The sequence below is a fragment of the Lethenteron reissneri genome, chromosome 50 (assembly GCF_015708825.2).
Source record: "Lethenteron reissneri isolate LAM-NWPU_2019-01 chromosome 50, ASM1570882v1, whole genome shotgun sequence".
NCBI classification, from domain to species: domain Eukaryota; kingdom Metazoa; phylum Chordata; class Hyperoartia; order Petromyzontiformes; family Petromyzontidae; genus Lethenteron; species Lethenteron reissneri.
Window position 1 is genome coordinate 3,317,333 of NC_083828.1, and position 144,179 is coordinate 3,461,511.

The window sequence follows — 144,179 nt, forward strand, 5'->3', positions numbered from 1 at the left end:
AATTGCTGTTAAACGTTGCAATGCTCACTGCTGCACCCTGTAGGAACTCCACGCCTTTCTTCGTATGCTCATGCCGTGACCTGAAACCCACCCTCCTGAACTTGCAATATAAGTACCTTAAGTGGTTTCATGTTCCCTTAGCTCGGGGGGGTAAAGTGATTAAGTAAGGGCATAAACCTGAATGCCCTTGTAGAAACAAGCCCACGCACTTCCATAAACACGTGGCTGGCTTTGGAACCCAACAAGGGACATTGCTGTTATTCTGCTGATGGATATTGCCTTGGCATGTTGTTGCAGATATTAGCTGTGAAGTTTTGTTGAGACTCGTTGGTTAAGTGTTGTTCAAGTTGAGTGTTGGGGTTGAGTGGTGGAGTGTTGGGGTTGAGTGGTGGAGTGTTGGGGTTGAGTGGTGGAGTGTTGAGTGGTGGAGTGTTGGGGTTGAGTGGTGGAGTGTTGGGGTTGAGTGGTGGAGCGTTTGGGTTGAGTGGTGGAGTGTTGGGGTTGAGTGGTGGAGTGTTGGGGTTGGGTGGTGGAGTGTTGGGGTTGGGTGGTGGAGTGTTGAGTGGTGGAGTGTTGGGGTTGAGTGGTGAAGTGTTGGGGTTGAGTGGTGGAGTATTGTGGTGGAGTGTTGGGGTTGAGTGGTGAAGTGTTGTGGTTGAGTGGTGGAGTGTTGTGGTTGAGTGGTGGAGTGTTGAGTGGTGGAGTGTTGGGGTTGAGTGGTGAAGTGTTGGGGTTGAGTGGTGGAGTATTGTGGTGGAGTGGTGGAGTGTTGGGGTTGGGTGGTGGAGTGTTGGGGTTGAGTGGTGGAGTGTTGGGGTTGGGTGGTGGAGTGTTGGGGTTGAGTGGTGGAGTGTTGAGTGGTGGAGTGTTGGGGTTGAGTGGTGAAGTGTTGGGGTTGAGTGGTGGAGTATTGTGGTGGAGTGTTGGGGTTGAGTGGTGGAGTGTTGGGGTTGGGTGGTGGAGTGTTGGGGTTGAGTGGTGGAGTGTTGGGGTTGGGTGGTGGAGTGTTGGGGTTGAGTGGTGGAGTATTGTGGTGGAGTGTTGGGGTTGAGTGGTGGAGTGTTGGGGTTGAGTGGTGGAGTGTTGTGGTTGAGTGGTGGAGTGTTGAGTGGTGGAGTGTTGGGGTTGAGTGGTGGAGCGTTTGGGTTGAGTGGTGGAGTGTTGGGGTTGAGTGGTGGAGTGTTGGGGTTGAGTGGTGGAGTGTTGGGGTTGAGTGGTGGAGTGTTGGGGTTGGGTGGTGGAGTGTTGCGGTTGAGTGGTGGAGTGTTGTGGTTGAGTGGTGGAGTGTTGGGGTTGAGTGGTGGAGTATTGTGGTGGAGTGCTGGAGTGTTGGGGTTGAGTGGTGGAGTGTTGTGGTTGAGTGGTGGAGTGTTGGGGTTGGGTGGTGGAGTATTGGGGTTGAGTGGTGGAGTGTTGGGGTTGAGTGGTGGAGTGTTGTGGTTGAGTGGTGGAGTGTTGGGGTTGGGTGGTGGAGTGTTGGGGTCGGGTGGTGGAGTGTTGGGGTTGAGTGGTGGAGTGTTGTGGTTGAGTGGTGGAGTGTTGAGTGGTGGAGTGTTGGGGTTGAGTGGTGAAGTGTTGGGGTTGAGTGGTGGAGTATTGTGGTGGAGTGGTGGAGTGTTGGGGTTGGGTGGTGGAGTGTTGGGGTTGAGTGGTGGAGTGTTGGGGTTGGGTGGTGGAGTGTTGGGGTTGAGTGGTGGAGTGTTGAGTGGTGGAGTGTTGGGGTTGAGTGGTGAAGTGTTGGGGTTGAGTGGTGGAGTATTGTGGTGGAGTGTTGGGGTTGAGTGGTGGAGTGTTGGGGTTGGGTGGTGGAGTGTTGGGGTTGAGTGGTGGAGTGTTGGGGTTGGGTGGTGGAGTGTTGGGGTTGAGTGGTGGAGTATTGTGGTGGAGTGTTGGGGTTGAGTGGTGGAGTGTTGGGGTTGAGTGGTGGAGTGTTGTGGTTGAGTGGTGGAGTGTTGAGTGGTGGAGTGTTGGGGTTGAGTGGTGGAGCGTTTGGGTTGAGTGGTGGAGTGTTGGGGTTGAGTGGTGGAGTGTTGGGGTTGAGTGGTGGAGTGTTGGGGTTGAGTGGTGGAGTGTTGGGGTTGGGTGGTGGAGTGTTGCGGTTGAGTGGTGGAGTGTTGTGGTTGAGTGGTGGAGTGTTGGGGTTGAGTGGTGGAGTATTGTGGTGGAGTGCTGGAGTGTTGGGGTTGAGTGGTGGAGTGTTGTGGTTGAGTGGTGGAGTGTTGGGGTTGGGTGGTGGAGTATTGGGGTTGAGTGGTGGAGTGTTGGGGTTGAGTGGTGGAGTGTTGTGGTTGAGTGGTGGAGTGTTGGGGTTGGGTGGTGGAGTGTTGGGGTCGGGTGGTGGAGTGTTGGGGTTGGGTGGTGGAGTGTTGGGGTTGGGTGGTGGAGTGTTGGGGTTGAGTGGTGGAGTGTTGGGGTTGAGTGGTGGAGTCTTGGGGTCGGGTGGTGGAGTGTTGGGGTTGGGTGGTGGAGTGTTGGGGTTGAGTGGTGGAGTGTTGGGGTTGAGTGGTGGAGTGTTGGGGTTGAGTGGTGGAGTGTTGGGGTTGAGTGATGGAGTGTTGAGGTCGGGTGGTGGAGTGTTGGGGTTCAGTGGTGGAGTGTTGGGGTCGGGTGGTGGAGTGTTGGGGTTGAGTGATGGAGTGTTGAGGACGGGTGGTGGAATGTTGGGGTTGAGTAGTGGAGTGTTGGGGTTGAGTGGTGGAGTGTTTGGGTTCAGTGGTGGAGTGTTGGGTGGTGGAGTATCGGGGTTGTTTAGTGGAGTGTTGGGTGGTGGAGTGTTAGGGTTGAGTGGTGGAGTGTTGGGGTTGAGTAGTGGAGTGTTGGGGTTCGGTCGTTCAAGGTTGATAAATGCCGATCGTTGAGTGTGCGTTTCATTCCTGGTGGTGGAGTTCATTGAGGTCAGGAGACGAAATGCTGAAAAAGCCACGTGGAGGGTCAGGAATTGAGGCGCTCACAGAGTGAACTGTTTGGGGTCCACCAGACAGCACTGTTGCACCTCATCAACCGTGGCTGGGCCATCTGCGAAAGAAAAATCATCCACCGTTTAATGAATCTCATACACAGCGCATGGGTCTCCCGGCCTTGCAACAGTCAGTGGATCTCAACAGGCTGTCACGCGGTCAAAGAAATCCAGAGTATGTCCTCGTTATCGAGCGTGTGCGTGTGCGTGGCGATGCTCATCTCCGTTATCGGGCCTGGGTGGAAATTCCACATTCCCGTGGAATATGTTTCAGTTTCCCTTTTGGCCCACGACAAAGTGTCCCTCAATTGATAATTGTTTTTTTTACCCTTTTATCTGGAAACAAAACTGACACCTTTTTTTACATGGAGTCATGTTTGCATTGACCACAATACCTGCGGTCGGAATGCAAACAAAAAACACAACTCTGATAATGTATGCACTGTCCTTGAAAATGATTGGTCCACACCCGAGACAGCTTTTCTTAGAGCCTAGTCTCACATGGTGTTGGACCAGATGACGCCAAAAGGAGGTTCCAATGGTGTCTCTCAATTATTGCTCGACTGAAATAATTCCTCGAATATGTATTTCACTTTGCACCGTACATAACCACAGTTCTACACATGTGCACACGTTAGATCTGGGAGGAAGTGCTCAAAGGGCGCTGCTGTGTAAGATGAAAGGGTTAATACTGGTTTCAAAGACTCAAATGCAGAGCTGACAATTCAAAAATTCAATTTTCTTATTTTACAATTTTTACGTGAACTATGCTTTCTAATCTTTTCAAAGTGATCGGAATTTGCGGCTTAATTCAATCCGTCTTCATTGCTCGACTGAAATAATGATTGAATCATTCCTCGAATATGTATTTCACTTTGCACCGTACATAACCACAGTTCTACACATGTGCACATGTTAGATCTGGGAGGAAGTGCTCAAAGGGCGCTGCTGTGTAAGATGAAAGGGTTAATACTGGTTTCAAAAACTCAAATGCAGAGCTGACTATTCAAAAATTCAATTTTCTTATTTCAAGTTTCCTACGTGATCTATGCTTTCTAATCTTTTCAAAGTGATCGGAATTTGCGGCTTAATTCAATCCGTCTTCATTCTGGCTACATTACTTTTTGTTATTCATGGCTCACACATATACACTGCATATATAAATGCAGAATCTTGATAGCTCTGGCGATAGAGAAGCAGGGGCTCCCAACCATGATTTCATATCACTGCTAGGCTCATCGTTATGATCATCGTTGCTTCTGTAATTGTTGAAGCATCAGCATCACCATCCAACTACAGCCCACTCAGTCTCACCATCATCATCACTGCCAGCACAACCACCACCCGATCCACTCAGTTCAGCCCCATCACGATCATCATCACGATCGTCATCATCCTTCATGAGTAAGATAAGTAACATCGCTTTGTGTGAATTAAAGCCGTTGTGTTAGGGAGAATATTGGTCTGACCATAGGAACATGGAATTTCCACCACTGGCTCAACAGTGCCCATTGCTCCAGTAGGATAATCATGCTTGTTTTTTTTCAACATACACACATGAGTTCAGATAATTGGTTGAGATTCTAGATTTGAAGCTTTTGTGACTGCAAGGATTCATATTCTTAGGTTTTTTTCGGTAAAGTCACGTGGGTAAAAAATTTAAATTAATACAAGTCAAATAAAAATAAAATAAAAATCACGACGTTTTTGGTTGGGAGTCAATGCAACCCACCATCCCTTTGAGGTGCATTAAACAGTGTACCCCTTTGCACTAAGCCAGCAGTGGAGAGACTGGTCCCCTGCCACGGGAAGGGAAAATGTCCACTCCTGGGTCAGAGGTACCAGCGGAGATTAGCAACCACCGCATGGTCATTTGAGAATGAGGGCACTTTTACTTTTGGACATTCATTTCACAAATCCGCAGTCGTTTGCAAAAAATGTTTTTTTGCAACGGAAAAAAAAAACCTGCGCTTCCCCTACGATCGCAGCGTTGGTTTTAAATGACACCCAAACCTCAGCCAGCTTTTAATTTCTGTGACCAAGAAAGTCCGAGTGGCGTCAAAAACACGAGACGTTATTTGCTTTTCCCCAATGCAATGCCCCTCTCGGATGCATGCACAGAGGCGGTACAGATGACGGGCTTAGACCGAGAGAATGGTGGATTAGTCCCGCCCGTATCGCTTACCCGTGCGAGAGATCACGGGGCTTAGCGGGCGCTATCGGTTCCCAGTCACGTACAGGCGGGGGCGGGGGGGGAGGTCATTAGCTGTGTCGGCAAGACTATGTTGCGCTCGCGACACAGCGCGCGATGTAAACCTGCCACAGCGGTGAAAACTTGCACGGCGATTGAAAAGCAACCTTTTTGCCACACAGTGTGCCACGCATGCAAATATCATCCGTGGCTCAGTTGAGGTCTGCAACAATCTGCGAGTATCCAGACAGTTCTTCGTTTTTGCTCGAGATGTTTATGGCAGTGGGTTTTTGTTTCTATGTTTGACGTACGCGTGAATCGGAGGAACGTGCACGCGAGGGGGTGACGTCCCAATGAGCGTCGAGAAAAATCTAAGTAAAGCGGACCGCGTTGGCGGGCCACGTCGCTGGAAAGGAACAATGGCCACTCTATCTAGCAGTGGCTAGATCATGGCTGATGATTGACGACTTATGATGTCAATCATCAGCCACGTAGAGCAAAGTTGGACTCCTACTTGCTGTACTGCACTCCGAAATGACACATTGTTGCCAACCTGGTGGGTATGCCAAACGGCTGCTATGTATACACGACAGAGGTCGCAACCGGGTACCCTTTATACCCGTACCCTACCCTGATACCCGGCTACCCGTACCCGGCCAGGTATGGGTACGAGTACCCGTTTGCGACCCTGGTGCGGCCTGGGTATGAGGTACGGGTAAGGAATCAAAACCCGTTTGCGACCTCTGATACATGATCCACCAACAAGACCAATAAAACAAGTCTTGGTGCCCCCCATATTCTGGCGCCACGGTGGCTAGGAGATGTTATCTCCCTCGCCCGGTACGCAGGAGGTCGTGGATTCAATCCCGACCCCGACGCCTGCTGCTGTATATTTGTATTTTCCTTTTTCTCTCTCTCGCCGTGGCCGCGTGGATTTGTCTCCCTGGGTGCTCCGGTTTTCCCTTCCGCAGTTCGACTCAACATGCGGTCAGGGTATTTGGCTGCTGTAAATTTCGCCACGATAAGCCGCTTTGTTGAGCTATTCATCTGTGGCCAGGTCGCTTCTGAAAGAGAGCTGTGTAGCTCGTGGGCCTTACCTGGTAAAATATTAAAAAAACTAGTAAAAGGTAATATATGCACACGAGCATGGCGCAGTGCGAGACTCTGGCGATTATCTGCAACATCGATGTTTTTTGTCCTTCGTGTTGCTTCTGTGCTCACACGCCACGGATGTCGCTTGTAAAATAGCTGGGCCACTGACTGGAACAAAATTCGAATGAGCTCAAACTAATCTCGGACCAGTGGTGGCAACCGAGGATTCGTGTGGTAGATGCGAGTCTCTCCGTGCGACAGCAAACACATATTCAGTCTCCACGTGGTGGTGCTTAAATTAGTGATTCGAGTCGGGTGACGAGGAAACGTCAACCCACTACCAGGATTTGGATTTGCAACCTCTGCCATGTACCAGCTGGCTGCATTATACACTCGCATATAGGTGGCTCCATAGGCCAGGATCATGGAAGCTTCAGCAGAAATCAATGACTGGTAAGACAGAATTAGATAGGTGTTAAGTTTGTGCCGATACGGAGGGAGTGAATCATATATACTACAAACGGCATAGAAAATGACATTGTAGACATTACGAACAGCACAGAGGAAAGGGAGACCTGCCAACGCACGCACATTTATTGGGCGGGGAGGGTGGCTGAGAGGGGGAGTGGGTGGAAATGTGAGGGAGAGGAGGAGTGAGGTGACTTTGAGAGTCAAGTCAGAGGAAGGGCATGAAGGAATGTGAAGTCGATGAGAGAGAGAGAGAGAGAATTAAAATAAGCAAATAAAGTGTGCACTTGGTCGCACAAATCCCCGTGAGCACAACTCCACGGGAGAATAAGTGCCTGGCTAAGCGGAATGACGCGGCGGCGATGAACGTCGAGGCAAAATGACGTCGCGAACGTGAGTCACTGGCACGGGTTCGCATCTTGCACGACTTGAAGTAACGAGTTGCGCACAGGACATCGGGGTCGATGACACTGGTCAACAGAAAAAAAGCATTTTTTTCTGGCCTGGACTTTTGCAGCTGTTTTAGACTCATTTCAGGGTGCTGATTCCAAATCTGATCTCAGATTTGGTCTATCACATCTCATTTTATGCTATCGGCATACCCCATTTTCATTGATTTTACCCGAAATTAACTCTGTCACTTATGATTGAAAGTTGTTGCGAGTCAGTGACTGCTTTAAGTGTTAAAATATGGTGCTGTATTTTTAGGATAGTGTGTTTATCATATCATTTTATGTAGATATCCACATTTATTTAATATTTTTCTTCTGCAGTTTTTATTGAAAATGAAATATTTGATATCTCAAAAACCTGATGTGATGCCAGATTTTGAATCAGCACCCCAAAATTACCTTGAAAACCCGTTGGAATGCCTTATGACAGAAAAAGTGTGTTGACCAGTGTTATTTTCCCAGACGGCGCTGAATGAATGCACGGGCACCACGGGACCGGCTCCCTCGGGCGAACGTCCCGCGGCATGATTCACCAACTCGGCGTCTGTTGTTGTTGTTGTTATTACTACCATTACCATTATTGTCGTCTGCAGACGAGGAGGAATCGCTTTTCTATGGAAAACGCAAGGCATGGGGGAGGGAGTGGCGGGGTAATATATCGATCAGTGGTTGGGCGGTGGGTGGGCTGTCTTTACTGCATAGATGCTGCGCTCTTTCTGCGTTTCGTAACGAGGTGCGCCGTATGTATGTGTATGCTGAACTTCTTTCGCACCGTACGTAGCCAACCGTGCTTAGTCGGAGGTGAACCACAATAGTTTGCCGATCTCGTCAAGGGGAGTGAACCATCATCACGCGAACTCCGCTCATTCTCGTAGCAGCAGCAGCGGCGGCTTTTGGCTGCTCGGCCATCGAACAAAGACGGTGGTCACCGCGTCGCGCGGCGCTTTCAGATGCGCTTCCGCGGCCGTCTGGAACGCTCTTCCCTTCGATATTAGGAAGCCACTGGAGCTATGCACTTTAAAATCATCTCGATTGACAAACTCATTTCTTTAGAACTGATTTGTGTGTTTAGTTTGTTGTCCTCCCGCAACTCCGATTAGCACGCTTGGTTATGTACGGTGCAAAAAAAACACAAGCAACAAACTAATCGCAAAAAGTAGTTCTCAATAAATGAGTTTTCAATCTATATTATTTAAAAGTTCTTCTGCCTAACGGTTTGCTTTAGGTGTAGATGCGTGTTCTCTACAAAGGTTATGACGTACACAGATGTACGCTCGATAGGGCCTTGTTCTCTGTATAGTGACATGCTCCGTCTAGATATTTTCTGCATTGAGATGTCATACGTGCGGAAAATTCTGTATGTGGGGAGTGGTAGTGTAGCGGTTAGGGCGCTGCGCTACGAACCCGGTGGCCCGAGTTCGATTCCCGCTCAAGGCCAACACTGGTGACGATTATCTGAACCGGTCCTGGGCCTCCCCTAGGTCGACTCAGCATAAAATGAGCACCTGGTGCGGTGTGTAAACATCGCCACTCGGGAGACAAAGGCGGCCGAGCGTGGTGCTGGCCACCCACCCCATCGTGTGCTGTGCCGGACTTCATAGGCGCAACTCGCTAACAGCACTTGCCCTAAAAGTCTCTTGAAGCTATACGGGGGGATATTTGTCGTTGTATTCTGGATATTGGTGTCCCATATTCTTTTTTTATCCTTACGCTTGTTTTATCCAAGAAAGCGTCACTGAGTCTCAAGACTCGTTATCAGGAGGGTCCTGCCAGGTTTAACTTTTTTTTATTTTCGCAGTGGGAGTTGGGAGGGGCAATGTTGTTGCTCTAACACAATCCCAGTTGAGTAATTTGCGAGTAATTTCTCAGCCAATACCAGTTACATTATACGAATTTTTTGGGTTTTGCAAGAGGAGGAGAGCAGATAACCCGGAGGAATTCCATGAAGAACAGGGGGAGAACATACGGAAAGGACGCCCCCGAGTTGTGAATCAAACCCAGGTCCTTCTTGTTGTGAGGCTGCGGTGTTACCAGGGGTGTCCACTCCGTAGAGGTGTACTCTGCATAACGGAGTTGTGCCCTAGGCTACGTTGGCAAGTGGCACTTGCGAATAATAATTTCCGTTCTTGTAATGCGACAATAAATCTAAAGCATTTCACAATTTTATTCATTTCTACGTGGGCAGCGGGGGAGTAAAATAAAAATATTGTGAAATTATTTTCGCATTTCTACGCCTTGTCGCGCCCCTCAAGGGATGTGCGTCGTGTACCATGCATCACGCGACGCTGAGATGTACTGCCGTGCATTGCTGAAGCCGCGCTGCCACAAAGGGCGGTGACGTGGCGAGCCGCACGCCGCCACGCACCACCGCACCCAGCCACACACTAACAGATAACGTCTCGCCCCGCTGCTGGCGAGACGTTATCTCCCGCGCCTGGTGTGCAGGAGGCCGTGGGTTCGATCCCGACCCCTTGACGCCTGCTGTATATTCGGAGCGTGCAAGTTCTCTCTCCCCGGGGTCGAGTGGATTTTTCTCCGGGTCCTCCGGTTCTTCCCACCACATTTAGAATCGACGTGCGTTAGGGATTATTTTTGCTGATGTAAATTTCCACGTGATAAGCCACTTCTTTGCGCCATCATTTGTGGCTTCTGAAAATAAACTGATAGCTCAGTGTTGCCTTTCGCTGGTAAGTTTTAAAAAAAAATCTATGCCAACCCATACCCCACAAAACCCACACACTACCAAAATCACTGACGACCTCGCCATTCATTCTGTGCGGTAACTCTCCATGGGCAGATTACCCGGGTTGCAGATTAACCCCGCTTGTAAAATAAACGATTGCATGCCTGCTCTTTCTCTAGTTAGCTGCTCCTCACTCGTCGGGGTTCAGCGTCTTGGGGAGCCCCGTGTGACCGCAGACACCCAGACACCTCGGGCAAGTAAACCGATTACCTTAAGCTGCGGTAAACACAGACAGCGCGGAGCCACTCCGCGCAGGTAAACAATGAGCACGTGCTCATGGACGAATCTACGCGTGCTATGCTTTGTCTGTGTGGTTTGATTTTTCCATGCCACCCCTCCACCCCATTCCCTCGGATATTTGAGAGTCGACTGCACCACACGTGAGCTAGACGTTCTATGCAGTGTCATAACGCTGACGAACAAAGCAAAGCCACACCACAGAACCATTAATACCGGCCACACTCTACCCAACTACACCACACCCTACCAAACCAAGCCACACTCTACCAAACCATAACCTATGGAATCACAGCATCTCCTGCCCCGGTGGATGGAAGCACACTGCACAAACCATGCCACACCGCACAAACCGCGCCACACTGCACAAACCACACCACACAACACAAATCATGCCGCGCCACGCAAACCACGCCGCACAACACAAACCACGCCACGCAAACCACGCCGCACCGCGCCACGCAAACCGTGCCACACCGTGCAGGCCACACCACACAAACCATGCCACACCGTGTCACACCGCACAAACCACGCCACACCGCACAAACCGCGCCACACAACACAAACCACACAACACAAACCACACAACACAAACCACACCACACCACACCACGCAAACCGCACCACACCGAGCCGTGACGCCCCCCCGCGCGCTTGTGTGTGCGTGCGTGCCCCCCGTCGCCGCACGTACGCAGGGGGAAGTAGTCGTTGCGCGCGATCTCGGCGCGGGCCGCCAGCGCCGCGTGCTTCACGGCGAGCAGCGCGCTGCACGACATGCACTGCGGCGGCTCCCCCGACGCCTTGGAGCGCAGCACCCCCGCCGGGTTGGGGGCGTCCTTCAGCAGGTGCACGCGGAAGTCCACCGGGATGTCCTGCACACCACGACAAGTTCCGGTCACGCCAAAAACAAGTTTTTAGCCACGCCAAGACAAGTGACGTCACGCCACGCCAGGACAAGTTTCTGGCCACGCCAAGACAAGTGACGCCACGCCATGACCAGGACAAGATCAGGCCACGTCGTATCCAGGAAAAATTCAGGCCTCGCCAAAACAAGCCACGTTCGATTAGCACGGTTGGCTACGTACGGTGCAAGATGAGTTCGACGTGACGTACTATCGTACGTCACGCCAGGTCAGCGGATGTTTGACCACGCCCCTCCAGGGAAAGTCACGCCACACCAGGGCAATGCACGCTGCAACAGGCCAGGATAAAGTCAGGCCATCAGGGGCGTGGCTTGTCAGATGGCGGCACAGAAAGTAGGTTTCCTCAGGAATCTCTGAAGATTGTTGAGCGTCAGAAACGTGCATGCATTTCCTGTCTGTTGTGGCGCGTGCACAAAGTCACGATTAAAAGGAGTTTGCCAAATATCTCAGTGCAGGACCCCTCCTGAAAACGCCTTGAGAAATTCTTCGACATGACAAATGTGTTTGTAATAATGCATTCATTTTATATTCAAAGCGTATGATGTGTCAAGATAACCAAGTCCATGTTCAAAGCCTTTCCCGTTCAGCAAGAAAGAAGTGTTAATTGAAACCTTTACACCGAATGAAAGAATTGTGTTTTATTATTTAATAGTTTTCTCTGGCTGTGTGGTTCTATGTCATTCGATTTGCAACTGGACAGTTTGAAATTCAAATCCCAATCTGAGGCCGACTCGGCCCCATCCATCATCCATCTGAAGGTTAATAAAATGACGACTACTTTGTGAAAAGTCAACGGTGGCTGACGGACGCAGAGATCAATCCGAACCACGGGGATGAACACCAACACACGCTCGTGTGAGCAGGAAGATGAATGCGGGCTTTGGATATTTATTTATTTCGTCATGATTATTATTGACTTCCGCCCGTGCTGTGTGCTGTGCATGAATGGGGCCCCTCCTCTTATCCTCGGCAAATAGCTGGGGGAGTGATAGTCGCCCCGGAGTGGCGGCGGCGTGCTCGCGCATCTGTGTGCGCGCGCTCGCACAATAGCGGCGGTGTGCGAACCCTCGCCATCCGTTCGCATTCCCCTCGTCAATCCCAGAGAAACTGGCACAGTGGGCTGACCTAACGGGGTGCAGAGCCCGTGACCTTGACATTTTTCCGCGTTTTTCTTTCATTCACATTTTTGTGACGAGTGACGAGTGGTGTATGTGCGTGCTGCGTGCACACACGTGTTTGTACACGTTTGTGTGCGTGTGTGTGTGTGCGGGAGCTGCAGTGTAGCGGTTAGTGCGAATCTCTACCAAATCGGCAAACCGGGTTCGATTCCTGCCCACGGCCACCAAACACCAGTGACGGATATCGGAACTGATCCTGAACCCATGTGACCGTCCCAAGTGACTGCCCCACGTGACCCCCCCAACGTGACCGCCCCATATAAACGTGCATGTCTTGTGGCTCCCGACCGTATGAAGAATTCTGCTAAGCGGACTCATAGGATGAGGAATTTCGTCACAAGCAGAGCGCTGGCGGACGGTGCGCGGCCGGAGCGAGCGGGCACCACCTTGCTGCTGGGAGGTTTGTACTCCCACGTGCCGTTGGTGAGCAGCTGCCCGCTGGTGGGGTGGTAGACCAGGCGCTCCGTGAGCCAGTAGCCCAGGCCCATGGTGAAGGCGCCCTCCACCTGCCCGACGTCAATCGCCGGGTTCATGCTGCCGCAGAAAACGACGCACCGCAACGTCACTGAACGAATACATCTTCTTGGTTCTTTCGGTAAAGTCACGTAGAAGGGAAATAATAAAATAATAAAAAGAAAACATTATAAAATACTATTCTCACGACGTTTCGGCCACAACGCAAGGACGGCTGCTTGCGTTGTGGCCGAACTGTGCCCCCAACTTGCTATGTTTTAGCCGCCCAGTGCTCCGCTCGCTGTTATGAGCATGTTACTCCTAGGCCCTCCGCTGTTGTTGGAGGATGACGGCCTGTAACTGTCCAGTAGTAGCGTCCTTCATGCACGCACACACAAGGATCCCCCAGTATAGCCTTCACATACTTTTGGGGCAAGTGCTGTTAGCGAGCAGCTGTGAAGACCGGCACGGCACACAAGGGAGTTCGCAAGGGGGTGTTCTAACCACTACAAAAAAAGATCCCCCGTATAGCCTTTCCAGACTGTTGGGGCAAGTGCTGTTGGCGAGCACCTATAAAGGCCGGAACGGCACACGAGGAGGTGGGTGGCCAACACCCCGCCCGGCCGCCTTTGTCTCCCAGGTAGCGATGTTTACACACCGTACCAAGTACTCATTTGAGACTGAGTCGACCTAGGCGAGGCCCAGAACTGGTTCAGATAATCCTCACTGGTGTTGGCCGTGAGCGGGAATCGAATTCGGCACGCCGGGTTTGTAGCGCTAACCGCTGCACCACCACTCGCCACAGACACAGACGCACAGACACACACACACACAGACGCACGCGCGCACGTGTGCTCTCGCACGGACCTCTGGCCGCAGTCGAAGAGGATGTCGACACGCCGGAGCACATGCTCGCCCGTGAGCACGTCCAGTTCGGCCTCCGTGGCCGTCACGCCGTACGAGTTGTAGCGCGGCTCCGTTGACGTCGCGTCCGGCCACACCCTGCCACGGCGGCCGTGAGACGATCGAAAAGGTGTCGCAGGCGAGGGGGCGGAGGAGTTGGAGGAGAGAAGAGAGATATAGACGTCTGTGTGAGCACGTACTTCGAACTTCTTTCGCGCCGTACGTAGCCAACTGTGATAATTGGAGGCGCGGGAGAAGGACACAAAACTAACACACAATAAGTATAACCCGTAAAAACAAAGTTTTTCACTATAAATCCTTTATATGCGTGGCGGCTAGAGTCCTCTCGTCCTCTGGCTTGAGATGGCTGCCACCTATGGGTCAGATGATTGTCTGCCAGTATTAAGCAATTGGTAATTAAATATTTAATTTGTTTTCCCTAACCAGTGTAAAATTTTGGAAAAAAAATTTCACGAACATTAATTGTCTCGCACAACGAGTCTGTGTGCAAAATGTCAGCTCGATTGGATCACGGGAAGTGGGTTAAAAAACGACCAAAAGATTTGCACGGTCGCAAGCAAGCAAGCACGCAAGCAAGCAAGCGAACTTAATACAAAGGATTTAAAAAGCAGTTCGAACAGAAATGAACTTTCAATCTAGATGTAAAACGCATAGCTCAGGTGGCTTCATAATATCGGAAGAGCGTTCCAGACGGCCGCAGAAGCGCATCTGAAAGGGCGCGATGCGGTAACAACCGTCTTAGTTTGACGGACAGTCACCAGGCACGCTGGAGATTAGCGATTCATTTGCTTATTTACGTTAATAGTGATTTTCGTCTTCAGCTCGTATTTGGTTCACACTTATTATTATTATATCACACGAATCTCGGCCCCCCTTGAGGCCCTAATAACCAGTTTTTGTCTAAGTTCACTGCAGCAGCACATCCATAATCTATCATCCTCAAATGAAGTAGTTGAGAAGATTGGAAGTTAGCTGGATGGGTGGGTATGTAGGCCATTTGGTGGTTGGGTGGATATTATAGAAATTGGAAGGGTTAGTAGGTAGGTATGGGCATAGGTAGGTAGATTAGTGGGTAGGTAGATTAATAAGCGAGTATATAGGTGGGTTGGTGGACAAGCTAAGGACATTGGTAGGTGGGTGTGTGGGTAGATAGGCAGTTGGGGGGGGGTAAGCGACCCACCACAGCAATGCGTAATTTAAGTAACATAATAAAGCACACACGCATGCACACGGTTAATAGTGTAATGGTCAGCACACTGGACTTGCAATCCAGAGGTCGCTGGTTCGAACCCCCGGCGTAGGGGGTTCGAGAATTATTTTATTATGTTTTATTTTTGTTATTTTATTATTTCCCTTCTACGTGACTTTACCGAAAGAACCAAGAAGATGAATCCCTGCAGTCACGAAAGCTTTACATCGAAACCTCCCGTATTCTTCCCAGAAACGGGAAAAGCCTATTCGCTTTCTTTTCATCGCTGTGGTAAGTCGTCAGTGGTCAACCCTAGCCTGGCCCCTTCCACAGCAATGTGGAATTACCACCACCGGCTCGCATAGCCTCTAAAGCGGGGCGAGCACCAACACACGCTTGTCTGAGCCCAGATATGTTTCAAGCCTCTTTGCTGTACCGCTTCCTCCCCGCCTACAACCTTTGTTACCCTTCAGATGCGTTTCACATCTCTGCCTGATCTACCAACCCCATACAACATTCATCAGATTACGCCACCACCACCACCATCACACCCGGTCAGTGCCTCCCTTTGAGCAGCGATGCAGAACGGATAAAAGCGAGAAACGATTCCACGTGTCTCTCGGAAGAGCCACGGATGGGAGGAGTCTGTGCCTTGTCCCACTTCATCCTCTCCCGCAGGCGCTGGGCACACCTGGGCCGGTGAGGCTTCCTCTAAAAAGGCGTTGCCCCTGATCCCGTGCCAAAGAGCTGACAGCTACTGTGCAATTCTGACCGAAGTGCTTTGTGTGCTACACAGGGATTTCATTGTATTCATATTGTGTGTGCGTGCGTGCGTGTTGGGAGTGGGGGAGCGGTTAACGCGTCGCGCTACTGAACCCGGCAGCCCGAGTTCGATTCCCGCTCACGGCCAACACCGGTGATGATTATCTGAACCGGTCCCGGGCCTCCCCTAGGTCGTCTCACCCCCAAATGAGTACCTGGTGTGGTGTGTGAACATCGCCACTGGAGAGACAAAGGCGGTCGGGCGGGGTGTTGGCCACCCACCTCCTCGTGTGCCGTTCTGGCCTTTATAGGTGCTCGCCAACAGCACTTGCCCCTACAGTCTGTTACAGGCTACACGGGGGTCTTTGATGTGGGGGGGCGGGGGAGTTTGATTCCTGGCCATGGCGAGCATCGGTGGCGAGCGATGCCCGAACCATAATAAAGGTTTTTGGGTGAGATCGCGTTATTTATAAATGTGTCGCAAACCTCCACCACCCGACAACGCCAATCACTAAAAAATGTGTCACGTTTACAAAAGACAAATAGTTCACTACTTTAGCCCAGCGGTGTGTTGAAGATAATTGTCTTTAGTCAACGTGACACATTTTTTGCTGATTGGCCGTGTCGGGTGGTGGAGGGTTCCGACACATTTATAAATAACGCGATCTAACCCAAGAACCTTTATTATGAATCATATTGGTCGCGAAAGCCTACGTGTTAAACGTCCAAACCATCCTCCTTCGCCCCGTAATTTTGGTGACCCGAGTCACTCTTCGCAAATGAGACTCCATTCTGCCCTCTTGATTGCTCGCCAAGTTAAACAAAACACGATCTCTCCCGTAATCTTCCTTTGTGGGGGAAGGAAAAAAAACAACAAAGGGCAGCGTCTCTTTACAGCTGGTGACATTTGTTCTGCCGCCAGGACCGGTGGTGCCACGTGGATGGAGAGACGCGAGTCGGGGTGAAACGTCCCTCTCGTACTACTCTCATACTCTATGAGACCTCCTTTACCAGTGGCAAAATATAGTAGTAGGTTTTTACCCTTTGAACTGGTACAAATCTGACACCTTTATACAAGGCATCATGTTTGCAATAACCGCAACACAAGCAGTGAAAATGCAAACAAAAAGAAACAACTCTGATAATGAAGTTGATTGGTCCACACCCGAGAGAGCTTTCCTTAGGCGCACGCCTTTTGGCGTCATCTGGTCCAACACCAATGGAGACTAGGCTCTAAGGAAAGCTGTCTCGGGTGTGGACCAATCAACTTCAAGGACAGTGCATATCATTACCATTATCAGAGTTGTTTCTTATTGTTTGCATTTTGACTGCTTGTGTTGCGGTTATTGCAAACATGATGCCTTGTATAAAGGTGTCAGATTTGTACCAGTTTAAAGGGTAAAAACCTACTACTACTCTCATACTCTCGTACTACACTCGTTCTCCTCTCATACTCCTCTCGAACTACTTTGACGGATGAAATAATGGGGGGCACGAGAAGGCAGGGGGGGGGGAGGTGTGGCGGTGGGGGTGGGGTTATAGAAAAGTCAGCGGCACAACGCACGCACGAGGATGGGAGCCAAAGCGCAAGGGATGAATGCCCCCCCACCCCCCCAGGTAAGAGTACACCACGTTATTTGCGATGATCAAAGTGCAACGTCGCACATTCAACCTTCTACGTATCCGCCCTGACCAATTAAAAGCGCACGCCAAAAAATAAACACTGGGATTCTCCCGTGTTGTTTTCTGCCCGGAGCAAAACAAGCGGAAACGAAGCGTCTGGTTTTTTTTTTTACCGCCGGGCGCCAAACGGATGGTCCTGGGAGTTTTTATCGGTTTTTTTTTTGTTCTGCTCCGGAGCTTTCGAGGCAGGATTTGTGTATCATACAGACTCGCAAAACGCTTGGCTCGCGGAGTGACCAAGAGACGGCAGGTTAGCAAGCAAGTTGCTGGCTAAATTTCGATTTAAAGCTTTCGTAACTGCAGGGATTCATCTTCTTGGTTCTTTCGGTAAAGTCACGTAGAAGGGAAATAATAAAACTTTACCGAAAGAACCAAGAAGAAGTTGCCGGCTGCCTTTGGAGATAATCTGGGCACTTGTCCCCTCGAATGCACGGGGGGATTTCTTCAGCCATCCTCGACTCTTCCCACGTGCGAATAAGCTCGGTGAGCGAATGCGGCCAAATATTCCCAAGCAGCGCTCTCTTGAGAAGCAGCCTTTGTGACACCACGCCCCAGAGAATCTCGTGCGAGTCGCTGTTCGAGATACGTAAATACATTTTAAAATAATTTCTCCCGTTGATAACATTGAATTTGCAATGTCTGGCCGTGTATGGTACTTGCGGCGCTCGGCTTATCATCCAAAGGTCGTGATTTCAAAATTTTGGCTACGTGCTGCCTCCGTCCGCAGTGGTTGTTCTACGGGGGGGGGGGGGGGGGGGGGAGGTGTGGGCTGGTGAATGACCCCTGACAATAGGAATTTAGAAATTTCGACCAGGGCTGTCAACGGTGATGAGCATCGTCCCACGCTCAGCTGAGCAGGCCGGAACACTTCCGAGCTTCAGGATTTCCACCGGAGAGGAGGCGTGAGCAGCCGCGCAGGGGACGGCAAGATTTTGAACGGGGCCTGCAAGACTGCCAATTCGGTGGCGAATTAGTCTCTCGCGAATTTCACGCCCCGACAACCCCGTCACCGGTGTCGAGGACTCGGCTGTTTCATCGGGTTGATCGCCTCCCTCTCGTCCGTCCCTTGTTCCACTACCGCGCCACAGGAGAGCGCAACGTTCATTCCCTTCCTCCCTCTTTCCTCGCTCTGCTTCGCTCTGGAAACCATCCCTCCCTACCCCACCGTGACCGCCGCCTCCACGCATATCCCTACCTCCCACCGTCTCTTTTCTCCGAATTCCTAAAACCTTGCTCAATTCAAGAAACGTGTTGGTTCTTATCTGCCGCGCTTTCATTAACACGTGCTCTCTCTCTCTCGATTTGCCAGCTTTGGAATTCCCCCCCCCCCACCCCCCTGTCGTGTCTGTTCTCAGCTTCCCGCAAACCAGGCCCTATTCATGAAACACGTTATCTATCTGCTGCACTATCTATCATAAGCCGGGATGGTGTTGGCTGTGCATGTGGCCCGTAATCCAGCGCTGTGGAGGCAGCAGCGAGGGTTTGATGGATCACACAAAAGGTTGTGAAAGCCTCTTCCCGTGGGTGTCGAGACGCCAAATCTTGGCTTTCCCGGGTAAAATGCAATAATAGCAAATGTGAGCTCCATCTATTCCAAGTCATTTCTTTCAAACTGCTGTTTTTGTTGAGTTTCTTGCCCTTCCCCCCGCACCCAACTCCGATTAGCGCGGTTGGCTACGTACGGTGCAAAAGAAGTTCAACGTACACGCTTACGTTGCGAGGGTTTTCTCCGTGTGCTCCGGTTTCCTCCGACACGATCTGATTGGCGTGGGAGCCTTTTGTGCGTGCAGCGGCCTGTGACCTCCGTGTGAAAGGCGCTTTACGAGTGTCAATTATTATTATTATGAAACACTCATTAATTGGCTGGTAACACATTCATATATATATACAGAGGATGACTTTCCCGCTTTGCTCGTGGCTCCTCGTTCCTCCGAATCATTCATTCTCTCTCTGTCTGCGAGAGCGAGCCAATCCTATGTGGTGGTGGTGGCGGCGATGCGTGACAAGTTGACATTATTGTTATTATCATGATCGTTCTAAGTGTTATTATACTTGGTATCGATATTATTGTTATTATTTGTTACTATTATTAGTAGTGCTATTGTTATCGGTATTATTGATATTATGACTGTTATCAACACATTCCTGCGGAGGGAGCTGGTAGGAACGTTGGGTTGCTCGGTCAATGGCCAGGGTCAACGGCGGCGTGGTGTATTCCGCAAATATGCCCGACTGTGAGGGCGGGCACAAGCCGGCGTGAGTAGGTTAAACGTTGAGTTTTATAAGGGCACCACGGGGTGACCAGCCCCTCCCCACCCAGCCCCTCCTCACCCAGCCCCTCCCCACCCTCCCCACCCAGCCCCACCCTCCCCACCCAGCCCATCCCCACCCAGCCCATCCCCACCCAGCCCCTCCCTGCACGACGGACACAATAATCCCTGTGGGCTGGTGTAACCAGGAGGTTCCTACCAGTATTATTAGAATTGCTATTATTGTTATTATTCGTGATATTGTTATCATTATTATTGTTATATATTGTTATTGCGTGACGACTGTGTGTTGTCGTCGTGGTGTGTTCTGGGACCGTTGTTTGTTGTTGTTGTACTGCCCTGCCCAAGCCTGCGCTTAGTGTTGAAAAATCGGCAGGAATTGTACTTCACGTATTGATGATATTTACTTATTTCAGTGACCTGCCTACCTTCCCTCTATACTTTTCACTCCCGTCGTGTTTTTTGTATTTTGGGTTGTTGTCACCTTCTGACCCGCCCCGACTGGACATGTGTGAAAAAGAGCTTCACAGCTCATCGGATTCCTCCAGAAATAAATAAAGATTCTCAATCCCGATTTTAGGGGGCCTTTCGGACCTGTGCCCAACAACCGCGGCAGGAACCAGAACCTCACCCTCGCGTGAGGCGAACGAATCGACAGAGCGAGCGGTTAACGAGGGCTCGGTGTGCAAGCGTCGCTCACCAGTACTGAGCGGTGAGGTTGACCGTCTTCTTGAAGCAGGCAGACACGAGGTCCTTCCACGGAGTGTCTGGAGGCAAGGACGCCTTGACGTCCTTCATGCGATCCTTCAGCATCTCGCAGCACTTCTGTATGCCCTGCACGCAAAGACAAACATCCAACCTTAAAGCCTTAACGGACTGTTGGGGCAAGTGCTGTTAGCTAGTAGCACCTATGAAGGCCGGCACGGCACGCGAGGGGGGGGTGTGGGTGGCCAGCACCATGCCCGGCCCCCTTTGTCTCCCCAGTGGCGATGTTTACACCCCCCGCACCAGGTACTCATTTGACACTGAGTCGACCTAGGGGAGGCTCGGATCGGATAATCGTCACTGATGTCGGTCGTGAGCGGGAATCGAACTCGGGTCGGCGGCATTGAGGAATCTCTACCGCTGATACCAAGCCACCATTGGAGGTGAGTACTTCCATTGACTCGGGTGAGGGCCCTGCAGGGCCAGGATCAGGGCCATCGACTCGTTCATTGCACAAGAGTGCACCGTCAACGAGTACACCGTAAGGACATAGCACCACCACATAGTACACGCGCGTCTTGACTGAATCGTTGCGTGTGACCGTCAGCGGCACGGCTTCTGCAGTGGAAAAACTGAGCTGCTCTGGGCTGGCATGGCTCGAATATGGTAATGAGAGGTAAGAGGCGAGTAAAAACTGTCATGGTGACCAACCTCCACAATTGCACATGGCACAGATTTCGAAATCACCGGTAATTTCTAAAATTACAAACGGTCACGGGTGAGCAATGCTCTGGCAAAATTGAGATCTTAGGCTCAAGCACACACAGCTGCCAGTGATTAAACCAGGTTCTCAGGCACAGTGAGTTTAATGGTCTCAGTCCGGTAACCAATGCCTGACCAAAAGACGTAAAACATACAAAGTTTAGTTTTTTCACTCGGCGCCGTAAAGAGGAACATGTGGATCGCAGAGCGAACACAAAGCAGAGACATCGTACCGACTGCTAAGAGATGCAAGTGGGCTTGGGCCAGACACCGTCTCTTGATAGCGGTAATCGCCGAGGGTTGAGACAAACAATGGAGTGGGGCAGCCAAAGGAGGTGACATGCCCAGGAGGACGTCCACTCAAGAGATGGAGCGATGGGATCAACCCGTGTGCAGGAGCTAGATGGATTGTTACGCACATATGCTGAACTTCTTTCGCACCGTACGTAGCCAACCGTGCTAATCGGAGGTGCGGGAGATGGCGACTGCCTCGTGCAGCAGTGGATAGAACATGGCTGATGTTGGTGATGGCTGGGGTCCACCACTGAGGAATACATTTTTGCTCACGTATTGGATGGCCGACGCGCGGCAAACGGCTACGCAGAGAGCGCGCGACGGGGAGTGCCACCCGCACGCACCCCCGATGAGCACGGTTGGCTACGTACGGCGCGAAAGAAGTTCAACGTAACGTACGTACAGTAAGACAGGTTTATAGGCGACGCCGCAAGGAAGACCAGGGGGGCTCAGGAAGGGCACCGTTTTCACCTCATCGCGCGAGCGCAACGGATTGGAAATTTGGTAATGAAATGTTAAAGATTGTTTCATTTCCGCGATTAACCCCGGCTTTGTTTAAATCAAGGGAGCCGATCTATCGCACGTTTAAAAAAAAATTTAATTAAAGAGCGCTAAATTGTGCGAACTGAACACGCAGGTTTTGTAATTGCGCGAAGTGCGTTGCCGCTCAGCACCGCCGTCGGCAGTGGGTTAGCGCGAGGATAAAAAAAAAAAAGGATGAGAAATTAAATTAACGATTCGGCAACTACAAAAAAAACACGCGCGCACCACCTTCGTCCTTTTGCGGAGAAAACCGTTACGCTGATCTATAACACGGAGAGCTATCGGCTTCACGTCCCTTCTAAATAACGGTGCCCTCCACTGGGAAGCCGGAATCGAACCTGCCGACACTGAGCAGCCTACCGTGGCTGATAAGGGAACGGCTCGCACAAAGGCAAAGATCCCCCATGTAGCCTTCACAGACTGTTGGGGCAAGAGCTGTTAGCGAGTAGCACCTATGGAGGCTGTAGCACCTATGAAGAGTAGCACGAGGGATGGGTGGCCAGCACCACGCCCGGCCCCCGTTGTCTCCCCAGTGCCAAGGTTTACTCACTGCTCCAGGTACTCATTTGAGGCTGAGTCGACCTAGGGGATACCCAGGACAGGTTCAGAAAATCGTCACTGGTGTTGGCCGTGAGCGGGAATCGAACTCGGGCTGCCAATTTCGTAAGGGCAGCGCGCTAACCGCTGCACCACCACGCACACACGCACCCGCGCGCACGCACGTACGCACGTACATTACTGTCAAAGCCTTCATCAATTCCGGCCGAGCCGGCGTAATTGACTTAGTGGGGGGAGATGGGGGATTGGGGTAAAAAAAAAAAAGTCCCTTTAGCCACCGCACGTGCTCAGACAGCTAAAGCGTCCGCGAGCGAGCGAGCGAATCAATCGGCACGCCGGGGCAATACCGGGCCGAGTGCAGAAATCCACGCGGCGCGGAATAATGGCTGCGTTGGCAGAAGCCCTGGAATGAATCGCCCGCTGCTCCCCTGACACAATGCTCAGGGTGGCTTGCGCGGAGGAGGAGGGCAAGGCCACGCCACCGAAGCCGCGCGGACGGTATTAGTTACAGCGCCCGAGCGCTGACGAACAAGTGCAGACGCTTGATATCCCATACCTGTCCTGCGTGCGCGCACACGAGCGTGTGTGTTTGCACTGGCGCGCTCGTGCGCGTGTGTAGGAATGTGTGTGTGGGTGGCGGTGGCGGCATTGTGGTTTGTCCACAAGCGAGGTGATGCCCTGCCCGCCGACCGGGTTCAATCCCAGGTTGTGCGCATTCTTGAGTGGCAGGTGGCATCTGAGTGATGATCTGTGCCGACCTTCGACAATCTAACGCCAGACAAAGGTGGCTGGGCACGCACGGTGGTAGCCGGACATAACAACAAAAAATTATACTTTTATTTTATATCGCGTCATTCATGCTAATCGAATCCCATAACAGAAAGCCCTGCTATATCTCATGCCACCCTTAATCGGTGCTCACGTACTGCACTTGCCTCAATGGTCTATTTAGGGTTAAAAGTAAGTTAAGAGCGTGCACGTGTTTGTATGTGTTTGTGTAATTATAGGTTCAATTCTTGGTTAAGCACACAACTGACGATCTGCATCTGAACTTGTCTCGTGCCTAGCCTAGGCTGACTCAACATCCCTCCACGTGTAACATCAGCCTTAATAGACACTCACCCACTGCACCTTCGATGAGTACAGCTGGCTACGTACGGCGGCAAAGAAATTCAACACAAGTACAAATGCATCGATCGTCTACCCGAGCCAACAGTTCTGTAACCCGATGGCGCACGCCTGCGATCCAGCGCTTTGGAGGTGGTTCACGCAGACCCCAATGGGCTGCGATGTAGCCAGGGGGCAGCTGGGTTCATGAACCCACTCGTGCAGACGTGACCCCTCGTATGCCCGACCGGTTGTCTCCGGGCATCAAAAAGACGTCCAAAAGAACAAAACAAAAACGTTCCTTCAAAACAGAATTTCCGTCAAACATCCCGAAGTACGGATCGCTCCCGAACAATTGCCGAGCAGAGGCGGCGGCTGTCGGGTGCGCAGGTGGTGTAACTGCGCCGCCCCCCCCCCACTCCCGCCGTGGGTCGGAGGGGTTCAGGCGGCGGCCTTCGAAGAGAAATAGGAGCAGAGCAGGGGACCCCCCTCCCGTTTCATTCCCCGCATCCCAAGGCCCGTGCCAACCACGCTACGCCGCCGGTCTCAGTCTCCGCCCGGCTTAGCCGGAGTATCAAGTGACACTGTTGTTGTGATTTAAGGAGCCCCGCCAGCAATATGATGCTGATTGTTACACAAATAAAAGCCCCGTGTATTATTATTAATAGTGCGCTCGTTGACATTGCAGCCGATTGTGGGTCTCGGTGAAGGCTTCCAGAGAGGAGAGTGAGCTCCGCAAGTTTAAGAAGTGTAAAGAAAAGGTCTCTGGGAAAATGAGATTTAGCAGCTCTGAATCAAGATTAATGGCCGCGGAAAGAGTACAAACTAAAGAGTCGTAATAAGAGAGGCTATCCTGGAAGCTGTACAAGTGTGTGTTTGTCCATCTCGTTGTGCCGTCGCGTGTGCGAGTGAGTGTGTGTGGGAGCGGTAGTGTAGTGGTTAGCGCAATGCGCTACTAACCTGGTGACCCAAGTTCGATTCTCGCTCACGGCCAATACCAGTGATGATTATCTGAACCGGTCCTGGGCCTCCCCTAGGTCGACTCAGCCTGAAATGAGTACCTGGTGCGGTGTGTAAACATCGCTACTAGGGAGACAAAGGCGGTCGGGCGTGGTGCTGGCCACCCACCCCCTCGTGTACCGTTCCGGCCTTTATAGGTGCTGCTCGCTAACAGCACTTTTCTCCGACAGTCTGTTAAGGCTATAGGGGGGATCTTTGTCTTTGTGGGAGCGGTAGTGTAGCGGTTAGCGCTACGCCAGTGATGCTCATCTGAATCGGTCCTGGGCCTCCCCTAAGTCGACTCAGCCTCAAATGAGTGTCTGGTGCGGTGTGTAAACATCGCCACTAAGGAGACAAAGGCGGCCGGGCGTGGTGCTGGCCACCCACTCCCTCGTGCTACTCTTCATAGGTTCTACTGCCTTCATAGGTGGTACTCGCTAACAGCACTTGCCCCAACAGTCTGCTGAGGCTATCAGGAGATCTGTGTCTCTGCGTGAGTAGGGAGAGCTGTAATGCAGTGGTTCGTGCCCTGTACCTTGCATCCGCAGTGCAACAGGAATCAAACCTCCGGCCGTCGGGTTCACAGCGCAGTGCACTAACCACTCTCTTCCCCCTCTCCCCCTCCAGACAAGGATATACACACATAATTCACTATATATAAACATCAGATGTGCATGAGACGTAAAACGCATTACATGATGTTTAAATTGGCCATGATGAGGCTGGGAATATATTTCCACACGGAGCACAAGGCAGGACATGTGCAGCGCCTGCTGCTGCTGCTGCATGTCCGCTGTTTATACGCGTTACACTGCTTGTTTTAGCTACGAGTATAAATCACAAGCGGTTTAATTCATCGCTTCCAAATAGTCTACGCAATGCTGTCGTCAACCAGCTGTTGTTCTCTCCCCCCCCCCCTTCCCCAAAGCGATATGCGCAGATGTATGTTCAAGTTCTTTCTCACCGTACGTAGCCAACTGTGCTAATCGGAGGTGCGTGGGGAAAGACAACAAACTAAACACAAAAAGGAGTTACAAAGAAATGGGTTTTCAATCGAGATTATTTAAAAGTGCATAGCTCCAGTGGCTTCCTAATTTTGGAAGGAAGAGCGTTCCAGACGGCCGCAGAAGCGCATCTGAAGGCGCGCGATGCGGTGACCGTGTTTGTTCGATGGCTTAGCCAAAATCCGCCGCTGCGAGGATGTAAACGTACGCACGTAGGAATCGGTACCACGTTGGGTAGCACACACACACACAGCGGTGTGTAAACCTGATGGCCCAGGTTTGATATCTAGCCATAGATAATAATACTAATATCAGTGGCAAGTGGTGGTATCTCGTATCTAGGGTGACTAAGTATTCAATTAATACCTGGTGTGGAGTGACACTGAGACAAAAACGGCCGGGCATGGTGCTTGGTGTATTACTTGTCAGGCGTAATCGGTACTTGCTGACAGCTGATGATGAATAATATGATAAAGCTGCTGATCATGCTTGTTTTGCTCTTCACAATGATAATGATACTGTTGATGGTAACGTTGCTCCTGTTGGCTCACTGATGTAGATGAAGTTGTTGATGATGATGCTCGTGTTGCTGTTAACAATGATAACGCTGATGACGGTACTGCCATTAGCGGTAAGGGGCACCGCTGCTGGCTCCACTGATGTTGATGATGCTGATGAAGTTGCTGATGATGATGCTCGTGTTGCTGCTCACAATGATAACGCTGATGACGGTACTGCTGTTAGCGGTAAGGGGCACCGCTGCTGGCTCCACTGATGTTGATAAAGTTGCTGATGATATTCTTAGGTTTTTTCGGTAAAGTCACATAGGTAAAAAATTTAAATTAATAAAAGTAAAATAAAAAGTAAAATAAAAATCACGACGTTTCGGAGGCAACACAAGCTTCCATCTTCAGGTGGAACCGTCACAGCACGATAGCTGTATCAAGTGACGCTATCGTGCTGTGACGGTTCCACCTGAAGACGGAAGCTTGTGTTGCCTCCGAAACGTCGTGATTTTTATTTTATTTTTATTTTACTTTTATAAATTTGAATTTTTTACTTATTTGACTTTACCGAAAAAACCTAAGAATATGAATCCTTGCAGTCACGAAAGCTTCAAATCTAGAATTGCTGATGATGCTGCTGCTCATGACGATGGTGCTGCTGATGATGCTGCTGCTGCTGCTGCTACTGCTCATGATGATACTGATGATCAATGTGCTGCTACTAACAGTGACAATGCCGGAGCTGTCAGCTCCGTTGGCGTCAATGAACATGAGAGAGAGAGAGAGAGAGGGGAGAGAGGGGGGGGGGGCGACGGCGGGTACCATGCAGTTGATCTCGCTGCTGACGCTGCCCCCGGTCGCCTGGGCGTTGGGGCTGCACAGGGTGGTCGTAGGCTTCACGGAGACGATGTCGACCGGGACGCCGAGCTCAAATGCGCACACCTGGGCCACCTGAAACGAGAGGCAGGCAGCGGCGGCAACGTACGGTGTTCCGCGAGAGACGGGGGGGGGGGGGAAACCGTTCTCCGTTCTTGGTTCGGAATCACAATCTCGTTGTAGACCGGAGGAATCCGTACGAGCTGTGAAGATCTTTTAACACAGATGTCCAGTATGGGACGGGTCAGCAAGTTACAACAAACGATTAAAAAAACCGACAGGAGTGCACCATAGAGAGAACAGAAGGCAAAGTCACTCGGGTGAGTGGGTTTCCCCTCACTGCGCAAAAACGAGACAAAGATTCCGCGTGTAGCCTTGAATAGACTGTTTGGACTAGTGCTGTTAGCGAGCGACTGTGAAGGCCGGAATGGCACATGAGGGGGTGGGTGGCTAGAACCACGCTCGATGCTTACACACCGCACCAGGTACTGATTTGAGGCTGAGTCGACCTTGGGGAGGCCCAGGACCGGTTCAGATAATCGTCACTGGTGTTGACCACGAGCGGCAATCGAACTCAGGTCGCCGGGTTCGTAGCGTAGCATAGCGCTAACCTTTTCACTACCTCTCCCACACACAAAGATCCCCCGTATAGCCTTAACAGACTGTAGGGGCAAGTGCTGTTAGCGAGCACCTATGAAGGCCGGAACGGTACACGAGCACCACGCCCGACCGCCTTTGTCTCCCCAGTGGCGATGTTTACACACCGCACCAGGTACTCATTTGAGGCTGGGTTGACCTAGGAGAGGCCCAGGACCGGTTCAGATAATCGTCACCGGTGTTGGCCGTGAGCGGGAATCGAACTCGGGTGGCCTGGTTCATAGCGCAGCGCACTGACCGCTACACTACCGCTCCCCACACTCCCACGCACACACACACACGGACACACAAAGACACGCTATCTGGCTCCATACACGCACACGCAAGCATCGCATGATCCACAACACTCAGGACAATCGCGACACTCGCTGCGCTGCGACTCGAGCAACAGGAACTCCGGAACCAACCTTTGTGTTGATCCCTTGTCCCATCTCAATCCCTCCGTGCGTGATGGTGATTGTCCCATCTTGCGCGTAAATCGCCACCGTGCCTGCAAGGAGCAAGAATATCACAAATTTCAACAGCGGCGAGCCGAGCAGAGCTGTTTCGGGGCTGGAGCTTCATAGCCGCTCGGGTTTTTCGCGATGCAATAAAATATCGACGTCAATATGTTTAACGCGTACGTAGGCTTGCACGACCAATATCATTCGCGATAACGTTTTTTGGGGTCGGACCGCGTCGCGTGTAAATGTCACTGTCGTACGCTCACCGCCACCCAACACGGCCAATCAGTAAGGTTTGTCACGTGAACGGGACGTGCCAATTAGTTGCTACTTCACTACCACCGATTGTTGTGGTGCTGAAGTAGCGAATTGAGATCCCCCCCACCGCCCCCCACCCTTAGAGACCCCGAATATTGGTATTATTGACATTCACCAGTGAAAACACATTGAAAGTTATTTATATCTTAAATTTTTGATGTCGGGCCCTCTTTAATCAACTATACATTTCCGGGACCACCCCCACCTTGGGGGCGTATTAATCCACCTCTTTCTTTAACTTGAACTCTAGCGCCTCGCCAGCCACTGCCTCTAATGGGGCCCACCGTTCACCATTTCGGTGTCACGTGACTGCCACTAGGTTCCCCCCCCCCCCCCCCCCCGTAGAATGGCCACTGTGAAGCGTCTGTCCTCAGTTCTACAACCCGCCCGGTGACCTTTCCACGGTCAATTGGTCACCTCTCGACAGCCCCTGGCGCAGCTTTGCCGGGGTGGTGTGAAGGCCAGGTGTGCCCTGTCTAGAGCGCCGACCCCGCGGTCAAGGCGACGCGCCAGCAGCTTAACCCACGAGCCCCCGACCCACGACCCGTGACCAGGACTCAGCGCCGGACAGAAGAGCCCCCGCCGTGACTTGACGGAGGAGCGGGTGTGAGATGGCGAGGGGGTGACAGAAAGGGTAAACACAACCCGTGTTGACTTACAAGTCACTCTCGATCGCCTCTCTGCTCACTCGCTCGTCACTCGCTCACTCGACATTTTTTTCTTTACATCCCTTCAATCAGCGGTTCTCAAAATTTCGGTTCCGGGATCCATCAGGGTCCGGGACGGTCTTCCAAGTGGTCTGCGGTGGGGCTGTGATGCCAACGCAGGTTGATCCGGAGATGACGATAACGTTTATCATACCATTTGTTTTCGGACATTCATATTTTACTCACATTTAATAAAAAAATGAAGTTAGGTGAACTACCGTGATTAAGTTAACCCTAACCCTGAGATCGAAATGCCAACCCAAAAAAAACAACCTTATAGCCGTGTAAAAAAAGTTATAATTATGTACCGGTAATATGAATCACTTTGTATCGAGTGGTATTTAGTGAGAGAAGTGAATGCGTTTTGTCACCAGGGGGTGGGAGGCTGGGTGATCTGTGGAAATGTTTGCATTGGTTGGCCTGCCACAGTGGCGAGATGTTAACTACCTCGCCTGGTATGCAGGAGGTCGTGGGGTTTGATCCCGAACCTGATGCCTGCTGTATATTTGGAGTTTGCGTGTTTTCCCCGTGGTTGCGTGCATTTTTCTCCGGGTCCTCTGGTTTTTCTCTCAATATTTAGAAACACGCGTTTGGAGTATTTGGCTGCTATAAATTTCCACGTGATAAGCCACTTCGTTGAGCTATCATCTGTGAAAGCCAGGTCGCTTCTGAAAATGAGCTACGTAGCTCAGTGGCGGGAGGGGGGTGTCCAGGACCGGTGGAGACATCGATGATTGGCGATGTGCGATGGATTGAAACCGAGAGCCGCACTCACACAAGAAGTGGCACCAATTCCAGGAGAGGTTGTACTTTATTGGCACCACGGCCAAGCCCCGTTTCTTCCAGCGGTTGTCAGCGTTGAACTTGGCGATGTCTGCCTGCCGCTCTCTCACAGCTGCCGTCGTCAGTAGATCTGCGAAGCGAGGGAGCCGCCATCATCACCGTCATCATTGTCAACATCGTCACTCTTGCTATTGTTTGTGGTTGTATAACTCGCGTGATGATGTCATCAAGTTGACCCCCATCATGTATCGTCGCGGTCATTGATGGCGTTTATTTTTACGGCTATCATCATCGCTCTGATTGTTGCCATCATTGTCAAAAAAATAAAAACGGCCAGGTGGCTCAACGGCAAAGTAAGCGGTTTGCGATTGAAAGGTTGTGAGTTCATCATCATGATCATCATCACCATCCAAGAATCATCATCATTATCTACATTTGTAACTTAAACTTTATCATCGTATTCCATGCCCAACATGTCAGCTCACATGTCCCGTGTCCTATGTCTCATGTCACATGTTCCATATCCCATGCCTAATATCTTGCGTCCCATGTCCCATGTCCCATGTCTCGTATCTTGTATCCCGTGTCCTGTGCGTCATGTCCCCGTGTGTCACGTGTGTGGTTCCTGTGTGAGGGAGGCACGCACCAGCGTAGAGCTGGTGGATGCTGCAGTAGGGCAGCAGGTATCCCAGTGGGGTGACATCGCCCTTGCTGTACAGGTTGAGCCTCCGCACCTCCACCGGGTCCTTTCCCAGCTCCTGCCCAATCTGCTCCATGATGGTCTCCATCACGAAGATGTTCGTTATCGAGCCTGCAGCAACAGTAACGAACGTCATCCGTCGGCTATCATCGTGATCCATCGATTATCGTCATTATCATCATCCGCAAATTGTCATCAATGACCATTCAACAAGCTACCATAATTTCCATGATTAAACCATTAAAAAAGCGAGGTGAAGAATAATTGTCATCGTCGTCATCATCATCAGCAGCCATGGTCTATCCACAGCTGGATGAAGGCCTCCCCAAGACGCCGCCGCCTCTAATGATCCTGCGATGTGATAATTCGCCCATCATCTGTACATGGACTGATTTCATCGCTCCGTCTCCTCAACGGACTTATTCTCTGACTCATTTAAAATAATATCCTTGATTGATCACCTCCAACTCAAACCCAGAGGTCAGTGACCCAGAAGAATCTCTAAATACAGACGGTGCAATACTGTAAGATAATTCATCGACCGATTTATGGATTTATATATTTAATAATGTATGTACTCCTTTTCCTTCAGTTGTGTGTAAGATTCATGTAACACGTTAGGTTGTTGAATTTTCCTCGGCCGCAGAATCCGGCAGAAGGAAGGAAGCGACGGTGAGGTGCGGTGGTATCAACAACATTGCATACTTGTCAACCCCATTATCAGTGCCTACCTTATTACAGACCAATTCAGACCTTATTGGTTACTCCGTTCCCTTATAAATCTCCACGTTCATCCCTACAAAGTCCCAAGGTAGAAACACAGACTAATAGACTTTTTAAAAAAATGCCCGTATTGAAATGTCTGTACGCCGTATGGGTCTGAAAACTCAATTTCCCTGCACAAGAATACGGGGTAAACCGTGTGGGTTGACACGGTCTGGTTTGTGATTGGCCTCTTGCATTTGGACTTTAATTGCCGAGGAAAAAGGCCTCAATAATAATTTCCAGGAGGCTCCTGCGTTGGGATGTTGGGCCAATTTTAAGCGGCAGAGTGGGGCATGGCGGTGGGGCTCGTGCCTCGCAGCGACAAACACCTGGGTTTGATCCCTGGCTCGAGCGGCCAACATAACATCGCTGCCGTTCGACACGTGATGTTTCTGTGCCGGGCTTGGGATCCAATGTTGGGGGTGGCTTCTGGGTCAATCAGGCTAAGGGAGAACGCATTAAGCGAGTCTGAGAAACGACCGTAGGAGGAGCACACTTCTCCCCAGATTTAACACATTTTCGACAACGAAGGCACCTGAAATTTGCAGCAATACCGTGGTTTAACTGCAGCTGTTTTTCAATGCAATGGGTTGCCCGAGACGCCGTTCGTGATAAATCAGCGGAGCTTCCTGAAGGAGGTGGCATTTTTGTCAAAGACGTGAGCTTTGAGCGCTAATGAACACACATAACTCTTTGGACCACGTGCACACAGCGAGACCCTTTCACAACTCCCAACTATGCATTTACACATGTGCACACACACTTCCAAGATCATTACTAGGTCATCATGGCCAATGTTGCCACGGCGACAGCACCACACAACTGTTGCGCGGTTGACAGACAACCCCCATGGCTCTCGCAGCGTCCCGCAGTTTGGCTTTGAGTGGCAGGGTGGCGTTGGCAGCAGGGTGGTAACGGTCGTGTCTCACAACAAGGGCCTACGTGCGACTCCTGACCCGAGCGCCTGTCTGTCTGTCTGGGGTTTGTAAGTTCTCTCCCTGTTCTGCATGGGTTGACTCATGCCACCTTGGCCGGATGTTGACTACCTCGTCTGGTATACATGAGGTCATGGGTTCGATCCCGACCCTTGACGCCCGTATATTTCGGAGTTTGCATGCTCTCCCCGTGGTCGTGTGGATTTTTCTCCGGGTCCTCCAGTGTTTTCCTCCACATTTAGAATCGACATCACGCGTTTAGAGTATTTGGCTGCTAAAAATGTTCACGCGAAAAGCCGCTTTGTCGAGCTATCATTTTTTGCCAAGTCGCTTCTGAAAAAGAGCTGCATAGCTTAGTGGGCCTTACCTGGTACAATAAACAAAATCGTTTAGTTTTAGTTTACTCCCGGGTCCTCCGGGTTTCCTCCCACAGCTAAAATAACCTTGGCCGCAAATCGAACTCGGGTCGGCAGGTTCATAGTGCGCGGTGCTCACCCACTGTGCCACCACCCCGCCCCGCTTTTCACCACAAGCTCCGGGTCAGAAATGACTGGAAACTCAATCTGGCCACTGTGGGTCGTGGCAGTTGCGGGGGGAGAGGGGGGCGCCCAGGATTTCCACAGAGCCCAGCCCACCACCCCCATCCCCCGTGTACGTCAACGCGGCGTCGCCAAACAAGGCGTATCGGGTTGCGCCGCTCCGTCGCAGCAGCAGCAGCAGCGGCGGCGGCAGCAGCAGAGGCGACGACGGCGGCAGCAGGGGTGGCTGGGCGCGCATTCCCACGGCTAAAAGGCGCGCTAACAATCGCGCTTCCAGGAAGAGCTGCGCCACCGCTGAAAGGGATTTTTCCCTCCTTTGAAAAATTCCTTTTCCCGAAATCCGCAACGTAAACACTGGTGGCGAGGCTTGAGAGCAGTCTGCACACCGGGGCGGTGGGCGGGCGGGCGGGCGGCGGGCCGAGGGAGAATAAATAAATCGCACGAGCAAATAAATAAATATCATGTTCGAAGCACCATGTGTTGTTAAACCGTGTTTTAGCAAGAGTGATTATTCTAATTGCGGGAGACGAAAGCAAGACGCTGCTTTTGTGAACGTCTGGGTCTGCGCTTGGGGGGGTTTCCAGATTTTTTTTTTGTTTGGGGGGGGGAGGGGGATGAGTAAAACGATCCGAAACGTCTGCCCAGAAGGGCCCAAGAGAGGCCAAACTTGTCAGACTAGAACACCAAATAATAGGGTACAGTTTTGAGAACTCCTATTGATTCGAATCAGATTTCACAACGAGTTAAAAAAAAACGCAATTGTTTATGATATCACCCACGCTGGCAATCCCTCGTCAGCCTGCAGTATATATGTACGTGTATTTGTGTATTAACCATGGGTTTTATGCGCATTGCGCAATGAACCCAACGACCTTAGTTCGATTCATACTCTTAGTTTTTTTCGGTAAAGTCACGTAGGTAAAAAATGTAATTAAAATTAATAAAAATAAAATAATAAATTTAATTTTAATTTCATTTTTTACCTATGTGACTTTACCGAAAAAACTAAGAGTATGAATCCTTGCAGTCACAAAAGCTTCAAACTTAGTTCGATTCCCAGCCACAGCCAATATGAGTTGCAAGCGATATGTAATCTGGGCATGGGGTGCCCCCAACTTCACTGACCAGCACTGACCAGCGTGGTGAAGTATGGTCAATCAACCCCGATAACCGATATGGATGTGCGGAGGCCTTTATCAGTAGTGCGTTGACAAAGCACTGCAAACTATTATAATTAATAATCGTTGCATGTACACATTCAGTTCTTGACCGATGATATTCCGCGACGATCACAATGATGACCCAGCAATGAGAATCATTATAATTGATTGTGATTGGTACTCGTGCAGTGTTGGTGCTGCTGCTGTTGCTGGTAATGACGATGATGACTGATGAAAACCTGTACCTGGGGAGCGACACCACTGATGGCTTGGAGTGTTGGTTTTCAGTGCCACCGGGATGAGATGCCAGTTGGCACACTTGTACACTGCATACGAACGCACGCACGCACATACACACACACACACACACGCACTCTATCAATCTTTATTTTAAGTGGCAATATCGCCCGCAATAATCTTGTGCACCGGTGCCCATTGCAGCAGAACGGGAAACGTTTGAGGGGGCGTAGAGAGCAACAGGAATGAGAAAAGAAACGCGCCGCGACCTCATCAGCTAACACCCACTGAGCAAAATAAATTGCAACCGCGCTAAAGAAAGGTAAGTAGTGAAATTTTTTTGTAAAGATGTTTTTTTCTCTTCGAAAATTTTCGATTTCATGGGAAGAGTCCCGGACAGATGCGTCTCGCAAGGGTGTTCCAGATTTGTTTTGGTTTCTGGCAGAGACAACAACAACAACAACCGCCATTCGCCACTAAGTGGCGGTGACGTCACCACGACGCTTGTGCCAGGCCATGTGCACCTTGAGGCCACGTGAAGTGTTGGCAGAGACAGGGCACACAGACACACACACACTGCGGCTGCTGCTGCACCTGCTGGCAGGTGGGTCAGAGGTCGCAAACGGGTTTTGATTCCTTACCCGTACCCGGCCGCACCAGGGTCGCAAATGGGTACCCTACCCGGCCGCACCAGGGTCGCAAATGGGTACCTGTACCCGTACCCGGCCAGGTACGGGTTCCCGTTCCCTACCCGTACCCTACCCGAAATGAGTGATAAACGGCTACTAACCAGTGACTCACGGCCTACCCGTACCCGTACCTGGCCGCACCAGGGTCGCAAACGGCTACTCGTACCCGTACCCAGCCGGGTACGGGTAGCCGGGTATCGGGTAGGGTACGGGTATCGGGTACCCGGTTGCGACCTCTGCAGGTGGGTCAGAGGTGACAAGTTCACGGTTGACTCTGCATGACTTGCTGAAAGGATGACGGTGGACGGCTGATGGTGGTCGTCGGCTTGATGACTTGCATGTCGCCGATTGAGTTCAGCGGCTGGTGTTCAGATTTCGAATGCTCGTTGACGTATGATAAATGCTTAAGGAATATTAAAAGTTATATTGATCAATTATTTTAAGAGCGTAAGTGGGGATAGTTCTTCCCTATTACATATTTTACTATTTTAAAGACTCGTAAATGGAAATGGCTGAACATCGCTTTGCAGACTGTCCCTGAATAAGAGGCTTAAGGACTTCCCGGCTAAACAAACGGTAATTATTACTAGAATCATTCACACCAGCAGGAATGCAGCTCTTAAGAGTTGATACAACAGAAAAACGCATTTCATCGACGTCTCAGAGGCTTTTAAAAAAACAATAACACACGACACTTCAAACCCCACACTCCGGGAGCTGTCTGGCGCTGAGCTCCGGCAAACATTTGGTGTTGCCTAAACTCCGGGGCCCCTTGGAGCCCCTTGTGGGCCGGGCCCCCCCCCCCCCCCGCGGGCCCCCCCCCGCCCTCCACCCCGCCCCCCACCCCCGCGCTTTTTGGCTTCGATCGCTCGCGGCTCCCCAAGCGCCGCCACGGACCGAAGCGACTCACCGTTGTCGGAGAAGCAGAAGCACTGGCCCACTTCGTTGTCGTTGTTGGCGCAGCCGTTGTCGCAGTAGTAGGTGATGAGCACTCCGTTGAGGAGGCCCTCCTCGGTGAATCCCACCTGGGGGGCACACCGCTGTGAGCCCACCGCAGCCGGCAGCCGTCGCCCCCGTAACAAGACATCGGGCTACTTGCGGCGGGTTCGGCCGTCGCCCGTTCCGTAACGTCACGGTTCAGCGGCGGAGGTTTTTGTTTTTCGACATCCCGAACAAGCGACGGAAATGCAGGGAGCGTCTCGCCGCTTAAATGGGCGACGGGGCAGCGCTCGAGCGAGCAGAATTTGGAATTTCCACGTTCCCCAATAGTGGTGGGGTCGGTCTCTCCAACTGACAAGCAGTTTACGCAAAGCGGTACCGATTTTATCGACTCATCTGGGAGATGATGGGCTGAGTCTCCACCAGACAAAGATTCAGCGCGAAAAATATAAATGAACAACAAAACAACGAAACCGGTGGCAAAAGTGAGCGGCATATTCAGTGAGGAGTTACGAACGCTGGACAACCAGCAACTCCTGATTCCATTCAACGGATCACCAGACTCAATGTACAATTGTAACGTGTTGACATCCACGCTTCAAATGAAAGATCTAGATCGAGTTCAACTCACGAGCGAAGTGAAACCGAAGCGTAAAGTACCGACCTTGTACTTGACGATGTAACGGTGCCGTTTCCCGAGCATCTCCATGTCGTTGTGGAGACTCAACGAGCAGCGCACCGGCCTCGAGAGGGAAACAAAACGCACGGCGGTGACATTTCAAACGCCACAATTCTGGAGGTGGCCCGGTGGCTCAGGAGGTCAGAGCGCCGAGCCGGTAATCTCCTCGGTGAATCCCAGCTGGAGAGCGCTCATTACCCACAAAGTGCTTGCCACAGATGTACCACAACACCTTGCTGATCTCGTCAAAGGAGCATGAACCAATCACGCAAACTCCGGCTTTTGGTCGAACAAAGAAGGTCACCGGAATCGCGCGCTTCCGCGGCCGTCTGGAACGCTCCTCTTTCCGATATTAGGAAGCCACTAGAGCTATGCACTTTTAAATCTAGGTTGAAAACTCAGTTCTTTAGAACTGCTTTTTGTGTTTAGTTTGTCCTTCCTCCGCACTTGTGATTAGCGTGGTTGGCTACGTATGGTGCGAAAGAATCAAGCTCTTTTATGACAAGAGCATCGTCATAAATGAGGGAGACGATGACCGATGACGGGAGGTTTCTGTGTGAAGCTCATGCATGCGAGACGATTGTCCGCTGTACTCAGGGATTGCAATCACCTGAGACGCTGGTTTGTGTAGACGTGGGTTCGCTGGTTCGTGTGACGTGGGTTCGCTGGTTCGTGTGAGCGTGGGTTCGCTGGTTCGTGTGACGTGGGTTCGCTGGTTCGTGTGACGTGTCCTCACAGTGGAGTGGGGGGATAAGTAGGGGGGCAGTCTTCGTGCAAGGGAGATGCAGTGGCAGATACAAATTGGTGGGGGGGGACCCATTACCCAATTTCCACCCCTTGAAAGAGTGGTATTTAATATTTACCAGAGAAAAATGAAACATTGATTGTTTTCTTTAGCAATGTAGGCAGGGCCGTCCTTAGAGGAGATGCGGGGTCCGTGGCAAATCCCACCGTGCGGGCCCCTCCCCCGCCCGACAAACTAAAGTGGAAGTATTACTCCATCTGACACCACCGTGACGTTGAAGCGCGGGGCCCCCCAAAGCGCGGGGCCCGGGGCGGTCGCCCCCCACCGCCCCCCCCCATTCGCCGTGACCCAAGGGACGGCTCTGAATGTCGGGCGACATTTAAAAAGCTTGACATTTTGGTACCGTCCTCCCCCTACCCCCGCACCGTGTACCAGTTCCGGATGCGCTGCTGGGGAGAAGGCACGGCCGTAGCGACCTCACCGGTTCAACAGGAAGGCGGCCACCGCCGTAGCGCAGGCGACCGCGTTAGCGCCAAGCGCCTTCCCTCCGTAGCCGCCTCCCAGTCGCTTGGCGGTCACCGTCACGCTGCGTGCGCACAACGCCCGGGATGAGCTCAATCGAGGAGTCAAGCCACCACCGCTGCTCGCTACCGACGCTTCATACCCTCCGTCAGATCACGCGGCTGCTGCGCGGCCTACAAGACAGTGAGCGGTGCGTGTCTGGTGAGCGATGGGCGAGCGCCTGAGCTCGCTTGCGAGTGAGCGCCGGGTTTCAGGGAGACGTACTCTTTGGCGCGGAGGCCCACGGCCTCAGCGATGCCCTGCTGGGCCAGGTCGAGCCACTGGTGCGACGCCTGCACCTCGAGCCCCACGTCTGTGGGGACGCAGCGGCACACCTGCACCACACGGACACACGGACGGCACGGTTAGACCAGGCACACCTGCACCACACAGACACACGGACGGCACGGTTAGCCCAGGCACACATCCGTGCCACACGGACATGTGGGCGGTGCAGTTAGCCCAGTGCACGTGCAACAAACTCCGAGGGGGAATGCGTGCGGCTTTGGGTGGGCGGATTGCACGGCTTGTGGATTAACCGCATTAGGATAAATGGAAACATGGTACTTTCCACGCGAACTCGCGACTGTTGTGTGTGGACGGTTTCCAATGTTCGTCCAAAAGTTTCATTGACCATTAAGGCATCGGTGCTTAACTCCGGCTTGTTTACAGCCCATAACGGGCAGAGGGGGGGGGGGGTAGCTTCATCCATAGGACAACCACTGATGACTTCTCCACAATGCTGTACCTATTTTATCGGCCACGGCGGGCATGATGAACTTGGTGACCCTCTGTTATTAGCCACTCCTCAGTCGCGACTTAGTGACGGATCACTTTGAGCGGCAACGAAAGCAGCAACGATACTATTCTACGTTTTCGCTTCCATTCTACGCGGACAAAAACAGTGGACACATTTTTTTAAGCGAATGCGCCTGTGGGCAATTCTCAATGTTAGCCTCTGCTGCCGCCTGATGAGGCTGGTGGTAATTACCGGCGAAACGTCACGGCACTAGAATTGTGAATGTCGTTTACTCTCCAACACGCCGGTGTGCTGAACAAGTAATTAATTTGCATGTTTTGTCTGTGTGACAAACCTTACTAATTGGCTGCATAGGGTGGTTGCGGGTTTAACGGCTGTTGCCCCGACACTCACTGCCCCCCTAGCAAGGACGCGAGCCACAAGTCACCACTGCCGAACTGCGTCCCACCGTCTGTTCTGGGATTTTCCCCCTTGGTCGCTGGACTCGTGGAAACAGCTCCGATGCCTTTCTGAGTAGCCGCCCCCCCCCCACCCTGGCCTCCGTCCTGCAAACCTGTTCTACTCAACGTAACATTTCTCTAACTGTTCAATAACGGTTGTGAGTTCCAACAGCTGTAAGCTGTAATAATTCACCTTAAATAAAAATGCGTTTGGAGAAAATGTGTTTTTTTTTGTTGCCTGCGTTATTGCTGTGCAAAATTATTATTATTTTCCTTCGCCTGTCCTTTTGGTGTTTCGCGAGTTTCCTTGACGGTGCGAGGGAAATCGGCCCGAGTCTGTGCACGTTAGACCGCCACTCCCACATCTGGCAGCGATTTACGATTCGGACTGCACACAAGCAGGCCGGCAAAAAAAGAGACTCACCGGGAAATCACCGGTGCCAGGATTTATTTGCCGACTAGCAGCGCGTCCCATGCCGAGCCATCGCTCCAGCAACACGGACATTTTTTATTTTTCACTCCATCCCAAGGGAGAGGACTTAACTTCAAGTGCAGACCTACCTCACGGACAAATCCACCTGGGTGGTGATACAACTCGGCCCGTCGGCCTTTCCACCATCGATAGAATGACAACTCGTTGTTAGCCTTGGCCAGGAATAGAACTGAGGTCGTTGGGCTCATAGTGCATTGTGCTGACTACAGTACTACCGCTCCATTGCCCCCACCCCCCCACCCATCTCGTTATGCTCCTTCACCAAAACGCTTACGGCTGAATGTGAAGAATATATGAAGACATCTGTGGGTGCAGATATGAAAAGTTTGGTGAGAATAAGCCTCGCTGTGTCAATAGGGTAGGAGAGTCAGGTGTATACATCGACGAACAGAGCTCATGCCACCCCGTTCTGCAGCACTGAAGCAGTTCGGGAGTACGATTTCAGGGCAGACCCTGGGAGGTCAGATGTCCGCGAGAGGAAGTCTGTGCGGGTCAGACGTCGACTGCTCAGCATACGCTGGGAGCGAGCAGAAGGAAGGGAACAACGTCAAGGTGTGGTGGCGTCAAACCGAACTAGGCCGTGACAGCCTCTTGATGTTGCGTCTCAAAATCGGCTCCCGTGGATCGGCCCAACTGCGCGTCCGATGCGCCGCAGTCGCTGTCCGGAAGAAGTGGGGTGATGCACTGAGCACGTCAGCTCGTAAGCCAGGGACGACGGGCGGTGGTCAATAGTAAACGTCCCAGTGGCAACCAAAGGGGAGGGAACGTGGCCCATGAGTCTGTCCGTCCGTCCATCGCAGAGATACCGGGCGTCTGTGAGAAAAAGAGAGCTTTCGTGGCCCATTGGATTCCTCCAGTCGTAAATAAAGATTTGGATTCTGAAAAAAAGATTCGGATTCTGAAATAAAGATTCGGATTCCAATTCTGAGATGGAGCGACGAAACTCTTGTCGCACGCTTAGGAGCTAGATAAGTTCTAGATTAGAAGTTTTCGTGACTGCAAGGATCCATACTCTTTGGTTTTATCGGTAAAGTCACGTGGGTGAAAAATATAAATAAATAAGAAATGTGTTGCTCCCGAAACGTCGTAATTTAGATTAGTTGTTTTCATTTTTGAGCTAGATAAGATTTGTCACATTGCAGGGCCGTGCGATGGCAACGACTTGAAAAATGCCTTCAACCAGCAGTGAAGAGATAATGGCTGCTGATGATGATCACGATGGTTACAGGTTGCTCAGTGGTTCAGGGCTCAAGTGACATCCTAACAGGTTTTAGGCCTAGCTGCAGTCGAGGCCTTCATCCAGCAGTATATTGATCATGGCTGAGGATGACGATGACGACGCATCACCATGACGACGCATCACCACGACGACGCATCACCACGACGACGCATCACCACGACGACGCATCACCACGACGACGCATCACCACGACGACACATCACCACGACGACGCATCACCACGACGACGCATCACCACGACGACGCATCACCACGACGACGCATCACCACGACGACGCATCACCACGCTCGCCTGCGTCTCCATGTAGAAGTGGTACTGGTCGCCGGCGCGGATGTCCCCCTCGATCACTCGGGCCGACTTGGCGAGCGCCGCCTCGGCGTCGCCCACCACCAGATCGTCAGCAGGGCTCGGCCACAGCGAGCCGGCGGCGATGGCGTCGTCCACGGTGAGCACCGGAGCGCGCTGCTCCGTGTACGTCGCCGACACGGCCTTCGCCATCGCCTCGGCCGCCCCGCGGGACTCTGAGCGGACGAAACGACGACACGCGCGATTAACGCTCGCCCGCGGAGAGCTGTCGACGAGCGGGCAGCGGCCGTCTTCAGCCGAGAGTTGGCCAGCGAAATGAACAAAAATGTAATCGCGCCATTATGAGTACGTGTGTGTATGGTGAACTTCTTTCGCGCCGTACGCAGCCAACGGCGCTAATCGGAGGTGCGGGGAAGGGCAACAAACAATTTGTTGGCAAGTTGAACAATGAAATGAACAAAAATGTATTCACGTCATTATGAGTACGTGTGTGTATGGTGAACTTCTTTCGCGCCGTACATAACCAACGGCGCTAATCGGAGGTGCGGGGAAGGGCAACACAAATTTTGTTGGAGAGTTGAACAATGAAATTAACAAAAATGTATTCACATCATTATGAGTACGTGTGTGTATGGTGAACTTCTTTCGTGCTGTACGCAGCCAACGGCGCTAATTGGAGGTGCGGGGAAGGGCAGCAAACATTTTGTTGGAGAGTTGAACAATGAAATTAACAAAAATGTATTCACGTCATTATGAGTACGTGTGTGTATGGTGAACTTCTTTCGCACCATACGTAGCCAACCACGCAAATTGGAGGTGCGGGAGTAGCGGCGTTTGAAGCCGTTGTTGTTGGGATCTAGCAGATTGGCTAATTTAATTCACATCTGGCCGCTAAGTCAAGTCAGTTTTGCTTACACACGCGGTGCCTTTCCGTACTGGCGCAAATCTGCCACTCAAAGCGCCATCTCATTAATACTCAAACATAAAAATAGAACATTCTATGCAATGAGAAACAAATATATAGACCATCTGATATAAATATGCTGTCAGCGGCACTGCCACTAAAGTGGGATTGGCGAGGGGTAGAAATGTGGAAGATTATTTATTTTCAACCTCGCCCTATGCAATGTTGGATATGGAGATTTTGAAGAACAGTATTCTGAATTCAAAAATGGCATCATATTTAGGATAACTCAATTTCCGGCGTACTTTTTGGAATAGCGTTATATCAAAGCCAATATATATCGTGGATGAACCTTGCTACCTACTTACTGATTCGTCATATAATTGCTTGAGGATATGAAGTTAAATATTTGAAGAGTCCGTACCGGCCACACACAGCGCGATAGACTGGCCCGTGTAGAGCACTTGGCTGGAGCAAAAGATCTCTTCCTGGAGGAACTGTGAAGGCATTGTGGAATTACGACCTCCTGGCGGGATGTCAGCGGCCGTTATCACCTGGATGGAGCACACATTGCAAAGCGATCAAACAGCGTCGGGCGTGAAGACAACATTTACTACGGACACGCACGTTCTTAATGTATGCTGCCGTAGTGTGACGGTCAGCACAATGGACTTGCGATACGAAGGTCGCCGGTTCGATCTCACCACAGGGAGAACCTGCAAACTCCAAATACACACGCGTCAGGGTCGGGATGGAACCCACGACCTCCCGTACACCAGGCGAGGCGGTTAACGTCTCGCCGCCGTGCCAAGATGCTCACTGTGCTGGAGTGGTGGCTGCAGTGGTTAGCACCAGTGAACCTGATGACCCGAGATCCATACCCGGCCACGGCAAACACCGGTGGCAAGCGATATCTAAAACCGGTCCTGGGTCCCACCTTCACGAACCCACGCTGAACGGAGCGGTGAAGTAGAGTAGAAACAACCCCCCATGACCAACGTGGCATAGGGGGAGGCCTTCATCCCACAGGAGATTGAAAAGGGCTGCAAATTACAATAAATAAGAGACAGCTGCTGTCATTGTAATACTCTTCTCACCATGCTGTACTCGGAGCACAAAAAGTAATCTGCTTTCTTTATGTAATAAAACGTCAAGATGCTGGCTATTGTGAGTTTCTTTTTTATTCTCTAGGATTTAAAAGATATTCTGACCTTGGTTTGGGTGTGCTATGTAATTTTTTTGCGAGGGGCAATAGAAAAGTATGTTTTGCTGTTGCTTTGTAGATGGTTGTGAGATGCAGTTGTGCATGAACGACGCAATATAAAATAGAATCATGATTATTAATAGGAGCATAGATCGAAAAGTTCGAGCAATTTTAAATAATCAACTGTGTCAGTCTTCTGCATTCGCTAACTTTAGTCCGCCGTTTCGATTCAACTCAACATTTAAATGTCGCGCTGGAAAAATCCGCGTAGCCAGCTACCCAGCCAGCTCTGGTGGTAATGGTCCGCAGGCACTAATAATCGAGTTATCGTTGGCACGGGAAAGGAGTCCAGCCAGCCAGCGAGGAAACTGGAGGCAAAGATTGTGTTTTAATAGCAGTATGATTATGACGCATTCTTGATGTCACTGGTGCACGTCCGCTGGGTGGGCGTGCGTCTCGCTTTGTAAAATGATATATTACCTGGATAATCCCTCGAGATTGAACATCTCATTTGCAAGGGTGTCTAGGGTGTCATATGACACGTGCGTGGCACAGGTGTGACGATTTGTAGCTATGCCACAGGAGGGCAGCACTGTGGTTAAAGCCCCGATATGGAAATGAAGGAGATCCTAGGTTCGAATTAGGTTTTGAGTCACCAATGATTACATCTTACTGGACATCTTTGAAAAGGGGCCTTATAGATCATCGGATTCCTCCAGTACAAATACACATTCTGGTCCTACTCTGAAATCGGCTTCTCGCCAATGACTGCGCCAAAAGAAAATCGTATAAATACTGTGATGGCATTTTCCAGCTCTCAGAACGAAACACTGTGGTACTGGGTTGGTGGGTGCCACCGCGCGATGATATAAGAGCATGAAATAAGAGGTCCACTGAAGAGACATCGAAAGTCATTCTGTGGCATCAGCTGCTTTCCAAAAGCTAGGCGATGCACTGCTCCACCGCAAGAGTTTCTGAACGGGGACGTCTTTAGCTCACGACATGGCTACAATTGCACATTTGATATATAAGCAAAAAAAAAATGCAATTACATTCTGGCACATTTATTCTAGGGGGTGAGGGGGGGGGTTAAATATTTTTTCTCGAAGCTATCACGCTTCAATAGACGTAAAAAAAGGGTTAGAGACACGAAGGCGCACATGTGGTAAGAGCAGCGGGAGACATTTCTTGAAATTACCTTCACTCAAAAAACACGGCAGAAAAAAACAACTCGTACGGGCGACCCCGTTGTATCATGCTGCGCACATTTACCAACTGACGGACGCGCAGACATCTTAGCACCCCACCAACCCCCGTTTGCCGAGCCCGGTGATTTTTTGGAAAAAAAACGGGTTGGCCAGGAGTTGCGGAAGGACCAGCCTTAAATAAACAAGGGCCTTCCAAGTATTAGAAGAGGTTCATAATGCTGCGTCTTACACCGCTGTGCCTTCTAGTAACGGCGATCGTCTACGGCTCTCCGTCAATCCACCGCTGGGTTCAGGCCTGTCTGTCAAGGCGGATGTTTGACCGGCACCACACGCCACGTGTCAACCGCGGTTGGGTATGAAGGACCACCCCCGATTTGCGTCGTTGGCTACGCACAGGCGCGAAAGAATTTCAACGTGCTTGCGCTCGTACAAACACGGTGCCCAGGAATGGTTTGAGTGATCGCAGTCGATAACAGGCGCTCTGGTGACCCAGGGTCACCCTTATAAATGTAACTACCCCTCCGAGTCTCTTAAGTTCTCACCTATTTAGGCAAATTGAAAATCGAACGTGAGAGATGGAATGGGGAAATGGTCGCGAGCATGGACTTGGATTCAACAGTGTGAGATACCAGGACAAGGGGAGTTCCAGACAGTAAGGACAGCAGAGGAGAATGAGCGATCAGCCTCTCAGCTGAGGTCAACCGGAGATTTCGACAGAAATGCCTTGGTCGTTAGAACACAGGTCACCAGAAAGGGAGCAGAGGGATAGGGCGAGGGAAGAGGTAGGTAAGGGGTGAGTCCATTGAGGATGCCAACTCATGGCCTAGTGTACGTGAATTTAGATTGGTGTTTCATTCTTCACCTGAGGACGGCTGCTTGCGTTGTGGCCGAAACGTCGTGAGAATAATTTTATTATGTTTTATTTTAATTATTTTATTACTTCCCTTCTACGTGACTTTACCGAAAGAACCAAGAAGATAGTGTATGTGAGTTTAGAAATCCTTTGCTTCTATTCGTTGGCATTGTTGTTGCCGTGGATTTTTTCTCGGGGCCCTCCTGTTTTTCCATCGGCAATTTAGAAACGTGCGTTTAGATTATTGAGATTCATTTGGCTGCTATAAATGTCCACGTGATGAGCCACTTCGTTCAGCTATCATTTGTGGACCAGGTCGCTTATGAAAAAGAAGCTAATCGCTCAGTAGGCTTTACATGGTAAAATAAAGATATTTTTTTCCGTGATTTTCTTACCTTTCCTCCTATATTTTGAACTGCTGTCGTGATTTTGCATTGTTTCTTTCTCTAACTTTCTGACCTGCCCCTACTGGACAGTATCAATACATATTCAGATTTTTGGTTCTATTCCCTTTCATTACATGTAAGACATTATTACATTATTATTATTGCATTTTTGTCGGGTTTTTTTTTGAAACATGAAAAAAGTATATTAAGACTACAAATACTGTTTCCGTGGTGGTCTAAAAAATACAGCTGCAAAAAGTATCTCTAACAAGGAACAGATATGTACAGTGTTTAACTTTTTGAACATTGTTTTATTTTACTTAATTCCACATAATAAAGGGGTCCGTTGGCTCTAGGAGATGCACGTGTGCATTGGAGGCGATCCAAAAGGTAATCTGAGTAATCGGTTACACCATTCACCCGCGGTAGTTTTGACAGATTACATTGTGGATTACCTCTGCTCCCAAGCAATCGTTTATCAAATATATTGTTTTAATTTTACACGTTAAATCAGTTCGGGGAAGCTCATGAGAATAATGCCCCTGTGTTGCTACTTGGCCAACAAAATGAGATCTTGCATTGAAGCCCCGTGCTGTAATCTGCACACACAAAGGGGGGTCTGCGTTCGCACAGGAAGATTATACGCTCCCCTCATCGTCACGTAGAAGGGAAGAACCAAGAATATCACAAAACTACTTCCGATATCCCGAAACGTGACCACTTTCAGCTACGCATTGGAGGGGCGCGTTTTCCAACGCCATGTCACGGGAAGTTGTTCGTCGCATGGCAGTCAAATTGAGCTGAAAAGTATCCGGATAAAGTGAAAGCCAAAACGTTAACATGAAAATAAAATAACACTTTAACCAAATGTCACATGTTTGCGCATGAGGCTGGAGTAATCCTGACGGCCTATAAATCTTTTTTTCACAGATGTCCAGTGAGTGTCCAGGGGAAACCCGCACATGTGAGGAGATAATTCTCCAGTGAAACCAAGATTGAGCATTTTGAGAGCTGGAATATAAGCCGCCCATTAAGTACAACGCCAAATGTTGATATAAAAGTTGTGTAGTCAATGGTGACCAGGCTGAGATCATCCAGCCACTTCAAGCTGCTATTTACATGGGATTCAAGAGATGTGTGTACAGCAGCAGTTTCTAGGAAGAGTGACATTACGGTCTTAGTCAAGATAAACAAACCCCTTGAAGGTGCATCATATATTTTCCTTCAAATCTATTCCTCACTCGAGCAGCAATCCGATGTAATCTCATGGTATTCTACCAATTACAAGATGCACTTTTCCCCCAGTACTAAAGGAATAATTGGCGGTCCACCTTGTAATTCGGTAGCTGTGCGTGTGTGTGGAGCGGTAGTGTTGTGGTTAGCGCGCCGCGCTACGAACCCGGCGACCCGAGTTCGATTCCCGCTCGTGGCCAACACCGGTGACGATTATCTGAACCTGACCTGGGCCTCCTCCCCTAGGTCGACTGGGCCTCAATTGAGTACCTGGTGCAGTGTGTAAACATCGCCACAAGGGAGATAAAAAGGCGGCCGGGCGTGGTGCTGGCCACCTACTCCCCCCCCCGTGTGCAATTCCGGGCCTTCATAGGTGTTACTCACTAACAGCACTTGCCCCAACAGTGTGTTAAGGCTATAGGGGGGGACCTTTGTTTTTGATCAGATTCGTGTGACTCTATTGACTCCGGGAACGTGTTTGGGGTGCGTCTTACTTCCTAGAGCATCTTATAATCCGGAGAATATGGTGTGGGTGTAGATATAAAATCTATTCAGGGCCCCCTTGTGCATCCACTCCTGCATAAAGCGCACACCAGCTATGAGAATTGCTTGATCAATCTTCACTATACTGGTCAGGGCAGGTTGGTGAAGAGGGAGGGTGGGCAGGGAGGGCTCAGAACTGATTCAGATATCAACCGCTGTTAGGTCGTGGTCAGGAATCAAGCTCAGGTCGCCGATGTTTACAGCGCAGTAGGCTAACCACTCCACCTTTGCTCGCCTCGCAGGGATCCAATTCCTAATTCATTTGCCTGTTCCTTCAATTTGTCAGTGTCTATAGTGCAGTGGGGGGGGGGGGGGGGGTGTGGAAAGCGTGTCTTGAGATCTGGAGAATACGGTAAATACGAGACACATGGGCACCACCCGGGGAACACGGGCCCAGCTGCAAATGCAGCTCGAGTGCTGCGGAGAGGAGGCATCGAGTCACGGGGCCGCCGCACACGTCCGCCCATTTACCCTTACGGCCTCGGGGATGGCGAGAGGCGGCTGCGGAGTCGATGGAGACGAGCTTGGCGCTGGGCACGGAGCTCTGCGCGAAACACCGCGTACAGCTCCCCGGCCATCGCGGGGATGTCGTTCACGAACTCCGCCTCTCCGCTCGCCTGCGCAGGAGAGAGACGGGACACGGGAGTCACACGACGCGCTGTCCACCTGGCGTATATCCGCGCCGGTGGCGAGATGTGAACTACCTCGCCTGGTATAGAGGAGGTCTTGGGTTCGATCCCGACCCCGACGCCTGCTGTATATTTGTAGTTTGCATGTTCTCCTGTGGTCGCGTAGATTTTTCTCCGGTTTTTCCTCCACATTTAGAAACACGCGTTTCGAGTATTTGTCTGCTATAAAGTTCCACGTGATAAGCCACTGCGTTGAGCAATAATTTGTGATAGCCATGCCGCGTGTGAAAAACAGCTGTATAGCTCAGTGGGACAAAAAAATTGTTTAAAATAGAAGTAGTGTCTTTTCCACTGGCTATTTGCCGAGCTGAACCGAACCAAACCGTGAAGCTCTGGCCTCACAAGACGACTGAATCTGGCTCGAGGCCAAGATCGGTCTAAGAGCAAATTGAATTCGACATACATTGGAACTCGACAATTGTTCACTGCGTGTGACGGCAAATGGCACGGCTCAGGTTCTGCAGTTGAGCTCCTCCTGAACCACGCAGGGGTGATGACGTACATGTACGTCATCATGATCGGAAGAACATTTAAAATAAAGTAACTTCATCGGTACCGAGGCTCCCACAAGGTCAAGTTCATTAATAAGGTATAGGCCCTGTGAGCCATTCGGCTCTTGAATCGGGTGCAACCGCAACAAACAAAAAACATCTTCAAGTGAATATGTGACTAAGTGCAAACAGAAAATCCAAGAAAAGACAGCAAAATATTGCAGAAAAACACCGTACAAGGTCTTGCGGGAGGGCGTGTGGCACAGTGTGGTGCCGGCTATCACAGAATGCAGTCGTGTGGCTACAGTTCTCTGCGGTGAGTAACAACGTATTTTAAAACAACGGCGCTACACCTCTCTAATAAACATTAACGCTGAGTCGTTTGCGCGTTCCGAGATTCAGCGGTCAACGGGATACCCACCATGCAACTTGCAGACGCCTCGGACACGGGAAAGGGTTAAGGCGTCTCTTGCACGTGCAAGGAAACGTGAGCACCCGGCGGCAAAAGCCCACGCTTGCTAGGGGATATAACTAAGGTCTACAGAGACCGTGTTCGCGAACTCACTTGCTGTGCTGCCATCACGTGGCCACCTTGCAGCCCAGATTATATTTTTGGGAGCTTTACAAACCTCTTGAGTGATCCATCAACCCTCGACTATGAGGAGCACTGGTGTGCGCCACCATGCATGCACGTTGAACTTCTTTCGCACCGTACGTAGGTGCGGGGGGAGGACAACGAACTGAACACGCATGGTAATACCGCGGTACACGTCGTCCGATGCGCTCCTGAAAGTTGCGACGACCAATATCGAAGAGGCGTAAATCAAAGCGATTTTGTCCCAATCACCAAAACACGGTACGTGAAAAAACGCCGCACTCAACCGCGCGGTTGAGTGCGGCGCAAAGTCGTTCCGTGCGCAGGGTAGGTGGTTGAGGCAAAGGCGGAGAGGCGACGGATGACGAGAAAGGAACGGACGATGATGCTGCCAGCGACGTGAGAGTGTGTGTGGGAGGGGGTGTTGAGGACACGCAGATCACTGTTAGCGGGTCTTAATAATAAAGCGACTTAACGTATTCGCGAAACGACGTAAAGAGGGGGTAGACGTAGATCGAGGTATGAGTATTCTTGGGTTTTTTCGGTAAAGTCACGTAGGTAAAAAATTTAAATTAAATTAAAATCACGACGTTTCGGAGGCAACACAAGCCTCCGTCTTCAGGTGGAACCGTCACAGCACGATAGCTGTATCATGAGTGTAAACCGCAGTGTAAACCGCAGCCGGTACACGCGCATTTGTCCAGTCACGCAGAGCACACTACGCGAGTTATTATTTTTCACTGCTGCACATGTGGCGCTACAATACAGTCACACGTCAAATTCACGCAAATATTAATAAAAAAAAGACTCCTTTTGTGGGCCCTCACAGAATCTTTACATGGAACCGCAGTTATATATATTAAATTATTTGCTTTTATTCCATCCTCGCCCACAGGCTAGCCTTTAAACTAAATAAAGACCGCAATTTTCTCTCCAGTTTGTATGCGTGTGTGTCTGTGTTCAGGAAAACTTCAGGAGCTCGGAGTGAATGAATAGGAGCGTGGGCCCGTGGATTCTGCAGCAAATGAACCTCCTCCCCCCCTCCCAGCCCCGCCACACTCACTCACTCGCTCTCCGCAAGCCAAGCCTATAATGGAAACTAGGTCAGCGATGCTGCTGGCTTGGCACGAACATTTACGGGCGCGCCGCTGGCGGACGGTCGTTCCCCCAGCCAAAGGGGAAGATCGGAGGGGGGGTGGCGGGAGTGGCGGCGGTAGTAGCCACGGCGAAGAAAAAAAAACCTCTCCTTGTCTACGATGGGTGCGCACTCTTACCCCCCCCCCCCCACCACATTGAGGAGTGCATTTCCCCTTTCACTTTTATGAAGAGGCAAGGCGGTGCCGCTCGCGGCTCCGAACCGACGGTCTCACGAATTTCCCCCCCCCACGAAACCCATTAGAAGACGACGTTGTCCACCGGGACAGTGTTGCTTCGTGGCCAATGACGAGTGGACATTTATCAAAGCCTCGGAACACACAGACAAAAAAAAGTTTTTTGTTGATTTTCTTTTTTAAAGGTGGCCGCCAATTCTTAAGAGCTTGGGCGCTGGCAATGGCAACGGTACGATCCTGGAGCAACGCAGACGACTGACAACCACAGGAATGAGAATCCCCGTTTAGATTGCAGGAGGAATCCGACGAGCTGTGAAGCTCTTTTATAAATCCTTTATATTAAGTTCACTTGCTTGCTTGCTTGCGCGCTTACGACCGTGCAAATATTTCGGTCGTTTTTTAACCCACTTCCCGTGATCCAATCGAGCTGACATTTTGCACACAGGCTCGTTGTGCGTGACAATTTATTTTCGTGAAAAAAAATTCCCCAAATTTTCCACTTTTTAGGAAATTATTTTTTTCATATTTAATTTAAAATACCAATGTCATCAAAATGAAACTCTTACTCAAGAAAAACAGAAATGAATAATAAAATAAAACCGATGCCACGCATATAAAGGATTTATAGTGAAAAACTTTGTTTTCACGGGTTAATTTTTAAAGTTGTCCAGTAGGGTCGGGTCAGCACGTTACAACTACGGATTGCTGCCACATCTTCATGTTGGTCTCTGGCATGCGTGGATGTATGTACGTGTATATCCGTGTATGATATCTTAGACGTGGTTTAGTGGTAATGTATTGAAGGTGGAGGGGTTACTAGCCCCTCGCACCCGTCCAGAGCCCCCCATTTAGCTGTTGTGGTGGCTACAAATGCCCCGAGGGGAAAGGCCAATCGGAATTGGCTCTCCCCCCACGGCACTGTCCACGACAACGTTGCCCGTCCGGCACCACGAGGAGGTAGGGGGTTGTTTTGCCATGACAGTTGGAGGCAGTCGCTCACAACAACGAGCGGAGCACCGGGTGGCTAAAGCACAGCAAGTTGGCACAGTCGGGGGCACAGGTGGTGCATCAGCCACTCATCTCAGTCAGCACCTGGGTCTGCCCCGTGGCCTCCTGCCACCGGGCGTTCAACACTTCACGTGGCCTCAAGGTGCACATAGCCTGGCACAAGCGTCGTGGTGACGTCACCGCCACTTAGTGGCGAATGGCGGTTGTTGTTGTTGTTATCCGTGTATGGATTTTTTGTACGGTTTGCTGCTGCAACTTTTTGGTTGACCCTGCCCGTCCTAGATACGGACAAATGTGTTCTCAGTCGAGCCAGAATGACCATTTAAATGTTAGGAGATATGGAACGCATAGAATACTATTTATTTATTTACACAGGAAATCCTTTCTGGGTCTCAAGGGTCTTTTTCAAGAGTCCCGAGTTGAGCCGTCGGGCCGATTCCGCTAATAAGCGCTTGTAATGTCGGGAGAAACTGGAGCATCCAAATGAAGCCCAATGGCGCTATACGAGGTCCACACCAATAGATTCAAGAATCCAATTGCTGTAGCCGCCATTTACTTTTCCCGGACACCGCGCGGTGCAGCAGGGCCGGGAAGTTTCACGGAACCGCACGATCCACCGAAACCTCGCCTCCAACGCGCCGGGATCACAGCCACGAGCGAAGGCACAACGCTCGAGCCGTGAGGGTGCGTGGAGTCAACCAACTTGCGACACCGTGTTACAGCAAAGTTCTCCCGAGGCCCCTGACGTCGCAGATGTAAGTCGCGTTCGGCGAACTGCTGCGGGATGAAGACCCCGCAATGCACATTCAGCCGGCTGGCAGACCCATCAGCATGGCTTCCTCACGGTCAAAAGAGCTGTGGCAGGATTTTGAATCCTCGAAACGCCACTTCGCTCCGCATGCACGCACGCACGCGCACCCTCACACGGCAAACTACAGAACCCTGAGTCAGGGCCTCCTGCCTGAGCATGGGATGGTCGCTCATCTCCACCGACGGCCCTGAGCCAGTGGCAGCCATTCCACATTACCGTGGTGGAGTCCAGTCTCTCCATGCACCGATTCCCGCTGACCTTTATTGACCCGAGGATTGGAGGAGGGGGGGGGGAAATTGGCAAGTTGACTGCCCGACCAAGATATGAATAAACTCAATTTCAAACGAAGCGCTCCGACCACAGCGCCACGCACCGAGTGCCACGCACCGAGCACTCGCAATGCAATGAGAGACACGTGCAGAGGGCGGAGAGGTGGCGCAGTGGTTAGCACACAACACTTGCGGATTCGACGAACAGAGTTCAATTACCGGCCGCGGTTAACTTCGGTGTCGACTGGTATCTGAACCACGCCTTTCCGCCCCCCCCACCTTCCCCCCTACACCACTCCACGCTCACTAGCGCGGTGACGTATGGACAAACAACCCCCATGACAGACACAGTGGGGGGGGGGAGGCCTTGCATTGACAAAGGGTGTGTCAATTACATTACGATTATCAATTTGCATACACAGAATAGCTCTGCGTGTCGATCCAGGATGAAGGACTCTTGAAGGCTCATCACGGGAAGGACCGTGACAGCTCATCGCAGTGGAGGCGTGGGGAGGCGTTGGGTGGGGAGGGAGGTGGGGGGGTGAGGCGTGGGGGTGGGGTCGGGGGTCACACGGGGGCGTTGAATGAATGCTTATTTGACGCGGCCCGCTCAATCGCTCACGCGCTGGCCGGGAGCCCGGGGAGCTCGCGGGAGAGTTTCCAGAAATCGCGCAGCCTCAAAGAAAAAACCCCCGGCTAGGTGGGGACAGAACAGAACAAAAAAACACACACACAAAAAAACCAACCGCTCTCAACTCACTCCGGCAAAAAATTCACCCCTGCCAAGCGCTCGCTCTGCGAGAATTCAAATCAGCCTGCGCATACATTCTCAAAGCGGCACCTTGCTGGTCGGGAGGCATCATGATACTATAAATAGTAAAATTTTCTGTTCTCAAATTTTTCTCTCTTTGCACAGTGTATGTAGAAGGGTATATTTTTACATTTCAGATTCATCGGAATCTTTATTTGGACCGCAGGAAGTTACAACAGCAGACAATGCAACAACAACAAAAATAATAGGAGTGGAAAAGCGAGAAAAAGTTAAGTCGCAATTATCAAGCAATTATAATAATAAAACTATACTAAGGACCTGGATATTTATATTATTTTATTATTTCCCTTCTACGTGCCTTTACTGAAAGAACCAATAATATGAATCCCTGCAGTCACGAAAGCTTTAAATCAAAATTTATACTAAGCTATATTTATTTTACCAGGTAAGGCCCACTGAGCTATAGTTCTCTTTTTTCCCGTTGAAATCTAGAGCAGTCAAATACTATGAACGCTTGATGTTGATTCTGAATGTGGAGAGAAAAATCAGAGGACCCAAAGGAAAATCCCCATGACCACGGTGAGAGAGAATCACGCAAACTCCAAATGTACAGGCGTCAGGGTCGAGATCGAACCCACGTCCTCCTAAAACAGTCCGAGACCACACCGAGATAACACACAGTCTTCCCTCAATAATGTTTGTGGGTATTAATGCGATGGCGCTTTGGGTGGTATGTTTGTGCCAGCAAGTCGCCACGTGTTTAAATAATTATATCGACTTGATTCAATCCGCTGAGTTGCTAACTTGATAGTAATTATTAATTACAAGAATTCACAACCCCTTGCCGATCCACCTTTGGATAAAAGCGTCCCCATGCCGTGTCGGTCATGTGGGGTTGTTTGACCATACTTCACCACGCTGGTCAGCGCAGGTTGGTGAAGGTGCAGGAGAGGGGGGTCCAGGCCACGGTTGGGACATTGAAATCGAGTCGCCTCGCTCACAGCGCAGCGTGCTAACCACTGCCCCACCGCTCCCCAGTTGCTTCACTGTAACGGATGGAAGTCGCCACTTGTAAGGTCAACACTGAGTTGCCGAGTGGCGCCCACGGTCACCGCTGAGCCGGCTTGCCACGCTCCAAGCCTCCAAACCGAGATGGCCAACAACGGAATGACCACGTGAACATGGAGACATTTCGGCTTTTTTTGGTTTTGACTTTTCATTATGTGGACCAGAAGCATCGCGACGGCGTGGGGAAGCTTTCATCCGAGCATCCGATAGATGACGGCGTTACACGCGCTTGTGTGTGCGTGCGAGCGCACGTGCAGTTGATCACGTTCGGTGCCGGGGGAGCGGTGGTGCCGTGGTTTGTCACGCACTGCGCGCCGGTCTCAGTGACCCGGTTCTCAGCTACGGATAAAATCAGCGGTGGGAAGTGGTATACGGGCCTGTCCTTGGGCCCCTCAACCCCCTCCAACGTTTTAAACTAGTACCTTATGCCGGATTTCAACATCAATGCCGGGTGGGCGAATGCGAACAAGCCACCTCCCGTTGTGTGCCGCGACATCCTTAAGAGGTTCTAGATTTGAAGCTTTCGTGACTGCAAGGATTCATACTCTAAGGTTTTTTCGGTAAAGTCACGTAGGTAAAAAATAAAATTAATAAAAGTAAAATAAAAAATCACGACGTTTCGGAGGCAACACGGAAGCTTGGTGTTGCCTCCGAAACGTGATTTTTATTTTACTTTTATAAAAAAAAAAATTACCTCCGTGACTTAAGAGGTGCTCGCTAAACCGAGGGAGGAGGAGGGGGGGGGTTGTTAAGAAACATGGGTGGGTGGGGGGCGAAAAATTACCGTCTCCCCCCCGCCCCGCCCGGACCACGACAGCGTGCATCTGGATTAAATAGTCGCGGACTTTTAAGTCAGCGTGCCGTCTGAGATTAATCGCACGCGCAGCCACATGGCGTTGGGAAGGGGCGTACAGTAGGAACGCGCGTTATTTCATTTTATTCCTTCACCCCCCCCCCTTTTCCCTGGAAAATAATTTAAACGTGCATAAATAAAAAGGTCTTTATACCTCGAGCCAATTGTCATCAGGGTTTCCAAGACCAACAACTGTACTGTGGGGGAATTTCAGCTTCACTTCCTCTGGCCATTTAAAAGGAAAAACTCTTTGCCAGAACGGCTAATGCGTTTTGTGCGTGCTTGTGTGTCTTTGTGTATGAGTTACGGGGTGGTGTCGTGGTTATTGTAGGCACCATCCCGGGTTCTGTTCCTCTCGCCACGATAGCGCTCATCGCGCACTTGAATTGTACGGCAAAGGCACACCGAGTCTCACGACCTGCGGAGGATTTTAAAAAATTTTGGGGGGGCTGCTCGGAGCGTTACTCAAAAAAACGTTCCGCATGTGGAAGAAAAAACTGAATTGCCAGAGAGAACACCCCACGCATGTGAGGAGGAAAAAACTCAGAGGATTTTTTTTTCCGTTAGTTTCAAAATCACGAAAGAGTCATAATATGAATTGCCGCTTGTACGGTTGGATGACATTTTTGTAACGTGACTGTCCCATCAGATAGACACGGGGTGGTGGGTGGAAATTACACATTCGTCTAAAAGGGAGCAAAGCTCTCACATCAAATACTTGCAGAGTTATTGGAAGTCTGTTTTGTATTATTAAGAGTCCAATCGTCTATTTTAAATAAATCAGCATGTTCAACTTGACCGCCTAGCACTCCGAACATTAATTTTGTCTGCTTTTTTATCTGTACGTCATCCCCTATGCTCGCCTCTTGTCTGTCTGCCTAGTTTCCTTCCCGTTACTTTGTCTAACCTCCCTGTCTCATGCCAGCTTTGCTTTCCATTCAGGTATCTTTCTATCATTCTGTCCGTGTATCTGTCTGTCTGTGTGTGTCAATGTACGTCTGTCTCTTCATGTTTAATGTAAAGGGTACAAAAATACCAAAAACTACTGCCTATTAAAATAACAGCTTTACCCGTAACGATGTAATTGCACTTTAATAACAACAACGCATAATACGCGGGGAGTGCTGGTGCTGTGGTTAGCACACTGCAATATGAACTCATTCACCTGAGTTTGACCACCTATCACAGCTAACTACGGTGGTGATATATGCAACGGTCCTGGCTCCCCTCCCTTTTAGCAACCCACACCGATCAGAGTGGTGAAGTATGGTCAATAACCCACCATGACTGACACAACATGGCCAAGGCCTTCATCCAGCAGTGGATTGACAAAGAACTACAAAACATTATTATTATTGTAACATACAGTAGAAGCCCTCTTAACGACAGTGATTGGTTCTATGAAACTGGTCGTTAAGCGAAAATTAGGAACTACACGTTAAAGGCTTCATTCGTTCCGAAAGTTACCCTTTTTCACCTAAAAAACCTACTTTATAATATTTAAACAATGGATATTAACACATGAAGATACTAACATTATGAACGCATAATATTAAAGTAAACGTGGATAATCAATGCACTAATTCATATTAACTGCACCCACAACATCCGTCGTTAACAAGGGAATGGTCGGTAAGCAAACCCATTGGGCTCTATGGAGGCACCACACTACTATATACTATACACTACACCACTATACACTACTATACACTACACTATACACTACACTACTATACACTACACTACTATACACTACACTATACACTACTATACACTACTATATATTACACTACTATACACTACACTACTATACACTACATTACTATACACTACACTATACACTACTACACTACATTACACACTACTATACACTACACTACTATACACTACACTATACACTACACTACTATACACTACACTATACACTACTATACACTACTATATATTACACTACTATACACTACACTATACACTACTATACACTACTATACACTACACTATACACTACACATTGGGCTCTATGGAGGCCCGTCGTGAAGCGGTTAGTCGTTAACAGCGGTGGTCGTTAAGAGGGGTTCTGCTGTATAACTGTCGACCAGATTGGTTGCAAAGGCATGTGGTTACCGACACTTTACCCCACCACTAAACGTTTTCCGCCATGCAGACGGAGGTGATCGTAGCTCAACAAAAATCAGCTCCAGGAGGTGGTCGGGTGGCTCGGGGAATTAACCCGACACCACGCGGGGTCAGGGAACAGAGCCAGCACCGCCCAGAATGCTGGGTTCCAGTCCCGGCTTCCCACCCGAAATGAAATCGGGCTCCCAAGTGCAGCGAACGTGATGGTCTGAGACTGGCCACGCGACAGCTGCACGAAAGAACCAGACGCAGCTTCGCTTTTCACCAAAACGGGCCACGTGGCCCAGTGGTAGAGCGAGCAGCTCACAATCCAAACGTTACAAGTTCGAATCCTGGATAAGGGTTGACTCAGCCCATCATCCCTCCAGGGTCGATAAAAATTAATGTTTGTGGGGAAGTCAGCAGTGACTATCCAATGCATAGAACTGCCACCCCCCCCCCCCCCCCCACAGGAATGGGCGCCACGGTGGCGAGATGTTAACTATCTTGCCTGGTGTGCAGGAGGTCGTGTTGTCGATCCCGACCCTGACGCCTACTGCACATTTGGAGTTTGCGTGCTCTCCCCGTGGCCGGGTGGATTTTTCCCCGGGTCCTCTGGTTTTTCGCTCTACATTTATAATCAACAACAAGCGTTTAGAGAAAATGGCTGCTATAAATTTCCACGCGACAATAAGCCACTATCGCCGAGCTATAATTTGTGGCCACGTCGCGTTTGAAAGAGAGCTCAGTGGGCCTTACCTGGTCAAATAAAAAAGAAGTTTCATTTTAAAATGCATGCATTTCCACCACTGGCTCAGGGCTGTTAATGGGAGATGAGCATCAATGCCTCAACGCTCTGAATTCACACGTGATGGTGTATAGCGTGAAGAGCAAGTCACACAATCAACGGCAACTACCACAGACAGCAAGGCCTCGTGTGTTTTGTAGGACAGGCTAGCAGCGTCTTCTTGGTTCTTTCGGTAAAGTCACGTAGAAGGGAAATAATAAAATAATAAAAATAAAACAAAATAAAATAAAAATTCTCACGACGTTTCGGCCACAACACAAGCAGCCGTCCTTAGGTACAGCCTATTCAAGGCTAGCAGCGGTCAGGAAAAAGCAGCCACTGTAATTTCCAAGTTAATCGATGACGTCGTGTGGATCTGCCGTTTGCAGGAGCTCCGGGGATGGAATATTGGTCTCTCTGTACGAACTGCATTATCCACATCAGAAGACTCACGTTTTCCCCCCTGCATTTTTAGAGCAAAAAAGACTTGGGGGTGCGTCTTTCAACCTGGTGGCTGTGGGCGGGCCCGGGTGCGGCCAGATTTGTATCACTTTATTGGCACTAGGCACGAGTTTGCGAAACGTCTTGCTTTCTGGAGCGTCCCGTAATCCGGATAATACGGCCAAGGGCAAAAGCAAAAATGCTCTTTTTTTATTTTAGTTGGCACTAGTTTGGATCAGTGAGTCATTTAGTGCTCCCAGTTGACTCTGACTATTCCTGTGTTGGACAGTTAGTTGCACTGCACCATGGCCCTAACTCACCAGAGCAATCAACAAATAATTTACTATTTTAATTCTAGATTTGAAGCTTTCGTGATTGCAATGATTCATATTCTTAGGTTTTTTTCGGTAAAGTCACGAGCCTTTGTTATGCAGTCTATTCTTAGTCTTAAGCCTCACCTTACCATATTAATAATAAGCATGCGGCCCTTGCCCCACCACCTTCTCCAACCATTATATAAACGGAGTGGTAGCTCCTGCAATCTCTCATTTACTTGATACAGCTGTCGTGGCTGTGACGGTACCACCTGTTGCCTCCGAAACGTCGTGATTTTTATTTTATTTTACTTTTTAATGTTTTTACTATTTTAACTTAACAAAACACCTTTCCTCCACCGCCATTTTTATATCGGGGCCATACGGCGCGTGGTTGTGTAGGCGAAGCGTGATCACGCGGTCTTAATGCCCAGCTTATTCCTCCATTTTTAGGTTTTGCTAAATTCTTTACATGGGCAACGCTCACCAGCTATTTCTTGATTTAATTTCTGAAAGTCTATTCAAGCTAGTTACTTGATTTCTTTTTTTGGAAGGCACAACTGGATGTTTAAGGCTACCCACGTGGGGCCACATCCACAGTGACAGGCCTTGTAATTAGGGAGCTCATCTAGATCCAGACGCATATTTACGTTTAAAAAAAAATATTTGGCCGCGGCCTAAATGGATTTTCCGGCCTCAGACGTTACGTTTGGCCGGCAGCTTGCAACAGCTGTGGAGCTTTTCTGGGAGCTGGGAAGAAAGAAAAAATGGATTCGGCAAGTCTGCTTGTTTGCAAAACTTTACAAAATGTGGCCCAAACAAATATGAATGAAAGCAAAAAATAATTTACGGCAATAATTATCATAGCAATACGTTGTTGACGAAAATAAACAATCCAATTCGTCATTTGTGTTTGATGAAACGGTGCTACATTTTTTACGGCCCGTTAAAAAAAAAAGCGTGAAATATCCTGAGAGAACTAGTGGAGTAAGTGGCTGGAAAATCTGCTTGTCTTCAAACTTTTTTTTTATTAAGTAGAGACGGCACTCTGTGGGATCGCTAGACCTAATTAAATCCGCCTTCTGCTGCAACCCGAACTCCTTCTAACACGTGCGCACGCAACACTGTGACTGAAATGACATTCAGAATGAGAAATTAACGTGACCCCCCCCCCCCCGCTAAAGAAGGAACTAGCGAAGAGAAACCGAGCTTCAACTAACCCTGACTATGAATCTAACCCAGCTCTTGCCGCGCGAGGGCTCACGCACAGAGCTGTCTAAACACCTCCACGCCGAGAGGCGGGCTCCAATGACTAGCAATACGTGTTTCCAATTAAGGCGCTCGGTTCTTTAAAGGGGGGCATGATTCATGGCTACATAGTCAAGACGTCAAACCTCACCCACGGACCTCCACCACCAATAACTTGCTGCGGACAGTGTGGAAAAGTGGGGTTCGGGTTTTTTTTTTAACTGGCGGGCGAGCGTGTTACATCTAAACGCTAAATCGATTTGGCAACGCAAATTATTCCTTGAACACGTCCTCCAACGCGTCCAAGGTTTCCTACGCGCAGCATACCCCCCCAGCCCCTCCGTCAGGAAACTAGGAGGGCTTTCTCAGGAGCTGCACGGGGATGGGCTTGTGGGGGCTGGATGGCGAATATGTTTTGTTCTTGTTGCAATCGACAAGAGAGGAATAGGGAGTGGAGGAGGAGGAGAAAAATAAAAATAAAGATTTTCCCACCTAATGTCGCAGGCGCAGGGAGTTCACAGATGGAAGCCGTTTAAGTTTTTTTTTCATTTTGTTTCAGAGGCTCCCAAACCCCCGTGCCTTGCTCGCAAAAACGCTAAATAAAAATAATAAAATCCACTGAACATAAACGACAGGACACAGCTGTCTTCACACTTCCACCCTCGGCAATCGTGAACTCTAAGAAAACGCGGGCCTGCTGCAACTAAGTGACTGATGTCTGCCAGAAATTAATGCCCCCTGTAACCGTGAGGTCAGTCATTTTTATTTTGTACCCCCTTCTTCCAAAGGGCTGGGAACACTAGGAACACATTAGCAATGGGTCTGTATTTGCAGCAATGTGTGTGTTTCCACTACTGCCTGAGAAGAGTGCATGACAGCAAGCTGCAAAAACACACGGTTGCTAGGGCTTGTTTGTTTATGTATAGAGTCAAGTGTAGTCAAAGTGTCCAATCTGTTCAATTGAGAGTTGAGATGTTGAGGCCTGTATGTTTGGAGCTTGCATGTTCTCCCCGTGGTCGCGTAGATTTTTCTTCATGTTCTCCGGTTTTTCCCTCCACATTTAGAAACGCGCGTTTGGGGTATTTGGCTGCTATACATTTCCACGTGATAAGCCACTTCTCGTTGGGCTATCATTTGTGGCCAGGTCGCTTCTGAAAAAGGGCTGTGTAGCTCAGTGGTGCCTTACATGGTAGATAAAAGAAAAATCAGAGATGTGCACTGTTCGTCCTGTGTCCTATCGCCCTGTCGTTTGAATGTTTACATCGAGAAACGTCCAAATTAAAATCCCTCTTATCTTTCATGGTTAAATCGTTTAAGTTGATTACACTGGTCAACACACTTTTTCTGGCATTAGGTATTCCAACGGTTATAAGGTAATTTTGGGGTGCTGATTCCAAATCTGGCATCAGTTTGTGTCTATCACATCAGGTTTTTGAGATATCAAATATTGCATTTTCAATTAAAACTGCAGAAGAAAAATATAAAATAAATGTGGATATCTATATAAAATTATATTATAAACACACTATCCTAAAAATACAGCACCATATTTTAACACTAAAGCAGTCACTGACTCGCAACAACTTGCAATCATAAGTGACAAGAGTTAATTTCGGGTAAAATCAATGAAAATGGAGTATGCCGATAGCATAAAAATGAGATGTGATAAAGCAAATCTGAGATCAGATTTGGAATCAGCACCCTGCAAAAGTCCAGGCCAGAAATTTTTTTTTTTGTTGACCAGTGTTATCTCTCTTAGGTAGCCCTGTTGCTAGGGATGGAAATTCCACACTTCCAATGGCGGGGGCCAGTCTCTCCATTGTACAATCGCCATAGACTTCCCACTAAGTGGTACTCATTTTTGTAGCTCAATAGAGATGATGAGCCGAGCCGAACCTGACCAGGATTTAAAGGCAAAGTCCACCACCCGGCTATATTAGGGAGCGTGCTGACGAAACGTCCAAAATCAGCAAATTAAGTGTGGCGTTCATTATTGAAATTGCAATTGATTGACTAGAAAAGCTATAAAACGCCAGGATTTTGTTTAATAGACATAAGTAAAAAAAAAAAATGATTATCTCATAGATAAGTACATTGGCTGTGGGTTGTCATGTTATCCGACGTAACGTTGAAGCGCTTGCTGCGATGTGGTTTGGCCAGAAGATTCCAGCGCAGGAAAAAACTGGTTCCTCGTGGACATCTAAAGATCTTCTTGGTTCTTTCGGTAAAGTCACGTAGAATGTAAATAATAAAAATAAAACATAATAAAATAATGCTCACGACGTTTCGGCCGCAACGCAAGCAGCCGTCCTCAGGTGAAGAACAGGTCTGTCGAGAAGACAGAGTCTGAATGACAGACCTGTTCTTCACCTGAGGACGGCTGAATGACAGACCTGTTCTTCACCTGAGGACGGCTGAATGACAGACCTGTTCTTCACCTGAGGACGGCTGCTTGCGTTGTGGCCGAAACGTCGTGAGAATTATTTTATTATGTTTTATTTTTATTATTTTATTATTTCCATTCTACGTGACTTTACCGAAAGAACCAAGAAGATGAATCCCTGCAGTCACGAAAGCTTTAAATCGAGACATCTAAAGAGTTACATTCCCTCTTACGCTTTGGATTGCTCTCAACGATTTCGGCCTCCTAGCATGGAGAAAACCCATTAGGTAAATGGCCAAATAATCCCGATACCGTAAGAACCTCAAGGCTCCGTGAGGCTCTCCTGGGTAAATAAAGGATTACGGTGAAGAGGAGCACACCGCCACTGTGAGCCCAGAAACCCGACTTGGATTCTCGACCCACAGCGAACACCAGTGGCGAGTGATACCTAAACCGGGCTCAGGTGTTCCAGCAACAACCCGCAATAATCAGTGCGGTGAAACATGGCACTGGATGCAGCAGTGGATTGCTAGCCGTAAATTAACATTTTTGAGTGTAAGATTTTTCCAAACTAAAATACCCATTCAAACTGAGTAAATCGACGACCGTGCGCCTAATTTGGCTTCATTCGTACAAAGTCTAACCCTAACCCTGCGACACTTTGTCCTTTAACAATCCTGCCGAGCTCAACGCACGGGGCGAAGAACCGGTGATGACGTAGCAGGCTGTTCGCCAAAACTTGAATTTGCTTGAAGGAAAGTGGGCAAAACTGAGTCCTGCTCGAAATGTTTTTGTTTCAGATGAATACACGGTGGCATTGTCAGCCATGCGCCCAGTACGCTGTCGAACGTGTGATCCCAGTGCCCTCAGTAAGATGGGCATCACCCACGACGCTTAAGTCACCCTGTGTCACCCCATCAAACCGCGGCTGCACCTCCGATCAGCAACGGTTGGCTACGGAGGGTTGAGAAAGAAAAACATTTTTCGAAGTTCAACAAACATCCAGGCTGTGTCGCTGCCTGACACACTGGCGCCCTCTGTCGACTTTTTGTGTGCATTGCACTGACAAGGTTTCTACGCCCCCAGTGTTTCTTCACCGACGTTGACGATATTTTGTACCGCCAATTGTGTTCCAACTCAGGACACTGCTGCACTGCCCCCTCTGGCAGCAACTTGACGAGTTATCACGATCTGGGGTCAGGGTTCAATCCAACAATCCCTCCGTTTCTGTCTCGTTTTTTTGCCGTCTCGTTTCTACCGCTTCTCATTCGTGATGGGTCATTTGCACAGCTCGGTTCGCTCCGCTAGCTTCGGTGTAAACAATCGCACATCGCTTGCGTACATCTTCAGAAATTGTAAATACGTCCTGAGCTTGATGCGCTTTCTGATGCGCTTCCGCGACCATCTGGAATGTTCTTCCTTCCGATATTAATGAAGCCACTGGAGCTACTCAACTTTTAAGTCGTCTATATTGAAAACCCACTTCGTTAGAACTGCTTTTTACGTTTAGTTCGTCGTCCTTCCCCCGCACCTCCGATTAGCACAGTTGGCTACGTACGTCGCGAAAGAAGTTCAACAAACAAACATATACCGCATGACAGAATTGTTGGGGCAAGTTGCTGTAGGGGAAGCACCTATGAAGGCCAACACGGAACAAGAGGGGGTGGGTGTCCAGCATGTCTCCCTGGTGGCAATATCTACACACCACGCCAGGTACTCATTTGAGGCTAAATGGCACACACACACGTGCGCACGCACGGGGCTATTGGCGAATGCGACGAGTTCTGGAGCCGATCACCGAGGCGAGGACCCCGAATTTATTTGTATTTATTTTAAAAATGTACGTAGCGCAAAAAGACCACAAAGAGGTTTCAGAGCGTTGTACAGAATAAAGACAACAAATTACAATAAAAGTAAGAAAAAGGCGTGAGAAATAACACGCAGTGACAATATATCGGTGACAAGACGTATTAATGATATCTTATTGAAAGCGCTAAACACACTCGTCAATGACAGGTTGACGCGGTCGATCACTCCGTGCAGTGCGTGCGGTGCGTGCGGTACGTGCACAACTACACCACATTCCCTGCACCACCACCACCACACCACACTCCCTGCACCACCACCACACCACACTCCGTGCACCACCACACCACTCACCCTGCACCACCACCACTCTCCCTCCACCACCACCACCACCACTCACCCTGCACCACCACCCCACTGGCCCTGCACCACCACCCCACTCACCCTGCACCACCACCACCAACACACTCCCTGGACCACCACCCACTCTCCCCCGCACGGCTACCTGCAGCGAGGACTCCAGCTTGGCGATGGGCTGCGTGAGGGGGTAGTCGGCGGGCTGCGTGTCGTACGTCTGCTCGCCGCTCGACACCGCCCGTCCCAGCCCGTGGCACGCGCTGCGGTTCCTCGGCGACACGGCGTCGTCGCCCGCGATGCTCAGGTAGAACTGCCCCAACGCGCGCACAACAAAGATAGACAGCCAGGCTTGTTTAACCATGTTTAGTTGTTTCTTTTTTCACACTATTGTTATGTAGGCCAGGCTTAGTCACAAACCGTACCTCTCCATAACAAAAGCTCACCCTCTTAAGCCTCACCTTACCATATGAATAAAAAGTGTGCCGTACTTGGCCCTTCCCCCCTCTCCAACCATTATATAAACGGAGTGGTAGCTCTTGCAATCTCTCATTTACTTGATACAGCTGTCGTGGCTGTGACGGTTTCACCTGAAGACGGAAGCTTGTGTTGCCTCCGAAACGTCGTGATTTTTATTTTATTTTACTTTTATTAATTTTAATGTTTTACCTACGTGACTTTACCGAAAAAACTTAAGAATATGAATAACAAAGACAAAGATTCCCCCCCCCATCACCATGTAGCCTTAACAGACTTTTGGGGCAAGTGCTGTTAGCGAGTAAAGCCTATGAAGGCCGGCACTGCAGGTGAGGGGGTGGGGTGGGTGGCTCGCAGCATGCCCGGCCGCCTTTATCTTCCCAGTGGCGATGTTTTTACACGCCGCACCAGGTACTCATTTGAGGCTGAGCTGCACTCAGGGAGGCCCAGGACCGGTTAAAATAATTGTTCGTCACTGGTGTTGGCCGTGAGCGGGAATCGAACTCGGGCCGCCGGGTTCGTAATATAGCATGCTAACCGCTGCACCACCGCTCGCCAGACACACACACACGCATACACAAATACACAAACTCATACACTGGATTTTAATTTCATTACTCGATATTTTCCGGAATACTACTCAGCTGCTTTGGGCAAGGGATTACCGGTATAAGGCACTACCACTACAGTACAGGGTACTCCTATCCATAATAATCCTATATCATTGATGATGATGGATGGTCGGTGATGATAATGGATGATGGTCGGTGATGATGATGGATGATGATGAATGATGGTCGATGATGATGATGGATGATGATGATGGATGATGGATGATGATGATAATGGATGATGATGATGATGATAGATGATGGATGGTCGGTTATGATGGATGATGATGATGGATGATGATGGATGATGATGGATGATGGATGAATGATGATGGATGATGATGATGACTTCGTCATGGCACCTTGTAGAAGAGAGACAGCGCCAGGGACTTGCGGTATTCGGGACTCGCGGCCACAGGATCACTGTTTGGCGTCAGCTCATCCGCCAGCTCCAACAGGACACCTGGAGACCACGAAGCCCCGAGGTAATGGTCAGCACTGGCCCTGACAGACATCCGGCGACCTACGCCAAGAATTTAAACCCAGAAGCGTGCAACTGCGCGCTCACAGATGCGGCTTCTCCGACATTAGGAAGCCACTGGAGCGTGCCCTTGTGTGCGCGCGTGCCAGTGTGTCGCCGCGTGAGGCTGCGCGCGACTGTCTCCGACCTTGCAGCGTGGCCGCCGAGGTCACGTCCTTGCCGAGGAGGAAGCGCTCGGCCCGCTCTGCGTGCACGAACCCCGGAGCGACGCCGCCGTACACGAGGGACGCCGCCGTCACCACGCGCTCTCCCCCGTCGCCGGCGTCGATCTTCGCGCGGAATCCCGCGCTCACGTACGCGTGCGCGTTCTGTGGCGCGCGGCAATCGGGAAACCGTCAACTGGGAGCGGTGACACACATGTGGTACGATCAGCACGCTGAGTGACCAGACACCTGTATCTTCTTGGTTCTTTTGGTAAAGTCACGTAGAAGGGAAATAATAAAATAATAAAAATAAAACATAATAAAATAATTCTCACGACGTTTCGGCCACAACGCAAGCAGCCGTCCTCAGGTGAAGAACAGGTCTGTCGGAAAGACAGCGTCTGAATGACAGACTTTACCGAAAGAACCAAGAAGATGAATCCCTGCAGTTACGAAAGCTTTAAATCGAAAGACACCTGTATGATCACATGGACAACATGCGTTGTTGACGATAGAGGAAATGGTAGCCCCGGTTGAATAATAGACACTGCACATTCCCAACACTTCATAGGAATGACCAGTGATGAATTCCCAAAATGCGGTACTCATTTACAGAGAGTCCAGGGGACAATGGGCTGAGTTGAACCCTGACTGTGAATTGAACTCCCAACTTCCAGTGGAGCTCTCTCACCTGATTCTAGATTTGAAGCTTTCGTGACTGCAAGGATTCCTACTCTTTGGTTTTTTCGGCAAAGTCGCGTAGGTAAAAAATAAAATAAATGAAAACAACTGAATTAAATCACGTTTCGGGCGCAACACAAGCGTCCTTCTTCAGGTGGGGACAACGTAGCGAAAGCGAGTTGTTTTCATTTATTTTATTTTATTTTTTACCTACGTGATTTTACCGAAAAAACCAAAGAGTACTCTCTCATACTCTTAGGTTTTTTCGGTAAAGTCACATAGGTAAAAAATAAAATTAATAAAAGTAAAATAAAAAATCACGACGTTTCGGAGGCAACACAAGCTTCCGTCTTCAGGTGGAACCGTTACAGCACGATTGCTGTACTTGATACTTGATACAGCTATCGTGCTGTGACGGTTCCACCTGAAGACGGAAGCTTGTGTTGCCTCCGAAACGTCGTGATTTTTTATTTTACTTTTATTAATTTTAATTTTATTTTTTTACCTACGTGACTTTACCGAAAAAACCTAAGAGTATGAATCCTTGCAGTCACGAAAGCTTCAAATCTAGAAGTACTCTCTCACCTGGTTAGACAAATAAACTTGACCTGAGCGCTCTCACAGGAGCCAATTCTCCAGCTGTGTCAAAGGGAAATGCGTGCACAAGGCCAGCACGTGGCATCGTTTGTCTCTCTTGAAATTACAATTGAGGCTGATTGAGCAACAGTACCTGATGTTATACTTAAGTGATAAAAACGTTTCAGATTATACAACATCAACAGTTTAAAATGACTGTACTCTATGCAATGGCACAATCTTCACAGTTCAGTTTTTTCTTTTCTTTATCCTGATTGTTCTAACGGTGGAATGCCATGACACAAAGGATCCATTCAAAACGCTCCCAGAGGAGCGCATCACCCCGCGTAAGGGAACGGCCCGCAGAAGAAGATATCACAGAACCGCTGCTGAAATCTCTTCCGAGTGGCTTCTTGTTCACACCACGTGGCTGCACTTTCCCGCCTGCCCTGTTACACAGGGCATGCATGCGTGTGTGTGTGTGAATGTTGAACTTCTTTCGCACCAGTACGTAGGCAACCGTGCTAATCGGAGGTGCAGCTAATGTTTGTTGCACAACAGTCGCCAGACCGATAGCTATCATTTTCATGGCTGACATTTTGCCCAAATTAAGTGCAAAAAGAAATATCAAATGATGGGATTTTATGACAGAACAACCCATAGCATTCATCCCATCTAAATAAAGATTCTGATTCTGATCTCAGGATCTCAGCAGGGGCCAACTTGACAGATATCACAAACGAGGGAGTATAAACAAGACAAAGTACAGTAAAACCTTGGATTGCGAGCATAATTCGTTCCGGAAAGGTGTTTGTAATCCAAAGCACTCGTATATCAGTTGTGATCACGTGACGCTCGGCAGACAAAGCGTATACGCGTACTACTCGTATTGCAAGACCTCGCTCGTTTATCAAATTAATATTAATTTTAAAAAAATGCTCGTCTTGCAAAACACTCGCAGAACAAGTTACTCGCAATCCAAGGTTTTACTGTACAAATCAATTCCTGAATAGTATGGGGACAAATTGTTACATGCATCGAAATTACCAACACACAAGTGCCTCTCACAATACCAGCAGATGGCCAGGCTTGTGCAAAGTCCGGTTTGCGTGAACTGTTTACTCACCTGTGCTCTCATCATAACTTTAAACGACTTGAAAACTTCTCCCGGGGTGAGCTTTGGAATTTCCATGCTGACAATGACCTATGGAATCAATCAGCACACCACACCACACGGACACTGTCAATCATCAACAGACGCTTTCGGCCGTTTGGGGATGCGAATGCACATTGACGTGCTCTCTCAACTGCTCTCGCATGGCGTGGCTCCGGTCATGAACGTATTCTATGTAAAACAAGAAAAATTGAGGTTAGTTTTTTCGTTTCGACGGTACAGCCCGCCCGGCATTGACTTGCGCAGTCAACCCAACAACACCTGGCTCTGTCCTGCGACCTCCTGCAAGCGAGCATTTGGCACTTCACGTGCACCTAGCCCGGCACAAGCGCCGTGGTGACGTCACCGCCACTTAGTGGTGAAGGTGGCGGTTTGTTGTTGTTGTGGTTGATGATGTTACTTGCTCAAGGAAGGGCCTCTTAAGAGGATATTGGGCCAATACGTCTTCGAAGATGGTGGGCGTTACCCACACTTTACCCCACCATATGTGACCTGCTGATCGACTGTGGTGTAGTCTGCTGGGTGGACAGAGGTAGTGAGAGGGATTTTAGAAACTTGCACCGTTGGCCCTTCTTTACAGCACAAATATTATATTATACTTCATACTATATATATATGGATCCATTTATGTGCTATGAAGAACGGGAAATGCCTCAAACGTTGCTCATTATACAATTATGTAGAACAATATATACGTCCTTTTTTTCCTTTTAGGGCTTTATCTTGTAAGAACGTGTTGAACGTTTGATATTTCCGGAAGCAGGTTATATACACACAGTGACAAAGCACACGCAAAGTTGGTAGTGCAATGCCAGCTGCAATGAATCTAAAGGCCAGCTCAACGATGCAAATGTGACCCGCCAGCGTCACGGAGGACAAAACATTAATCAAACAAGCGATTGAGACATTCAATTAATTCCAGCTCTGACACCAAATTGCTCAATTACATTTCTTGAGCGGCTCCTTTCACCCCACATTTAGCTCAAGAATGCCTGCGAAAATGAGAGCACGCGTCTCATTTGACACAGCAGAACATGCAGTGCAGGCACACGCACGCATCGGGCCAGCGACAGGCGGGGTTATTCGAGGTCACTGCGCACGACTCACAATTCAGCAGATTCCCCAGCTCAAATCGCGGTTTAGGGTCGACTCAACTCATCATCCCACCGGGGTTGCTAAAATACAGTAGAGGTACCATCACCCAAACGATGGGCCACTTTGCTGATATATCATTTGTGTCCAGGTCGCTTCTGAAAAACAAGTTAATACCTAAGTAGGGTTTGCCTGGTAGGACGGGGATGGTTTAGTTTTATTTGTATGTGTGTGGGTGACTTGTTTACCGCTCCTGTACTTCGCACTCCTATCATGTTTGTGTACTGTTTGTTGTTGTAACGTTCTTACCCGCCCCGACTGGACATCCGTCAAAAAGAGCTTTATAGCTCAACAGATTCCTCCAGAATAAATATTATGATTCTGATCTTGTAAGAAGTGTCAGCAGTGGTTGTCGTGTGGAGAAACTCGCCCCTATCGTTTGAAACGTGGGATATCCAACCGCCAAACCCGAGCCAACAGCTGGAAATGAGCGTCACACCCAGTGCTCGTTTGAACAGCGAGACATTGTGACGTTAATTAAAATTCAATAATCGACTGACATGAGTAGGTTCCAATTCAAACGAATGCACGGTGGCGCTCTCCTCTTCCCAACAACCCTAAATTCCTCATTCCTGCAACAGATGGGATTAAATCCAGAAGACTCACTTTATCAACCCTGGATTGGTGTATGGCTGAGTTGACTCCTGACTTGGATATGAACTTACAATCTTCTGATTGTGAACTGCACGCTCTAACAACTGCACTACCCAGCCAGATCCACAATCATCATCATCATCGGCTGATATAGATGCAGAGCAACGACGACAATTTCACATTCAGGTGATCAAGCCCAGACAAGCGCGTTAGGAGCAGCGGAGTGTATCATCATCGCTGTGACGTCCCCTTCGTATTTGTGAATCGGGCATTGCTTCGTTGTTGTACGGTCTGTTCTGGATGACCACAGTCGCGCACTATAAAGTTGTTAATTTTACATTTGTGCATCAGGCATCCGCGTCTGCCATGGTTTGTGCAGTGGATGCGGTTTAATGTGGACCGGTCTCCAGAGCAACAACACATCTTCAGCCATGATCAATTCCTAATACGGAGAATACGCTATGAACACGAGCCATACTAAACACAGGTCCAGCTGCAAATGCAGCTCGGGTGCCGCGAGGCATCGAGTCACGGGTGCCCACGGCAGCGAACGTCTGCGATGGCGAGGGCGGCCGGTGACTCGGCGGAGACCAAGTGTGGCAATACGGCAACGCCGACACCAACGCGCGCACTGCGTGACCAATCCCGAGGCATCTACGTGGCCGCCTAACGGAGAGCACGGCTGCGAGGCGCTGCCTTGAGAGATGACCGACCTTGCCCTTCATGTCCTTGCTGAGGAACTGCACGAGGTCCAGGTAGACCTCGCCGGACACGTCGCTGATGCGGATTTTGGCGCCCGCCGCTTCCAGGACGACGAAGACGTCCGAGACGAAGTCGCGGTGAGCGTGCTTCATCATCAAGTTGCCGGCCCAGCCGCCGGCCTGGTGGAAATGACGTCAGGTCAAAGTGTGTCTCTCGTGTCTCAGGCCCGTGTCTCAGACCCGTGTCTCTCGTGTCTTACGTGCCTCCCGTGTCTCAGACCCAACGTACAGTTATAGTGTCTATCTTGTCTCCCGTGTCTCAGACTCAACCGTACAGTTATCATGTCTCCTATGTCTCAGACCCAACGTATGGTTATCTTGTCTTTCGTTAGTCAGATCCAACCGTACGGTTATCTCCCTGTGTCAGAAACGACAAAGCAGCGTCGATGTTGCGCAGCTCACGTTTCGCACAGACTGATTGGCCACTTTGCTCAGGTGGTCGGCGGCGGCTGCGAAGGACTCCGATTGGTCGGCATGCTCCCTCAGGGAGCCAATCAGCTTGTTGAGGCTCACGGATGAGCCCACCCTCAGGCCCGTGGCTTCGAGAGACACGGCGAACAGCTCGGCCACACCCTTCACATCGACGTACGCCTGGAAGGGTCCGTCCGTCTTGTAGACGCCTGTCACACGTGCGGAGATGTACAGCAGCGGTGGCGCTCGGCATTAGCACGCCCGGCAAAAGCTTAGCGCCCCGAGAGGCAAATAAGGGTCCCAGGATCCATGAGCAAAAAAAAAAAGATCCACCAAAAATCTGATCCTAATAAACATAACCGTGTTAATCGGAGGTGCGGGGGAAGGACTACAAACTCAACACAAAAAGTAGTTCTAAAGAAATTAGTTTTCAATTTAGATTTAAAAGTGCATAGCTCCCAGTGTTTTTCTAATATCGGAAGGAAGAGTGTTCCAGAAGGCCGCAGAAGCGCAAATATGCGGTATGATATAGGATTATCATGGATAGGCGACACCTTGTCCTCTAGTGCCGGTGCCCTGCGCCGGTTATCCCTACTCCAAGGCAGCCTGGCAGCTTTCGGTAAAATATCAAACCAGAAATTATAAACTATTAAGTATTTTTATTTTACCAGGTAAGGCCCACTGAGCTGTACAGCTCTTTTTCAGAAGTGACGTTGCCACAAATGATAGTTCAACAAAGTGGTTTATCCACGTGGAAATTTATAGCAACATTTATATACTCTCAACAGCATGTTTATAAATGTGGAGGAAAATACAAGTGGACTCGGAGAAAGATCCACATGTCTGCGGGGAGAGAAACATGCAAACTCCAAATATACAGCAGGTGTCAGGGTCGGAATTGAACCCACGACTTCCTGTATACCAGGCGAGGTAGTTAACATCTTGCCACTGCGCCGGTCGTAATCCATTCGTTCCCCCTCCCTCGGCCCTCACCCTTGCTCGTGTCTCCTCGCACCAGCTTCACGCTTTGCTCGCTCAGCCGCTCCACGGCGACAAGCAGCTCTGTGAGCGAGACGGGGCGGAACCACTTGACGTCGGTAGCCGCAAAGAGATGAGCGGGGCCAGCGGCGGCGGCGGCGGCCGTCGCTTCGCCCGAGGAGCACGAGTGGTTGCCTCTGCACGGCCGCCCATTCTTGGGGCAGAACTTGAGGTCCTGCCCGAGAGAGGAAGAGAGAGAGAGACACGCGGTGTGGACAAGTGGCGGCGAGAGCGGTGAATTCAGGCTCGGAATCTTTTCTTTCCTTCCTCCTGGAGGAATCCGGTGAGCTGTGAAGCGCTTTTTTTTAACAGATGCACCAGCAGGGGCAGGCCAGCACGTTTGAACAACAAAGAAATAACAAAAAAACAACGATGGGAGTGCAAAGGTGGAGAAAAAGTGAGCAAGTTTCACCTGAGGACGGCTGCTTGAATTGTGGCCGAAACGTCGTGAGAATTATTTTATTATGTTTCATTTTTCTTATTTTATTACTTCCCTTCTACGTGACTTTACCGAAAGAAGCAAGAAGATGAATCCCTGCAGTCACGAAAGCTTTAAATCGCTATTTAAGCATAAAGTACGTAAGTACAAATTGCACACATGCGCGCCGTGAGGCGAGCTGAGGGAGGGAACGGAGGCCCCTCGATGGTGAAAAATGTGGCCGGGTGGCGCTGTGGTTTGTTGTGAGCTCAGAGCTGCGGCGAGGGTCGATTCAGACTATCTCAAAGTCAAAATTATTTCCTGTGGTTGTTCAATTTCACGTTGAGAGCCCTGAGCCAGCGGTGGAAAATCAACAATCCTATGGCGTGGATAACAAAGTGCTTGGGCGTGCAGGAAAGTGGATAGAAAAAGTATTTTATTGCTTGAAAGGCATTTCGAAAAAAGAAAAACAACAAAAACTTATGAAACATTTCAGTAGTCGTTCTATGATATCTCCATCTGCAGGCCGATCTCTAAAACATCCACTGCCGTGTAAGCATTCTACGAGGATGCATCATCTCCTGACATGATGCCATGAGCACAATTCAAATAAATATTGGCAAAGGACAGAGAAGATTTTAACACGTATCTCCATGCAAAATTAGATTTTTTCCAGATTGAATAAAAAAATATCTCTTTAACTTATTTCAACCTATCCCTGGTCTGAGGGCTAACATTATTAATGAAACGAAATGACTGACAAATGGAGAACCACGGTTTTATTACTTTCTGGAGCTTCTTATAACCCGGAGAATTTGATAAGCTCTGTACGGGATGGAACCAAAGTTCTTCAAGCATGACGGAGCGATGTCTAGGCCTAGGCTGAGTGAGCCCTATTAAACTGCCTGAGAGAGTCATCTAAAACACGTCCAATGATTTACCAACACAAAGCCTGTAATGGAAAACAAGGCACAAATCAGCGCTAATGTCAGCGCTAATGTCAGCGCTTATGACCGCTAATGGTTAGTTAATGAGTGATGAACGTGCGACATAACATAATAATGTCCTCGGTAAATACAAGATGCACGTGACTCAAGTCAGCAGGCAATCGATGGCAGAGCCATAAACGCAGCCGGTACATCTTGCCACATGCCACAGCTGTTAGTATTTACATCTACGTGCGTTCGAATACGATACGGTGCTCTATGGAAAATATTGGCAGCGGGAGATCCAGCGCGCATGTCATGATGCTTATACGACATGGTGAAAGTAGTGAAAATTTATATCGGCGAAAATAAACTACTTGCGGCGGCAACAGGAACTGGATGCACGCAGCGTCTGAACGCGACCGCGTCTCAAAGCACCGCACAAACATGGGGTGAGTTCACGTCACGAGGGCAGCATGGTTCAGGGACAGTCAGCCAGGCAAAGGAAAAGGTCTTGTGACTGGATTTTGAAGAGGGGGATGAAGGCACGAAGCGTGGACGGCCACGCAGCCTGGAATTTTAGGCCTGACGCCAATAGCAGCGAATAAGCGACTTCTCATTCGGGCGAGGTTGACTCTGGATGAAAACAGAAGGCGTTGGTTACTGCGGCAGAAGGAATGGGTTGATGGGGTGCAAGTGTGGAGGAGAGAGTCGCAGAGGAGAGGGGCGGCCAGGAGCGGGTCCTTGGAAGTTCTTGAAGGGCGGGGAGGGCGATCGTGCAGTTGGTAGAGGATTGGATTGGGAGCCAGTGGAGAGATGAGGAATTTGCGTGAAGTGAACTCATTTTTGACAGCAGGTGAGAGCCAAGGTGCAAATGACGAAAGGATATTGTATCGGATGAAACACGCAATATTCTCTCGATTATAAAACATCCTCGCCCCCCACACCCCCACCATGTATTTTAAGGAAAAAATGTGGGGCTGAAGTCTTATGATCAAGAGAACACACTGTTCTTCAGGAAGATGGCTCTCCAAAGTACGGGCGACCCCCGCACCTACGAACTGATTGGGTTCCTGTACGACGGTTGCAAGTCGAGCCGTGGGCTGTACCGTATTCTCCCGATTATGAAGCAAGATTTAAATTTCGATTTGAAGCTTTCGTGACTGCAGGGATTCATCTTCTTGGTTCTTTCGGTAAAGTCACGTAGAAGGGAAATAATAAATAAATAACTAAATCATCGATTTTAAGCTTTCGTGACTGCAGGGATTCATCTTCTTGGTTCTTTCGGTAAAGTCACGTAGAAGGGAAGTAATAAAATAATAAAAATAAAACATAACAAGACTTTTTTTTTTTCAAAACGACCACAAATCTCGGGGCGCGCCTTACTTTCTGGAGCACCTTCTAACCCGGAGAATTTGGTCAGCTCTGTACGAGATGGGACCAAAGTTCTTCAACGCAATTAAATCAGTGTTCCATGTCAGGCATAAGCTTCATATTACAGGTAGGAACAACAGGTTCCACACTGCCCACCAGAGATTATTTGTCTGTCTGTTGTGCATATTTGTCTGTTGTGCACGAATGCGCTGTCCAGCCAAGTTTCTACCTGCCCACTCCGAAGGAACGTGTTAAATGGGGCAGGCAGTTCTGTGTCGGGAGGGGAGAAGAGCGCTTCTGTAATTGAGACCTGCGATAGCTCCTGCTGCCTCACTTTAGTAAAATATTTAAAATATGTATTTTTGTAATATACTCTACATTATGTGATTTGTTGTCATTTTTTCTGGACATCTGTGAAAACTACTGGACATCGGATTCCTCCAGTGTCAAGAAATATTTCGATTCTGTATTTCTTTTTATTTCAACATTTCTTGCGACCTGCTATGTACGTTACGTTTGCCAGGGCACAGATGATTTTGTTGATGAAAACCGATTCAAGAGCTTCTCAGCTCACAGGGTACTTCCAAATAAACTGCACTGAATTGCAACGCCTGCTCTGCCCCCGGATAAGGAATGGTGCACCGCTTGGCCAGTTTCTTTATCTCACCACGCGATCAGCGAGAGCAAGGTGGAAAACTATTTGGGAGAAACGAGTTTTCTCCTGTGCCGCTTTGGCACGGCAGGGTTTGCTCTTACCTCGATGTCAAGGCAAGACGGGCTCAATGGGGATTTCCCATCTTTCGCAAATGACTTCATCGCATCCAGGATCGGGCGATAACCTGAAAGACAAAAGGGGTTTTAATTTTGTACGTTTCTCAATTGGGGAAATTAAAACGAAAGGGCGATAAAACACGGGATGAACAGTATGCATCTCGAACTAAACCATTTTCTTTGTTTTACCAGGTAAGGCCCACTGAGCTATGTAGCTCTTTTTCAAAAGCGACTGGGCCACAAAAGATAGCTCAACCAAGTGGCTTATCATGTGGACATTTAGAGCAACCCAATATTCTAAACGCATGTTTCCAAGTGTGGATGGAAAAAACGGAGGGCCCAGCGAAAAAATCCACATGACCACGGGGAGAGAGAGACACGCAAACTCCAAATATGCAGGCGTCAGGGTCGGGATCGAACCCACTACGTTCTGCATACCAGACGAGGTAATTCAAATCTCGCCACCGTGGCACCCAGCAGTACTTTCTCCCAGTGATACTAGTGTGGTTTGTGGGCAATAATATAAAATTGCATGACACTCTTTTATTTGTTTTGAAAATCAGGCCTAGACATTGGATGCACAATGCACGCACACTAACCTGTGCAGCGACAAATGTTCCCATCAAACACGTCCTCCACCTCCTGCTGACTGGGGGTCGGATTGCTGGCGAGCAGACTATGGGTTCATGACACGGAGGAGACGGGACACAGCCAGCTTGAGTGTGTGTGTGTACGGGGATGCGTGCGTGCGTGTGTGCGCGTGAGTGGGGAGGGGTAGTGTACCGGTTTGCGTGCTGCGCGATGAACTTGGCGACCCGAGTTAGTTCGATAACACGCTCACGGCTAACACTAGTGACGATTATCTGAACCAGTCCTGGGCCTCCCCTAGATCGACTCAGCCTCAAATTAGTACCTTGTGTGGTGTTTAAACATTGCCACTTGGGAGACAAAGGCGGCCGGGCGTGGTGATGGCCACCCACCCCCTCGAGTGCCGTGCCAGCTTTCATAGGTGCTCGCTAACAACACTTGCCTCAACAGTCTGTTTAAGGCTATAAGGGGGTGTTTATATTTGTTTTTTGTGAGCGCTAATATCGACGTTAGTTCACTTTACGAAGCAGGCGATAATTCTCGTAACAATATTCATCCATTAGACAGAACATTCTGAATTCCTAAATCTTGTCCTGATGATGATTGATGTAGTTGCAAGCAAAATGTTGTATCCAATCGATAAATGTGATTGTGCATATTATTCTTTAACTCATAATAATAATTGGCGTGTTAAACACTTGTATACGTGATCAATTATTTTGTTTTGCTGTACAAGTAGTCCCCGAGTTACGATGGTCCGACTTACGATATTTCGATCTCACGATGGCGATAGCGATATGACAAAATTGTAAAATAATCTTGGTGAGTACAGTACAATATGATACGTTACGATACGTTCAATGCACGTATGATACGTAGCTTTAGCGATTTCATTTTAGGGTTACCACGATACGAAACGTTCAATGCATGTTAAAAGTTTTTATAGCAGATAGGATTGTTTCCTGAAAAAACGTTCTATTCAATTGCAGTTCATATAGGCAGGCTAAGAATTTACCTTGTTTTTTTTACTTTTAATTTTACTGTGCAATACAGTATTGTAATTAATAAATACATAGAGTATATAGTTTATGCAGTACGGTAGTGTAAATGGCTCTGTTTTGCTAAATTATCACCATTCTTTAAGACTCCTGGGTAGGCTAGGCCATCTTCGACTTACGATATTTTCGACTTACGATGAGGTCGTCGTAACGCATCTCCATCGTAATTAGAGGATTGCCTGTATTTGGTAGAGAATGTGCCTTACAGTTTGTCTTTTTTTAACAAATCATAACATTGGCTCTCAAAACCTACGTGTTTTAAGTGTGATCAATTGTTTCATTCAGTTGACTCCAATGCACGAGCGCTCGGTGCGGGAGCCTCACCTGTACATCTGCATGACGAAGCCGGGGCTGCAGTAGCCACACTGAATCCCATGGTGTTCCACCAGCCTCTGCTGCACGGGGTGAAGGCCGCGCGCACCACGCACCACCCCAACGCCCTCCACAGTGATCACGTGATGCCCGTCCAGGGAGCACAGTGGCGCCAGGCACTGCATGGGGAAGACAGCAGCCGGGAATCAAACTCAGGTGACGAGTTTCATAGCACTGCGTGGTGAAAACATCACCACCGGTGTTAGCCTGCTCTTTTCGACTAACGCGACGGGATGTTTAACGGCCACCGTGAAGCAGTCGACGTGTATTTCGTGGCTAATACAGATGGAGTATTAACCAGGGCAGCCGCCGGGTTCAGACCATGAATGGCTTCAACACGCGCAGAGATAGGCAGCGAGTGAGTAGGGCGAGCGAGTGGGTCCGTGCGAGGCGTGCACTCAAAGCGCTTGCCACAGATGAAGGACAAATACCTTGCTGATCTCATGGAGGACCATAAACCGTCAAGCGAACTCCGGTCATCCTCGCAGCAGCCGCAGCGGCTTTTGGCTAGCCATCGAACAAAGACGGTCACCGCATCGCGCGCTTTCCGATGCCCTTCCACGGCCGTCTGGAACACTCTTCCATCCGATATCAGGAAGCCATTGGTTGCGCTGCACTTTTAAAATCCGGATTGAAAACGTATTTCTATAAAACTGCTTTTTACGTTGAGATTTTTTGATTTAAAGCTTTCGTGACTGCAGGGATTCATATTCTTGGTTCTTTCGGTAAAGTCACGTAGAAGGGAAATAATACAATAATAAAAAAATAAAACAATAAAAATTATCACGACGTTTCGACTGCAACACAAGCAATCATCATCAGGTGTGAAATCCACAGCAAGAACATGTTCTTGCTGTGGAAAATGCTCTTGCTGTGGATTTCACACCTGATGATGATTGCTTGTGTTGCAGTCGAAACGTCGTGAGAATTTTTATTGTTTAATATTTTTATTATTTTATTATTTCCCTTCTATGTGACTTTACCGAAAGAACCACGAATATGTTGAGATTGTTATCCGTCCTCCGCACCTTCGATGCGCGCGGTTGGCTAAGTACTGTGCAAAAGAGGTTCCACATAAATACAGTACATACGTACGGAATTGATGGACTCGGTGAGCACTTTGTCAGGCTGCAGGGGATCCGCGTACTGCACGGTGACGACGCAGCAGCCGCAGCCTCCTTCATGGCACATCACCTTGGTGCCGCTCAAACGCAGCGTTCCGCGCAGGAACTCGCTCAGCGTAGTGCGCGGGTCCGGGTTTTCCACTGCAAGGCAAGGATGAGGATTTGCATGACACTGTGCAGGATTCCCCCGTTATTTACAGAGGTGGCCACCGCACCGCGCGCCTTCAGATGCGCTTCTGCGGCCATCCAGAAAGGCTCTTCCGTCCGATATCAGGAAGCCACTGAAGCTATACACTTTTAAATCTATATGGAAAATTAATTTCTTAAGAACTGATTTTTGTGTTTAGTTTGTTGTCCTTCCCTGCACCTCTGATTAGCACGATTCGCAACGCACGGTGCGAAAGAAGTTCAACATACAGTACATAAATCCATGCAACTTTCTATCCGCGATTTTGGCTATCCGCGAATCGCATCTGGAACTCTACACGGCTGCATTGAGAAAGAGAGAAGGAAAGTGAAGAGATAAAGCGATGAGAGAAAATGTGATGCGAAAAAGTTATGAGATAAAGTAATGAGAGGGATAGAGAGAGAGGGAGAGAACTTCTCGAAGCTTTCAAAGGCATCTGCAGACGTTGTGTGTACGATATTTGTGGGGCAATATCATTATCCACAAAATTTGATGTTCACGAGCATCTTCGGAACGTATCCTTCGCGAATAACGAGGGAACACTGTACTGTATATTGTATTTGCTTAAATGCCTTTGAAACTCAAGCGGCACCTTACATCATACCTCATCACGAGAGTTCAATTTTAATGTGCATTTTAATTGAAGGACTGTCAGTTGCCTTGGTGTGGTCTGGCACTGCTTTTGTTGTTGTTTTGCTGCCTTCCCCTAGCCTGCATTTGGTCTTGAAAAATCTACAGGAATTTATGTACTTATATAATTTGCATGTTTTTATATTGTTTGTTGTCATAACTTGCTGACCCGCCCTTCCTGAACATCTGTAAAAAAGAGCTCCATGGCTCATCGGATTCCTCCAGTCTAAATGAAGATTCTGATTCTCATCCCAACCAATTCCGATGCTCTGCTGCAGTTTAGCCCAGGGCACCTCCAGTGGCAGCCATCCCTGCTGTGCTGCCATAAGGTGTACACAGCACCAGTCTGCAAGTGGACATTAGTCTGCAAGTAGGGGGAGATACTGCTGTTAGTTTTCTCAACCAAGTAAAAACTATGCAGGAAACATTTATCTTCTACCGGTTTGCAAGAAATTCTGCCGTGTTTTCTTGAATATTAAATGCAACGTAGTCGTTTAAGCGGTTACTTTACCACAGCTTAACCGGGGAATGTACTGCCTCCTGCAAATAGCAGACCGTTTGCGTCCGGGTGTTTTCGCCATTCAGGCAGCTACGACCGCAGTGCGGGAACGAATGCGGGGGAAGAAAGGTTGAGATTTGACCTCGGCTCGAGACGGAAACGCTGCACTGCATGAGCACGTGTGCGGCGTTGGCTGATGAAGGATCCAAACTAAAAACGGAGTTCGTGCTTGTGAAGTCAACTGACCTGTGTAGTCCTTCCCATTGACGGTCAAGTGCAGAGCCGCAGGTCCCGATGTCCCTTGGGACGACGCAGGCGGCGACGGGGGCATGGCGGACGAATTCTCCCCACCTGAAAAAAACTTGAACAGAAAATCCATTTTTTTTAAATCGGCAAGCAAAAAAAAACGAACGTTTAAACCGCACAAACGTTTAAAATGCCCCCTTCGAAGGCGGAAACGCACTGAGCAGAGCGAAACTGCTTGCACCACCCCACGAGTAGCTTAAGATGGCAATCAACAAGACGGGCGGCTCCCGTAGAGTTTTTAAGGAAAGCTTTTTGCAATCTCCATTGCTGACGCAAGCACGGTTAAAAAGTCACTCGAGGACACCACGTGCCTCCACATGAAGCCAGTAAAACAAGACTTACAGCTATGAATACAAGAGACGGATTCACACGATTAGCTGACAACTCGCGGAACAGACGGTCGCATGCTTAGCGGACAACTGGCGGAGCAGGCGAAACACTGCCGAGCACTGACTGTACAGTGAAGATTGCAAGCTTCAGTGACTTTGTTCTTTCACCCTAATTTACAACCGGGGGTGGTCTCTTTTTCAATGCATGTTGTGCAATGAGCACATAACCTTGTTTGTGCCATATTTCGCACTTAGTAAATGAGATTATTCTGCAGCATTCCGTAATGCATTGCAGATGTGTTCACCATGCAATGCTTGAAACATATCTGTGGAAGTAATGAGAGATAGCCATCATAATGGGAAAAACAGCACGGCGCAGGAAAAACCATAAGATTTAAACAGCACACAGTAACATTGTACAGAAAGCGCACAGGGCTTTGTGCATTATGCAAAAAAAAAACATCAGCAGTTCCTAAAGAACTGCATTGTGGTCCCCTTGTCTGATGTCACTATCAAAACAAATTTGAGCGACAAAGTATGCCTCTGGAAAACCATGCCAAGTGGATATGCTTCTCAGAGGCAGACTTTGCAGCAGTGAGTATTGGTGACTATATGATACGGATGAGTCAAAATAAGAACAAAACCGGTCTACAGTTGTCCATCTCTGTATCACTCCTGCTGCTGTCAGTCGGTCACATTTACTAAATTTTATTTTGATAAGTAAAATAAAATTGATAAAATTAAATAAAATTAACAAAAGGTGACCGCAATGCATTTCTTTAGGAGCGTTTTTGCATAATGCACAACGGGTGAGTCTTTTGTGTACAGGCCTTTGTGTCACTCTTGGATACAACTGCCACCGCCACCACATATTAGAGGCGGATAGAGAAATTACTGCAGAAATTCCATACATTTCAGGGCCGTAGCTCTGTTAAAAAAATCTATTCTGTTTTGTGTCATTTTTACAGAATCAACGGGATTATTTTCTTGGGTTTTTTTCTTCCTTCGTGTTCGGAAATTTAAAGCAGCAGCCAAAAACTCTGAACACGGACCCGGAGAAAAATCGACGCGACCACGGGGAGAACATGCAAACTGAAAATATACAGTCGGCATCAGGGTCGGAATTTAACCCACGACCTCTTGCATACCAGGAGGTAGTTAACATCTCGCCACCATGGAAACCCGACTGCAAAAAATACGGGATCTCACTAAATAAAGTGATGAGGGGTTTAGGCATTCAAAGTATTAACTACTATGACCTTTTGACCTGACTGGATGTTTGAGTCCATATTGTGTGTGTGTGTGGAAGGAAGCTAAAACAGTGCTTAAAATCGATGTACATAGGACTTAAATTTGCTTGTACTTGGCGCCGTGGTGATGTTTACTCCCTCGCCTGGTATGCAGGAGGTCGTGGGTTCAATCCCGACCCTGACGCCTGCTGCTGTACACTGAGTTTGCATGTTCTCCCTACACATTTGTAAACATGCGTTAGGAGTATCTGGCTGCTATACATTTCCAAATGATAAGCCACTTCATTGAGTAATCATTTGTGGCCAGGTCGCTTCTGGAAAAAAAGTGCTATATAACTCAGTGGGCCTTACTTGGTAAAATAAAATAGAGTTCCGTTTAAAATAGTTCACCACTTGGCTAACCTGTAACCAATCGTAAATGTGCCTAATGATTAAACATTATTTGGTGACACTGCTGCGTTGGCAAATGGTGCACAGGTACAGTACTTCATTAGACACCAATTGCAAAAACAAAACTCAACATATTCGTCAACAACGCTGCCATAAATAAACGAATATACATTCAACTAAATACATAAAATACATGCACGACGTTTCGGGCAATGGCTCATGGCAGAGGTGGGACAAAGTCATTGTTATGCAAGTCCAAGTCGAGTCTGAAGTCATCAAATTCATGACTCAAGTCTGACTCGAGTCCAAGTCACATGACTCGAGTCCACACCTCAGAGGTGAGACAAAGTCATTGTTATGCAAGTCCAAGTCGAGTCTGAAGTCATCAAATTCATGACTCGAGTCTGACTCGAGTCCAAGTCACATGACTCGAGTCCACACCTCTGACTCATGGTCATGTGCTGAAAATGGGCCATTGCTCATATTGTGACCCATTCTACATTTAGCCTTTTGGAGGTGGGAAGGAGTGTTATTGACGAATGTTGTTGTTTTTTCTATTGGTGTAGAATGAAACCCTCTGTGCAGAGCACCAGTAAACCACCAGCACCACCCCAGTGCTCGATGACAGGTTTGGCTTGCCCATATATCAATGGCCTTCCACCAGAATCAATAGACTGTGTTGTTTGCTGTAGGAAAACTATCAATGACACTCAGCGTTAAAATGCAAATATTGGCTAAAGAGCTAATGCACTATATACTGTCTATTAGTACGTGAGGCATCCCAGTGTTGCTTTTGCAGGCTGGTAGCACCGCGGTTAGAATGCGTGGTTGTGAAAGTTGAGAATTAACATCCTGGCTGAAGGTCCGACTCAGTCTCATGCCACCGAAGTAGGTTGAATCGAGTGCTTGTGTCTGTGTGTGTGTCTGTGTGTGTGGACACGTGCCCCCGTGTGTGTGTGTGCAATTGTGGGGACTAATTGCACCCTTTCTGAAAAGTAAAAAATTAACCCGTAAAAACAAAGTTTTTCACTATAAATCCTTTATATGCGTGTTCAATGGGCCACAACCCAGCCCACATTGGTCTTTGAAACGGGCGGCTAGAATCCTCTCTTCCTCTGGCTTGAGATGGCTGCCACCTATGGGTCAGATGATTGCCTGCCACCATTAAGCAATTGGTAATTAAATATAAAAAAAAAATCCTAAAAAGTGGAAAATTTGGGGATTTTTTTTCACGAAAATAAATTGTCACACACAACGAGTCTGTGTGCAAAATGTCAGCTCGATTGGATCACGGGAAGTGGGTTAAAAAACGACCGAAAGATTTGCACGGTCGTAAGCGCACAAGCAAGCAAGCAAGTGAACTTAATAAAAAGGATTTAAAAAAGCAAGCCAGTATCAGGACTCTGGGTAAATGATTAAAACAAAAATTATCAATTCATGTTACTTTATTTTATGTTTCATTTACTGTACAGAATTTATTACAGCATTACATGCAAATGTACAATATTTATTCTTATTTATGAGTTAAACAATGCTTCCATGTACTAATAGGGGTTTTCCCCTTTTTTCTGGCAACAAAACTGACACCTTTTGCAAGGAATCATGCTTACATTAACCACAATACTTGCAGTCAAATGCAAACAAAACATGCTTCCATGTTTTTTTCATTGAACCGCAACACATATTATAACAGTGACCATATGTGCATTTAACTACAGTTCACTAGAGTACAGGGGCTCCTCTACTGACGAACGAGTTAGGTTCCAGAGGTCTGTTCGTAAGTCGAATTATACCCCTGTGGATTCCAAATATGACGTAGGGCATGTACACCAAACACGGGGAATGACTTTAAAGGTTGTATAATCTCCTTCATGTTCTGCAGATGTAGATGACACTGGTTCTTCATGTTCTGCAGATGGAGATGCCACCGGTTCTTCATGTTCTGCAGATGTAGATGACACTGGTTCTTCACGTTTTGCTGATGTAGATGACACTGGTTCTTCATGTTCTGTAGAGTAGATGCAACTGGTTCTTAATGTTCTGTAGATGACACTGGTTCTTAATGTTTTGTAGATGTCACTGGTTCTTCATGTTCTGCAAATGTAGATGCCACTGGTTCTTCATGTTCTGTAAATGTCGATGCCACTGTTTTTTCACGTTCTGCAGAGTAGGTGCAACTGGTTTTTCATGTTCTGCAGATGCAACTGGTTCCTCATGTTCTGTAGATGACAGTGAGTCTTAATGTTCTGTAGATGCAACTGGTTCTTCACGTTCTGCAGAGTAGATGGAACTGGTTCTTCATCTTTTGTAGATGTAAATGTCACCGCCGCAGCAGTTGAACTTACGACTCTTGTTCCAAACAGGCAACTGGACAAACGGGGACAGGTTTGTTTGTATCTCTGAAAGTGCGTAAGTCGAATGTTCATAAGTAGAAGAGTCTCTGTACTGTGTTCCGACTTACGACCGGGGTCTCAGGAACGGAACCCCTTCCTAAGTCGATGACCGCCAGTGCTGTACTAAAGGTCACACGCAGAGCAGACGGAATCTGCCCTCTCTGCCATTTTAAGATTAAACATTCTGCTTTTAGACAGACTATGATTGATAGCGTAACCATGCGACAGGGCTTGAGTTCCCACTCACCATGAATAACATTTTCTTGGTTCTTTCGGTAGAGTCACGGAGAAAGGAAATAATAAAAAATAAAACAATAAAATTCTCACGATGTTTCGATTGCAACACCAGCAATCATCATCAGGTGTGAAAACTACAGCAATAAATTTTGAAGAAAGTGGCGGTTTCAAATTTTCTTGCTGTGGTTTTCACACCTGATGATGATTGCTTGTGTTGCAATCGAAACGTCGTGATAATTTGATTGTATAATTTGGATTATTTCCCTTCTGCGTGACTTTACCGAAAGAACCAAGAATATGAATCCCTGCAGTCACGAAAGCTTTAAATCGAAATGAATAACATTCTCAACGTAGAGGATTGACAGCCCTCTCTCTACGCACTCCTGGCTCAGTCAGGAGGAGGTTGTCTTCTCGAAAATAAACCAAAAAAGTTATAAATATTATTTGGTGGTGGGGAAAGGAGGAGGGGGGGGATAGGGGAGAAAAAAACATAATGCGTGGATATTTTATTACATTAAACCTGATGCAATTATTTCAAATATCCATGCTGGAATAATCCCCAGTGTATCGATTAGGCGTAGGTACATGCAGCAAGCCCCATTGAGGGCCTCAACTGTAACCGACGCGACCATATTCTTGGTTCTTTCGGTAAAGTCACGTAGAAGGGAAATAATAATGTTTAATATTTTTGTATTTCCCTTCTACGTGACTTTACCAAAAAAAACAAGAATATGAATCCGTGCAGTCACGAAAGCTTTAAATAAAAATTTGACGCGACCATACTTCCCCACGCCTGTCAACCGACTGGTGCAATGTTGTGCAATGAGCCACCCCGGATTCTATAAATCATCATCGGAGCATTCCCTGAAGGGATGAGGAGGAGGAGGTGGTGGTGGTGGGAGCGGCTGATCCATCACCATCATCATCACCACCACCATCATCACCATCATCACCACCACCACCATCATCACCACCACCATCATCATCATCATCACCACCACCATCATCACCACCATCACCACCACCATCATCATCACCACCACCATCACCACCACCACCATCATCACCACCATCATCATCATCACCACCACCATCATCATCACCACCATCATCATCATCACCATCACCACCACCATCATCACCACCATCATCATCACCATCATCATGACCACCACCATCACCACCACCATCATCACCACCATCATCATCATCACCATCATCACCACCACCATCATCACCACCACCATCATCACCACCATCATCATCATCACCACCACCATCATCATCACCACCATCATCACCACCATCACCATCATCACCACCATCACCACCACCACCATCATCACCACCACCACCATCATCATCACCACCATCATCATCACCACCATCATCACCACCACCACCATCATCACCACCATCATCATCACCACCATCACCACCATCATCATCACCACCACCATCATCACCACCACCATCACCACCACCATCATCATCACCACCACCACCATCATCATCACCACCACCACCATCACCACCGCGACGACATTTGGCAGCAGAGTTTGTGACGACGTCTTTCTCCACGTCGGGCCACTCAAATTACCCCCACGTTGACAATCGACGACGAGGTAACGAGGTAAAGTTTGCTTTAACCAACGCAGTTTGTGGCTAATATAAGCGAAGATAAGGTGTTTGTTTAAGTCGGTGGAGAGGTTTCAATTGTCACTCCACGCCGCGTCCCCTCGTTACTGTGGCCGTGTCACGGCTCACTCGTTGACCGCAATAATCCGTCACGCGTGCCATTCAGTAAAATAGTTTCTTTTTGAGCGGTAGTTATTGTCGCTGTTAATGTTTAAACTCGAATTAATATTAATTTTTATTATTTCCGCTATTATTAATTGTTTTAAGCGGGTGCAGCCACCCGTTTACATTTCCCAGTTCGCACGGGCGGACGCGGCCAGGCACTCGCCACCCATTGGTTGGAGGGCGCGCGAGGGGCGAAAGCGGCGCTCGTGATTGGCTCAAAATCTGCAACGTTGGCAGCGCCGACCAATCGCGCGCAAGCAGGGTCGGCGCCTCGCCTTAAGCGAACTAGGAAATGTGAAAGCCTCGACGCGAAAATCAAACGCATTTTTTAAAACATTTACACTTTTTAAATAATCGATAACCGCTATATAAAGTACTGTTCTAAGCAGTACTCTATATAAGCAGTGCGTAAATGCAACGACACAACCTGAAGACGCTCGTTTTAATTGCTTACGCATCACGTGCCGCTGTAACGGCACCACAACAACAACAACAAACGCGATGGTTGTTGTTGTTGTTGTTGACGACGCTACGATACATTCACCACCGTCCCACTATTTTTTAAACATTTAAATATCTGATCGCAATGTCGAATGTCTCTCTCAGTCGCTCACCTCAAGTGTGGTCGGCGTTCGTGTTTTTTAAGATGCAATTCCCCGCTCGTTTGCTGCGCGGGTGGGTTTTTTTTTCGTGGTGGTGGTTGTTGTTGTTGGTGGTGGTGGTTGGTGGTGTTGGTTGTTGTTGGTGGTGGAGGCGTCGTCTCTACTCGCAGATGCCTCTTCTTGACCCAACCAGCGACGGCTATGGAAGGCAGCAACAGCAGCAGCAGTCAACGACGCGCTTCGATTGTTGCGACGCTCAACTTGACGATGGCGTTGCGTTGTGAGCGACCGTGATCTTGTTCCGCCGTGGGACGACGTCTCGAAGTCCACGTTGTTTCTTCTTCGCAGCGGTCGAAGGAGGAGGAAGAAGAGGCACTGATCGACCCTGTGTGGCCTTTAGTGTGAAGCCCCTGACGTCCGGGCCCCCCACCAACAATACACAACAACTTCTTGGTTCCTTCGGTAAAGTCACGTAGAAGGGAAGTAATAAAATAATAAAAATAAAACGTAATAAAATAATTTTATTTTATTACGTTTTATTATTTTACAAAATAAAATAATTTTATTTTATTATGTTTTATTTTATTATTTTATTACTTCCCTTCTACGTGACTTTACCGAAAGAACCAAGAAGATGAATCCCTGCAGTCACGAAAGCTTTACATCGAAAAATACACAACAAGTGGGAAAACACCCCCCCCACTCCACATCGATCATGGCTGTCAAAGCCCCAATGGTTTCGACACTCTCCTCTGAAAATCAGTGAAGGGCGCTGCTCTAGGAGGAGCCATAACCCTGGCTCGCACACGAAGACGGCAAATAACACGCGTGGAGAAAAAAAATGCATCTCCCATCTGTTCCATCTGGCTGGGATCGAGTGTTTCGCCCTCGCACGCGGGGATTTTCTTATAGTACTCCGGTTGCCTGCCACGTGGAAACGCTCATTGATTGTCCGATAACACCTTTATATGTAGAGGATTGCAGATCTTTGTCGGTATAACGTTGCCGTTAGGAACTTAGCCTGATGTATCCACTGCTCTGTCCACTGAAGCCTGCATATCAAATTACGTCTCTAGCTTGCATATGGTCTCTAATCAATGTAATTGCAAATGTGCACCTCTCCATCCTGTTTCGAACAGTTTCTTCGCACGCTTTCCATTTTCTTAACCATGTTTTTATATTCACATCACAGCAGGTATAAATATGCATTCATCATTGTTTTTAATACTCCAACTACTAAGGCATGTTTGAAAGCTTTATGCAATCAATGCTTGCGCATTATTTTCTTTGTTACGACTGTGCTTTCAAATGCACCTCTCCGGTCGTCTGAAACGCCCTTCCTTGAAATATTAATAATCCACTGGAGCTAATCACTTTTAAATGGAGATTGAAACTATTTTTTTTCAGAACTGCTTTTTGTGTTTAGTTTGTTGTCCTTACCTGCACCTCCGATTATCACGGTTGGCTACGTACGGCGTGAAAGAAGTTGAACATGCATACTTGCATTATCCATTTTCCTGCGCTGAAATATCCCAGGACTGCGTGTTCTTAGTTTCACACCCGAGATCTCGCTTGCTTGCAAGAGACTTTTGCCTGGTTGTAAAGTTCAGGTGTGTGCGTCCGTATGGACAGTCCGTCAATATGGATGTGCGTCTCCCTGGGTGTTGCAGAGCCGAGCGGGATGTTGAAAGCTGAGAACTCGCTGAGGGTGGCTACGAGCAGCAGCAGCAGGGTCGGTGGGCAAGGAGGTGTACCAGCGCAGCGGGCACAGCGACGTGCTGATGGCCGGCCTCAATGAGCTGCGACGATCCAGCGCCCTTCTCGACGTCGTCTTGAGGACAGCAAACGACGGAGGTGCAAACGAATTGCTTCTTCCCCAGAATGAGATCGAATTGACCTCATTCTCAAGATTAAGAGGATTTTGTTTAACCAGCTTAGAACTCAAGAGACTGGGAGAGAGTCTAATTCGCAAGAGTGAGCTGGGTTATGCTGATGATAAGCATGTATCATGAGCATAATATCAATATTAATAAATTAATCTATACATTGTTGCAGCCATATTACGTACTGTGGAATTGACATTTTTCTCAAGTTCAAGAGGATTTTGTTTAACCAGCTTAAAACTCAAGAGACCGGGAGAGAGTCTCATTTGCAAGAGTGAACTGGGTTATGCTGATGATAAGCATGTATCATGAGCATAATATCAATATTAATAAATGAATCTATACATTGTTGCAGCCACATTACGTACCGCATGTTTAAGGGCAATTTAAGATCTTTTTGGGGCGTTTCAGATCGTTTACATTGCATGTAAATTTAAAATGTCTTTGTTCAGTCAAGCGATGCCATGTCACATCGCTTTTGGCAGAAAAGCAGGAAAGTGACAGCATGAAAGTGGATACACTTCTGGCGATGTCATGTTTTTGGATCGTCAAATTTCGTATCCTAGGCTGAATTCTGAGATCAATCCAAACATTTGGAACACATTCCTAGTACTCACCAGTTGATCAATCCCCCCACACACCAACATCCACCACCACAAGGGGAGTTTCACTGCAGCGGCCAAAGACGTCCTGGTGATCGCGTATTCTAGCTCTGCATGAGATATTCCACGAGGCATTGTTGTCCTTCGCCCCCACGCCTCCGATTTCGCACGGTTGGCTACGTACGGCGCGAAAAAAGTTCAACGCACAGTACACGCATTGCACATTGCGACTGTTTCCCCTCGGTGGCGTCCCAGGTGGAGTCCACGAGCTGAGCTGCCATCGTCTCGTCCTGGCCGCTTGCAGTCCCTACTTTGCCGCGATGTTCTCGGGGGGACTGCGCGAGAGCCGACAAGCGCACGTGGACCTCGGAGACAGCGTGGATCCACAGGTGCCCCTCACTCTGCACCTCCCACCCCCCCTCTACCCCCACTCCTTATCAAACGAATTGCTTCTTCCCCCAGCCGGTTGAGCGTTCCAGAAGGTGGAATGAAGTTGGCTGTGAAAGATTGACTTGAAACATACCTGGCAGAGGGGAATCTCTCGACTAGACCACTATTTAATACGGTAATATGGACAGTTCTGTTGCGTTCGTGTTATTCCTTAACACGGAAAAAATGCGATTACAGAGTGACGCTGAGCATGTGAAGCAAGTCCACCACGAGGGTTACCCCCCCCACTCCCCAAAAAAAACGCGGCGCTTTGTTCTTCTTCTTTTTTAGTGCTGCCTAACGGCGTGTGCGACTTCACGATGATATTGGTCCCAGGTCTAGCACGGCGTGTAGAGTTTGTGCTGTTGTTAATTGTAGCCATGTTTTGATGTTACTGAGCTTTGTTGTTAGTAAATTTTTTTCCCCTTGGCGGACACTCTCCGGCCGCGTGCGGGATGCAGGTGCTGGAGCAACTGGTGGGCTTCGCGTACACTGGGCGCGTTGAGCTGGCGGAGGAGAGCGCCGCTCAGCTGCTGGTCGCCGCCGACATGCTGCAGTTCGACGACGTGCGCGAGGCCTGCGCCGCCTTCCTGTGCCGCTGCATCTCGCCCGACTCCTGCCTCGACCTGCTGGCGCTCGCCGACTCTCACGCCTGCGCCCGTCTGCGCACTCTGGCGCTGCAAGCCTGCCTGGAAAGGCAAGGGGAGAGGGCGCGACGGATTCTCCTTTCTAGCCTTTGGCTGCGTTTGATTAGCTGCGATTATAACGGGAGGCAGCTGTGGCACAGGCGTGACACTTGCGCCGCACATCGCTCCAGCGGTAGTTGCAGCGTCGGCTTTCAAAATGTTTCGTAGCTGAGCCTTGTGCTGTCCCTGGTTTATCGTGGCAGGCTGGAAGCTGGAGGATTCACAACCCAGATCAGGAATCGAGTGTTGTGTTATAAACCTGAGGGCTATTTTTCTTGCAGTCATGCTGCTGTAGTAGTTGAACACGGTAGGCCCAAAGTGGCGTGTCACCCTGGCCATCCGGCCCCCTTTGTTGGTAACAAAGACACGCCGGGTTAACGACACATTTAACACGATCTAATCAAAATTACCTTTATTATGAATAACAATGGTCGCGAAAGCCTCCGTGTCAAACCGACTGCTAAATCGCTTGGCTTCCTCCTGCCGCACGCGCGCTGGGCGCGTAGTTTTGAGCAAGCGTGCCAGGACCACCAATTCCCGCTCCTGTCGGCGGACGTCATCGCCGAGCTCCTGTCGAGCGACGAGCTGGAGGCCACGGAGGAGACGCACGTCATGCAGGCCCTCGCTCGCTGGGCCCAACACGACGGAGATGCACGCAGGTACGGACGTACAAAGACACAGATCCTCCCCACCTATGTGTAGCCTAAACAGACTGTTGGGGCAAGTGCTGTTAGCGAGCACCTATGAAGGCCGGCACGGCACACCAGGGGTTGGGTGGGTGGGTGGCCAGCACCACGCCCGGCCGCTTTTGTCTCCCTAGTGGCGATGTTTACACACCGCACCAGGTACTCATTTGAAGGATGGCCCAGGATTGATTCAGATAATCGTCGCTGGTGTTGGCCATGAGCGGGAATCGAACCCAGGTCGTCAGGTTTATAGCGCAGCGCGCTAACCACTACACTACCGCTCCCCACTACTACTGCCCCCCCCTACATAAATACATACACACACATGTACAACAACAACCGCCATTCGCCACTAAGTGGCGGTGACGTTACCACGACGCTTGTGCCAGGCCATGTGCACCTTGAGGCCACGTGAAGTGTCGAACGCCCACTGGCAGAAGGTCACGGGGCAGACCCAGCAGGTCCCACGGGTCGACTGACCGCGATGACCGAGACGACTGGCTGATGCACCACCTGTGCCCCCTACTGTACCAACTTGCTGTGCTTTAGCCACCCGGCGCTCCGCTCGTTGGTGTGAGCGTCGCTCCTCCGCCCTGTACACACATGTACACGTTCAGTCTATAGACTGTAGAGCACGTTTTGTTTGTGAACACCTACTAACAAAGATAAAGATCCCCCGCGAAGCCTACATAGACTATCTGGGCAAGGCTGAGCAAGCTTAATGTGTTACCCCATTGGGGTTTGATGTGCTCAGGCAGGAATGGGCAGGATCCTGGTTAAGTGTGATGACTGGCACACTGTCCCCGCCCTGTGCAGACCTCACCTCCCGCGTCTGCTCCGCTGCGTACGCCTGGGGCTACTGTCCAAAGAGTTCCTCTCCGCGACTCTCAACGGGGGCGATGGGGGCGTCTTCTCAGGAGAGCCGCCCTGCCGTGTTGCCCTTGAAGAGGCCCTCGCGTGGAGGAGGTCCTCGATGCAGAGCTCCGAGTTGGGGACCATGGCTCATCCACGGAGAAACTCTTTGACGATGTTTTTGATAGCGGGAAAAACCTTCGCTGCCGATATGGTGCGTTGTCTGCATCACCGTTTACATGCTTTGCTTTTTTTTAAGTTCATACTTTTATAATTTTCACTGTACTATAGGCATCCATGTCCGAGATAAATTGTCAATTCCAAACTCTTGCAGAGCAAGATATCTCAGAACCCTTCAAGGGACTTTTTTTTTGCCTCACACTCGTGGTCCCACTTTCTCACACACATTTCTAGAGACATGTCCCATGCCTTGACAGCCAAGCCCATATGTATTCTTTGCTGGACTTTTTAGAAATCGTCAGTGACCAGGCTGAAAGAATCAATACACTCTACTTGATAACCATGCGTGGCTGAAATCCAGATTTGAAACCAGATTCGAACCCAGGATCTCAGCGTGTGCTCACACAGTACCCTTTACTCACGAGTCACCGGGCCACCTCATTGATCAAAATATGTATTTGAACCCAGCATCTCATGAGTGCTTGTGCAGTTGACCTCAAGCATATTCCCCACTGCCTTAAATAATATAATTAGAGCCACCCCTACAAAACAAAAACATGGAACATTTTAGCACGGGGCACTAACAGCTACACTCCCGCTCCGCACTCCATATTAATTCAACCACTGATTTCAATGAACTGCAATGCAGTTATGGGACAAAGCAGGCAACACAAACAACAAAAGACATTCCCTCTGTTGTGCCTCACACCGCAGCTCTTCTCCGTCAACCGTCACACGGGCTCGCTGACACCGCGCCGCTCGCTGCCCCGGCAACTCAAGCAGTCATCGGCATGCGCCATGGGCCGGCGCATCCTGGTGACGGGCGGCAGGGCCCAAGCGGTGCCCACGGAGGGAGGCCGGGCCCCCGCCGGCGTGTGTCAGGCCGAACGAGCCACGTGGGTCTACAATGCGGCAGGAGGACGAGTGGAGCCCGGGGCCAACCCTCGGTCTCACCAGGTTGGCGGCGCTTGGCGGCGCTTGGCGGCGGGATTTACGGCGGAGCGACGTCGGGCGGATCACTCGTGGAGTCGCGTCGAGTCTCTAATCATACAAAAGGTTCACTCTCTCGAAGCTCGCGGGACGTGCGCCAAGTGGCACGTCTCAGAATCGGTTCGGTTTATTTTGTTGTCGCGATGTTTGCAACGGGGTTCTATGAACCGTGCAGCCGCTGTGGCTGCTACATTCTGCACAATGTAAACAAATAATTGATTCTTGAATCAAATAGTGAGCTTGAATCGCAACAATGGATCGAATTGCCAGGGGAAGGAGTGGGGGGTGGGACATGAAGTGAATCGTTATACACATAGTTGCATGTTGCACACGGAGTATGATTAGAAAAATAGATAAAACACTACCTTCAGTGCCATGGGCACAGACGACCACAGTTGTGTTGTTTGGAAGCGTCACTGAGTGTCCCCGACTCCTTGTGTCCCTGCGAGGTACGCGCACGCGTCCACGGAGCTGGACGGCTGCGTGTACGTGGCCGGAGGCTACACGGTGGTCACCGCAGTGTTCCCCATGTCCATGTCGGAGCCCCTCAAAGAGGTAACGGCTCGGTGCGTCACCCCCCCCCGCCCCCAACAATTGTGATTCTGTGCGTCACTCCATATGGGAAAAGAAGCGTGGGTGCAGCCTTAAACGCATGAAATGACTTACTTTTGAATGCTTTATAAGCAGAACATTCCAGCCCAAGCTCTGCTTTACAGTTTCAGCCTGGGAGTGTTTATTAAATGTTTTAAGCCCTGACATGTGTTCGTCAACCACTGCGCCACCGCTCTTGTTCATCCGAGAAAACGATGAACAAGAGCCTTGACAGTCGGTAAGGTTTTCTTGGACACGTGACATTTTAAATTGTACTCACCACATAGAACTGTAGCAACACGCCTGCACTCAATGATAGCTGGCGCCAAACTCTGCCACACGCATGGGCTTGTGGGAGCCTCGGTAACGATGAAGTGATTTTATTTGTTTTTAAAACTGGAATGTGAAATGGTTAACCTGACATAAAAAAAAATCCAAGCAATCGCTCGCTGCGGCTGAAAAAACACCAACACCCTCTTATGTGATTCCTCATTCCATCTCTGCCTGTGCAGGTGGAGTGCCTACACCCCGGTGCGTCCGAGTGGAAGCCCGTGGCCCCCATGCCCCACGGACTCAGCTACCTCGCCATGGCCGGCAGCAAAGGCAAACTCTACGTGTTTGGCGAGACGGAGTTCGTACCGCCGGTAAAACGCCGACACGGGCACCAATGCCGGCGCGCCAAGCCGGTGCCGTTCAGATTCTGCACACGAATCCGGGAATGCGGTTGCGACACTTGTGATGAAAATTGGGTTCTCGAGCAGTAGATGTTCCCGGCGCCATGTGCTTCACGCTCACCGTTAGCCTCTTGTGTACCGCGCGTCAAACTCTGCGTTGTCCGTGAACAAGGGACGTAATGATTCACGACACTTTTCAATCCCCCCACCGCTTTACCCCTCGATTCGATGAAATGTCACGGTTCAGAATTGATCTATTAGGGTCAATATTCCACTCCCTTTGTCTCGTTTTTACCATCTCGTTTGTATTGTTTTAATTGCTCATTCAGCCTCACAGAAACAATAGAATTTTAATGGCCTAAATAGATGTGACGCATGTATCGTGAACCTTAGGAATTCTTATTTATTTATGAATTACCACAATTATTTTGTTTACTTTTTTCCATCACAGTTGTACAGTTTTGTTCTTCTGTTTAGCCTAAATGTAATGAGCATATCATTTGCATAAAATATGTAATTCTCTCACACATAAGCATTTATTTTTCTCCAATTTTATTCCGTATCACCGCGCATATCGCCACGCATCCCATCATGCGTATCACACATGTCACCACGCATAAAACGCACATCGCCATGCTTATCACAGGCGTATCACCGCGCATAACACGCACATCGCCACGCATATCACACGCGTGTCACCACTCGCACCACGCACATCGCCACACATATCACACACATGTCACCCACATGTCACCGTGTGTAGCATGCACTTGGCCACACATATCGCAGGCGTACCACCACGTGTATCACCGCGCGCATCGCCACGCACATCACCGCGCGCGCGTGCGTCTCCGGCAGGCCGTGCAGCGCTACTGCCCGTCGTCGCGCTCGTGGTCGGTGATCGGGCCGTGCCCGCTGCGCTGCCGCTTCTCCTGCCGCGGCTGCCCTGGGTCCGGACGTCTACGTGGTGGGCGGTGAGGGCAGCCGCGAGGTGCGGCGCTTCGACTGCACGGCCCACCGCTGGTGGCGCGCCGCCCCAATGGCGAGCGCTCGCACCAGCCCCGCGGCCGTGGCCGCCGCGGGACGCGTGTACGTGGCGGGAGGATACAACGGCACCAGCCGCAGCGCCGACATGGAGTGCTACTGCCCGCGGGGCGACGCGTGGGCGCCCGCGGTCGGCACGCCGGGCCTCTGCGTCACGGCACTGGTGTGCGTGCCGGCCGGCGGCACTTGACTGGACGAGAAAGAGGAGGATGAGGAGGAGGCGCGGTGAGAACCTAGGTCAGCGAAGTCGGTCGCGGTCGATTCGCCAACCGGAATGAAGGCCAAGCCCCAAGCCGCCAGGAGCTCGCTCACGACCCCGCGATGGAACAAGCCAGCCGCACGCCTGCTCACGAGCCAATTTCATCGCTCCGTCTCGTCGGTGGACGTCGTCGAAATAAAATAACTTCCGCGTCTCATTCAAGAACAGATTCTCTATTTTTGACATTGCGGTGAATTTCGCACCCTCCAGTGACTGCGCGAGTCCCATGATGTAAATTGGTAAAACGTACGCGGATAAAAAACTAAATAATTGATTCGCACACACAGGATACGATGCGTGTGTCGTGTGCGTGGGAATTTTTTTAATCGCCGAATCGGTGCATTGTTACATGCCCCGTGTGTGCAAGAGGTTTAACAATGCATCCAATCATCAACTCTTGCACCCACGATGCACGCACCCAATCACTCGGGCGGCAAGTTGGCACAGTGCCTCACAGTAACAAGAACCTGGGTTCCATTCCCGAATGAAATGCCTTTTGTCGTGGAGTTTATATTTACTCCCCCTGACCTGCATGGGTTTCCTGCGGGTTTCCCAGTGCCTGCCCAGAGCTTAAAAAAAACTCAGTTTAACATCTCAATGCTCAAAATGTACCTGCAAATTACTTTATTGGGATTACGCTCATCAACATCACCCCCTACTGCGAAAACTTGACAGGCTCCTTCAAGAAAACGAGTAAACGACCATAATTATAACAATATGCCTATAAATGTTTTGTGATTTATGAAAATGACATGCTGACGTTACATTTAAGCTAATTGAGCAAACAGAACTATATAATTTGAAAAACAATATGAAGACGTATTCTTGAGTCTTTCGGTAAAGTCACGTAGACAGATTCAAAGAAAATAACAAAAAACTACGACGTTTCGATCGCAACACAAGTGGTCATCTTCAGCCCTCCCCACCCCCCTCGGTAAAGTCACCTATCTACGTGACTTTACCGAAAGACCCAAGAATATGAATTCCTGCAGTCACGAAAGCTTTAAGTCAATATGAAGACGGTTTCAATGAGACAAGAATGACTTTCTTGAACCAAATTATAATGACTTTGTGAAAATCCTTTTGTTTGGAATTAGCACCCAAATAGAACTAAAACATGCCGGAAAGTGTTCTCATGGATTTGTAAGAAATAAAAATGTGCACGGTTGGTATAAATGTTCCCGGTTCTTCTTACATTGGTGTTATCGATTTAGCCGGTGTGATTGAACAGATCCCAGTCATTTGAAATAACTACGAATAATGTATAAATTATATTTGTTCATTGGTAACTATGAGAAACCGTCACTGAATTGCAAGATATGTTAATTGGCGCACGCTGATTTCACAAACGAAATTGCAGTTATCATACATTTATGAGGCATTTAGCAAGTTAGCCTGACACTCAGCACAACTGTGCTATGCCATTGGCACAAATTAGGCAACTCTTGTTACCTGCATGACATTGTGTTTTACACACTTTTCCCCCCCTCCGTATTTTAAAACAAAAGCTGAGGATTCGTCTTATCCAGGAGTCAGCAAGTTGCGTCTCCGAAACATCGAGTTTCGTACTGAATTCGAAAAAAAATGCCTCTTCTTGTCCTGTTGGTTTCCGACCCCTGGTCTAATCCGTTAGAATTGTCTCCCAGAAGGACTGGTTGAATGCAGTTGAAATGCCTGCCGGAAGACGGTTCTTCTCCACAGCGATGCGTGACCACCCAGCCGTCCATAATCATCCTCCACAAGGCACCTGTCCATTTGAAAGCAACACGTTCACAATCATCTGCTCAACGAGGTCGAATTCTCACGATTATAATACTTTTTTTCTGCAAATTGACTTCAAAGTTTAGGGTGCGTCTTCATTCCTGGGGTGCAACTTAATAATTGGTAATTGAAAACTGATCACATTAATACAAAAAAATTAGTCACTATCTACCATTTGTATTCTGAAATCCAAACCTTTAACACACTACACCGTTTTCTCTTCCTAGGACGTGTTCATAACAAATATGGTGGGCGCTTTCTTGATATAACACGTAACACAATCCCCTAATAATGTATGTTACGCTGTCTATCATCTGCTTTATATGCCATATAAAATGCACATTTTAAGTATTCATACCTGAGCTCGACCAGATTAAAAGAAAGAACATGTTTAATTTGTATAATGGGTTTTCTGTGGTGAGCTGGTCAATGTTATCCATCTCAGGAAACCTGAGAGTGGAATTCAATCATTTGGTGGGAGCCCACGATTTAGGCCCCACTTTACCAAAGTCACAAAGCACCGGGCTCAAACCACTCGCAAGACAAACGTGAACAAAAGTGAAGAAAGAATTTATTACAAAAGGAGACGTTACATCTTAAGGTGTCTCTGTAAATCAGAACAAATGGTCTCTACCAATCGAATATGAATCTTTACACACTGCGGGAAGCAGTGTACAAAATATATTGAAGAATGTAACCAGTACTAGCACCGCGTGTTCAAGAGTGTAGCAAACATTTTCATTTTATAAACCAAATTACAATTTCACTGCCAGGTGTGAACGTGAAACGTCTATGACTGATTCTAGAAGCTCACTTCTCAAAAGAAAGTTGAATGGTAATCGTGTAATGCAGGCATATATGTGCGAATTACATTGCAGATTTTTCCAATTTCGGCTCACAACTTCGAAATAATTATGAAGCTGCCGCGGTCACAACGTTAGGTCCTAAACCTTGCTGAATATGCAGGGGGTCGGCATCCGCCTACTCCGGAACTGCACACGGCCCTTGAAGGAATGTCGCTTTGCGAAGTTTATCAGGTGCTTAGCGGATAATTTTATGTTTTTACTGAATTCGAAAAAAAAGGCTCTTCTTGTTATTTTGGTTGCCGACCCCCGTGTACGTGGTACCAACGTTTCGATATTTTCATGCAATATTCGGCTCGATATTGTCCCCTTCATTGCACCAATTGTTCTTTTCTGGGGACAAAACACCGACATCGGCCCGAAAGATCATGCACGCTGTGCTCGCTTTGCCATCTCTTCCTGCGAAAGGCTCGCGGCAGAATGCCTGCTTGTCCGTTATTGCAGAGCAATAGCAAAGCAGAGCCATAATGTTCTAAGCAAGTCATAATATCTCCCTGCTCCAACGAGCATCGGGGCGGTTTTCACCTATGCAAGCAGCACCCAAGTTTGGGGTGAAAATTCTACATGCTGAAGGCAAGAGGCAATCTCTCAATAAAATTCCCATTGTTGACTTTCCAGGAATTAACTTTTCATTTAGATAATCCTCTTGAGAGATGATCAGCTTAAGTGACCGGGCGGCCAGGAATTGATACTCGCAACCTTCAGAATATGAAGTGCGCGAACCGCCAACATTCCCATCACACACGAACAGCAGCAAGCGGTTTCAACACCTACCACTTGCCATGCCCAACAGCATCCTGTTCCATAAAAACTGTGAGTGAAGCGGATTTTTTTAGGCCACAACAACAGCGCGCAATGGCCCCTACACTTGCTGGTGACACTGCAGGGTACTTAAAGGACACTATGCAGCAGACACTGCACTTTGGCAATTCCCTGCAGGACATAAGTGGGCAACCAGAATGAGAATCAAACTGGCGACTCTGCATGCTAAGTGGCGAGTGGTGATCACTCTTCAACCACCGATTAGCACGGCAGGCTAAGTACGGTGCAAAAGAAGTTCCACATACATACTCGAAGGACAAGGTCACGGGCATCCATGTCTAGGTAGACACAACCCAAAAAAACCGCGGTTATTTCACAGATGTGACGTCACGGGATGTCTGAGACGATTCATCATCAGCTTCATTACACTGGTCAACACACTTTTTCTGGCATAAGGTATTCCAAAGGTTGTAAGGTAATTTTGGGGTGCTGATTCCAAATCTGGCATCAGTTTTTGTCTATCACATCAGGTTTTTGAGATATCAAATATTGCATTTTCAATAAAAACTGCAGAAGAATAATATTAAATAAATGTGGATATCTACATAAAATATTATAAACACACTATCCTAAAAATACAGCACCAGATTTTAACACTAACGCAGTCACTGACTCACGACAACTTGCAATCATAAGTGAGTTAATTTCGGGTAAAATCAATTAAAATGGGGTATGCCGATAGCATAAAATGAGATGTGCTAGAGCAAATCTGAGATCAGATTTGGAATCAGCACCCTGAAATTAGCCTAAAACAGCTGCAAAAGTCCAGGCCAGAAATGTTTTTATTTTTTTGATGACCAACGTTATTGGCAAAACCTGACTGCAAGCGACTCTCTCAGGCGAACACCGCCATAGCGCCCTCTAATGACGGAACAGCCACACTGGAGTCTCAACACGTGGGTGTGTGAGCTGGAATCCCCGTCGTGAATCTCTGGCTGAAGTCACCATCCACAGCAAATGCTGGGAGGTGATCCATGCTTGCCTATGGAGCTCAGCACATGGGAGGAGGGGCGGGGGTCAGATCGACAACAGTGGCACTGCACCATAGAGCCTGGAGCTGAGATGTCACGGATTATTCAGCAAGTTTTTTGTTAATTGCAGATGCAAATTTCTACTTGGATCGATATCGTCAATGAAGTCAAAGCAGCAACCGATACATTGTTTGGGTTGCGCCTTGCTCAACAACACACGCCACTTACCGATCCTTGCTACAGGCAAACTTTATTGTTCTGAAATAAATCATTACGCGTGTCAACACCGAAGGGACTTTGACTTGTAGTAGAGCACCTTAACTCACGGTTTGCAGTAGGCCTCGGCAAGGTAAAAGTGTAAAAACGAGCCTACCTTTACCCGAGCTTTTACATTACCACAATACAATCACTCTACCCTATTTTTACCCTTTAGCAGGTAAGGTAAAAAGCAACGAGCCTACCTTTACCCTACCCTTTACCTTACCCCTTGGCATGTCGACACCTTTACCCTGGACCCTTTTATCCGGTAAAAAGGGTAAATTACCTTACCTTGCCGAAGCCTAGTTTGCAGTGTTCCTCATTGACAAACATTAGCAATCGCACAGGATTGGATATGATGTTGCCCTGTTGTAATCTCCTCTGTGGTCTGCTCCGGCATTACGTCTCTGGCCTCACCTTCCCTAAACTCCGAGCACGAATTCTCTTCATTAGACCCACGACACGACTGCCTTTCCACTTCCGAGTAGTCAACCTTCACTAAAGTTGATGGTCGCCCCGTTTCCCTGCATGCTATCGTTGTCGTCGCGAAACTTCAAGCACCTGTTCAAGGCCTCACAGTCGTCGCATCTCTTTCACCCGCTTCTTCTCTCCGCGACGCACATTCTTCTGGAAGACTCTTCGGAATAAGTTTGTCGCGTGTACCGAAAGCGTTGCGGCGATTGATGCACCGCTTTAACAAATTAACAAAAGTAATAACGTGCCCTCAATGCAGCAGCCTGTGTGCGCCGGAGTTTACAAAGGCGACCTTTTTGTGGATCCGGAATTTGTCAATGTCAACTATAAAGCAGGTGGCAAGCCGGAGTAAATGTTAACGAGTGAAAATATCTCTACACTCACGAGGGATTATAGGCAGTGCTCAGCCTCTCCACTGGTGGCCTCGAGCCATGAGTATATTAGCAATGGTAAAAAGCCGCGAAAAAACCGTGCTCACAACTTAAGGATTCAGGAATGTACATGTATCCTCCGCTAAAATGTCGCGAGGCGCCTTGCATCACAACTCGATCATTCCAATGTCCAAATGTAGTCCCTCTCTCGATTAGTGCGCCTAGGGGACCCCCTGATGGCAGCTGTCCCCGTGCGGCACAAGGTGAAGCAGTATCTTCTCCTACCTTCAAATAATTAATAAACCGCCTTATCGAAGGCGCTTTATGCAGAATTAACAATGGTACATATGAATGTGATGGTGGAGACGAGGTGAATGGAACAGATGGGAGGAAGCAATGGGGGGGGGGGGGGGGCAAATCTGTGACGCGTGAATTAGGTGAAAGCGAAATCGACGACAGTAAATGATGACGAATGGATTTAATGAATGGGGAATGAGTGATAGCCGTATAATGAGAATATGAAGATGGGAACAGTAACGGTGGTGGTTATGAGGGGGAGATTAAGGGGGGTCGTGGGGTGAGCTAGGGAACAAAAAATACGGTTTTAGTGAAGAGCGTAAACTTAGCGAGTGTCGGTGCCTGGTTAATGTGTTGCGGGGAAGTTTGTTCCAGTTAAGGGGGACAAGGAGATCGAAAGAGCGAAAGCGAGGATTGAGCACAAGGAGAAGGAACAGAGATAGACAGCAAAGATTGAGTACCGGCCTGCAAACGGGCATAGTCTGTCAGTCGGGGGCGATGTTGTTATTTGGTTGTTACAATTCAGTAAAATGCAAGAAGATTTGCTTGAAGCTTGCCAAATTTGGGCCATGACAATGGCACGCAAGGCCTACCCCCCCCTATTTTGAAAAAAACGCCACGGGATCTAATATATATGTGTGGAGAGCGGTAATGGCTTTGCTCCGAACCCAGTGACCCGAGTTTTGATTCCCATTCACGGCCAATAACAATGACTAATCATCTGAACCGGTCCTGGGCCTCCGTTGGGTCGACTGCCTCAAATGAGTACCTGGTGTGATGTGTAAATATCGCCGCTAGGAACAATACGGTGCTCGAGCGTGGTGCTGGCCAACCCACACCCCCTCTTGTGTCATGTTCGCATTCATGGGTGCTACTCGCTAACAGCACTTGCACCAAAAGTCGCATTTAACCGGGTTGATGAGGTACAACTTAGCTTTAATAAAAACAAACTTGAGACAGGCGTAGTGTTTTGTGCCTTTGGAAATGAACTGCCGCAGCATTTTATTGCAACACGCTACGGTTGTTCCGTACGCACCGATGACTCGTCACATCCCGGGCCACCCGGAGTAAACCCTCGCCGCCAAATGCACCGGCACACCTCCCCTTTGCCACTCACAGGGCACTCGTGCTACATCTTTCTGCGTGAATCGCACGTGAGCTTACACAGTCCCACGTTACACACTCAAGAGGCCGCGTGTAACGATAACAAAATAAAACAAAGCTGGCACAATGCACCCGTTGTGCCGTGGAAACGCGAAAGAAATTCAACTTCGGAAGTTCGGTCCCTGGATTGAGGGGTAACGCAACGTGTAAAAATAACCACCGTTGCACTCCGTCCAGCCTAGGAAGCTGCGAGTGCTGTTTCATCCGTGTTGCCCGAGATCAGTGTTCACTCTCTGAAGCTTTTCTTATTTTCTTCCCTCCCTGCTGCAAGATAAAAACAAAAGTTCGAGGATCGAAAGCGTCGACCGCAGGTCAATGCACGCAGGCATGGTCCCTCCCCATTGATCGACTCTCTCGTGTTTGTCAATTACGTTAAGCAATAACCGAGACATAGATCCCCCCCATATAGACTTCACAAACTTTTGGTGCAAGTGCTGTTAGCGAGTAGCACCCATGAATGCGAACATGACACAAGAGGGGGTGTGGGTTGGCCAGCACCACGCTCGAGCACCGTATTGTTCTTAGCGGCGATATTTACACATCACACCAGGTACTCATTTGAGGCAGTCGACCCAACGGAGGCCCAGGACCGGTTCAGATGATTAGTCATTGTTATTGGCCGTGAATGGGAATCAAAACTCGGGTCACTGGGTTCGGAGCAAAGCCATTACCGCTCTCCACACATATATAATAAAGGCCACGTACACACATACAAACACATTGTTTTCGGTTCACCAGTATTTTGAGGGCCAACATTTTTCCACTGGAAATTGTGTAGCAAGAGACGCAAGTTTGACGCGACGCGACAGAATCGATAGAGTTGTTCTCTTGCCGAGCGCTATTTATAAACGGTCAACTTGCTCCCCTCCCGTGTTTTACCTGGTGTTTCACGAGCTCCGCTTGTAGTGTTTTCACCTTCGACCTCTCTTGTTCCAGAGCAGTGTGGAGGTCGGAGACCTGCGTCGCAAAACAAGCCGTTGGTTTCTGCTCCGTCTACCAATTGCAACACGGTGGCACTGTGTGGCTTTCAGCCCGGAGCACATTTCGATTGCAACACAAGCAATCAGCATCAGGTATAAATGAAATAGAAACACAAATCTAGTATACTTAGAAATGTAATGTAATACAACAGAGAGTCGGATAACATAACAGTCAACACCCTACCTGGGTAGATTTGTGTTTCTATTTCATTTATACCTGACGATGATTGCTTGTGTTGCAATCAAAACGTCGTATGCTAGTATTTAATTTATCATTTTCTCTTTATACGTGACCAGAGAGTAATTTCTGCAGTCACGAAAGCTCCAAATTAAGTATGGAAAATAAACGCTTAATGGTTTGGAAGTGCGACAATAACCCACACGCGGTCTGACCTGCTGTGTGAGCTCGTTCTTTATGTTGGTCAGCTCCTCGACTTGCAAGAGCACGTCAGACTTCTCCTTCACTGCGACGACACAGCAACGACAAGGAGGGGGGCGAGGGGTGCGCGCTGCGACTCTCGATCTACGCTCGCCGCAAAGCGCGGCACGTGCAAGGCGGGTTCTCCCCGGCGGGCCTGTCAATGCCGGGAGGAACGCTTCGCGAGCGAGAACCCAACAAGATCTGGCAAGCGGAGCACGGCTGCAAAAAAGGGCAGCGCGGAGATCTCCAGTTGTACACTTCGGCTTTTGCGATCAATATTATCCATAACGGAGGTTTTTGGGTTAGATCGAGGAAATATGTGTCGTTAAACCCTCCACCACCCGACATAGCTAATTATTAAGGTTTGTCGCGTAAAACCTCACTACTTGGCTGTGTCGGGTGATGGCGGGTTTAACGACACATTTATATTTACGCGAGCTAACCCAAAAACCTCTATTACGGAGATCCCCTTTGACAATTCTCAGTGGAAACGGCGACAAGGATCGTAGACCATCCACCCTGCGTCGTCTCAGCGGTGAAGACGCAGAAACGAAACCTCGGCTCGCTGTTCACTCGCACCACCATGCTGCCAATCTGCATCCCAGTGTTAGTGTGCTACAAGACGGCAGCGTGGTGATGAACGCAGCCTTACTTTCTCCTTGCTGCAGCATGTACAGCAGCTGTGCGTTCCGCTTCTTCACCTCCTTGAACTTCACCTGCAAAGGAGCAGAGGGTAAGAAAAAAAAATTAAGCCGTAAAAACAAAGTTTTTCACTATAAATCCTTTATATGCGTGGCGGCTAGAGTCCTCTCGTCCTCTGGCTTGAGATTGTTGCCACCTATAGGTCAGATGATTGCCTGCCACCATTAAGCATTTGATAATTAAATATAATTAATATTTCCTAAAAAGTGTAAAATTTTGGAACAAATTTTTCACGAAAATAAATTGTCACGCACAACGAGCCTGTGTGCAAAATGTCAGCTCGATTGGATCACGGGAAGTGGGTTAAAAAACGACCGAAAGATTTGCACGGTCGTAAGCGCGCAAGCAAGCAAGCAAGTGAACTTAATATAAAGGATTTAAAAAACAGATTAAATACGGTAAGTCCACGCTTAACGCGTGTTTCACCCGGTGCGTTTTCGCTGTAGCGCGGTTCTTATATTGGGGAAGCACTTTCGCGCAACGCGGAGCGCGCGCCGTTATGACGCATATATATACACACACTAATTCTACACGGCACTTTTCAGGAACTACTTCGCTGAAAGCGGAATTACCGTACACAACAAACAAACATTGTTTATCCTCATTAACACCAATGCTCCCAAAAAGCCACAGGGCCACCACTCGTGACACATTCATCGACAGCGGGCGCTGATAGTGGCGTCAGTGGTGCGAGAATTCACCTCCCACTCAGCGGTGACCACCTTCAGGTCGGCGATCTCCTTGTCCTTCTTCTCCAGGCCGTCCTTGAGCTGCTCGATCCTCACCGTCTCCAGGACGGGGCTCGGAAGCCGCGCTGCGCGCTCCGCCGGGGGCTCCTCGGCGGCGCCCCTGCACGACGGCGCCGCCGCCGCTGCCGCAGAACCGGAGCCACCCCGAGAGCCGCCCCGACTCTTGTCAGCAGCCCTGCTGCTGTTGGTGCTGCTGCTGCCGCCGCCACTCGGTGCGTCTGGGAGGGCAAAACCACGTAAGAATTGGGGGAAAGGAGGGGAGGACACAGCGGCACGATATCAAGACTCTGTAGTTTTATTTTATGTATTTATTCCGTCTCTGTATGTACCTGCCCACCCACTCAGCAAGTCACCCATTCACTTACTCGCCCGCCCACCCATCCACCCGCTCACTCACTTACCCACCCACACACTCATTCACCCACCCACTCATTCACTCACCCACCCACCCACTTACCCACCCACCCACTTACTTTGAACGGGGATCAGTAGGTATATAACCAATATGTGGGAGAGGGTTTACTCTTAACGACCCCGATGCACGTGACTGAGGAGAGCCACAGCCCATGGAGCATCTCCTGCTCCGAGCCACGCACCGCGGAGGACCTCGCCAGGGTTACAAACCGGCCCATTACAACATCATCATCACCACCACCACCACGTGCCCCCGACTCCTACGACTGTGCATGATGGGACACGGGCAGAGCCATCGGTGTGCCCGTTACCTGCGGCGCCGTCCGTCTGGGCAGCGTGCGCCGGCGTGGGTTCGGGAGGCAGCAGCACCTCCACCATCCTGGGGTCGCGGTCACGCGCCTCCTGGAGGAGCTTGCGACGCTCCTTCCGATTGGGGACCCGAGGGACTCCGTCTGGATCGACGACCCCTTGCTGCGCGCGATCAATCACGCACGGGGGAAGATCACGATCAAGAGGTCATGGGGTACCGCGGTGGTGAGATGTTAACTCCCTCGCCTGGTATGCAGGAGGTCGTGGATTCGATCCCGACCCCCGACGCCTGTATATTATCTGGAGATTGCATGTTCTCCTTATGGTCGCATGGATGTTTCCCTGGGTCCTCCGGTTTTTCCCTCCACATTTAGAATTAAAATGCATTTAGAGTATCTGGTTGCTATAAATTTCCACGCAATAATAAGCCACTTCGTTGAGCTATCATTTGTGGCCAGGTTGCGTCTGAAAAAGAGCTATGAAGCTCAGGGGGTCTTACCTGGTAAAATAAAAATAGTAAATAAATCGTGCCCAATAATACGGAGAGCACCACGAAACCGCATCATAATTGCCCCTCTTATCACCACATCCCAGGATTACATTGTGAGACAAAGAGGAACACACGGATGTGCTAACACGTGCAGATTATAGACATTAGATTCACTTGAGTAGCAACTTCATACTGTATCCTTTACGAAAAGGTCTGACTTATCAAGATAAATGTGGTGTTTAAAGACAGCGTTTAAAGACATTCTGTGGGCAGAGCACTTAACACACGATCGCAAGAGTTCGAATTTCAGTTGCTGGGCTACTCGGCAAATCATGCCACCAGGTGCAGGGGTCCACCCCTTTTGCGTCCACGGTGGACATCGCACGGTGCCCCAGTTGGGGAATGTGGAATTTCCGCTCGCAGCTCGGGGGCCGCCAATGGAAATGAGCACTGCCCACCACTCGTTTGAGCAGGGACACACTTTATTGACTGGAAGCAGCAGCTGAAGATGTCCATGTTGTGCCTTTCAGAAATAAAAACTGCAAGTGCCCATAGCTTTTAATTTCCATTCGCATTTGCAACAATAAGGATCTTTATGTAAAACCAGGAAAGAAGCTGACCAAATGTTACTATGTGTTACGCTCTCAAACAATAGGTGCAGGGTTATTTCAAAAATGCTAGCGTGGGTCACAATCAGATCCACTAGTTCAACCGAGACACATTTAGGATTCTAATCATTCAGCGGAAGATGCCCAAGACACAAAAACATCAGGGCGTACAATATTTAGTCATAACTCGGCTCAAGCCTGAGCAGCTCAGCCATGGCCTGGTTCAGGCTCCACTCAGGAATATCCTGAGCATGGCTGGGACCATGCTTAGACCTGGCTCAAGTTAAGCATTGCTTTGTGCCAGCTCACTTTAGGCAGAGCCAAGCCTGAGCCAAGCCGTGACGAAGAACATGGGCCTTCGTTGAGTCATAAATCAATTGTCTTTTCGCCACCGCGGTGCACGTATAATCCGTAGTGGCTGCAAGGTTTCCACGAATAAGTTATGTCCAGCATACATCAAGCAGTGGGAGCTGCCACAGTGATGTAATCGTTAGAACACCGGACTTGCAACCCAGAGGTCACCGGTTCGATTCCATCTCCCGGCGCGGCAGTTGAAACAATGGGGGCGCGAGTTTCTTAAAACCCCTCGCACGTGCACCCAGCAGTATGAAGGAGTACACCACAGTTAGTCGATTGGCAGCTCACGTGTGGTGGGGTAAAGTGTGGGTACCCCCAACACTTCAAATACCCTCTAGAGGGGCTCTCCAGTGGAAGCCCTTTCCACCAGTGCTGGCAGTGAACTATTCCAGGGCTGCACATTTACATCACAAATTACTGACCATTATAAGCACGAAATGAATCATTACATCCTCGCAAAGCAAAGCTTATTTCCCAAGCTGGAGTGTGCTGCTGTATTGTTCAAGCTAATCAGCGGGTATGTTGGTCGTATTTAATAGGCATCTTCCACTCTAAAAGGCTGCTCCCTGCTGGGTTTTTGAGGCAGGCGGCGACAGGTTAGTCCGATGCAGCTGCAAATTTATCTTCTTTGCTATGCAATGCGAAACACCCCCCCCCCCCAACCCCGCTAGCCTGAACCCTCAGTGGCAAAGCGAGGGGCTCGCAATCGGTAGGTTGTGAGTTGAATCCTGGTTGGGAGTTGACTTAGCCCATCATCATCATCCATGTGAGGTCAAGAAAACAAAAAAATCACACTTTGCAGGATAGCCATGGCGCCACGGTTGCGAGGTCTCTAATTACCTCGCCTGGTACGCAGGAGGTCGTGGGTTCGATTCCGACCATGACGCCTGCTGCTGTATATTTGTAGAATGCATGTCTTTCTCGCCGTGGTCGCGTGGATTTTTTCTGGCTGCTCCACTTTTTTCCCCTCTACATTTACAAAACATGCGCTTAAGTGTATTTGGCTGCTGTATACTTCCAACATGATAAGCCACTTCGTTGAGCTATCATTTTTGTCCAGGTCGCTTTTGAAAAAGAGCTGTGCAGCTCAGTGGGCCTCACCTGGTAAAATTAAAAAGTTTAGTATATGAATGTAGAATTTAAACTGCTGCCTTAGGGGTGTACACAGGAAGCACCGCACCAATGCTCATTTGAGCCGGAAATAATAAGACTTCTGATACCTAACCATATACAGAATTGCAGGCGCGGGAAGGGATGCAGATGTAGCCAGCCTACGTGTATCCCCATCTTACATTTCTCACCCTTTGTAAGGCTCAGCCGTGGCTTGAACGTGGCCGATAATCATCTACAGGTCTAATTTGCACAAAGACAGCGCACTATCAGAGTATTGAGAGCTCTGGGTAAGCATTTACACTATGAGACCTCCTTTACCAGTGGCAAAATATAGTATTAAGTTTTTACCCTTTAAACTGGTACATTATTTTGCCACTGGTAAAGGAGGTCTCATAGTGTAAATGCTTACCCCGAGCTCTCAATACTCTGATAGTGCGCTGTCTTTGAGTTGTATGCCTTTTGCCGTCATCTGGTCCAACACCAATGGAGACTAGGCTCTAAGAAAAGCTGTCGCGGGTGTGGACCAATCAACTTCAAGGACAGTGCATATCATTATCATCAGAGTTGTTTCTTTATGTTTGCATTTTGACTGCTTGTGTTATGGTTATTGCAAACATGATGCCTTGTATAAAGGTGTCAGTTTTGTACCAGTTTAAAGGGTAAAAACCTAATACTATATTTTGCCACTGGTAAAGGAGGTCTGAGTGTAAGTTGTAGAGGTGGTTCAGAAAACTACTGGGCCAGCACGATATACGCTGGGGTTGAATTCAGGCAGAAATCCGTGATTAAACCAGATTCTCCAGTGCAGCAAGTTGATGGTCTCAGCCCGATCACCAATGACTGCACATTTTACTTTTCATTTCACAAAGCTTTTACTCATTTAAAACTTTAACATTCACTGATTCGCTTATTCCAGCTGAGGACTAAACACTTCCATTTGCCATATGAGGAACTCTATGCAGGGCACACAAGTGGTGTGGCCGTGGTGTGAAAACAAGAGGGCACTGAAGTGACTTTGCAAATCCAGTAATGTCACCTTCCAGGACCATACTGCCACGAAGCAATACACTCCACGCTGTGCAGTGGTTATCGACAGCACACGCAGAAACACAACGTGGGGTGAAAAGCTACACGCACACGCATTTTTTTTTCATACAAATATTTTTCACAGCACGTACCGTCTTTTGAAACTCGTACTCCATCTTGCTGAGCCGGAGAGCTCTTTGAAGGTCGGCATCAAAAGATTCCAACGTGTCCTGTGAATAGTGCACAACACGACATTCAATTAAGGAATCATTTAATTAAGCCCCAGCCCTGTGGGGCTGACCAGTGTGGTAGGAAGTTATTTATTTTTGGATGTTATGAAACAAAAACAGAGGCCCCATAACCATGCTTAAGGTGACAAAAAAAACGGATGGGTATCAACTCGGGAGACCTCAGACCCGATCTATATAAGACGGGGGGGGGCAATTGAACCGCGGGTGTGGGGGGGTATACAGCTATCACCTCTTTCACACAAAGGAATCACATCAGGGAGCCGCTCTGGGGGAGGAAAGGGATAAGGGAAGGACGGAGGGGGGGGGACATTCAACTAATGGTCCCAGGCCTGCAAGGGAAACAAGAGCTGGGGTGTGGTGCTAAAGAAGTTTCACATAAATACAAATAACCTCATGGAAAACAGTGCCAAGGACCTTACTGCAAAGGATCTTAATAGGAATTGCAAATAAGGCACCGCAATAATCAATCTACGAGACCTGTACTGAACAATATCAGAACATCGCATGGCAGATGCGGTTATTTAAAAAAATATGCCACGGTGCAACTTGTCACCAATCTCACACCACAGATCACACGGTAACACCACTGCCCGCTTCCATCATGCGGTGGAAGAACTTCACATAATCACTATGAAGCTATTCCTGAAGGCGTCCACTGGCTCAGTCACTTACCAACCAATATACATTAGCATATGAACATTACTGACCAATTTCCGGTCACAGGAAAGATATGCCGCCAGTCAAATCATCTGCAAATATGTTTCGCAAACACCATACGAGTGTGAATCTGTGTAATAATTGGTCAGTGGCGTAGTGGTTAGCGCGCTGCGCTACGAACCTGGCGACCCAAGTTCGGTGACAAATAGCTTAACCGGTCCTGAGTCTTCCCTAGGTCGACTCAGTCTCACAAGTACCTAATGCAATGTATAAACATCGCCACTGGTGAGACAAAGGAGGCCAGGCGGGGGGTGCTGGTCACCCACCCCCTCGTGTGCCGTACGGCAGAGGTCGCAAACGGGTTTTGATTCCTTACCCATACCCGTACCCGGCCGCACCAGGGTCGCAAACGGGTACCCGTACCCTACCCGATACCCGGCTACCCGTATCCGGCCGGGTATCGGGTACCCGATTGCGACCTCTGGGATGAAGCCATGTTGCTGGCGCGGGTGGGTTGATTCTAGGAATTTGAATTGTGAGAAGAGACAAGGCGTTGGGAAATGAGTGACAAACGGTTACTCACCAGTGACTCACGGCCTACCCGTACTCGGCCGCACCAGGGTCGCAAACGGGTACCCGATTGCGACCTCTGCCGTACGGGCCTTCATAGGGTGCTTGCTAGCAGCACTTGCCCCAACAGTCTGTTAAGGCTATATGGGGGGGGAGAGCTTTGTCTTTTATTAGATTCGCAATTCAAGCGCACCAGCTGTCCGCAGGTGCCTTCGTCTGGCACGCCGTCAGCCACCAGACTGCGCTCCCCGTTGGAGCGCTGCTCCCCGTTGGGCTTCTGGGAGTCGGGCTGGGCATGCGGTGACGACGCGTCGCCCTCCACACGGACCGCTGGACGCACGGGTAGCTTCTTAAAGGCCAGGTTCCTCAGCTGCTCGCACAGCGCAGGTCACACACACACACGAACATTACGGCGGTTGCCCATCCAAGCACTATGCAGACACGACCGAGATCTGACAAGATTGGGCACACTCTGGGTCACGGGTCGGCAACCTGTATCTCCGGAGCCGCATGCGGCTCTTTAAGCATCGTTTTAAGGACAGTCTCGTATTCGCATGCATTGCGGCTCTTCAATGATTTTGTTGTTGTTACCGAAATTCGAAAAAAATGCTTCATTGTTATTTCGGTTTCCGACCCCTGCTCTGGGTGATTTGGTAAATTGCATTAACTATGCGCTAATTGTACGTATGCACCCTGGGTCACGTTACGGCACTTTAAAAAATATCATTATTATTAATTGCCTGATGATGCTGGTTGTAAGCACCAGTGAAACGTCGTACTCGATTGTAAATGTTGTGGGTTTGCTAAGACACACGGTGTGCTAAAGTAGTAATAAATTGGCACATTCTGTTCACATGACCACCCTTAGGTTGTAAGTAGGTGTATGACACATTGACATTGACGAGATCAAAACCAATTTTTTTTTCATATCGGTCGCAAAAGCCTACATGTAAAATTAACCGATTATATTACGCCACCATACATTGAAATGTTTGCACCTCTAAAACCAAGAAGTTTACAATGAAATAAAATTAAAAACGCTTCTATGCTGTAGGATATTTTGGGTGCTGCTCATATTCATTGGGAGGTCTAAACCAGTAGTGGGAATTCCATATTGCCCATAAAGGAGTCAATCTCTCCATAAAAAACACTGATGATTTACCATAAAGTGGTACGGCATCATTATCACTCGTGATCCACCCACTGTTGGATGAAGACCTCAAGTCTCGTATGCAACAAGCCATCGATACGGTTAAAGGTGCAGCCCTGCAATTTCTTTCATCTGCCACTGCTGGGAGAAGGCTCTTTCCACTGAAGCTAAGTGAGCCAATATCGTCTACTCTTCAACGGTGGCTAGACATCTTAAAAAGGATCATAAGAACGCACACTTTACCTACTCGTATTGCTGGGTGGACTGAGGTGGGCGAGTTTTTTTTGCCAATTTTTTCAAGCGCCACGCAAGGAAATTGAAACGTGCATTGCGAGTCCAGTCCTCACCATTAGGTAACAACAGCATCCTCCAAAAAGTAAATGTTTTTTATGAAGGACAATACAATGTAATATTGTAAACTATTTGAAACGTTTACGTGTTATCGGAAAACAAATGCAACGTGAAATATGCTCAATGCAATGTACAGTACACAACTGAAACACAACATACCAAGAGAAAAAAGGGAAGTTGGTTTCACCAAAGGTGTCGGCTCTGGCACTACTCCTTGTAAATAAATGGGGTTAAGAGTTTAGGGTTTGGGAGTTCGCATTCGGATGTTAAGGTTAATGTGTTAGGCGTTGAGTTAAGAGTTTCGGGTTGAGTATATTAATTTAGAGGTTGGGATTGAGTGGTTTTAGGCTTCAGGGTAAGAGTTCTGGGTTAGGTGTAACGCTTACGGTTAGGATTTCGAGTTACGGTGTCAAGTATAGAGATAATGGTTTAGGTGATAGGTTTCTGAAAATGACTAAAAACATTTTATATTACAATACCAGGTAAGTCCCACTGAGCTGGATAGCTCTTCTTTTCAGAAGCGATCTGGCCACAAATGATAGCTCAACGAAGTTGCTTATCACTTGGAAAAAAATTAACCCGTAAAAACAAAGTTTTTCACTATAAATCCTTTATATGCGTGGCGGCTAGAGTCCTCTCGTCCTCTGGCTTGAGATGGCTGCCACCTATGGGTCAGATGATTGTCTGGCAGCATTAAGCAATTGGTAATTAAATATTTGATTTGTTTTCCCTAAACAGTGTAAAATTTTGGAAAAAAAATCACGAAATATCTTTTTTTTCCCTAAATAGTGTAACATTTTTGACAAAAAATTTTCACGAAAATTAATTGTCACGCACAACGAGTCTGTGTGGAAAATGTCAGCTCGATTGGATCACCGGAAGTGGGTTAAAAAACGACCGAAAGATTTGCACGGTCGTACGCGCGCAAGCAAGCAAGCAAGTGAACTTAATATAAAGGATTTTAAAAATGGGTCAGGCTTTTAGCGTTAAAAAGTTTCGGCTTTAAGGGTTAGGCTTTAGGGAGTTGGGCCTTAGGCTTTAGGGTTGGGTCTAGGGACAGCAGTGCTTAAGAACACTAATCGTGCCCACATCACGCCTACAATAGCAGCCTCAACAACACCACCATCACCACCATGCAAACACCACGTGCAATGGACCTCGTTGGTCTGCTCGATCATCTTTTCCTTTTTCTTCTTCTTCCTCGCCCGCTTCTTCTCGCCAGCAGCTCCACCTGCCCCTCCATCTCCCCGTGCAACCCCTCCTCGTCCTGCACCACCACCACCACGTCCTCCTCCATCCTTCCTCGTGCCGTGGTGGACCCCGTCTTCATCGCCATCCGAGCCTGACGAGGAGTCGCCCTCCACGCCCAGCACGGCGAATCGCAGCTTGCTCGCCGGGATGATGCTGGCCATGATGAGCCTCAGTCGAAGGGCAAACTTGACCTCGAATGAAAGGGCTTCCTTAGATGCGAGGCGACGCTTTTTTTAAAACAAAACAAAAAACCTACTTAAGGTTTAACGCTCGGTTTTGCACGACGTCTCCCTTTGGTTGACACGACCTTAGGGTTCAACTCGACTCTGCCTTAAACCACACTTTGTTGGGACACGATTCTACTTAAGCCTCGCCGGGGTTTAACAACACTAAACCTCCCTTAAGACGCAGTCCTAGACCTCGCCGAGGTTTAATTCTACAGCATCAAATCCTCGCGGAGACCTCACAAAGTCGCTAAACCTCCCCCTTGTGGGATGTATAACAACTTGGTTTAACAGTCCTAGACCTCGCCGAGGTTTAACTCTACAGCATGAAAACCTCGCGGAGATCTCACAAAGTCGCTAAACCTCCCCCTTGTGGGATGTATAACAACTTGGTTTAACAGTCCTAGACCTCCAACGTTGACGAGACAGCAACAACAGCAGCAGCAGCAACTCGAAAGCCTCACAAACCACCACGGCAACTAAGCACCACTGAAGCAACAAAACCCACGACCGCCTGCGATGCGTTTATAGCCAAGCGACCCCTTTGCTGGCGGACACAACCACCACCACAAACAACCACCACCACCACCACCACAAACAACAACAACCACCACAAACAACAACAACAACCACAAACAACAACAACCACACACAACAACAACCACCACCACCACAAACAACAACCACCACAAACAACAACAACCACCACCACCACAAACAACAACAACAACCACCACCACACACAACAACAACCACCACCACAAACAACAACAACCACCACAAACAACAACCACAACCACAAACAACAACAACCACACACAACAACAACCACCACCACCACAAACAACAACCACCACAAACAACAACAACCACCACCACCACAAACAACAACAACAACCACCACCACAAACAACAACAACCACCACCACCACAAACAACAACAACCACAAACAACAACAACCACCACCACCACAAACAACAACAACCACCACCACCACAAACAACAACAACCACAAACAACCACCACCACCACAAACAACCACAACCACCACAAACAACAACCACCACAAACAACAACAACCACCACCACAAACAACAACAACCACCACCACCACAAACAACAACAACAACCACCACAAACAACACTGACAGTCACCACGAGACGCGGCTATACGCGCCGATAAATGCTGCTACTGCTGCTGCTACTGCGCACGGCACAAGTAAAAACAAAAACGTTGTTTGTAATCAGAACGCACAATGTAAACAACAACAACAATAACAACAACAACGACAACGACCTAAACAAGCGAGCGATGTTAGAGCGCAGAGACAGCCGAGGAGGGGAGGACGCACGGAGTGGGACTAGCTGATGACTAGGCCTCAGGATCCGGATCCCAGGGGGTCTGGCGCAGCAGCGGAACCGGATCCGTGGCACGTGACGCGTGCAGAGAGGCGTGGCCTCTCTACTGCTGGATGAGTGAGGACCCTCCCCCACCCGCCTTTGTCTCTCTACTGCTGGATGAGTGAGGACCCCCCCCCCCACCCACCTTTGTCTCTCTACTGCTGGATGAGTGAGGACCCCCCCCACCCGCCTTTGTCTCTCTACTGCTGGATGAGTGAGGACCCTCCCCCACCCGCCTTTGTCTCTCTACTGCTGGATGAGTGAGGACCCCCCCCACCCACCTTTGTCTCTCTACTGCTGGATGAGTGAGGACCCCCCCCCACCCGCCTTTGTCTCTCTACTGCTGGATGAGTGACCCCCCCACCCGCCTTTGTCTCTCTACTGCTGGATGAGTGAGGACCCCCCCCCACCCGCCTTTGTCTCTCTACTGCTGGATGAGTGAGGACCCCCCCCCCACCCACCTTTGTCTCTCTACTGCTGGATGAGTGAGGACCCCCCCCCCACCCGCCTTTGTCCTCTCTACTGCTGGATGAGTGAGGACCCCCCCCCCACCCGCCTTTGTCCTCTCTACTGCTGGATGAGTGAGGACCCCCCCCCACCCGCCTTTGTCTCTCTACTGCTGGATGAGTGAGGACCCCCCCCCCCACCCACCTTTGTCTCTCTACTGCTGGATGAGTGAGGACCCCCCCCCACCCGCCTTTGTCTCTCTACTGCTGGATGAGTGAGGACCCCCCCCCACCCGCCTTTGTCTCTCTACTGCTGGATGAGTGAGGATCCCCCCCCCACCCGCCTTTGTCTCTCTACTGCTGGATGAGTGAGGACCCCCCCCCACCCACCTTTGTCTCTCTACTGCTGGATGAGTGAGGACCCCCCCCACCCACCTTTGTCTCTCTACTGCTGGATGAGTGAGGACCCCCCCCCCACCCGCCTTTGTCTCTCTACTGCTGGAGGGGTGAGGGCCCCCCCCCACCCGCCTTTGTCTCTCTACTGCTGGATGAGTGAGGACCCCCCCCCCACCCGCCTTTGTCTCTCTACTGCTGGATGAGTGAGGACCCCCCCCCACCCGCCTTTGTCTCTCTACTGCTGGATGAGTGAGGACCCCCCCCCCACCCACCTTTGTCTCTCTACTGCTGAATGAGTGAGGACCCCCCCACCACCCGCCTTTGTCTCTCTACTGCTGGATGAGTGAGGACCCCCCCCCCACCCGCCTTTGTCTCTCTACTGCTGGATGAGTGAGGACCCCCCCCCCCACCCGCCTTTGTCTCTTTACTGCTGGATGAGTGAGGCCCCCCCCCCCCACCCACCTTTGTCTCTCTACTGCTGGATGAGTGAAGACCCCCCCCCCACCCACCTTTGTCTCTCTACTGCTGGATGAGTGAGGACCCCCCCACCCACCTTTGTCTCTCTACTGCTGGATGAGTGAGGACCCCCCCCCCACCCGCCTTTGTCTCTCTACTGCTGGATGAGTGAAGACCCCCCCCCACCCGCCTTTGTCTCTCTACTGCTGGATGAGTGAGGACCCCCCCCCACCCGCCTTTGTCTCTCTACTGCTGGATGAGTGAGGACCCCCCCCCACCCGCCTTTGTCTCTCTACTGCTGGATGAGTGAGGACCCCCCCCCACCCGCCTTTGTCTCTCTACTGCTGGATTAGTGAGGACCCCCCCCCCCCGCCTTTGTCTCTCTACTGCTGGATGAGTGAGGACCCCCCCCCACCCGCCTTTGTCTCTCTACTGCTGGATGAGTGAAGACCCCCCCCCCGCCCGCCTTTGTCTCTCTACTGCTGGATGAGTGAGGACCCCCCCCCACCCGCCTTTGTCTCTCTACTGCTGGATGAGTGAGGACCCCCACCCACCCACCTTTGTGTCTCTACTGCTGGATGAGTGAAGACCTCCCCCCCGCCCGCCTTTGTCTCTCTACTGCTGGATGAGTGAGGACCCCCCCCCCCACCCGCCTTTGTCTCTCTACTGCTGGCATGAGTGAGGACCCCCCCCCACCCGCCTTTGTCTCTCTACTGCTGGATGAGTGAGGACCCCCCCCCACCCGCCTTTGTCTCTCTACTGCTGGATGAGTGAGGACCCCCCCCCACCCACCTTTGTCTCTCTACTGCTGGATGAGTGAGGACCCCCCCCCACCCGCCTTTGTCTCTCTACTGCTGGATGAGTGAGGATCCCCCCCCACCCGCCTTTGTCTCTCTACTGCTGGATGAGTGAGGACCCCCCCCCACCCGCCTTTGTCTCTCTACTGCTGGATGAGTGAGGACCCCCCCCCACCCACCTTTGTCTCTCTACTGCTGGATGAGTGAGACCCCCCCCCACCCACCTTTGTCTCTCTACTGCTGGATGAGTGAGGACCCCCCCCACCCACCTTTGTCTCTCTACTGCTGGATGAGTGAGGACCCCCCCCCCCACCCACCTTTGTCTCTCTACTGCTGGATGAGTGAGGACCCCCCCCCCACCTGTCTGTATGCTGGATGGTGAGACCCCCCCCCACCCACCTTTGTCTCTCTACTGCTGGATGAGTGAGGACCCCCCCCCACCCGCCTTTGTCTCTCTACTGCTGGATGAGTGAGGACCCCCCCCCACCCGCCTTTGTCTCTCTACTGCTGGATGAGTGAGACCCCCCCCACCCACCTTTGTCTCTCTACTGCTGGATGAGTGAGGACCCCCCCCCCACCCACCTTTGTCTCTCTACTGCTGGATGAGTGAGGACCCCCCCCCCCACCCACCTTTGTCTCTCTACTGCTGGATGAGTGAAGACCCCCCCCCCCCCCCTTTGTCTCTCTACTGCTGGATGAGTGAAGACCCCCCCCACCCCCCTTTGTCTCTCTACTGCTGGATGAGTGAGGACCCCCCCCCCACCCACCTTTGTCTCTCTACTGCTGGATGAGTGAGGACCCCCCCCACCCACCTTTGTCTCTCTACTGCTGGATGAGTGAAGACCCCACCCCACCCGCCTTTGTCTCTCTACTGCTGATGAGTGAGGACCCCCCCCCACCCACCTTGTCTCTCTACTGCTGGATGAGTGAAGACCCCCCCCACCCACCTTTGTCTCTCTACTGCTGGATGAGTGAGGACCCCCCCCCCACCCACCTTTGTCTCTCTACTGCTGGATGAGTGAGGACCCCCCCCCCACACCGCCTTTGTCTCTCTACTGCTGGATGGGTGAAGACCCCCCCCCCACCCACCTTTGTCTCTCTACTGCTGGATGAGTGAAGACCCCCCCCCACCCGCCTTTGTCTCTCTACTGCTGGATGAGTGAGGACCCCCCCCCCCCCCCCACCTTTGTCTCTCTACTGCTGGATGAGTGAGGACCCCCCCCCCACCACCTTTGTCTCTCTACTGCTGGATGAGTGAAGACCCCCACCCCACCCACCTTTGTCTCTCTACTGCTGGATGAGTGAGGACCCCCCCCCACCCACCTTTGTCTCTCTACTGCTGGATGAGTGAAGACCCCCCCCCACCCACCTTTGTCTCTCTACTGCTGGATGAGTGAAGACCCCCCCCACCCACCTTTGTCTCTCTACTGCTGGATGAGTGAGGACCCCCCCCCCCCCCCGCCTTTGTCTCTCTACTGCTGGATGAGTGAAGACCCCCCCCACCCGCCTTTGTCTCTCTACTGCTGGATGAGTGAAGACCCCCCCCCACCCGCCTTTGTCTCTCTACTGCTGGATGAGTGAGGACCCCCCCCCACCCACCTTTGTCTCTCTACTGCTGGATGAGTGAAGACCCCCCCCACCCGCCTTTGTCTCTCTACTGCTGGATGAGTGAGGACCCCCCCCCACCCACCTTTGTCTCTCTACTGCTGGATGAGTGAAGACCCCCCCCCACCCACCTTTGTCTCTCTACTGCTGGATGAGTGAGGACCCCCCCCCACCCACCTTTGTCTCTCTACTGCTGGATGAGTGAGGACCCCCCCCACCCACCTTTGTCTCTCTACTGCTGGATGAGTGAGGACCCCCCCCACCACCTTTGTCTCTCTACTGCTGGATGAGTGAGGACCCCCCCCCCCCCACCTTTGTCTCTCTACTGCTGGATGAGTGAGACCCCCCCCACCCACCTTTGTCTCTCTACTGCTGGATGAGTGAGGACCCCCCCCCACCCACCTTTGTCTCTCTACTGCTGGATGAGTGAAGACCCCCCCCCCACCCACCTTTGTCTCTCTACTGCTGGATGAGTGAAGACCCCCCCCCACCCGCCTTTGTCTCTCTACTGCTGGATGAGTGAAGACCCCCCCCCACCCGCCTTTGTCTCTCTACTGCTGGATGAGTGAGGACCCCCCCCCACCCACCTTTGTCTCTCTACTGCTGGATGAGTGAAGACCCCCCCCACCCGCCTTTGTCTCTCTACTGCTGGATGAGTGAAGACCCCCCCCACCCGCCTTTGTCTCTCTACTGCTGGATGAGTGAGGACCCCCCCCCCACCCACCTTTGTCTCTCTACTGCTGGATGAGTGAGACCCCCCCCCCACCCACCTTTGTCTCTCTACTGCTGGATGAGTGAGACCCCCCCACCCACCTTTGTCTCTCTACTGCTGGATGAGTGAAGACCCCCCCCACCACCTTTGTCTCTCTACTGCTGGATGAGTGAGGACCCCCCCCCACCCACCTTTGTCTCTCTACTGCTGGATGAGTGAGACCCCCCCCCACCCACCTTTGTCTCTCTACTGCTGGATGAGTGAAGACCCCCCCCCCCACCTTTGTCTCTCTACTGCTGGATGAGTGAGGACACCCCCCCCATCCACCTTTGTCTCTCTACTGCTGGATGAGTGAGGACCCCCCCCCCCCCACCTTTGTCTCTCTACTGCTGGATGAGTGAGACCCCCCCCCCCCACCTTTGTCTCTCTACTGCTGGATGAGTGAGGACACCCCCCCATCCACCTTTGTCTCTCTACTGCCGGATGAGTGAGGACCCCCCCCCACCCACCTTTGTCTCTCTACTGCTGGATGAGTGAAGACCCCCCCCCCACCCACCTTTGTCTCTCTACTGCTGGATGAGTGAGGACACCCCCCCATCCACCTTTGTCTCTCTACTGCTGGATGAGTGAGGACCCCCCCCACCCACCTTTGTCTCTCTACTGCTGGATGAGTGAGGACCCCCCCCCACCCACCTTTGTCTCTCTACTGCTGGATGAGTGAGGACCCCCCCCACCCACCTTTGTCTCTCTACTGCTGGATGAGTGAGGACCCCCCCCCACCCACCTTTGTCTCTCTACTGCTGGATGAGTGAAGACCCCCCCCCCACCCACCTTTGTCTCTCTACTGCTGGATGAGTGAGGACCCCCCCCACCCACCTTTGTCTCTCTACTGCTGGATGAGTGAGGACCCCCCCCCCCCCACCCATCTTTGTCTCTCTACTGCTGGATGAGTGAGGACCCCCCCCCCACCCACCTTTGTCTCTCTACTGCTGGATGAGTGAAGACCCCCCCCCACCCACCTTTGTCTCTCTACTGCTGGATGAGTGAGGACCCCCCCCACCCACCTTTGTCTCTCTACTGCTGGATGAGTGAGGACCCCCCCCCACCCGCCTTTGTCTCTCTACTGCTGGATGGGTGAGGACCCCCCCCCCACCCACCTTTGTCTCTCTACTGCTGGATGAGTGAGGACCCCCCCACCCACCTTTGTCTCTCTACTGCTGGATGAGTGAGGACCCCCCCCCATCCACCTTTGTCTCTCTACTGCTGGATGAGTGAAGACCCCCCCACCCACCTTTGTCTCTCTACTGCTGGATGAGTGAAGACCCCCCCCACCCACCTTTGTCTCTCTACTGCTGGATGAGTGAAGACCCCCCCCATCCACCTTTGTCTCTCTACTGCTGGATGAGTGAGGACCCCCCCCACCCACCTTTGTCTCTCTACTGCTGGATGAGTGAGGACCCCCCCCACCCACCTTTGTCTCTCTACTGCTGGATGAGTGAGGACCCCCCCCCACCCACCTTTGTCTCTGTACTGCTGGATGAGTGAGGACCCCCCCCCCACCCGCCTTTGTCTCTGTACTGCTGGATGAGTGAGGACCCCCCCCACCCACCTTTGTCTCTCTACTGCTGGATGAGTAAGGACCCCCCCCCACCCACCTTTGTCTCTCTACTGCTGGATGAGTGAGGACCCCCCCCACCCGCCTTTGTCTCTCTACTGCTGGATGAGTGAGGACCCCCCCCACCCGCCTTTGTCTCTCTACTGCTGGATGAGTGAAGACCCCCCCCACCCGCCTTTGTTTCTGTACTACTGGATGAGTGAGGACCCTCCCACCCGCTTTTGTCTCTCAACTGCTGGATGAGTGAGGACCCATAAGATCTACGTTATCTTATCGGCATATCGTGATTCAAGTTGATACATTTTTTATGTTATTTCCAGACAAACTCTCTACGCAATAACAAACCACGATCATTCACCGCGTTATTTGACGATGCTGCGTTGGCAGCGGTGCACTAAGCACGAATAACAACAACTGAATGTAAAAATCTGCTGTGAAAAAGGGGCATCCCCCGAAACGTCGCCTATTATATAGTTTTCCGTTGAAGGCCACAGTCTTATTGATGAATGTGTTGCATTTCGTAAATGGTCAAATTTCTCCACGTCTACTGCCCTACTTGTACACTAGCACTCTGCAAAATCATTTCCTTGACGTCACAATTATTGTCCTGCTATCCGCGGGACATTTTTGCCAGTATCAAAAGAATGAAAAAAACTAAGAATAAGTTTGACCCTTGCTGGTAAATGAAGATGTTCAAACGCCTGTTTTTGCGAGGCATCAAGTCTGCAATAACCACACACAGTGCTTGTGTCAAAGCATGCAAACAAACATGCTCTAATTCTAGATTTGAAGCTTTCGTGACTGCAAGGATTCATATTCTTAGGTTTTTTTCGGTAAAGTCACGTAGGTAAAAAATTTTTAATTTAAATTAATAAAAGTTAAATGAAAAATAAAATAAAAATTACGACGTTTCGGAGGCAACACAAGCTTCCGTCTTCAGGTCTTCCTAACAGCGTGCTTCAGCCGCACCGAACCTCACAATAATAATATTCAGGCCCCACCTTGGCTCCTCCCACCCTCAACCAGTATATATACAAGGACTGTTTTCTTGGAATTTCTCTCACTTGATACAGCTATCGTGCTGTGACGGTTCCACCTGAAGACGGAAGCTTGTGTTGCCTCCGAAACGTCGTGATTTTTAGTTTATTTTTACTTTACTTTGATTAATTTTTATGTTTTACCTACCGAAATAACATAAGAATATGCTCTAATACTTCGTATTCTATTATTTATTTCTTTTCCTACGTGACTTTACCGAAAGAACCAAAAAATAATTCCTGCAGTCACGAAAGCTCCAAATCAAGTTTGAAAGCTCCAAATCAAGGATGCTCTGATAAGATACGCATTGCTTTTTAAAAAACTGATTGACTGTTTGAACATCAAACGCCAAATAGATGGGTTTTGATTGACTGTTTGAACATCTTGGTTTATTGCCAGAAAGGGTTAAGAAAATATTTATTCGTATTCTTTCATACCTTGTCATACTCACCGTGATGTACCTGTTTCATACTGGTTGGAACCTCCTGGTTACACCAGCCCACAGGGGATTATTGTGTCCGTCTGTCCGTCGTGCAGGGAGGGGCTGGGTGGGGAGGGAGGGGCTGGGTGGGGTGGGGCTGGATGGGGAGGTAGGGTCTGGGTGGGGAGGGTGGGGCTGGGTGGGGGGGTGGGAGGGGTGGGGCTGGATGGGGAGGGGCTGGTAACCCCGTGGTGCCCTTATAAAACTCAACGTTTAACCTACTCACACTGGCTTGTGCCCGCCCTCACAGTCGGCCATATTTGCGGAATACACCACGCCGCCGTTGACCCTGGCCATTGACCGAGCAACCCAACGTTCCTACCAGCTCCCTCCGCAGGAATGTGTTTGTTTTGTGTGTATGGAGAGACGAACCTTTGAACACAACGCTGTCTGCTTATCGATCGCGTTAATAACTGAGGGTGTTTGATTAAATGTTTCACTGCGTTTTAGTCACTACATGAGTGTAGACTAATACTTCAACACGTCGGCGTGTTTCGTTTACGCGACAAACATTACTAATTGGCTGCGTCGGGTGGTGGTGGGTTTAACGACACATTTATATTTTCGCGATCTAACCCCCCCAAAAAACCCTCTCTATTATGGATAGACTAACGCCTCGTGCTCACAACACAAGACTCATCACTCCTCGTCACAATACTCACACGTATCCCTCCGCCAATGAGAGAGAGAGAGAAACAAAAAGTCCCCGTCCATTGTTATTCCCCGACAAAGAAACATCACACGGCACAGATTGTTTAATGTTTAATATACTGAATGTAGACATTGCCGCTGATTATTATCATTATAATTGTTATTCCAGCAGTCACTTCCAAACAGACTTAACAATTTTCCAGTATTTGGTCCAATAATACACATTTAAAGCAATGCTCACCACGATGCAATTTCACAAATTGCATCCACTAATTGTGCCATCAATTATACCCCAAGTAGGCAATTTTTGCCAATTACAGGCTAATTGTTCTGTCATCATCTAAGAAAACATCGCGAAATCTACTCGAGATCACCCCCGCAGACAGCCGAGTCGCATCCCGTCCGTGTGCAGTGACCCAGACGCGTGGACTTGACGGGGGTGTGATGGGCATCCTTCAAGGACTTTTCCCTCCACGGCTACCGAATTGCGCTGCCGCTGTGCTTAAAAACAAGCGAAGTCACCGGGTTTCTTCTCATTCTCCTCCTCCTTCCAGTCTACGAACACAGTTACACCATCTTCTTCTTGGTTCTTTCTGTAAAGTCACGTAGAATGGAAATAATAAAATAAAAAAAGGAAAACATAATAAAATAATTCTCACTAGAGAATAAAAAAAATAAAACATAATAAAATAATTCTCACTAGAGAAGGTAATTATTTTATTATGTTTTATTTTTATTATTTTCCACATTCCCATGACAGGTCCCGTTCTCGCAATATCATGATCACAATTGAAAGATCGCACTTGAAATTCGATTTAAAGCTTTCGTGACTGCAGGGATTCATCTTCTTGGTTTTTTCGGTAAAGTCACGTAGAATGGAAATAATAAAATAATAAAAATAAAACATAATAAAATAATTCTCACGACGTTTCGGCCACAACGCAAGCAGCCGTCCTCAGGTGAAGAACAGGTCTGTCGATAAGACAGAGTCTGAATGACACGTCCTGGGCTTGGAGCGTCTATTTAAGCTGGGAGGGAGGAGGAAGAGCGCCTTGACAAAATAATTTGCATATCAAAGGGATATTAGCATATTTATGGGAGATAAGAGATAACAGTTACACCACTTGGATCTAAAGTGTATGCCACGAGCGCAGTCATAACGTTCCGTTGTGGAGAATTCTAATCACGCGGAATGAATAAGCCCATGCCTGATAATTGTTTTTGTTACCCTTCTATCTGGCAACAAAACTGACACCTTTGTTACAAGGAGTCATGTTTGCATAGACCACAATATCTGCAGTCATAATGCAAACAAAAAACATAACTCTGATAATGTGCACTGTCCTTGACGTTGATTGGTCCACACCCGAGACAGCTTTCCTTAGAGCCTAGTCTCACATGGGTTGGACCAGATGACGCCAAAAGGCGCACAACTCAAAGACAATGCACCATCAGAGTATGAGAGCTCGGGGTAAGCATTTACACCATTGGAACCTCATTTGCCAGTAAAAAATATGATAATTGGTTTTTTACCCTGTCACGTAGGCAAAACACATTCCTTCGGAGTGGGCAGGTAGGAACTTGTTTGGACAGCGCATTCGTGCACGACATACAAATATGCACGACAGACAACTAATCCCTGGTGGGCAGTGTGGAACCTGTTATTCCTACATGTGTACAAGATCACGTGACTTGAGGTAGCCAGGCAGCCGGACCAGGTAGCCAGCCCCCTTAATTATCGGCGCCTCCCCCTTCCTTAGGCCCCTCCCCTTACCCCCCTTTCCTTAGGCCCCTCCCCTCTCCGGACCCGGCAGTAGGTCTCCACCAATCAAAGAGCTGTTCATATTATTTAAATATTTACGCACGACAGACAGTCACCAAAAATCCCCGGTGGGCAATGTGGAACATTGTTCCTACCTGTAAAAATATATAACTGAAATAATAATAGAAATAAAATAATAAATCACGACGTTTCGGAGGCAACACAAGTCTCCGTCATCAGGTGGGACCGTCACAGCTAAATTGACTGTCTCAAGTGAGGCAAAATTCCAAGAGACAAGCTCTTAAATACAAGTTTAAGGGGGGAGGGAAGGGGGAGGGGCTTATCTGAATGAGGAAGCCAATGAGTGGAACGTGTTAGGGGGGGGGGGGGCTAAAATAGAACAGTTGGTGCATCTCAATACTCTGATAGTGCGCTGTTTTTGAGTTGTACACCTTTTGGCGTCATCTGGTCCAACACCAATGGAGACTAGGCTCTAAGAAAAGCTGTCGCGGGTGTGGACCAATCAACTTCAAGGACAGTGCATATCATTATCATCATCAGAGTTGTTTCTTTTTGTTTGCATTTTGACTGCTTGTGTTGTGGTTATTGCAAACATGATGCCTTGTATAAAGGTGTCAGTTTTTGTACCAGTTGAAAGGGTAAAAACCTATCACTATTTGGTGCATCTTGTTGATGTTTTACTCGATGTTGATTGACAATCCAGATACAAAAGGAGAGTAGAGTTGTTGGTTGGCAATCCAAATACAACCCGCGACCCGAGTTCAATTACCGCTCACGGCCAAGATCAGCGGCGATTATCTGTGACGGTCCTGGGCCTCCCCTAGGTCGACTCAGCCTCAAGTTAGTACCTGGTGCGGTGTGTAAATATGACCACTGGGGAGACAAAGGCGGCCGGGAGCGTGGGGCTGGCCACCAACCCCTTCGTGTGCCGCGTTGACCTTGTTAGGTGCTCGTTAAACAGCACTTGCCCCAAAAATTTGTTAAGGCTACACGGGGGGATATGTTTCTTTGGAGAAAAAATGTGAAGGGTAGTGAATGACAGACGACGTAGAAGCACTTCCATGACATTTAATTCAATCGTCCGCCAAAACTCAACGGCAACTTCTCCGCTCGGCCGCTATTCTTGTTGCCAACGAAAGACAAACTTCCCTGTAAAGACAACACACAGAGAGAGAGAGAGAAAGCGCGAGAGCACGTGTTATTGAATGTTTTAAAAGGATGCCAAATCGGTTGAGCAACGAGGCCAACGGTGACTACTGACCGACACTCGTGAACAATGCGTGCCATGCAGTCAACCGATGAATTGTCCCGATCCTTGGTTCTGGCTCGATTCAATTATATCACTTTTTTTTTGCGTCGTTTTATTTATTATGAGGTTTCTTGCTTCCACCCCCCCTCCCCCCCAAGTCTTGTGTGTGCAGTTTTGTTTAGCCTTAGTGTAACTTTGGCACAGCGCTCGCTAATCGCGCGCACACACACGCACACGAGTTTCCTTTGCTTTGTGCGGTAGTAGATGCGTTAGCTACCTGCCGAGTAGCGCAAACAGTGCTATGTATGATGGATACAAATTGAACAATCATTGGAAGGATGTTAAATTTCGATTTAAAGCTTTCGTGACTGCAGGGATTCATCTTCTTGGTTCTTTCGGTAAAGTCACGTAGAAGGGAAATAATACAATAATAACAATAAAACATAATAAAATACAATTCTCACGACGTTTCGGAAAGACAGCCCTGTTCTTCACCCGAGGACGGCTGCTTGCGTTGTGGCCGAAACGTCGTGAGAATGGTATTTTATTATGTTTTATTGTTATGATTTTATTATTTCCCTTCTACGTGACTTTACCGAAAAAACCAAGCTGATGGAGGAATGTTATTCACCAGGTAATGCCTTCACTGGTTGTGGTTGTTTCCATTGTACCTGCCGATTTACGAGCACATTTTTCTTTTTTTCCTCCCCGTGTCCCACACTCAGCTTCTACTTCTAGCTCCGCCCACTCCCCCCCCCCCCCCCAGCCTCACGTCCTCTTCCCATAGCGTTCACGCAGCCCCCCCTTCCCCAAAACCAAACGCCCCTCTCTCTCTCCCCCCTTGCCTCCCCCTTTCTTACGGATATAACCTCTTGCCACGGCAGCTTTCTCGCCAACTTCAGCATTTTCTTGCTGTGAATGTCCCACCTGGTGAAGATTGCTTGTGTTGCGATCGAAGCGTCGTGATTTGTTTTATTTTATTTCTACTCGATACGTGACTTTACCGAAAGAACCAAAGGGTAATGCGATGTGTGTTGAACTTCTTTCGCACCGTACGTAGCCAACCCTGCCAATTGGAGGTGCGGGGGAAGGACAACAAACTAAACACAAACGTTGTTCCCACGTCCGACCGCATAGCTGCAGATAGGGTGATTTCAAACCGCATAACCGTACCAACGTAAAGCGAGAAAAACCTGCACACACGATACGACCCGAGTTCATTCCCCCCAGGCACGGATAACATCAGTGGCAAATCCTGGGCCTCCCCTCAGTCGACTCAGCCTTAAGTGAGTACCTGGTGCGGTGGGTAAACATCAGCACTGGGGAAGACAAAGACGCTCGGGGCGTGGTTCCGGCCAAACCTGTACGGGATCATACTCTTTGGTTTTTTCGGTAAAGTCACGTAGGTTAAAAAAGAAAACAAATAAATAAAATCACGACGTTTTTGTCACAGCTATTTTGCTGTGACTGTTTCACCTGAAGACGGAAGCTTGTGTTGCCTCCGAAACGTCGTGATTTAATTTAGTTATTTTATTTTTTACCTACGTGACTTTTACCGAAAAAACCAAAGAATATGAATCCTTGCGGTCACGAAAGCTTCAAATCTAGAACTGTACGTAATCCTCAAGTTACCAATACTCGCTGCAGCAACGTCTCCTTCTCTGGGCAGCAAAGTGATTGAGGTCAGGACTAACTTCAAAGGGGGACCGCGTGAGATCTGAACACTGCCGCTGTCATTCTAGATTTGAAGCTTTCGTGACTGCAAGGATTCATATTCTTAGGTTTTTTCGGTAAAGTCACGTAGGTAAAACGCCATGGCTGTGACGGTTCCTCCTGAAGACGGAAGCTTGTGTTGCCTCCGAAACGTCGTGATTTTTATTTTATTTTACTTTTATTAATTTTAATGTTTTACCTACGTGACTTTACCGAAAAAAACTAAGAATACTGCCGCTGTGCTCACTTGCAGCAGAGTGTTCAGAACTCATGAATGAGACCACGCCGCGTGCACAACAGCACTCGGAGGGGGGAGGGGCTGTGGATAGTTTTTTTTCTGGAAGATTTGCTGGCTTATACAGGATGTTTCTGTTGCGCGTCGTCGCTTTAAGATGTTTTCTGTTCATATTTGTGTTTGTTGCGGTTGCACCCGACTCAAGAGCCGCATGGCTCACGGGGCTATACCTAATACATGAAACTTGAACTGCGTTGCGTTCCAGGCTTCCCTTCCCCCACCGCCACACTCCTCCACGCTGGAACCCCTCCACGCTGGAGCCCCTCCACGCTGGAGCCCCTCCACGTTGGAGCCCCTCCACGCTGGAGCCCCTCCACGCTGGAGCCCCTCCACGCTGGAACCCCTCCACGCTGGAGCCCCTCCACGCTGGAACCCCTCCACGCTGGAACCCCTCCACGCTGGAGCCCCTCCACGCTGGAACCCCTCCACGCTGGAGCCCCTCCACGGTGGAACCCCTCCACGCTGGAGCCCCTCCACGCTGGAGCCCCTCCACGCTGGAACCCCTCCACGCTGGAACCCCTCCACGCTGGAACCCCTCCACGCTGGAGCCCCTCCACGCTGGAACCCCTCCACGCTGGAGCCCCTCCACGCTGGAACCCCTCCACGCTGGAGCCCCTCCACGCTGGAGCCCCCCCCACGCTGGATCCCCTTCACGCTGGAGCCCCTCCACGCAGGAGCCCCTCCACGCTGGAGCCCCTCCACGCTGGAGCCCCTCCACGCTGGAACCCCTCCACGCTGGAACCCCTCCACCCTGGAACCCCTCCACGCTGGAGCCCCTCCACGCTGGAGCCCCTCCACGCTGGAGCCCCTCCACGCTGGAGCCCCTCCACGCTGGAGCCCTGCCCGCACTCTCCGCCACGCGCCGACGATGACGTCACCGCCGCGTTCCTGTGACGTGGCTATCGACGCGCCAACAGCGTCACAAATCAAGCAACACGTGGCCGAGTCCTTGCACACACGATGCCTCTCTCTCTCTGACTCCTACGGTGAGTTTAACGCTCGCTTAAACTCGCTTGTTGTGGCTCGGCATGTCTCGTTAAATGTACGCATTGCATTTAGCGCTCAGACAGTATTTCAGTAATCAGGGAAAAGCAATGATTTCTCGTGTCAACAATGCGACCCGCAATTACTTTCAAATATAATGATCAGCATTACACGTACCACAACTTATTTTAAATGTCTTATTTTATAGTAACGGAATTTATGTGGCGCCTTAAGCAAGGCGCTTTACGCAGAATTAACAATAGTACGGATGAATGTGATGGTTCAAGTTCAAGTTCATTTATTAGGTATAGCCCTGTGAGCCATTCGGCTCTTGAATCGGGTGCAACCGCAACAAACAAAAAACAAAAACATGAACAAAAAAAACATCTTAAAGTGAATACGTGACTGAGTGCAAACAGAAAATCCAATTAAAGACAGCAAAATATTGCTGAAAAAACACCGTACACCAACGCTGTGTGGTGGAGACGAGGAGAATGAAATAGATGAGAGGAAGCAATGGGGGGCAAATCTGTGAATTCGGTGAAGGCGAAATTAATGACAGTAAATGATGATTATCAGATTGAACAGATGTATTGTACACATTACTCCCATTGATATTATTTAACACTGGAAACAATACAAGTCAAACGGTTGACTGGGTGGATTGACTGGGAAGTCACGTCTATAAAATGTCTCTGCTGATGTTCTATGAGCCCCCTGTACACTTTCTTCCCATGTGTTGTATCACAATAACACATTCCTGCGGAGGGAGCTGGTAGGAACGTTGGGTTGCTCGGTCAATGGCCAGGGTCAACGGCGGCGTGGTGTATTCCGCAAATATGCCCGACTGTGAGGGCGGGCACAAGCCGGCGTGAGTAGGTTAAACGTTGAGTTTTATAAGGGCACCACGGGGTGACCAGCCCCTCCCCACCCTCCTCTCCCCACCCTCCCCTCCCCACCCAGCCCCTCCCTGCACGATGGACAGACGGACACAATAATCCCCTGTGGGCTGGTGTAACCAGGAAGTTCCTACCAGTAAAACACGATCGTTATCTCTTTCACACACGCGCATAAATCATGTTGGCATGAAAGGTTACACACTTGAACAATTGCACGCACTCGCACATTCGGACAAATAAAGGCACACACATTTACACTCGCGTTACTTTAATAAACATCGATGTTATAAATATACTTTATTCAGCTGCAGACTAGCTGAAGCACGTGAGCGATGACGTCACGGCGGCCATGTTGCATGGGAGCTTCACGACGGCCATGTTGCATGGGGGGGGGGGGGGGGCGGTTGTCTTCCTGGCAGCCGATTGGCTGGTGCAGTGGGAGCGCCGACGTAATCCCTAGCAACCACTGCCGCGTGTTCAGCGTCGTGGTCTCGGAGCGCCTGTCTTAATCATGGCTGAAACCTGGATTCGAACCCAAGAATACGGTAATTTCAATTCTCAAACTGGTCCCAAATGTGACCGGCAACTTCATCTCATCCAACCTCGTGGCCACAGAAAGCATACCACTCTCAAAGGGTCCAGACACATTTTTGTATCTGTTACCGTCACCATCTCAGTCGTACTAATTGGGTACTGGAGGGGGTTACTTTCCACTTGCCAAACGCTTTATTTCTAATGTTATCATGTTCAGTAAAGGTGCATCCTAACAATTTGTCACGCTATTGCCATATAACAGTTTATTATTAATAGATAACGTCAATATGTGTTTCGGGGTGTTGATGTGCGGTTGCGGGCTTGTGGGTATCTCTCTTGCGGCAAGGAAAGGGTCGTTCCCTTCCCCGTGATCTTGACATACCAGAGGCACCTTTTGTGTGTCTGACATCACCTCGGGGCTGTCCCTCCGCAGCTGGAGTCCGCATTGGCCACGCCGCGGCCGATGGAAGGAGCACCGCTCCATGCGGAACACTGTGATTTGTTGCCTGCTTTAGCGATACAACAACACAATCACAAGTCTTCCACACGGCCCACAGCTCCGCTTTTGTTCCGCTCGCGATCACCTCGCTCCGGTGGGCCGATGATCTTTCCCTGTTGCTCCGGGTCGGATCAAGGAAGTTACTAACTGCTCTTACCGTATTGACTTCCGAGACGTCTGCCCGGCGTGGAAGAGTAAGCCACAATTTACTTTCGAGATGAGGTCTGTAGAGCTCCCTCTAGTGGAGGCCCTTTCGCCAGCAGTCGCGGTAACAGGCAATTGCAGGGTTGCGCTTTAGCACGTATACCGTATGCTCAGGATTATAAACGCACACTTTTTCCCCACCCCACAATATTTTAAAGTAAACGTTGGGGTTGCCTTTTATCGGCCAGTGTTGGTATGTGTTTGTGACCGATTTTTATCGCGTATTTTATTGGCACCAGGGGGCGCCGCGTTGGCGAGACGTTAACTTTCTAGATTTGAAGCTTTCGTGACTGCAATGATTCATACTCTTAGTTCTTTCGGTAAAGTCACGTCGGTAAAAAATGAAATTAAAATTAATGAAAGTAAAATAATAAAAATCACGACGTTTCGGAGGCAACACAAGTCTCCGTCATCAGGTGGGATATCGTGTTTCTCAGACCGTTTTTTTATTTCTCAAAACTACCGCAACGTTTTGAGTGCGTCTTACTTTCCGAGGCGTGGCTGTTATCCAGAGAATACGGTAATTCAGTTCTCAAACTGACTTAATTCCCCGTTTCCATTAAAAATGAATTAACTTTCACTTTCACGATCTCGTTTGTCTTCAAGACATTGCAATGATAAAAGCGTGACGCATGCTTTACCATATCTATTATTTCGTATAAATATTTAGCATTGATTTTCTCGCGTGATTTTCCTTACTACCCTCAAACTCCTTCCTGCAAATACATATCCATCACTTTCTGTAACTCATGAGACAACCCATCAAGATCAGAGGGTGCCGCAGGCTGTAAACAAATAAACATAACAACAGGCGAAGGTGTGCTGCTTCCACGACGCAAACTATCACGATTCTTACGAGGCCTTGTAATGTATTCTATTTTGAGTTTGTGGTTTAGGCAAGGTTGATCATTATTACACATGCATTGTGGTTGTTACGTGACGTGCGCGCAAGGCATATTAATTAAACTCGTGCATTCCTCTCTGTTGTTTTCATTTCTGACTACGTAATCTTAGGAAAGGAATAAGTTACTCGATAAAATTACATTCTAGCCCTTGAGTATAGGTTCATACAGAGATTAATGTCAAGTTCGTTGCATGATAGTGTAAACAACTTGTGAGTTGATATTAAAACTTGGCAGGAAAGCGTTATAGGTGTAATCACGAAGAAGGGGAGGATGTGATGGGACACGTGTGCAGGGTGGAGGAAGATAGGGTAGGCAACTTTAAGGTTGGGAATAGGAGGAGGAGGTAGTGATGGGTGAGACACGTGGTGGAGGTGGTGGAGGGCAGGACAACGAGACGGACATTGGAGTGGCAGTCAGAGGCTGGCGACCATGGAGATGTAACCAATTGAGGCCCTGAGCAGATATTAATTTTTCCCTCCCTCCCTCCCTCCCTTATTTTATTTTTATTTTTTAGTTCTTTTTTTTTAACGATCAGACGAGAAAGATGTTCGGTCTTTCGGCAATTTACTTCGTTCATCATGTCGTTATTTTTTGTATTTTTTTGGTATTTTTTTATGTGCTCCCTTTAATAATCAAAGATATAACGCGGGTTTCCCGTGTAACATTAGTCCCATTGTGTGTTACTGTGTTCATAGACACCAACAAGAAACACAAATCCCCTGCTGCTGCGCTACCAGCACTATAGCGGCGAAGGCACCTCCCCTCCCGCCCCTCCCTCCCCTCCCCTCCCTCCCCTCCCCTCCCTCCCTCCCTCCCCTCCCTCCCTCCGATGTTCATGTGTATACCTACGAACTCCTAATGAGATGACAGAAGAGATACAGACGAGAGATGAAGATGTAGCGACATGACAGGAGGTACAGATGAGGCAGCGATTCAAACAACGCTCAAATTCGCGTGAAAGCTCACAGCCATTTGTTAATTACAACAAAACCCATCAGCATTTCCTGCGGAAGTGCACTGTGATTCTCACATCTTAGATCATCGTCAGAATAAATGTGATTGAACGTGATGCGGTGACTGGTCCAGAGCCGTCTCACTGCTTCTGCTGTTGTCAGTCGTTTACTTTGGCTCGGATTGAAGTAGGTGGCGATTTAAGACAAAGTGGTCCACAATACACCGCACCTGCGCTTAGCGCGGTTGGCTACGTACGGTGCGAAAGAAGTTCAACGTGCACGCTTGCAGGAAATTGCTGATGGTGTTTGAACAATGCACAAAGCCCGTGTGCTTTATGTTCGCATTACCATGTGTTGTTTGAAACTGGCGCCACGATGGTCGTGGATTCGATCCCGACCCTGACGCCCGTATATTTGGAATTCGCATGTTTCTCCCCGTGGTCGCGTGGACTATTTGGCTGCTATCAATGTCTACGTGATAATAAGCCGCTTCGTTGAGCTATCATTGTTTATGGCCAGGTCGCTTCTGAAAAATATCTACGTAGCTCAGTGGGCCTTACCTGGTAAAATAAAAAAAACATACTTTTAGTTTATGATTGTGTTCCTATGACATGTCTCGTCATTTACACATTTTGGGGGCTGTGGACCCACTGAATGTCCGTTCGCGTGTGCACGGACCAATACAAATACTGGCCACGGTAAGTGGCACTCTTCAATCGCCGTTCGCAGCGGCGCTAATAGCGGCTGCTAGTCCACTGCGCAGGTGCACGCCACTGGCTCCAGCGCTTTTGTCGCAGTGGGGACCCCGAGTCTGGAGGGGCCTAAAAGCATGTCCATTAACGAATCTGCCGTCCACGTGTGGGTGGCGGGCTGAGATTGTGCCCGCGGAGCTCGATGATAATTGGAAATTAATTAGAGGGCTCTGCTTTTGGTTAATTGGATGAGTGGATGGCGCTGTTTGCGTGTCAAAGAATTACCCTTTTCGGAACCGCGCCACCCGTAAAATGCTTGTTGTTGATACACACGGGCGGGGCTTCGATTTTTCGCTCGATGTTTTCCGGAACGCTTCGAGGCCGGCACGGCGTCAGGATTATGGGCGTAAGGAACTACCACCAGGGCAGGGGTCGGCAAGCAAGAGAACAAGAAGAGGCATTTTTTAGAAATCTGGAAACAAACAATAAATGTACTCCATACGTCAAGAGCCCCAATGCGCGTGAAGAACGTCACGAAGCAGTCTAGCCGAAGGTTACCCACTCATGCCCTTGAGTGTACGAGGTAACGCCATATTTTATAAACATTATAATTCTATATTATTGTACCCCACATTCCTACAATGCTACGAACAGATGTATAACACAAGGCGGGACGAGTGTGGCTGGGTGGCAATAGAATTTCCGTCGCAGAAAATTGTTCGCGACTGGTCCGGCTGAAATTCAGCACCACCAGTGCAGGGACAGCACCGCCGTATACACCCTGCCATTTGCTGACACCTGTGTCATGCATATTTAATGTTCATACATGTGCACCTATAACGCTATGAATAGGATTATAATTTTTAAAAGGGCCACTTAATGTGAGATGGATTGGGCATTCCAGACTCATTCTGAAATGAGGCGCTACTCCCATCCGGCAGAAGGCTGCGGTCCATCAGGACCAAAACCTCTCGTCATAAAAACAGTTTCTTCCCATCCGCTGTTGGCCTCTCTTCAACAAGGCCAAGGGCTTAAAATGACTTTTACACTTAAAATGACTTTTACACTCACTATAACATTTTATCTACAAAATTACACCTTGCCATATTTACAACATGTTACCCTATTTGTATTTTTGTATTTTAAGATTGTATATTACGGCTAATTCACATTTTATATTGTATACTTATTCAACATTTTACATACTTTAGCCCCTTAGTATTAGTTAGACTTTGTATCTTTAGTATAATTAGACTGAATACCACTTACACTATGGGAACCTCATTTGCCAGTAAAAATATGATAATTGGTTGTTAAAAAAAAGGTGTCAGTTTTGTTGCCAGATAGAAGGGTAAACAACCAATTATTGTATACCACTTATTTAAGTTTTAAGATCCCTACATGTTGAATTTATGCACCTTCCTGCCATAGTAAATTCCTTGTCTGTGCGAACTTTCATGGCGAATTAAACCCTTTCTGATTCTGAAGGGGGCACTGGGTGCTGTATTTCTTTGCAAACACGGTCATCATTACCGCGCCGCGCGGATTTCACACACGTTGCTAAATCAGAACGCTGCGCTCTTACCAAGTCTAATAGCGGATGAAATAAAACGGACTCCTTTCCTAAGCTACATGTTGTAACTTCACATTGCGTATCCGTGTTACCCGCTGTTTCGGGACGTCGTACTTCCTGGAAAAATTTAGTTTGTTTTTTTATAATCTGAAAGATGAAAACTGAAAGATGAATTTCTGCGTCTTCCTTCATGGAGTATGAACATGAGATGAAGTCTCAAACTATAGCTGGCTAATCATGTATCTCATCCCTGTCCGTTTACTAGTGTCCTTATTTCTCAAATTAGTATTATTTCCATGTTTTTGCTGACGACCAACTCTTTGTATTTTTGCATGATGACTCCGCCTGTTAACCCAGGAAAGCCTCACTGAGTTTTAATTAAATTATCTTCAGGAGGCTCTTGCTAAGTTTTCGCAGAAGGGGACGTTATTGCTTCAGCATTGTGATGTGTTTTGGCCAATACCATGCAATTACAATGCATTGTTTGTTTGTGAGCTACAGGAGGACACTCCATGCAGAACGAGGGGGATGCATTTGTGCAGTCGTCTGGAACACTCTTCCCTCTGACATCAGGAATAAACTGAAGCTATACACTCTTAACTCGTTTTTTTACAATTGTTTTTGTATGTTTAGTTTGTTGTCCTTCCCCCGCACCGCCGATGAGCACGGTTGGCTACGTACGGTGCGAAAGAAGTTCAATATGCATACGTACATACATAATATGCAAACAGAAAGTTGCCCGAGCCAGGAATCGAACTGGGACGTCGTGTTAGCACTGCACCAGCCTGTCACCCGATGATGTGGATCATATATTTGTTTCGTGCTTAGACTTAACCAAAGCAGAACTTCATGGTCAACCGTGCCCTATACGGAGTGAAACCATTCAGCCATCGGTTCGTACTTAAACATTTTTATGGGCTATAATTAAAAAAAAAATTATTTTTTATTTTACCAGGTAAGGCCCACTTAGCTATATCGGGCTTTTTCAGAAGCTGCCTGGCCACAAATGATAGCTCAACGAATTGGCTCATCATCATCACGTGAACATTTATAGCAGCAGCAACCAAATCCTCGTAATTGTCCGAGTTGTGAGCATCGACTCGACTACATTTTGCGCCGAATATCATCTCCTTTCCTGGGCCCGTACCTGGTACCACGGCGAGCATGACGTACACCAGTGGCTCGCTCCATAGAGACCTTGTATTCAAGCGCTCCATAGAGATCGTGTCTTCAAGTGCTCCATGTGGACCGTGTCTTCAAGCGCTCCATAGAGACCGTGTCTTCAAGCACTCCATGGAGCCCTGTATTCAAGCGCTCCATACAGACCGTGTCTACAAGCGCTCCATAGAAACCGTGTCTTCAAGCGCTCCATAGAGACCGTGTCTTCAAGCGCTCGCCGTGGCAGGCGCGTGCGTATGCGCGCGTGCACGTGGGATCCAGGGCAAGAGCACACACACACAGGCGGGCATTGTGTCGCGGGGTAAGAGCCCGCATTTATCACATTAGAAAAAAAATTACCCCTCCTGTATGATATATGTTATATATATATATAGTGCGATAATTTAGTAAATGGAGGTAATTTCTAACAGCGGGTTTATATATATGGACGGCGAGACGAGGGCGAACAACACGCGTTAACATTTCCGACTGATGCCGTGGGGTCTTTAACGTCTTCTCCCCTCTCTTGTTTTGCGTCGTTGTTACTAAAGCAGCCACGGCCGCCGCTTTTGGTGTCAATGCTCGCGGTACGCTGCGTGGGCGAGCGGGCGGGGGGGGGGGGGGCATTCTCCAATTCCTAGCAGGCATCACAGATAATAATAATATGAATTCAATAAACTGCGCGCAATTATTACTTTTTTTTTTGCGCGAAGCACAATAGGGGTAAATTTCGCACAGGCGGGTACAGGTACGCCAGGATTTAACAATCTCTGGCTATTTATATGATTTTGCTGCTGTAAATGTCTACGTGATTTAACAATCTTAGGATTTTTCAGAAGCCGGTGCAGTGTGTAGGATGTTCATGGTGCAGCGTGTAGAGTGTTCATGGTCTATGGGCAGTGTTGAGTCTATCGGCAGTGTTGAGTCTATGGGCAGTGTTGAGTCTATGGGTAGTGTTGAGTCTATCGGCAGTGTTCAGTCTATTGGCAGTGTTGAGTCTATGGGTAGTGTTGAGTCTATCGGCAGTGTTGAGTCTATCGGCAGTGTTGAGTCTATGGGAAGTGTTGAGTCTATGGGCAGTGTTGAGTCTATTGGCAGTGTTGAGTCTATGGGTAGTGTTGAGTCTATGGGTAGTGTTGAGTCTATGGGTAGTGTTGAGTCTATGGGCAGTGTTGAGTCTATGGGAAGTGTTGAGTCTATGGGCAGTGTTGAGTCTATTGGCAGTGTTGAGTCTATGGGTAGTGTTGAGTCTATGGGTAGTGTTGAGTCTATGGGTAGTGTTGAGTCTATGGGCAGTGTTGAGTCTATGGGCAGTATTGAGTCTATGGGCAGTGTTGAGTCTATGGGTAGTGTTGAGTCTATGGGTAGTGTTGAGTCTATGGTGCAGTGTTGAGTCTATGGGAAGTGTTGAGTCTATGGGCAGTGTTGAGTCTATTGGCAGTGTTGAGTCTATGGGTAGTGTTGAGTCTATGGGTAGTGTTGAGTCTATGGGCAGTGTTGAGTCTATCGGCAGTGTTGAGTCTATTGGCAGTGTTGAGTCTATGGGTAGTGTTGAGTCTATGGGCAGTGTTGAGTCTATGGTGCAGTGTTGAGTCTATGGGCAGTATTGAGTCGATGGGCAGTGTTGAGTCTATGGGCAGTGTTGAGTCTATGGGCAGTGTTGAGTCTATGGGGCAGTGTTGAGTCTATGGGTAGTGTTGAGTCTATCGGCAGTGTTCAGTCTATTGGCAGTGTTGAGTCTATGGGTAGTGTTGAGTCTATCGGCAGTGTTGAGTCTATCGGCAGTGTTGAGTCTATGGGAAGTGTTGAGTCTATGGGCAGTGTTGAGTCTATTGGCAGTGTTGAGTCTATGGGTAGTGTTGAGTCTATGGGTAGTGTTGAGTCTATGGGTAGTGTTGAGTCTATGGGCAGTGTTGAGCCTATGGGAAGTGTTGAGTCTATGGGCAGTGTTGAGTCTATTGGCAGTGTTGAGTCTATGGGTAGTGTTGAGTCTATGGGTAGTGTTGAGTCTATGGGTAGTGTTGAGTCTATGGGCAGTGTTGAGTCTATGGGCAGTATTGAGTCTATGGGCAGTGTTGAGTCTATGGGTAGTGTTGAGTCTATGGGTAGTGTTGAGTCTATGGTGCAGTGTTGAGTCTATAGGCAGTATTGAGTCTATGGGCAGTATTGAGTCTATGGGCAGTGTTGAGTCGATGGATAGTATTGCGTCTATGAGTAGTGTTGAGTCTATAGGCAGTGTTGAGTCTATGGGCAGTGTTGAGTCTATGGGCAGTATTGAGTCTATAGGCAGTATTGAGTCTATGGGCAGTGTTGAGTCTATGGGCAGTATTGAGTCGATGGATAGTATTGCGTCTATGAGTAGTGTTGAGTCTATAGGCAGTGTTGAGTCTATGGGCAGTATTGAGTCTATGGGCAGTGTTGAGTCTATGGGCAGTGTTGAGTCTATGGGCAGTGTTGAGTCTATGGGCAGTGTTGAGTCTATAGGCAGTGTTGAGTCTATGGTGCAGTGCTGAGTCTATGGTGCAGTGCTGAGTCTATGGGCAGTGTTGAGTCTATGGGCAGTGTGGAGTCTATGGGCAGTATTGAGTCTATGGGCAGTGTTGAGTCTATGGGCAGTATCGAGTCAATGGATAGTATTGAGTCTATGGGCAGTCTTGAGTCTATAGGCAGTATTGAGTCTATGGGCAGTGTTGAGTCTATGGGCAGTGTTGAGTCTATGCGTAGTGCTGAGTCTATGGGCAGTGTTGAGTCTATGGTGCTGTGTTGAGTCTATGGTGCAGTGTTGAGTCTATGAGGCAGTGTTGAGTCTATGGTGCAGTGTTGAGTCTATGGGCAGTGTTGAGTCTATGGCAGTATTGAGCCTATGGGCGGTGTTGAGTCTATGGCTAGTGTTGAGTCTATGTGCAGGGTTAAGTCTATGGGCAGTGTTTTAGTCTATAATAATAATAATACATATATTTGTAAGGCGCTTTCCAGAATGAGAAGTTATAAATATAATTAACTGACTTAAGAATGTGTGTTTAGAAGACAAGACGACACTCAATAGTGTCCACATTATCGGATTAACGGATTCTAAGTGCATAACGCACTCCACGTGGCTTCGAAAGTTCACCGTCTCCTCCAGCCAGAAGAGCAGAAGCCTCTTGCAGTGCTGTGCGGGTTAAATGTAAAGCGTTCGGGAAATGATTTCGTATCGTATGATGGACAATGAGTCATCTTACGAGTGGAGCTTGATTGACCGGAGTGTCATTGTACGGAGTTTAGACATATTTGTGGACGCTGTCTTTCCGACAGCCCTGTTCTTCACCCGAGGACGGCTGCTTGCGTTGTGGCCGAAACGTCGTGAGAATTGTATTTTATTATGTTTTATTTTTATTACTTTATTATTTCCCTTCTACGTGACTTTACCGAAAGAACCAAGAAGAAAAAAGTGCGTGTGTTTATTAATCATTTGTGTGTACCGCAATCGAAACACGTCCAATTAATATACATTATATAAATAGATACACTGGAATACGGTGCAGTTAATACTTCTTACAATAATTTATAAACATCTGTAAACCTACTGCTGTCCGAAGGCATCTCCTCTCTGTGTTATGTTGGCTGCATAAATATATGATACAGTATATGATTTACACATTACTGGTGATTAACATATCCTGTATCATACACTTAATGAAACAACGGATCCGTAAATGACCTAGAAAAAGAGATGTTTCATCATGGCACGTGTTGTCTGCGGATGTGATGATTTAAATAGCTGCTGCTCACTTTCGATGAAGAACAATCGACCCAGAGCACACGTGCTGGGAACAATACGGCTCGCATTTATGTTAAGATACTACGCAGAGTTGTGATATACATACGCGTGATAACGCGACTATGCAGACAATTATCCTCCTTCACACATTTGTCCCTCTACATAGGGACATTTATAAGTATACATATTGTAGACATACCATCATATTGTAGACATCCCATCATATTGTACACACACATCATCATATTGTAGACATCCTATCATATTGAACACATCCCACCAGGGCGAACAACACGCAACCGCACGAGGAGACAGCTGCCTGCCGAGTAGCGCACACAGTGGACACACAGAGTACACACAGCAGAGTATACACACAGTACACACACACAGAGTACACACACAGAGTACACACAGAGAGTACACATACACACAGAGTACACACACACACAGAGTACACACACACACACAGTACACACACAGAGTACACACACAGAGTACACACAGAGAGTACACACACACACAGAGTACACACACAGAGTACACACAGAGTACACACACAGAATACACACAGAGAGTACACACACACACAGAGTACACACACACACAGAGTACACACAGAGTACACACACAGAATACACACAGCAGAGTACACACACAGAGTACACACAGAGTACACACACAGTACACACACAGAGTACACACACAGCAGAGTACACACAGCAGAGTACACACACACAGAGTACACACACACAGTACACACAGAGTACACACACACAGAGTACACACACACAGTACACACACACACAGTAAACACACACACAGAGTACACACAGCAGAGTGCACACACAGCAGAGTACACACACAGAGTACACACACAGCATAGTACACACACAGTACACACACACAAGAAAAAAAACAGTACACACACAGTAAACACATTGCACACAGTACACACAGCACACACGCAGTACACACAGCACAAATAGTACACAGTACACACAGCACACACGCAGTACACACAGTACACACACACTACACACAGTACACACACAGCACACACACAGTACACAAACTACACACACTACACACATACTACACACACAGTACACACAGTACACACACAGTACACACACTACACACAGTACACACACTACACACAGCACACACAGAGCACACACAGTACACACAGTACACACACAGTACACACACTACACACAGTACACACACTACACACAGTATACACACACTACACACAGTATACACACACTACACACAGCACACACAGTACACACAGAGTAAACACAGCACACACCAATGTTGTCCCAAGCGCAACCGCATAGCCGCATGTAGAATGAATTCAAACAGCATAAAGCGAATTTTGGGGAGAAATAGAATTAGCCGCTTATACAGCGCGAAACCGCAAACACCGAACCCGCGAATAGCGAGGGAAACCTGAGTACGCTATGGTCAGGGCGACCCGAGTTCATTATCTCAGCCACGGGTATCACACCAGCGGCAAAACAGTCTCCTTCTGAACCTATCCGGGCCAAATCCATTTGCCTCCCCTAGGTCGACTCAGCCTTAAATGAGTACCAGGTACGGTGTGTGAACACCAACACTGGGGAAGACAAAGGCGGGGCGGGAAGCGGTTCTGACCGAGCCCACCGTTTCCACCATTGGAACCTCCTTTGCCAGTAGCAAAATATGCTAATTGTTTTTTAACCCTTTTATCTGGCAACAAAACTGACACCGTTGTTACAAGGAGTCATGTTTGTATTGACCACAATACCTGCAGTCATAATGCAAACAAAAAAGACGACTCTGATAATGTATGCACTGTCCTTG

The 144,179-nt window shown here is 49.0% G+C and overlaps 2 protein-coding genes, 1 long non-coding RNA gene and 1 pseudogene across 4 annotated transcripts; 1 reads left to right on the plus strand and 3 right to left on the minus strand.

Moving 5' to 3' along the window:
* Window positions 1-2,803: 2,803 nt before the first annotated feature.
* On the minus strand, window positions 2,804-88,736 carry LOC133355247 (xanthine dehydrogenase-like). The gene is given in 32 exon segments (XM_061572627.1): window positions 2,804-3,015; window positions 10,831-11,011; window positions 12,627-12,774; window positions 13,561-13,695; window positions 20,222-20,355; window positions 26,822-26,950; window positions 27,940-28,022; window positions 29,776-29,913; window positions 30,430-30,594; window positions 34,128-34,208; window positions 35,719-35,833; window positions 36,412-36,490; window positions 37,653-37,757; window positions 37,958-38,067; window positions 40,958-41,187; window positions 42,301-42,430; window positions 47,775-47,798; window positions 47,800-47,856; window positions 47,858-47,920; window positions 64,790-64,951; window positions 66,089-66,189; window positions 66,395-66,575; window positions 68,794-68,871; window positions 71,301-71,468; window positions 71,751-71,968; window positions 72,753-72,972; window positions 76,272-76,354; window positions 76,886-76,962; window positions 78,257-78,423; window positions 79,400-79,569; window positions 80,991-81,105; window positions 88,067-88,736. Coding segments are annotated over 31 exon segments (3,885 nt in total). The 5' UTR covers window positions 81,076-81,105; window positions 88,067-88,736; the 3' UTR covers window positions 2,804-2,947.
* Window positions 88,737-89,699: 963 nt separating this feature from the next.
* Window positions 89,700-98,244, plus strand: LOC133355018 (kelch-like protein 25; annotated as a pseudogene).
* Window positions 98,245-99,245: 1,001 nt separating this feature from the next.
* Window positions 99,246-116,920, minus strand: GKAP1 (G kinase anchoring protein 1). 2 transcript variants are annotated; one of them, XM_061572622.1, is made up of 9 exons: window positions 115,217-116,920; window positions 112,752-112,928; window positions 111,233-111,310; window positions 107,489-107,648; window positions 106,716-106,981; window positions 105,965-106,028; window positions 105,285-105,355; window positions 104,791-104,868; window positions 99,246-104,172 (listed from the first exon to the last, which is right to left on the minus strand). In XM_061572622.1, exons 1-9 carry the CDS (start codon window positions 115,469-115,471, stop codon window positions 104,131-104,133), a joined length of 1,191 nt encoding a protein of 396 aa, XP_061428606.1. In that variant the 5' UTR covers window positions 115,472-116,920; the 3' UTR covers window positions 99,246-104,130. The 2 variants fall into 2 exon arrangements, with proteins under 2 accessions (XP_061428606.1, XP_061428605.1); XM_061572621.1 differs by having other exon boundaries at window positions 99,246-104,175.
* A 10,543-nt stretch (window positions 116,921-127,463) lies between these two features.
* Window positions 127,464-139,115, minus strand: LOC133355119 (uncharacterized). Its single transcript, XR_009756661.1, has 3 exons — window positions 138,564-139,115; window positions 136,129-136,257; window positions 127,464-128,065 (listed from the first exon to the last, which is right to left on the minus strand). It is a non-coding gene; the product is annotated as an uncharacterized LOC133355119 (long non-coding RNA).
* Between the last annotated feature and the right edge of the window lie 5,064 nt (window positions 139,116-144,179).

Coding starts and splice junctions, on each gene's coding strand:
- GKAP1 (XM_061572621.1), bottom strand. CDS start 115,471: ATGGCCAGCATCATCCCGGCGAGCAAGCTGCGATTCGCCGTGCTGGGC. Junction 106,029..106,715: donor TGGTCACCGCTGAGTGGGAG/GTGAATTCTCGC, acceptor GCTCCTTTGCAG/GTGAAGTTCAAGGAGGTGAA. Junction 104,869..105,284: donor AGAACGAGCTCACACAGCAG/GTCAGACCGCGT, acceptor TTTGCGACGCAG/GTCTCCGACCTCCACACTGC.